We start from the raw sequence: 131,945 nt of genomic DNA on the forward strand, positions 1-131,945 counted from the left end.
CAAGATGAAAGAAAAACTTCTATGTGAAGCAAAAATGAACTTTTGAGACTTCATCAAGATAAAAAGCTTCTGCACAGCAAACAGTCAACAAAACAAAGAGGCAACCCACAGAATGGGAGAAGATATTTGCAAATGACACTACAGATAAAGGGCTGGTATCCAAGATCTATAAAGAACTTCTCAAACTCAACACCCAAAAAACAAATAATCAAGTCAAAAAATGGGCAGAAGATATGAACAGACACTTCTCCGAAGAAGACATACAAATGGCTAAGACACATGAAAAAATGTTCATCATCTTTAGTCATCAGGGAAATTCAAATCAAAACCACACTGAGATACCACCTTACACCAGTTAGAATGGCAAAATTTGACAAGGCAAGAAACAACAAATGTTGGAGAGGTTGTGGAGAAAGGGGAACCCTCTTACACTGTTGGTGGGAATGCAAGTTGGTACAGCCACTTTGGAAAACAGTGTGGAGGTGTCTCAAAAAATTAAAAATAGAGCTACCTTATGACCCACCAATTACAATCCTGGGTATTTACCCCAAAGACACAGATGTAGTGGAAAGAAGGGCCATATGCACACCAATGTTCATAGCAGCCATGTCCGCAATAGCCAAACTGTGGAAAGAGCCAAGATGCCCTTCAACAGATGAATGGATAAAGAAGATGTGGTCCATATATACAATGGAATATTACTCAGCCATCAGAAAGGATGAATACCAACTTTTACATCAACATGGTTGGGACTGGAGGAGATTATGCTAAGTGAAATAAGTCAAGCAGAGAAAGTCAATTATCATATGGTTTCACTTATTTGTGGAACATAAGGAATAGCATGGAGGACATTAGGAGAAGGAAGGGAAAAATGGGGGGGGGGGGATTGGAGGGAGAGATGAACCATGAGAGACTATGGACTCTGAGAAACAAACTGAGGGTTTTAGAGGGGAGGGGTGTGGGGGGATGGGTTAGCCCGGTGATGGGTATTAAGGAGGGCATGTACTGCATGGAGCACTGGGTGTTACACGAAAACAATGGATCGTGGATCACCACATCAAAAACTAATGATGTATTGTATGGTGACTAACATTACATAATAAAATTAAATTAAATTAAAAAAAAGAAAAACTTCTATGTGGAATATGTACATTAACTGCTTTATCTAAGCCTTGGATCTCTTGGAGCCACACTCATACCTAGGAGAGTTGTGCCATGGGCACCGCATGCTGTTTTATAGCACACCTGATTGCATGGAAGTTTTCTTGAAGGTGGTGGACCGCCTAGTATCAATCTGACCCATCTGTGACCAACTTCTATCATGGGAGTCTTTGAATTTGGTGGCTGAATGCTCTAACAGGTTTTAAAAGCTCGACTCCTGCCCACCAGGTTTGTAGCTTTGCCTTCCACAGTTGTCCATCGACAACAGCCTTTACCTCATGCACCCACATTCCAAGTCCATTTGACAAACAATATGAGAGACACAGACAAAAGAAAACAAAGATGATCTCTGGGAGGAAAGGGATCAGTAACCAAAGAGTTGCTAAGCCCAAGGGATTACTTCCACAGATATTTTCTCCTTCTAATCTAAATTTAGGAAGAGAGATAAACGACTCTCACCACTCTTGCTCCATCGAACTCCGCAGATGGATTCTGGGGGCTGACATGGTAAGAAATCCTACCTTCCGTCGGCTGTATGTCGGATTTCCCAGGATCTCTCAGTGGCAGCTATATCTAGGGCAAGCAGTGTCTGGCGAGTGAAAGTATCCCGTCCACTATGCCAACTTTCCCGGAGCAAGAATTCCTGTTCCCTTCAAGCGTTCTTCTACCTCGATTAACAGACAGATTCACAGGAGACAATAAAATGTAACTGTGTACGAACAGGCAATCCCCACAGACACGGAAATCACGAAGACTGTCTGGCAAAATGAAGTATATATGTCATCCTGAACTAAGGAGAAGGGGTCTGGGACTTTAGAGGAAACTATTAAAAGACAAACACAGGCCCCAAATGGTGTCACTTCGTCAGAGTTCTCAAACCAGTGCTCAATACATAATCTTATTGCACTTTCAATGTCTGATTGGGTTGGAAACCCAGAAATATAGAAGTTTTTGGTCTGTGCCACTGAGTCTGCCACCTGGGTCCTCTCCATCCCCCAAAGAAAGATGAGGTAATCTGCATGAGACATCTTGCCTTCCCCCCTAGAAACAAGCTCACCTGGAACAATCTTTTTCTTTTGCTAATAAGCTTCTTGCCCCACTCCCCAACATTCTTCTATAAAAATCTTCCATTTGGAACAACTCTTGGAGTGCCTCTCTACTTGCTAGAGAGGGTGCTGCTTGCTTCATGAATTATTTAATAAAGACAATTAGATCTTCACATTTACTTAGTTTAATTTTGTTTTTTTAACAGAAGAAATGCAATTCACAGGGCAATAAGAAGAACAGACAGCAGATGTTTGTCCTGCCATACAGATGAGTCGCTCAGATAAAATTTATCTCTACTGGTCAACCTTATTCTGAAAAAAGACCCTCAATTTCGATTCTTTTATGCAGTTAAGAGAGGGGTAAAATTTCTCTTGAGCTTGCAGGGTCTCAAACTGCCTTCTGCTCAAAACAGTCTGCATACCAGGGGCAACCTGCTGGCTCAGTAAAGCGTATGACTCTTAATCTCAGAGTTGTGAGTTCAAGCTCCACGTTGGGGGTAGAGTTTACTTAAAAAATAAATAAAATAAAAATTACAAAAAAAAACAAGCAACCTTTAAAAAGTAGTCTGCATACCAAAGTGTCCCATCTTGGGGTGGCCTGCCCTTGGTCCCTACAAAGGTAAGACATTGTTTCTGAGAATACCACATAGACTACTTGTGACTGTATTCCTATGCTCCTTTGTCATAGGAATGGTGGTGGCAACAATGGGTAGGGTGTTGCAGAAGCAGAGTGACTTCCTTTTGGGATCCTCCACTGCTGGTGGCCAACCCCCTCTCCCCGAACATCATATCCTTTGTAGTATCTTCTGGGCCAAACAAAAGCTGGCGAAGATTTGGTGAACAAAACTTTTTTTGGATTCAGAGTGAATATAAGACAATTAGAAAACAAAACAGCAAAATATACTTACAAATGCAAATAGGTGTTGGACAGAAGGACAATCATTGCAAAAAGTTACCAGACAGAAGAGCAATGATGGGGGAATGTTTGAACTTCAGAGAGAGAGAACAAAAGTTGACAGGGACGCTCATCCTTCATTTCCTCTTATATCTCCCTCCAGGTGGACTTTTCTTATTTTTCATAATTAGAGAGCAGTTTCCCCTCTTTATCTTTTACCTATGAAAGTCTAAGGTAGAGGATACCACAGCACACTCCAGACTGAGATGCAACAGGGGTCTACCGCTGGTCACAAGAAGACAGGTCAAGATATGATAAAAATTCTTTTTTTTTGGAAGATTTTTATTTATTTATTTGACACAGAGAGAGAGAGTGCACAAGTAGGCAGAGGGGCAGGCAGAGGGAGAGGGAGAAGCAGACTCCCCGCTGAGCAGGGAGCCCGATGTGGGGCTCAATCTGACTTTGGGATCATGACCTGAGCTGAAGGCGGATGCTTAGCTGACTGAGCCACCCAGGTGCCCCTGATAAAAATTCTTTTTAACAAATTAAAAAATTATTACATCTTCATAGAAAAATATCAAAAGGTATAGAAGATCATCTTACAAAATGTAAAAGTCTTGATCTCTCCAACCACTAGTTTGAATTATAGACAACAGGCAAATCAAAACTTTCCTGTGCATCTCCCCAAAGGTTATGCTTACAGCAATGTGTGTGTGTAGTCTTATTACCCAAATAGCATTTTATCTTATATAACCAAAAAAATTACATTCATGTGTCATTTGTTTATTTAATAACATATTTTCTGTATTGTTATGTATCTATCTTTTTCAGAGTTGTATAGAGTAATAGGCTATTTTAATGGTTAAAGAGTAATAGTTAATAATAAATAATAGTTAGTATTTTATTTATTGTGTAAAGTGTTCCATTGTATGAATCTAATTGATCATTTCATCATTGATAAAATTAGTGTTTTTATAAGTTATTTGTTGTTTCGTTTATTTTCTACATAATTATTTATTTCTTAAGATTTTTAAAATTTATTTGACAGAGAGAGAGAGCACAAGCAGTGGGGGAGGCAGAGGGAGAGGGAGAAGCAGGCTCCCCGCTAAGCAAAGAGCCCAATGCAGGACTCAATCCCAGGACCCTGGAGATCATGACCTGAGCCGAAGGCAGATGCTTAACGACTGAGCCACCCAGGTGCCCCTCTATATAATTATTTCTTTATCAATTACACCTCAATATAGATCTCTGGGTACCAATGCCAGTATAGTTTTCTTGCTTTGACATTTTCTCTACCATACTGAAATTGTTCTCACAGTAAACTATTCACATTACAGAATGGTATCCTGGCTTCTCAGGTCCACTTGAGACTGGTGACCTAGAAGCAATGCTTGCTTTCCCTTCCTCACTTTGGACCTAACACTAGTTAACCATATCCATGCGCCCCAGGCAGTTTTACTCAACAGAAAGTTCCTGTTCCTCTCATCTTTTCCCTGCGGTGGGCCTCAGAGCACTAAGGAACCTAAGTGTCTGGTAGAATGTTCACTGGGAGATAGATTACTTAAAAGGTTGCTTATTTTGTACTGTTTTTTTTTTTTTTTTCCCCCCCAGCTCATCTGTTACCTCTGAGAAAGAGGAACAGAAGTCAATTCTGGACAGTTAAAAATTCCCTGGAGTCATAGCTCTTGTCTATGATATAGGGTCAGGTGTCCCACCAGGATCAAGCATAGAATACAGGATCTTGTAGGGCAGTTTAATAATGGGCAAAGTTGGGTTTGACAGGATGCTCACCAAACTGTATTATCATGCTCATCAAATTGAATGAATACTTTAGCTGGCTCACTCAACTAGTCTCATTAACTACAAGTAGTATGTGTTAAGCTCAGTATTATTAGCTTTCAGTTTGCCAAAAGCTGTTGAGGAATCAAGCCACAAAGGAAATGTTTATCTGCAAGAGGACGATGAACATGAGGATGCTGACCATGAGGGTGTATTCCTTTTTAGGGCTTGTCTGTTGCAATACACACACACACACACACACACACACTCTCTCTCTCTCTCTCTCTCTCTCTCTCTCTCTCTCTTTCTCTCTCTCTCTCCTTAGTTTTTGCTACCCTTGAAGGCAGACCTTTGGGTAAGAATACATTTGGTGGGACCACAACAGCTGTATTCTTCCTCCCCCGGAATTCATGCAAGAAGCAAAACTGGGGCTTCTCCGTCGTCATGTAATGGCCTCAAATGAAAGCCTTGTCACCGGGGCGGGGACTGGAAGGCACTGGAGCGCCCCAGCGCAGAGAGCATCCGAATTCCCTCCTCTGTCGCTGACTGGTTGAAAACTGGGAGGCAACGACCAGCCTCCAGCGGCTCGACTCTCGATTGGCTGCGAAGTGGTGGCAATCAGGGCGGGCCGAGGCTCTGCGCTGCTTCCAGCTCTATGCTGCCGCCGCGGTCCTGTTGCGCGGTCGCTGCTGCAGCCGCCACCCGGGTCCCTTCGGCCGTGCCTCTGCGTGGGGGCTGCCTCCTCGGCTCGGGTCGCAGACACCATGGTGAGTGCCTCCAGCCGGGGCAGGCTAGGAACCTCACGCCGTGCCGCGCCGGGCCTGGTTGCCCAAGGGAACCGGCCGCGCCACCCGAGCTTGGCGCGGGGGCCGGGGGAGCGCACCGCAGGTCGCGGGAGCAGTCTCTTTGTTTTGCCTGTGCCCTGGGCAGGGGTGGTGGGAACGCTGGGGGTCGCGACGGGGCGGTCAGTGCCTTCGCTCCTGAGGGGAGGGTCCGCCACTCTGCATCGCGCCGCCACTTCCCGGGCTCGGGAAGGGGACTTGCGGCTGAGGCGCGGGGGCTTTTCGTCTCAGGCGGACCCCACCGGCGTGGGTGGCTGAGGGCCAGTGGCGGGGGATGTGCCGGGTTCGCGTCCCCTTTGCCACACTTTCCCGGATGCCCAGCCTGCTTCGGAGCGGTGACAGGTGAGCGGAGGGGTAAGAAGGTGGCATGGCGACGGGGCGGACGGTGGCGGAAAAGATCGGCCTTTGATTGGGGTGGAAGTGGCGCGCGTCTGATGCCTCTCTTTAGCACCGAGTACCCCGCACCGAGCGGAGCCAGAGGGCAGGGGACAAGGTTAAACCAGAGCTGTGACAGCTGATGCTGCAGCCCACCCTCGAGCCCCCTCCCACCCACCGCTGGTCCCTGGCGCTCAGGTTTCCCCTGTCCCTGCAGTACGGATTTGTGAATCACGCGCTGGAGCTGCTGGTGATCCGCAATTACGGGCCGGAGGTGTGGGAAGACATCAAGTAAGTGACTGGCCCCTCTAGCTTGGGCCCCGCTCTGGCGACGCGCGCTGCGTGTACGTGCGTGCGGGTGTGTGTGTGTGTGTGTGTGTATGTGTGTGTGCGTGTGCGCGCGCGAGGTGGGGTGGGGGTGGGGGGCGTCCCGGGGCGGCCCCGGCGCTGTCCCCCGCGCCTCATTGCATCCTCCGCTTCCTGCCTGGGTCGCGGGCGCTCATCCTCCGAGATGCCTCCGCCCGCCGCTCCCGGCTGCAGCTGCGCTCCCACGCTCCGGAGCGGGGACCCGGAGAGGAGGGGCGGCCGGGGCGGGGCTGCGAGGGCGAAAGCCAGGGGAAGGAGCCCCCGGGGTCACCGCGGCCTCCCGACCCGGCCTGAGCGTGGGAACGCTCTGCCAGCGCCCGGGCGGCTCCGAGCCTCTGCAAGCCGGGCGACTCCCACGCGGAGAGGGGCCCCGGGGACCACTAAGGCCTCCGCGACGTTCAAAGAGCCTGAGGCCTTAGAAACAAACAGGAAACCTTGGCTCGTTTAGAATTTACACACCTCGAAGACACATAAAATAGTTAAGCCTTTTTAGTGTGCCAAAACTCACTTCTCTTGAGATGATTTCTTGAGCAACTGAATCAAGTGCATTTACTCATTTGAAATAAAGTAAAATTGGATTTTTTTCTTCCATTTTCTCAAAATCTACCCCTCCCCCTTCTTTTTGGCTTCTGCTATGGTGAAGGCTGCCATGTAGGAGAGCATCCTAGTTTCAGTCTAGCGCTGACGGTACTTTGGATGGGGACGGAAATACCACAGCCACCTGAGACTTTAAGCCTGTGGGAATGATGGATCATTTCCGCGGGCATGTTGAACATTTCGATCTAACAAAATTCTTTCTTCTCTTACTCTGGTGAAATTTGCGTTTGACTTGTATATATGAGCACAACCAACTAGCTATACCAAAACCATGTATAAGGGTTTTCATCCTGGAGCGATGGAGCGACAATAGGTCACATTGAAATGGAAGTAGAGGAAGTGATTACCTGGGTGGGCGGAGGAGAACACATTGTTACTCTTTACTTTCATTTCCTGACCTCACTGATTTCATTTTGTAATATCAAGTAGGTGGTGTTTTCATGCTATTTTTTTCCAAATACATTGCAACTGTTGGCAATCAATTCTAACTAGTCTTATTATGCAGTTACATGATAATGATTTCTTTTAAATATCAGTTTCCATGGAAACGGCCAGGGTTAACTATTAAGCTCTAGAATGCGACTTTTCTCTTCCTTGGGTCTGTACCGTTGAGCCTGGTTTCATGTTCCATGAGCCAATTATGTTACCCACAGGGCATATCCACATATTATAAAGAGAAGTGGAGATTTGGAAATTATGGATTGAATCAAATGAGTATTTAGGTACTAAAGCTTACTTAGGGATTTGAATAAAGTAGATTTGGATCTACTTTATTAATGCCTTCATAATTTTTATTATGCTTATTAGAGTTATAGAGAAGGCAGACGTCAAAAGCAAGATTTTAGACTGTAATTTAAGTATAGGATTATCTTTAAGCCACTTTGTGAATTTATGAAAGCATCATGCATATCACCCACATGTTTTCTCATCCATAATATAGAAATCTCCAAATTTCTGAGAGAATATGCTATGACAATATATTTGAAATTTTGAGGGCACAATAAAAGATAGCTATTATGGCTAAATAGCTATTATGTGTTTTAACCAGATTTAGAGTGTATGTCCTACCCACTACCAACTTAAATCACTGTTAAATACAAAGATGAAAAATATGCTTTATAGAGAAATGTATCAGAAATTTTCAAAAATTAAATTATCACTGATTTGTTTGTATTGGCCACATTTTCCCCCAGAGAAGGTCAAAATATCGAAAAATATTCAAATTCCACTGGTGTGAGAACTTAACTTTCTCAAAGTAGGCTAAGAACTTTGTTACATTCTACTTTAAAAAACAGTGTATTGATTTTTAATTAAACATCAATATCTTTTAACTCACTAATTTATCTCTAAGTATTTCTGGACAGTATTCTTAATCTGTTCAAGTGATGATAATTTAAATCATTCAAAATCTTTTTTTCTGGTAAAATGAAACAAATCATATGGGTCTTTTTATATGTACCCCTGCAACAATTATGTACCCCAGCAAGGGGAATACTGTTAGTTAAACTAGTGTTGTAATGCAGGTGTTAACTTTAACCTTTTTTTGTCTGAGCATCCCTTTTGTTGGAGCCCTTATTGTCTTGAGTAGCATTTAGGATCTGGAATAGAGAACATTGTTCAGTTTTCTGTGTTGAGAGGGATTAAAGCAGCTCATTGGTTTCCAACCCAGTCAGTACCCCTGAGGGGTGACTTTGTACTCCCTGGAAGAGCATTTGCTTAGCACAGCAAAGAGATTCTCACTGCCTAGGGGCAGGAGAGGAGAATTTGGAGGAGCTTAATTTGAAAATGCTCCTTGGAAGATTCTGATGCCTCCTCTCAATTTCATCTTCTACTCCAGGAGGGAAGGATCACTGTAACCAATGGTTCAATATGCAAAATATACAATATACTTTCTGTTTTAACTTTTTATGAAAAACTAAATGTGTGACTTTTTTTTTTTTTTTTTGTCTCCGTAAGTACCAAACGTCTCCATCTTCCTTTTTGGTCTGTGAGAAACTATATAAATCAATATTTATAAAACTTTATATAACATTTTTTTTTGGTTTAGTAGGAAATAGCTATACATTCTTCATGAGAAAGGATGCCAAACATTTAATGACAAATAAAACCCTAAGTAACAGATTCCAGACAGCAAATTCTAAGTGGTAGGAGCCAAAAATGCTTCATTGTAAACTCTGTATCCACTTACACTCTTACAATCATATAACCATTTCACAGAGGCTTTAAATTCCTCCTTTTAAGAAAAAAAAAAAAATCTAGACTAAGGGTCAGCAAACATTCTCTTAAAGGGCCAGATAGTAAATAATCCAGGTGCTGCAGGCCAAAAGTCAATATTGAGGTTATTATGTAGGTATGGACATAACTGTTAAAATGTGACTGTCTAAAATATAAAAATGATTCTGTGCTCTCAGACCGGACAATTGGGGCAGTGGCCTGGATTTAATCCATGGGTTGTAGTTTGCTAACCTCTGATCTAGACCAAATATACATATGAAAAAGAAAAAGAGACCTCTGAATCTATTTTAAATCTTGTTTTGTTGGTATCTTTTCAATTTTCACATGGTCCTTTCTAGAAGCCGTGGTCCCAAGGTGATGAAAAAAATCAATCATCATTTCAGAGAAAACATGAAGTCAGGATATAGCTATTAGAAAAGCACCTAACTACTTGGTTTAATCATTTCTGTTATTCTTCCATCATCCCTGGCAAAACTAATCATTGCATCAAATTAATGGGTTCAATTTTAGATTGGTTTAACTTCACTGAAACATAAAGATGGATTCAAAAAACTGAAAAAAATCTAAGATGATTAAAAGTTTATCGAAAACAAGCAAACAAAATGCCTTCCTAAAAACTATTTTGCCTCGAGTTGAGCAGGCCAAGGAACAAATTAAAAATAGATATGAAACTCCATAGTGCTTTACAGTACATGGCTTAGCCCTTCTCTGTCTTACTAAAAGGTATGAGATAAATATTTGGATCGAAATTTTAGTATGAGATTTGAAAAGATGTAATCACACCATTAGTTGGTACATGTTGGAGCAATTCCTCTAGAAGGCTGTCAATCAGCTTCCTTGAATAAAGAATTCATATATGTTTAGTATGGTTTTAACTGATTTACCCACAGCAGGGCAGCATACTTTTTCATTCATTGATTTGTTCCTTTTTTTCATTTTCTAGTTAAGCTTAGTCTTAATGAGCATAGTGTAGTGTTTTAGGCACTGAGGATAGAAAAGTAAGATATACTCCTTGCCTCTACATAAAATCTTATCATGCTACTAACTCTTTTCAGAGTTATCAGGATATTTTTGTCTTATTTTTTCTTGAATTTTCTGCCTATAACACAGACATGGAAGGATTTCTGCCTGTAACTCAAGCATAGAAACATGCTTATCTTCCAGTTTTGAAATTAATGTATCTAGTTGAATTTGCTAATCACAAATTAATCATTATGGTTCATACAGGCACGTGCTTTGCTATAAGCTAGTTATGTGATTTTCCCAAGTTGCCTAAGTTTTCTAAGCCTTTCGGAGTAAGGAAAACATAATACCTATTGTATAGAGTTGTTGTAACATGTTGAAAAATATCTGAAAGTGCTTAGCACAGTTTTTGAAAAGGAACTATTTAATAAATGGTAACTATTATTAATTTCATCCAGAACCAAAATTTTTCAACTTTTCTCTTCCCCAGCTCACCTGAAAGATATGAAGTTCTCCTTTAAGCAACAGTAGCTCATTGAGGTCTGCATAAACTAAATGTTCCCTCATCACTCTAGGATAAGTAGTAACTTCCTTGTCATTTTCGCTTGTTTTTCTCTTTTGTCCATTCTGTGCAACTGGTACCAGTTCTTTGAATTTGAAGTGCCCCTTAGACTCTCCTCTTCTTTCATTCTGGCTCCTAACACTTTCCTTTGTCCTTCTCTTAACAGCACTATGACTGGGTTTTCTGTGTCTGACTTGTCCCACTCACCCTCTCCATTCTGCAGATTGTGGGAGGATTGTTACTTTCATGATGCTGCTTCCACTTTGGAATCAATCTTACATTTTTCTCATCCTCCCTCCCCTAATCCTTATTTATTGTTTGAAAATGTAGCATTTGCTCCTCATATACATTTTATCAAAAAAAAAAAATTAAAACAAGCAAAATAAGGCACTATGTTTTGCCATATTTTATTTATTTTATTTTTTTAAGATTGTATTTATTTATTTGATAGGGAGAGAGAGATACTGAGAGAGAGCACAAGCAGGGGGAGCAGCAGGCAGAGGGAGAGGGAGAAGCAGGCTCCCTGCTGAGCAAGGAGCCTGATGGGGGCTTGATCCCAGAACTCTGGGATCATGACCTGAGCTGAAGGCAGATGCTTAAACCACTGAGCCACCCAGTGCCCCTATGTTTTGTCATATTTTAATCAGATTTTCATATTCATGAGGCCATACAATTAAATTTCTATACCTTTCTGTACCCTTGTTCAAGTAGGTTTTTATATATCACTGGTACTCTATATTTTAAAAACTGTTTAAAATTTCCAGTCCTTTCCTCTATGCAATTTCAGTTGAGTGCAACAGTACCCATTTGAAATTGGAAAGACTTTTCCAGCTCATTTTTTTTCCTGCTTTAGTGAGATATAATTGACACATAACATTGTGTAAGTTTAAGGCATACGATGTGTTGATTAGATACATTTATTAAGTGTGAAATGATTGCCACGTGTGAAATGATTGCCACCGTAGTATTAGTTACTTCTATTACACAGTTATCATTTCTTTTTTGTGGTAAGAACATTTAAGCTCTACTCTCTTAGTAACATTCAAGTATATGATACAATGTTATTAGTTATAATCAGCTTGTTAATCTTACAACTGGCAGTCTTACCCTTTGCACAACAGCTCCCCATTTCCCCTACCCCCACCCCTTGGTAACCGCCACTTTACTCGTTTCTCTGAGTTTGTCCTTTGTAGATTCCACAGATAAGTGAGTGCAATATTGTTTGTTGTTTGTTTATTTTTAGTGATAAACCTGAGCTTCCAAGAGGTTAAAGGACTGTCCTAGGGGATTATATACAGGAAGCTAAAAGGTCGGGACTCCAACCCTGCTCTTCTGGTGCCAGATGATAGAAACCCTTCTCTTAAGATAGAAATAGGAGCTAATGTAATATACATATAAAAATGAAACCATATTGGGCGCCTGGGTGGCTCAGTTGGTTAAGCCACTGCCTTCGGCTCAGGTCATGATCCTGGAGTCCCTGGATCGAGTCCCGCATCGGGCTCCCTGCTCTGCAGGGAGTCTGCTTCTCCCTCTGACCCTCCTCCCTCTCATGCTCTCTCTCTCTCATTCTCTCTCTCAAATAAATAAATAAAATCTTTAAAAAAAAAAATGAAACCATATTGTCACACCCAGAAACTTCCTCGGTCCAAATAAAAAAATAATATACAGACAAAAATAGGTAAATTAGATAATTGTTAGGATCAAGACCTTTTCCTGTAGGAAGACCTGCTAGTTAGCCTGAAAGATGGAGGTAGGCACAGTCTTTTGGTTGATAAGGTCACTAGCATTTGAAGTTATTCTTACTCGGAGAAAGATGTGCATATGTAAATCCCTCCACATATCTGCCAGTGAGCTCTTCACCTAAGACTCTTTCCCGAACCTGGACCATGTCTGGAGAGCAGCATGATGTGTAAGTGATAGGCCAGGTCATAGCCTGATCTCAGGGTATTTTTTTGATGATTTGAAGTATCCCCCTGAAATCAAGCTAAGTCTTTGTTTTACTTGCAATACTTGCAAATATTTTCTGCAATTTTTGAGAATTGAACAAAAAATCATAGAAACATATTTAATTAGGTATTTCAGAGAAGGAGCTTTGCTCATTAACATCAGAGCCAGAGGAAAAATTAGAAAATCTGTATTCTCCCTTTTGACCTATCCAGACATAGCTGTGGCCGATGTTAACTAGACATTGCTACTGTTTACAAGGAACAATGTCCTTTCGACTCTCTTGCCTCTCTGCAGGAAAAGGGACTTGAGCACATGTTTCTCTTCAGTGTGTTGGAAAGCGATAGTTATGAGTCGATAGTGTGTAGACATTAACAGGAAAACAGGCTTTAAGAAATCTGTATAACTGGCCCAGTTCAGAGGGTGACAACTCAGAAGACATGAGTACTTGCAGCTTTTCCATCTGCTTCTTTGCTTCGTTGTTCATTAAACAGGAAACAGTGGGAAAATGGTGTTTTTGTGCCTAGTAAGACGGAGCACCTTTTTTTCTGTCGAAAGATATTGAGGTTAAAGAAGTCTCTATTCCAGGTAAAAGGCAAATATTCTGAAGTATTTTTTGTACCTCTTTGTTACTGTGGTTTTGGATCCATTGCATATTCTGATCTACTTACCATTCATTGTCGAATCAAGAAATATTAAATTTTTGTTTTATTGAAATTCTTTGTGATCAATTTTCATATCACTCAAACATGGGGACCTTTCAGTCCACATACCCTGCTTTCTCTCAGCACTCCAACCTCATGGGCCAGTTTTCAGTTCCTGAAGACTTTGAATTTTTTTTATTATTATTATGTTATGTTAATCACCATGCATTACATCATTAGTTTTTGATGTAGTGTTCCATGATTCATTGTTTGTGCATAACACCCAGTGCTCCATGCAATACGTGCCCTTTTTAATACCCATCACCAGGCTAACGCATCCCTCACCCCCCTCCCCTCTAGATCCCTCAGTTTGTTTCTCAGAGTCCATAGTCTCTCACGGTTCGTCTCCCCCTCCGATTTTCCCCCCTTCATTTTTCCCTTCCTGCTATCTTCTTCTTCTTCTTCTTTTTTTTTTTTTAACATATAATGTATTATTTGTTTCAGAGGTACAGGTCTGTGATTCAACAGTCTTACACAATTCACAGCACTCACCATAGCACATACCCTCCCCAATGTCCATCACCCAGCCACCCCATCCCTCCCACCCCCCACCACTCCAGCAACCCTCAGTTTGTTTCCTGAGATTAAGAATTCCTCATATCAGTGAGGTCATATTATGTGTCTGGATAACACCTGTGCTTAGCAGATTCTCCTCTTCACTCTCCCCATCCCCTACCCAGAAATGGAAATGTGTTTCAGCTCTGAGATGACAAAACAAATGTGACTTCTTAAAGGAAGGCTTCTCTCACCTCCGAAACTGTGATTTTTCTTTATGGTACAAACCAGGGTTTATAATTATGTATTTCTATTATTGATTAATATTTGTTTTGTCTCAGTAGATTCTAGGCTTTGTAACAGTTACCTAAGAAAGAGCCTGGCATATTGTGGTTTTTATCTTCTCTCTCTCTCTCTCTTTCCCCCATGTGTATATGTGTATGTGTGTATGTGTTGTGTGTGTGTATATGTGTGGTGTGTTATTATATATATAATATATTATATATATAATCCTTCACATTTTTAATTTCCAGGGAGTAGAACACATACACATTCACAGATTTTTTTTCTATAACTAGGATTTAGTATGTCAGATTGATGACATTTATAACCACTATTTAACACAATATAAACTCTGTTGAAATGGACTTTTTTTTTTTTTTTAATATCAGCAAAGGCAGAAGATAGAGTAGTATATTATAGCAGCTCCTTTTGGAAGAGTCAGAGTTCTTTTGTGTCATCTCCCTCTGTGTATGTATATAATAGAATATTGAAAACACTACTGTTGAATTACCAATTTCATATACCAAAAACCAGCTACTGGATTGGATTCAGGACAAGACTGAATCCTTTAGCAAGTGTCTAAAAGCTGGGTAGATATAGTGCTGTTTAAAGTCAGTGTTATAATCTGTAGATAAATGTTTGTAATACTGAAATTAAATGTAAAACCCAGACGAGAATGCTCATCATGTCATTCAGTTTTGAACGTAACAGCTCATATATACCGCACACTTACCATAAGCTTCCTCAGTCCCAGTCCCCACTATTGAAAAGTGCTTTATACTCATTGTCTCACCTAATCCTCACAACCACCAGAGAAAATAGAGTTGTTCATTGTCCTTGTTTTGTAAGTAAGGGAACTGAGCCTTCAAGACTTTAAAACCCTGTGTCAAATCACTCAGCTGTTAATCATCACAGCAAGGATTTGAACAGAGGTAGGCTTGCAATGATTATATTATGTGCCTTCCCCCAAAGAGAAGAACCTTCTTTCCAAAGGCAGCCAGTTTAGCATGGGCCTGGGCAATATGCATGTGTATTAGTACTACTCATTTTTGTTTTTGTTTTCCTGGGCTTTTCAAGCACTTATACAGGTGATTTTGGCTATGACATTTTTAGAGGTGGTTTTATTCACCAACTAGCACATTTACTAAAGAAAACCAGAGCTTCAGAAATTTTGAGCAACCCATTTATTTTTAGAAGAGCTGTGACTCAGCAGGTCACAAGGTGAGTTCATGATGAAGTGCACACACAAAGATCTAAGTGAATTCATTTGTCTGATGAAGCTACTGAAAATGCCTCATATGAGATGTTTATGGATGTGCCTTCAGAATTTGGGCAGTTACTAATGATACTCTGTGGCAATCTGTACAAAGAAAGAAAATGCAATTATATATCAAGAGGATGTCACTTTGCCTCAATATGTGTCACTCTTGACAGCATTTACTGTTACTGTTTATAGTACTTGGATGAGTGAACACATTGCCTTAAGGAGGGACCTTTATTAACTGAAAGAGACTCCAAGCAGGAAGCCATCGCTGCATTTAAAGGACCCATCTCTCCCCTTCTCCCCTCAGCAGCTGCCTCAATCCAGAGTTTCTCCTTTGCAGATTCAGACCTAGTGTGAATCCACTACTGAAAATTGAGAGGTCATTAATACTTCACAACCACTCAGAAAAAAAACAATGTGAATTTTTAACTTTTTAGATATTATATAGAGTTATCTGTGTTTTGTAAGTGGGGGATTTCAATTTTAGTACTGGTTGGACACAACTCAGCATTTATGATGTCCTTACTGTACACTAAAATAGACCATCTTGGGGCTATTGTCAAGATGACATCTACATTCTGTTTTTTAATTAAACATGTTCTGTGATAATGGTTTTCAAAGATAACTGGTCAGGTTGATTGTTTGATGTGTGCTCACCTTCTCCTTCTGAGGTCAGACCCTATTTTGAGACTTTATTTTTAAGATGCCTGTATTCAGGGTCTACATCATAGAACACCTGCTTTCTTACCTCTATGAGAAACCTCTTTACTTAAAAGTCAGGTCCTTCTAGTACACTAAACTTATCTGAAAAGTGTATAACAGCAGGAATTCAGTGTCAGAATATGAATTCAGTTTTTTGTACATTCACATTTCACAGTTAAGGATTAACTCCTTAAGTATGGAGTTATGAGAAATGCTGCCTGGATATTTATGACAAATTGTGTACCTAGTCTTTAAAAATTAAATAGTAGCTTGAAAACAAACTGCTCAGTTTTGCCAGTAATGTTTGATTGCTTGATTTTTAATAGGCATTTAGAAACATGTGAGGGAAATGGGTTTAATTAATACATTCACTTCTTTTAAAAGATTCATACATTTATTGAGTGCATGTTCCAGCACTTGGGTTAGGCACCAATGATTAGAAAAGCAAAAGGCAAAAGCCAAAACCACAGAACACCACAGTAAAAATACCTACTACTCTTTTGGGGAAAGGTAATTAGTGTAAATAAATGATCAATTTATATTCCACTAAATAGCCATCACTAAAAGGAGGGAAATGGCTACTAGGAAAATTGTTCATGTGTGCCTACTTAATTTTTAAACACTTGCTGTGGCTACAAATATATGGAACATGATGATTTCTTATTCCATCTCTAGGTGAGAGCTTGGTCTTTTATTTTTAAAGTCCTTAGGGGAGACAGGACTTATTTGTTCTTGGCTATTTGAATTAAGAGAACTTACCATCAAATCAACAAATTAAGTGCACCTTTAGTTTGACATTTTTGATGCTGAATACAAATTCCCAATATTTGATTGTCATTTCTTTCCTTCTCTTCCTCTCCACTTACCAGTTTGTCTTCCTCCTCCTTCCTCTTCTTCAACAACTAAAATATTGCCGGTTGGCTGTATTGGGCATTAAATGGGTGGGAGACACTATTCTAAATCTGTTATGTAGACTAATTCTGCCATCCAACAGGACTCCAGGTAAGTACTGCTGTTCCTCTATTTTACAGATGAAGAAACAGAAACACTGAGAGGTGAACCTGCCCAAGCTTAGTGCAGCCTCCTATGGAAGTAGCTTAGCTGCTTCTTTTGCATGCTGCGTGAGAAAACACTCTGACTTGCGGTACAGATGAAACCAGATGAGTTTCTCTCTGTCTAGGTTTACTTGTTAACCAAAGAAAGGGCCTTTTTTTCCCCACTTCATCCAACCTCATTTAAGCCACTTTAAAAATAAATCTCTTAATATGTCTTACCGTATGCTGACTTCTTTTATTGAATAATGCACCAAGTAGAAAAATGTAATGCTTAGCCCAAATACAGTTATTGAGTATATAGGTAAAGATAACACAAACTACTGCAAGCGATACTGTTTGGAAAGAGGGGGAAGACTGTATTCTTTGGGGTTATCCAAGAGATATTTAAAATAATAGGAAGCAGCAGGATATAATAACACAAACTCGGATATATGATGATAATAGTTCTATCGGTTGCATTTCATAAATGAACACTATTGAATATATTTTAATCCAGTTTACTTCTGGGTTCATATGATATTTGCTGTCATTCCATTTACATAGAAATACAGTTAATAGCTACAAAGATACTCATCACAACATTGTTGTGAGAGTTATTGGGAAAAAAAGTATGTCCAAAATCTTTCATTTTTGAGAAAATTTAAAATTGTTTCGCAGATCAACCTCTGGCTTTTTTCACATGTAAACTAAATATAATTTAAATAACAGGGAATTACATCCTTGCTTTGTGTATACAACAATTTAAACAAAGTTAATGCTCAAAATATATTCTGAAAGGTGAGTGAATCTAGAAAATTGGGTTAATGTACTTGGCTGAATTTGGATAATTTAAGCACAAAAGAAATTTCTTGACAGCAAGAAAATAAACCTTAAATATTGTTAGAAATGTTGTATCTATATATTTGAAGCATCCTTTACTTTTGCTTTTAAGAAAAAAGCTAGAAACTTATGGAGAATTATGAGGTGAGCTAATATTACCTGAATTATAGAAATTGTTTATGTAATCTGAATATTAGCTTACTTCCCAGCTTTTCTTTGCTGGTTATCCTCTGTGGTTTTAAGTAGCGAGGGAAAAAAACATCTACAAGAGGAGCAAAGGAAGAGTGTAATGTTAGAAGGAGGCCCACTGAAGCTTCCCTCAAAAAATAGTGGAAGATATATCTTCAAGATGTATCTGAGAGATGGTTATTATCATCTCTGCACCCTCTGGAGGCTAAATCATTTGACAGCATAAAGTCTGAACAAATACAAATTTGTCCAGAAGTTAGAAGAAAAGTAGTATTGAGAATTAAGACACATTGAGAAGGTATTTCTAGTAGCTTCTTTGATCTTATTGCCTGAAATTAATTCTTTTGCATACTACTCCTTTTGCACTGTAAATTCTCCTTTCCCCTAAAGAGGGAAAAAGATGAAGAATGATTTACAGAAGAAAGGAAAATGGGTCCAGAAAGACTAGGTCATGGAGATCAATTTTACCACCTAAAATCTTGCTGGGAAATTAACTTCTCCAAGGAAGCCTCTCATAATCATTATTTTATTTTATTTTATTTTATTTTTTATTTTATTTTTTTAAAGAGTTTATTTATTTATTCATGAGAGACAGAGAGAGAGAGAGAGAAGCAGAGGGAGAAGCAGGCTCCCAAGGAGCAGGGAGCCCGATGCGGGACTTGATCCCGGGACCCTGGGATCATGACCTGAGCCGAAGGCAGACACTCAACCGTCTGAGCCACCCAGGCGCCCCTAATCATTATTTTAATACTGTATCCTTCCCCTTCTTCCTACATCCCTACTTTCATCCCTTTATCCTCATCTACTTTGTTTTGTAACATTCATCACCTCAAGATAGGTTATAAAATTTGAGTATATAGTTATTGCTCATTGTTTCTACCAGTTAAAATGTAAGTTCTTTGAGGGCAGGGATCTTTATTTCCTTCATTAATATATTAAAAGTACTTAGAAAAGTGCCTGGGGCATAATAGGTGCTCAAATATTTGTGGCAAAATACCCCTTTCTGGGGTGAGGTGGGGGGAGAGTAATTAAAGAGCCACTCAAAATTCCAAAAGATTTCTAAGATAAATGTAAATAAGGAATCCTAAGTATTTTAAATAATTCATTAGAATTTAGTGTGACATTTTTCAAAGAAGATGATTATTTCCTTCCATGTACTACTGTTTAATTTATATTTCAGCCTCCCTCCAGGGAGCACATTGGGCTGATCATTTCAGGAAGTAAAGCTTAAAAGATAAGGGAGTTTATTTTATTAAAACAAGAGAAAAGAAAGAAGGAATGCATTGACTCATGGTTAGGGGTTTTCTAGGGAACTGGCCATTCTTCTATTTTATGCAGAGGGATTGAGTATTCTGTTTGTACCTCATTCATTTAACTATTGTTATGGGTTGGTGAGTGTTTGTGAGGAACTGAGTTTATTATAGAAATTTATGTCATCTGATTTATCCCAGTTGGAAGAGAGAAAAGAGGGCACAGTGAGAACATAGATTAATTTATACTTTATTATATATTTAATTAAAATGTATCTATATTTTATTAGAATGCCCTAAATTAGAGGGCATTCAAAATTGTAATCTGTTGACCAATGCTATTTTGTAATAAAATGTTAGTGGCAAAGTGAGAAAAATAAGGCTATCCATATCCTTCAAATCAGCAATCCCATTTCTAGGAATTGATTCCGTTTTTACATAGAAATACAGTTAATAGGTACAAAGATACTCATCACAACATTGTTTATACTTGCAAAAAAAGAAATCTCAGTATCTACTAAAACTTCAATATGTCTATACAATGCAATTTTATGCAAAGTATAGAAATGTATTGAATGAAATGAAGAGATATCCATCAAATACTAAGTCAAAAAAGGAGATTTTTAAGGCAGCATAATTGTGTGTGTCATCCATACAAGTATATTCAAGCATGAACAACTCAAATATAGTATTAGCAGTGGTTATTGGGATAGGGGAGGATTCTTTAAAAGGTTTCCCTGCCTATATTTTATATTTTTATACAATTAGAAATTAGAATGTATAAGACACATAATAGCATTTATCAAGAGATAAGTCAGTGTTTGTACATTACATCTTCATAATTTGGGGATATTTCACTGACCTTTGGTATTAAAAAGACTTGAGGTTTGGAACATGTGTTCCCTTCATTTAATAGCTATGTAAGTTCAGCAAAAGGAAGACTTCCACTTCTTATATACAGCTCTTTAATTTTTTGAATACGTAGACATGGGAAGCACTATAGCCATTAGTAATACACACACACACACACACACACATACACTCCTCAACAGCTTAGAACATATTTTTGCACATTGTATCTCTTAAAATGTGGAAGCTGGGTTATATTACTGCTCTTGTTTTTAAAAAGTGGGGGTTTAATGTTCATGTGCTTTGTGTGAGTTGTCCAAGTTCATTCAGCTGGTAAATTCTGGGCTCTGAAATTCAGATCTCTGTGCCTACCAAAATCAGGTTCTTTTTTTTTTTTTTTTTTTACATGCAACGTTATGCACAACTGCAGGCAAATAAATGGTACGCCCTTAAGCACACAGGGTACTTTTAAAGAATATCTCCATGCCCCCTGGACCTAATCCATGGCACCATTTGGAGTTCTTCCCTTGAGCAGATGCTGGTATTCTAGCCCGGAGAGAGAGAGGAAGGGACTGTGGCCTGCCTTGGCAGCATTTCATGAGTAGCTATTCGAGCTACTGTGTTGCAAGTTCACCTGATGATAGTGGCTGGTTTGTCTTGCATTCTCCTGGCAGCCTACAGGGATTTAGATGAATTGGACTGAGAGTCAGATGGATTTCCAAGCTCCACCTATTTGTGATTTTTAACACTGGAAAAGATATCAGCAAACTTGTCAGTTCTCTTCTACAGCTGGCAATATTTTGAATAATAGATTTCTCCTTTGGACACTTGTTTGAGAAAAATAATCCAAATTTTATCAAGATAAAAATACTTCTGTGATCATGACAACCATTAAAAATGGTAAGTATAATTTCCTTTCATGAATACTGTATATATTTTGAGCTACTGTATTTAATAAGCTAAGGATATGTTAGGAGATTTTATCCAACCACTTGGCACCTCAAACCTAATATGTTTAAAACATAACTCTTTTTTTTTTTTTTTTTTTTAAAGTAGACTCCATGCTGGGCTTGGAGCCCAAGGTGGGGCTTGAACTCATGACTCTGAGATCAACACCTGAGCTGAAATCAAGAGTTGGATGCTTACCCAACTGAGTCCCCCGGGCGCCCCTAAAACATAACCCTTGATCTAATCCGCCCCTGCTCCAGTCCACTTCCAACAGCTTTTTCCAGTTCAGCCATGGGTGACGATATCCTTCCAGCTGTTCAGGCCAAAACCTCAGTGTCATCTGTGTGTCCTGTCCTCTTCTCACATCCTGTATCCAATCCACCAGCAAATCATGTTGAATTTGCCCTCAGAATATATTCAGTTTGGACCACTTCTCCCTCCTTGCACTGCTTCCACTCTGAATCAACTTACCAGCCTTTCTCGCCTGAGTGTTGGCAGTAGCCTCCTCACTGGTCTCCTTGCTCTCTCCTAAACCCTTTTGGTCCAGTCTCAGTGAAACAGCAGGATTGATTCCTTTAACATAGGTCTGTTCCTCTCGCTCTTGGGTCACAAAGGCAAAAACCATCCATCTCTTTCAAGTAAATGCCATAGTCATCCTAATGTCCACCCAGGCCCCTTGTTACCACTCTGACCCATTCCCTTACAGCTACTCTGCCCCCACGCCTGTTCCAGCCACACTGGCCTCTGCTGGTCCCCCCAGTGCCCCAGGCTGCTCCTGCCTAGCCCTCTTCCCCACATTGCTCTGGCTCACTCCCAGAGCTTCCTTCAGACTCTACTCAATTGCCAGTATCTCAGCTTCTTGGCTTTTGTACTCAAGCTCCCTACCCCACTACCTGTCATTATTTTTCTTCAAACTACTTACCATTATATGTTACTTATTACATGCCTGGTCTGTCTCCCCTCCTAGAATGCATATGTCGCAAGAGGTCAGGTATTTTTGTTTATCTTGCTAAACGCTCGATACCTAATGCCTGAAACCATGCCTGGCACAGAGAGGGACTCAACTGATATTTGCTGACTATTTGTTGAACCAAAAGTTCTTTCTTTCTTTTTTTCTTTTTTTAAAGATTTTATTTATTTATTTGACAGAGACAGCGAGAGCAGGAACACAAGCAGGGGGAGTGGGAGAGGGAGAAGCAGGCTTCCCGCCGAGCAGGGAGCCCGATGTGGGACTCGATCCCAGGACTCTGGGATCATGACCTGAGCTGAATTCAGACGCTTAACAACTGAGCCACCCAGGCACCCCCCCAAAAGTTATTTCTTGATTATAGTTAATATCAGGCATTGTATTGGGCATTAGAGTACTATGTAAATCTTAGTCTTGCTAAACTATGCTTAAATATATCATGTTGATTTGGGGAGGAGAATGTGAAATAATTTCTTCTTAATCATTAGACTTTTAGGCAAATGGCATTGATTTAAACAAATTTGCCAAAAACATCCCATTTCAGGTGTCAAACCATCGTTTATACAATAGTTTTAGCTATAGTAGCTATTTTTTTATTTCAGCATTTGCCTCCTGTCTGTTTTTGTTTTCCAGAAAAGAGGCACAGTTAGATGAAGAAGGACAATTTCTTGTCAGAATAATATATGATGATTCTAAAACTTATGATTTGGTTGCTGCTGCAAGCAAAGTCCTCAGTAAGTTGAATGTGACTTTCCTTCTTTGGCTAAGTTATACATAGAAGCCCAGAGGAATGCATGAACCAAGATCCCATTGTATAGTTCCATAGGTTGTACACTGCACAACAGTGGAGGGAAGGCTCAGGCTTTCCTGAGTCCTAGTTTTCCTTCACAAGCTCTTTAGAGAGTGGAGAAGCTCTCTGCATGCCCTCACAGAAAACCATGTGTTGGGGTGGAAAAAAGTTATTGAGACTTCATGTAATAATAACTTCAGTTATGGTGTCAACAACACAGTAATTACAAAAATGTAGTATGCAGAAAATATTGTCCCCAAACCTCTCTTGCAATCTCGTGTTCCATTAACTATTGGTAAAAGAAACAAGAAACAGGTCTACATCAGGGAAAGCTCATGCAAAGTAGGCAAAGTTCAAAAACAGCTTCATGGGGAAAAAAGTTGTTCTCAAAATTATTCTCTTGTGCTTAATTTACAACTTGGCCACAGTTTGGGTAGAATAGAAAGAAACTTTTTAGCTTTGCCACTGATAACTAGAAGAGCAAATACCTATTACAGAATACAAGAATTACAAAGAAAGAATGGTAATTTGTTAATAATAAAAATATTCAGCCTCGTTAGTAATCAAAACTGAAACAAATATGAAATTTTATTCATATAGATTTGGTAATTTTTAAAATTAAGCGTCTAGTGTAGTCAAAAGTAGAGTTAAACAAGAAATCGCACACATTGTTAATCTGATGGTAAATTAAGACAACATTGTAGAGAATAATTTTGCATCATTAGTCAAAGTCTCTTAAAAATGTACAAACCCTTTAGGAATTTTTCCTAAAGGAATTATTAGATCTATTTGCATTAAGATTTATGTATATTTTCATTTCAGGATAACTTGTATTATCAAAAATTGGAAAAGTCTACCTTTTTGATAAGAGTGGATTGGTTAAATAAATTGTTGTGTCCCTAAGTTAATGAGATGGCAGTTAAAATGGATATTACAGAAAAAATGTAAAGATTTTAGGAAATATTAATAATTGAACATTAAGAAAAAAGCAGGATATTGGGGTACATATTATATGTAACCAATTTATTAAATATGCATATTTACATTAAGAAAGACATTTTTCACCAACATACTGTCATGTGCATTCTTGTTTTTTTTTCTGTGTTTTTCAGAAAAAATAAGTTAATACATTAAATATAGGTTTAAAAAAGTTCAAAATTAATAAAGTAGTTTGTTGTGAAAGCTGAGAAACTGATTGTTTTGCACGTAGGTACACATCTACACTGCTGACCTGTCAATATTTTGTCTTCACAGATTTCATTGTATTGTTCAGGTCAGAATTTTTTTCTTGTGATCAATGTCTACCTGCGCAAAAATTGAGGATATTTTAATTTTTTAATTATGCACCTATTTTCATTCTTCCCATTAACAATATTCTAGCTGTAATATGTTTTATTGTTGTTGTTCTCCCAAACCTATAAATAGATCTCAATGCTGGGGAAATCCTCCAAATGTTCGGGAAGATGTTTTTTGTCTTTTGTCAAGAGTCTGGTTATGATACAATCTTGCGTGTCCTGGGATCTAATGTTAGAGAATTTCTACAGGTAAGCAATTTGAAGTCTCGTAGTTAAAAGTTCTGAGTTACTGATTCTTAAACAGAGGCTCTAGAATACTTTTGCTCAGCCAGCTAGATGACGGTGTCTTGCTGGGGAAATGGAATCACAGTGAATCACATAAAATAATGGTTATTGGGTGGTATTGAATACATTTTAGCATTTTTGTTTCATATATTTTTCTTTAACTTTTGGTTGCTGACCTTGAATATTCAAGTTGTAAATTAATGCTCTCTGAGAATCTCAGCATGGCCTATTGTGATCTGTTTAACTACCCCCTTTCTCATGGTTTATATGTGCTAGTAGTTGTGGTTTTATGTTTCAGATATATAATGCGGTCTTATTTTTTCTCTTTTAAGGTATTCTTAGTTTGTATAGTATAATTAAATAGTATTGATGACGTTCTCTGTGGGCTCAAAGTTTGGGAGAAAGCACAATGGCTTTCAGGTCCTCGGCCACCAAAACAAATTTGAGAAGCATTGCTCCCAGTTACATATTAATTAAGCTACTGTAGAAAAGAAAATAGGAGAGCACTCCCAAAGTCAATTTCTGTTGAAGTGAAAAAAATAATGTCCCCAAAGACCTTTGTCTTCTATGTTTGTTTAAATTACCTTAAAAGTTTTTACTAGTAAATTACCCATTAGATGAGAGGCTATTTTTGGATTGACTGCCCTATTTTAAGCACAGGCATTTGTAAGACCCTCTTCTTGAAATGTGTTAAGGTTGAAAATTATTTGGTTGTTTGTAAAGGATTATTTCTGACCCAGCTGCTGAGAGTGGCCAGATCTTGCTGGAAAATGATGTCAGCACAATACTAGCTGAGCCGAAGCCCAGTTTGGAGGGAATGTAAACTACTTTCAATTCAGCTGCATTATTGATTTAACAGCCAAAATAAGAACTGTAGTGTTTAATCAAAATGTCTGTTGTTTACATAGTGACATTTTTCTTATAAACTTAAAACAGCACTAAATCAAGATGGAAACTGGTTTGCAATGCTCTGCCGTGGATTTATAGAACTACTGGTGTCAAAAAAAAAAAAAAAAAAGCTGCCAATTCCAAATGAAGTCGCTGCCAGGAGATTTTTAAATTAAGCGTTAACAGGCTGTATTTAAATGAGTTATTTTAAATGGATTAAAGTTTGATATTGAAAGTTTATTGGGATTTTGGATTTTTGAATGCATATTCCATTTTTTAAAACTTTTGTTGACTCCTGTCCCCTTATCGGCAAAGTTGCAATTTGCAGTTCCTCTGTCTTAACTTTACCTTTTGTTCTCATGGCCACATCTCCATAACAAAACAACGATCCAAATGATTTTACAAAAAAAAATTTTTTTTTAAAGATTTATTTATTTATTTGACAGAGAGAGACACAGCGAGAGAGAGGGAACACAAGCAGGGGGAGTGGGAGAGGGAGAAGCAGGCTTCCTGCGGAGCAAGGAGCCCGATGTGGGACTCGATCCCAGTACCCTGGGATCATGACCTGAGCTGAAGGCAGACGCTTATCGACTGAGCCACCCAGGTGCCCCACAAAAATTTTTTAACCTTTACTCCTTGTGACCCTCTACTAAATTTGTTTTTGTTTTTTTTTTTTTTAAAGATTTATTTATTTATTTGAGAGAGCGAGAATGAGAGAGAGAGAGTACATGAGAGGGGGGAGGGTTAGAGGGAGAAGCAGGCTCCTCGCCGAGCAGGGAGCCCAATGCGGGACTCGATCCCGGGACTCCAGGATCATGACCTGAGCCGAAGGCAGTCGCTTAACCAACTGAACCACCCAGGCGCCCTCTCTACTAAATTTGTAACGGCATAGTAAGAGAGCAAGCAGCCTCTTGGTGGGTTTCCCTGCCTTCTAGAACTGCACCATCTAATAGGATAGCCACTAGCCACGTGTAGCTACTAAGTATTTGAAATGTGATGTGCTAGGGGTAAAATACAGAACAGATTTCAATGGCAGTACAAAAAGAATACAAAATTGCTGATAAATATTTTATATAAATTCCATGTTGAGATGATAATATTTTGGATATACTGAGTTCTATAAAAAAATCATGAACATTAATTTCACCTGTTTCTTTTTTTCTTTTTTAACTTTAATATTACTTATGTGGCTAGTATTTGCGCCTTGCTCTAGTGGCTTTTATTGCCTTCTGTTTCCATTGGATGGCATTACTTTAAGTAGCCCTAAGTCCTTTTTCCTCTAAGTCAATATGCAACTTTAGTTAATGTATCTTTAAATTACATAAGATTTTATTTTTCTTTCACTGTGAGTGTGAATAATGAAGAAACTAGAAAGTTAGAATACTGCGAAATTTTCACCAATATTGGATATTTTTTATCTAATTCTTTTTTCCCCTGTTTTTCAAATTGCATATCTTACTGGCAAATTGAATGGATTAAAATACTCTAGGTATTTGTCTTATGATTAGGCTATTTACACAGAAATTAAATGAATATTTTTTCTGTATAAGTGATTACAAAACGAAGCAACTGATTTTCATAGATTGTCTTAAGATCCTTGTTCCCATATAAAAATTTACATTTCTCATTATATAAATTAATAAAACATTATTTTTTGTAAACTTTAATCCTTCACTAAAGAGTAAGATAAACTGGGTTTCATTTTAAAGAGAGTTCAAAAACTTTTCAGGTAGCGTGGCCGAGTGGTCTAAAGAGAGTTCAAAAACTTTTCTTTCTTTTTCACCCCCTGATTTTAATCAGTCATCAAAGCCTTAGAGTCAATTTCCTAAATACTGTATTTTGAAAATTCTACCACTTTTCTTCATTTCCTCTACACTTTTGTGAGAGCTATCATTCTTTAGAGATTGGATGGTTTCCTAGCCTCCCTTCAAGCCTCTTCTGATCTCTTCTCCATTCTATAACTCTGCTGTTTTTTCTGAAATGCAAATATATCTCATTATATCATTTTCTTGCTTAAATCCTTCAACGATTCCCAATTACTTGCTGGAAAAGGTAGAAAGTAATTAAAATGATTGAAACTACTTACATCCTCTATCCATCCTTCCTCTTCCTCTCCCGCAGCCTGGCCAAACAGAACTTCTTTTTTAAAATCTTTGTTTTTATCTTGCTCTCTCTATCCTCTGACCTTTGGCACCTGCTCTTCCCTTTGTCTGGAACACTGTTACTGCTACTTTCACCTAAATAAATCCTGCTTATCCCGCTGGTCAAATTACTTCTTCCAGGAGGACACTAGTCCTCTCTCCAATCTCTGCCCTTTCTAAGTCAGGGTAATTGTCATTTCCCATGTTTTCACAGTACACTTATTTCCCCAGCCCTCGTGTTTCTCACACTCTATTATTATTTCCTGTTTGTTGCGCTGGAATGTAAACTTCATGAGCCAGAAACTATGTACAATCTCTTAATGATGGTATCTCCACAGATACAATCTGTATCTGGGAATGAATAAGTATCATTTTTGAAGATTGAAGAATGAAGATGTGTTGTTTGTACAAAAAAAGGAAGCAAATACACCAACAGCTCAAGATTAATTCTTTTATTAAAGATAACAAAATTTATTTTATTTTTATTTTATTATTCTTTTGATGAGACTATATAACTTCTTTAGAGATGAATTACAGTTTGAAATATATAAAATAGGCACACACTAGACCAATGTCCACCTCGTGTGGACATGGCAAATTACTATTTATTAATTAATTTACAAGTTACATTATTTATATCTAGAAACTTTAAAATGATCATTCTAATATCTCCATTTGGAGTTCCCAGGCCACAATAAAATAGCTACTGGAATTATAACATGGAAAACCATCTGACTATGCCTTGGGCTGGGCAGCTCTGACCACTCATCATGGTTCCAGGGAGGAACTCCCTGGACGTTGTCTTTCCTCAGCATCTCAGTTGGATACGTTATTAAGAATGGTTCTTGGGGCACCTGGGTGGCTCAGTCGGTTTAAGCATCCGACTCTTGATTTTGGCTCAGGTCATGATCTCACCATAGTGAGATCAAGCCACGTGACAGGCTCTGCACTGGGTGTAGAGTCTGCTTAAGATTCTCTCTTTCGGGGCACCTGGGTGGCTCAGTCATTAAGCGTCTGCCTTCCGCTCAGGTCATGATCCCAGGGTCTTGGGATCGAGCCCCGCATCGGGCTCCTTGCTCCGCGGGGAGGCTGCTTCTCTCTCTCCCACTCGCCCCGCTTGTGTTCCCTCTCTCACTGTGTTTCTCTCTGTCAAATAAATAAATAAATAAATGAAAATCTTAAAAAAAAAAAAGATCCTCTCTTTTCCTCTCCCTCTGTCCCTCCCCGCTCCTCTCTCTCTCTTGCTCTCTAAAAAAAAAAAAAGTAGATAAACCTTGGAATTTATCATCCTTTAATTGATTTAGTAAACGGGAACATGATTTATCGAAAAGATAAAAACAGGAAGACATTTTGATTTTGATTTTTGAACTTTATACATTTTACTTGGATGTGTTGTTTTACAGATAAGATCATGTTTCAGCAAGAGTTTTTCCTCTATTCTGCCATTTCCTTAATTGTAAATTCAGAATAAAATGTGCAGTTTCATGCTGCTATTGTAGTAAATTTCTACTTGAAGCTTCTAGTGTATTGATTAAAACAGTGCAGAAAATATGGAGGATTTGAAAACTTCATAAAAAAAAAAACAACTAGCTTGTAAGGAATGTCCAAAGTGACAGTATTTGCACCTTAATCCACACTCATCTTACTTCCAGTGTCCTATTTGCATTATTGCCGATTGTGTTTTCCAAAAATCACTGCATTAATATCTCCCACCTCACATGCTCCCCTGAAATATGATTTTGCCACTCCCATCACGAGGTAGAATTTGCCTTCCCTTGAATCTAAGTTGGCTTTAGTGATTATTTGACCAATAGAACATGGCAGAAGTAACATTTTGATACTTTCTAGGCTTGTTCATAAGAAGTTTTAAAGTTTCCACCTGAGTATCTGGGAATAGTTGCTCTTGGGATGCTCTCTCCAGGAACCCAGTGTCATGAAGTGAGAAGCCCAACCCACGTGCAGAGGTCATGTGTAGGCTCTCAGACAGCAGTGCTTGCTTAACTCCTAGCAAAGGGCCAACAAATTCTCCTAGCTTTTGGGTGACCTGACCTGACATGATGACACCATCCCCAGCTTCATCTAACGCAACCCAAGAATTTCCTGAGTCCAGAAAATTCACAGAACCACTAGGGATAATAATATCTTATTGTTTTAAGCCAATAAGTTTGGGGTGCTTTAACATGCAGTAATGCATAACTGGAACAGCACTCTGTGTATTGTTTTGCTCTTCATTTTTTATGTCTGTGTTAGTATGTACACGTGCACTTATATATTTACGGATGAGTCAAGAGTTTTGAGCAGGCCATGTTTGATAAGATAAGAATGATATACAGCCTCGGGGAATGAAACCCAAGTCAATCTACAGTGGGGCCACCAATTCATTCTCAATGGTGTTGTATTGCTATTACATTGTATATTGTTTACCTCCTAATACTTTTACAGAGGTAAAATGAAATTTAAATGAGCATGGAAAGCTGCCAGGTTGACTAATGAAAACTAAATGAGCAATGTGCAATCTTAGAGATTAGTCAGGATTTAAATTATGAGCCTGCTTAAATATGCATCAGAATCTCAGTTGAATATCAAGCAAATATTCTGTTATCATTTGCTGGAAACACTGGTTCCTTCCACTAATTTTGGTATGGTGGCAGTTTCACTCATTTGTTCAGTTCATGTCCATGAATGTTCCTCTAGCAGTACCTCTCTGCAGTCTGCAATGGGATTTTCTTCAAATTCAGGTTGACTCGAGGTTTTGGCTTTTAAAACACAGCAGTGATTTGGCCAGCCTACCAGCAGCAGTCTGGGATTGATGATGGATCTAAAATTCTTAAATGTTTGTGCGGTGTTATTTCGGGAAATATGAGGATTTTCCTGAACAGCTGTGAAATTCTAATACTTCCCTAAATTATTTATAATATTTCTTAGACAAAAATGCACCATTCATTTTATTTTTAACTTTTGAATTTCAAAAGGACCTGTTTCTCTCAACACCCAAAATGCCAATTTCTATAACCTGCAATTTTAAAATGGACAAGTAAGGACTTATAAGGGAAGATGAGTATTTTAGAATTGTAAGACTGTTTTCTCTTTGAATAACTGACATATATTTTCACAATTTTATAAAACATTGTCAATTGCAGTATATAAATGGGATATTTTGTAAACATGAATTTAAAAACAGTATAATAACTAAAATATTTCACAGAGGTAATTCTATGATTATTTGCCTTTTTTTCTTTAATTAACATACTTTTCTTGAGAGGATGGTAATGCTAATTATATGTAGTTTTAACAATATTACCAGTGAAACAGTTTTCGTGACTCTGATATAATTTCTTTTTAAACAGTGCCTTACATTATTTCTTCTTAAAAAGATTGTATCTTTTCAGCTGGAAGGCTATTTCCCATGAAGTAGCTCCAAGAGGAAAAGGCAGGAGGGGTATCATGAATGCATTAACTTCTTACTTGTTCTGATCTCATGCTATTCACACCCCAACCTTGGTGCTTCCTGTTATGTGGGTTGGGTTTTCCACCTTTATTTAGGTCCTGCTTGTTTCATTTTTTGATGTTCAAATTCCAAAATGACTTATGTCTTATAAAACTTGACAAAATATGTTTCAAAATGCATGCCGCTTTATACACAAATGCTGGTGTTGGTCATGTTTTTCAGAGGTATAAGAAGTAAAAAGAAAGGAAATGCTTGATCTCATCTTTCTTCCTTAAAAAAGAGAGGTCTGAAATGACTGATTTTGAAGGTTTCTTCCTAATCTAAACTTCAGTCATGTTCTCCAATAACATAGGCCACTCCCTTCCCCCCAGTCACTAGGATAAGGCTACTTGGAGACTGAAAAATCTCTCTTAAAACTTTCAAGGCGACGACTTACTCCACCCACTTAACATGTGGATCATTTAGAGATTTTTTCATTAGATGCCGAGGAAGCAGGGAAATGAGGTAGTTAATTCCTGGAAACTCTGCCTCTATAATTATGTATGAACGTATTTTTACTGTGCATCTTACAGAGACAACTTGCATTTATTTTGAACCATTCCAAGATCTTTGAAAATATGGAACTTCAAAGTATTTCTCAAAGGAATAATAAATTCTCGTTTGTTTCCTAAATCTGTGGATTGTACTAAATCCAGATCTCCACCACAGTTTCCCAGGATGCCAGCACTCATTTTTCTTCTGTAAATAATAAATGCTAGGTGACAAGATGAATTGGACTTAATGGATTAGCAGAATTCCTGAGTAGAAAAAGTATATTTGTTTTGCTTGTAGAAAAAGCAGTAAAATGATATCAGAACATAAGAAGTGAAATAAAAACCTGACTACTCTTTTTGGCATCTTGAAAGAAAATAGATAAATGAAACTGCTCTCTATCCCCTTCTTGTTTTCTGACTTTATAAAGCTAAGAAAAATGAAGTCAGAGCATACTTAAGCTTTGCTTTATTGTTTGCTGGGAATCTACTGTGCTAAAATATATGTGTTTACATTTTTTTTATGTCTCTTTTATGTACGTATACTTCTTTATAACTGGCCATTCAGGTCTTTTTTTGTATACCTATTCCCATGGTATATTTAGAAATAAAACAGAATACCAGTTTTAATATGAAACTCTTGTTCTCCAGAATACATTGCTACCGTCCTGTGGATGAATAATTAGCTTTATATAGATCATATTATAAAAGGTGGACAGAGTTGTCCCTTGGCTTTTTTGAGAATCTTTTTTTGTCATCTTTCAGGTTGCTGCAAAGAAGTACAGTGTAACTGTGAAGAAGGCTCATTTTTAGCAATAGAAATGTACTCAGATGAAATCAATTTAATTTTTAATCATGAAGTCCATTTCTAATAGTAGACAGGCTGTGGTCATCACTTGAATTTTGAGAGAATAAAACCAATAAAACCAAGTAAAGAAAGCTGCAACTAAAGAAATCCCGAGAGTATTTTGTGTGTTAGATACTATCTAAAGAAAATCAATCTTAGATTAAGTGGTGTTAAATCTTTTATGCTCCAGGAAAGCACTTTACTTGTCCATTTAATTAATAGCAAATTCAATAAAACAATAAAACTCTGGAGAGTTGGTTACCACAAAAACTTAAAAGGTGAACATTCTGGCTTGATGCGTTTTGGTATTCCACTTGCTTTGAAGTGATGAATTTAAGCAATATTTTATTATCAATTTTAATACCTTAGGATTATCAGTATTTTTATTTAAATTAAAATGGGTCCACATTTAAGGTGCCGCGTCTACCTTTGTGTGACTCATGGCAAAGGGTCTTGGGCTATCCTGGCCTATCTCTGGCCTTCGTTGGCATCAGTGGTGCTGCTTATGTAAATGGTGCCAGTTACTGTCTCATGCCATCTGTTTAGTTGCATATAGAAATGTGCTAATGGTACAATTTGACACAAGGGGAAAATAGGTGAGGATGGAAGTGATGTTGGCATATTGATTTATGGTATATTTGAACATTTTGGAGAGGGAAAATGTAAAGAAATCACGATACATATTTTAATTTATCATTGGACTCCATTTCTTTTTTCTTTGAAATCAGCCACAGCATAGTACCCGGAACTGACTACATTAGACATTTCCTAAATGCAGCAACAAGCTCAATTTTTACTTTGTGAGAAATGGAAATGAGTACTAAACTTTTTTCATGATGTTTCTTAGCACCAGATTTTCTCTCACATTTTTTTGCAACCCCGGTAGTTGCAGAAGGGATCTGGAAGAGTTATAAAGGAACAGTCTTCATGTCTTCCCTTCCCAGGGAAGAATTTTCATGAGGAAAACTTACAGGAAGAACTTCCTACTACTCAACCAAGTAAAATAGTTTCAGGCCTTCAGTGGCTTGCAGTTTCTATAAACTGTCCAATACTTAGCATCTGCCATATTGGATTCCTTTTATATGACAATAGCAACCTCTAGAGGCAATCAGGACAAACTGAAATTTTTGTTAAGAGCGGGCCTGATTTGATTTTAACAGGTGTAATTTTCAGGAAGAAAACAAAAATCACTAGGCACGAAGGCAGTTGAAAAAGAAACCAGATTCACTCAATTGAGAAGACTATTGAAACATTTCTCTGAATCAGAATGTCAACCTTTCATGACCTAGCTCAGGGCTTCTCTTCACTTTGAAGTTTTTGGACCCTATTCTTTCAGTCTGAGCTATTGGCTCCGATTTTTATGCCTCAAAAGCCACTCTGCACATTTATTTGTGATATGAACCATGAGCTGCTTAAAGCCAAGGTCCATGTGCTGCAGATTTGTGTCTGACTCTCTACCCTGCCCCCAGCTTGTACCTCATACAGTTCATAATATATAATGCATATGGAGTAACTATAGAATGAATGAATCATTGAATGGAGGGGACAGAAAAAAACTAAACCGCAGTGCCATCGGTGCCCTGGTGGGGTATTTCTCGAATTTGGGCCCCCATGGAACCACCTGGTACTCACTTCCTAATATCTCACTGGATTCTTCTGTTTTCCTAAATTGGCTTCTTTGAGACATTTGGAACTAGAACCGTAGTTCGATTTTGGCCTCTCTCCAGCACCTTCTTTTTTGATGCATTCTTTTATCCTCATGGGATTCTGAAACTATTTTATTTCACCTGTTTGTTTTTAGTGATAATGACCAGTTATTGATCGATTACTATTAGCTTGGTGTATTAGTTTTTATTGCCACCGTAACAAGTCACCACAAATATAAGTGCCTAAAACAGCACAAATTTATTCTGTATTTTTTCGGTCAAAGTCCATTAAGGTCTCACTAGACCCTAATGAAGGTGTCGGCAGGACTCTGTTCCTTTATGTAGTCTCTAGGGGATAATTGTTTCCTTGCTCCTTTAGGTGTTGACAGTTTAGTTCGCTGCTGTTATAGGGCTGAGGACAATGTCATGTTTTATTTTTATTTTTTTTTTTTTTTATTTATTTATTTGAGAGAGAGAGAATGAGAGAGAGCGAGTACATGAGAGGGGGGAGGGTCAGAGGGAGAAGCAGACTCCCTGCCGAGCAGGGAGCCCGATGCGGGACTCGATCCCAGGACTCCAGGATCATGACCTGAGCCGAAGGCAGTCGCTTAACCAACTGAGCCACCCAGGCGCCCCAATGTCATGTTTTAAATCCAAGTCTACTTAATTCTAAAGCTACCTCACTCTTAATTCTTCTACTGTGCTACGATGTGTGTATCTTACGACATACGTGTGACACACACAGGCGAGCACATTATGAACTGTTATTTGAAAGACCATGTTGGGCCAAATAAAACATACAGTTTACCCCATTCCTCCTGGTGCAATGGTGCAATTTATTATAAAATAAGTTTTGTGTATCAGTGAGTAAAACAGGATGTTGGGGAGTTTGGTATGTTCTATGTTAATGGCAAAGCTACAAGTACAGAAAACATTTATTGGTAAATGTATTAGTTTTCCAAGATTCCATTCCAAAAGATAATTATTTCACAGGTCCGCGGTGATGCTGTATCTTGATTGGAGGGTACTAATAATATGAAACAATCCTGCTACTTTAACTTATAAAATGTTTTTAAGTCTAAAATATTACCTCTCAAAATAATAGGCCTATGTTTCATAGGCTTATCACTGATATAATTTTTTGCATTCATACTTTTTAGGATTGTAGTGTAAACAGAGGGTAATATGTGGTCACTTTGGGCATCTGTATTGTTTGTTATAACATGCATATACAACTTCCCCAAACTCCTATAAATATGCATATCTTTGCTTTAGCCCATAACTATATTTTTCTTGCTTCTTATTACATACCACTTGTTTATTTATCCTTCTTTTAAGTGTATTAACTGTTAATAGCCTCAGATATTTGTCTTAATCATACTACTTTAGCTTTAAGTTCTCTATGGCTCATCCCTTACAATTGTCCAGGTACACAGGGGAAAGTTGTGTGCTGTGTGAACCTTCACTCAATCATTCTGCCAACTAACCTCAGATTTGGGCCCTGTTTCCTTATCTTGTTTTCTCAATGTCAGCTGCCATTGTGGAGGCATCATCTGTTCTTCCCATTTCCTCTTTATTGCAGAACCTTGATGCTCTGCATGACCACCTCGCTACTATCTACCCGGGTATGCGTGCTCCTTCCTTTAGATGCACCGATGCAGAAAAGGGCAAAGGACTCATTCTGCACTACTACTCAGAGAGAGAAGGACTTCAGGATATTGTCATCGGAATCATCAAAACAGTAGCTCAACAGATACATGGCACTGAAATAGACATGAAGGTAATGGTCAGTGATAGAGACTCTTCTGAACACATGTGACATATAGAATATTAAGCATGATACTCCGTGAATTTACCTTTAGTTATCACTGCCAGTGGACCTCATCAGATATATATTTGAGCTATAACAGTGCTGCACCAGCAATACTCTACATCTGGCCTTGGAAATCATTCTACAGGATATTTTTTTCCTTGTGGCAGCAGATATCTCTTTCCAATTATACATTGCTTAAGGCAACATGAAACCTAGTTTGCATCTCCTGTGAGCACACACCAGTTGGGCAGCAGAAGGATATGTGACTGGCTAAGCTGTAGCCTTCAACATACAAAAAACCCATAATGTGGATAGTCAAATTCTAAGAGAATATAAAATCAGATATTGTTCTGCCCCTGGAATATAGTTGGAATTTCTCATTTTGTGATGTAAAAATTTTGCTCTTTTTTTTAAAAAGATCTAATTCTAAATCTAGTATAATTTTTTTTAAAGATCTAATTCTAATTCTAATTCTTTTATTAGATTACGAGGTGAAAGAAGCCAGGTCTTATACTTTAAAAGTTGTGTTGCTATTGATAATACACGATCTTAGCTCTGTGCTATAAAGAGAACTGTTGTTTGACTCTTTGTGACCCACACGGTCTCTCCTAGTCAACTGCTTTTTGTGCGCTCAGCACGTTCAGGCTTGAGAGCCATTTTTCAGTTGCCTTAAGTTTGAGAAAATTAGGGAAAGGGATATCCCATTTCAGCTTTTTTTCCTTTATGGATATTTCCTAGATGTCAGAGTTATGTTCTAGCGCATATGTGAAGCCCAAGCTTTAAGTACAGTATTATGCCAAATAAAAATTGTAGCATTTAAATTAATGATATTGGAAAAGTATCCCATCTAGTTCATCTAGTAGTGTTATGTTAGGCTTTGTGGTTTTCTTTCCTTCAGGAGTTAGTGTCGATGCTTCATGGGGCACTTGTTGGTGATTCCCAGATGCAGCCTTAATTTTTCTACAACTAGAGAGTGGGACTCTATGTAACTTGACCTTATCAAATCCAGACATATTTAAAAGTTAAATTAAAACCTTGGGCAATGAATAAAAATTTATCCATGATTAGGAATCTCATTGGAAGTTAGTCAAAATATTAGATGCCTTTCATTCCTCATCTTTGATCCTGGCACCAAACTAACACTACATCTATACTAAGTGAGCCTTCATCAGGGGCTTTATGCACTGTGTCTATCTACTCTTGGTTTCGTTTTTTATTTAGGCAAGTTGAGCAAGAGACAAGCACAGAAACTTCAGGAAAGAAACACAAATTAGGGCACACTTGGATCCTGCAGTTGCTATGGTTATTAGTGTATTTGTCATGGAAGGTTGACAGCCATTAGCACACTCTATATAAAATTCAAGTTTTTACTTAATTATGTGGTTTACTTTATACAATATTTAGGTTGTCTTGTGGCCTTTATTGATTCAAGTACTCCGTCACAGAATTCTGAAATATTTTCATTTTTAATTAGGTTTTGTATATTTAATTTTTGTCAAAGGCACTGTTTTAATTTCCTGAAGTATTATGTTGAATCTCTAACCTTAACAGGTCCGGAGCTACCAGACAGTTTAACTACTTAAGGAATATTTTACCATGTCAAGAAGTAATATACTGAGGAGAGGTTAAAAATATGATCAGAGAGCAGTTCATTTTGACAATTTAATCAAAGCAAAAGAGCAGAATTGAGGAATTAATTAGTAAATTTAGGTTGCATATAATTCAGTTCCTGTAGCTAAAATGGAATCAGAGCAGAACATTTTAAAGATTGACTCTTATTTTGTTTATGAAACTTTAGAAAAATCAACTTTAGTGGGACAGAATGCTTAAATCATACGTAAGAATACTAATATTTAGCCAGTGTAGTAGATTAGTATGACACTGATAGTAGTAATATCCTAATTCCGTCAGGAAACTGTATTTGAAAGAATATATACAATAGCGGCCATATTAACTGTGATTCATTCTGCAGTTTCAGAGTGTGGTGCAGTGAACTGAACAAAAAAAGCGAAAAAGAGCAACATCTGCTTTCATTTAGCTATAACTGAAGAACTCTTGCCCCAACTACTTCCCATTTGGATCTGGCCGCAGTTGAGATACAGTATTTCCCTTTTTAAGGGGATGCGTTGTTTGTAGTTTCTTAAACTCAAAAGAAAAAACAACTTCTCTATACCTTAATAATGTATTTGCCTATGAATAATATTTTAGAAATGTAGTTATGTCTTTAAATTATAGAGCTTTACTCACTATTATGATTACTTCCTCAGAATGAGTTCCTAGATTTGTAATTAAATCAGAGAATATAGAACTTTTTGGGGATTACTTGTATATTATCAATCTACCCTTCAGAATGTATAATCAAGATCCCCTTCCACTGGTGGTATTTGAGATGACTCTTTTTCTGTGTCTTACCCAATTTGGTATTTTGCATAATTGCCAACTGATGGATAAAAATGACACTGCATGTATTTTTTTAAAGATTTTATTTATTTATTTATTTAGTGGGAGCAGGGGGAGGGGTGGAGGGAGAGGGAGAACCTCAAGCAGACTCCTCCCTGAGTTCGGAGCCCAACATGGAGCTCGATTTCACGACCCGGTGATCATGACCTGAGCTGAAATCAAGAGTCAGATGCTTAACCAATGGAGCCACCCAGGCACCGTGACATTGCATGTATTTTAAATATATATCTCTATTAAATTTCATTTCTCTCTGTGAATATCATTTTTTATCATATTAAATAGAGCCACTTTGTATGCTTTGTAGATTGTTCACTGAACAAGTGTACTGGCTGAGTGGGAGCCTACAGGACAAGGGGGTGCTTTTCTCCTAATTCTACCCAAGAGGCCGTCTGGGCTACTAAAGGACCCATACCAGATTCGCAATTTTATTGTAAATAATTATTCAGTTTTCACATTGCACAAGACAATGTCTAGAAATAGTTTCCTATTTAAGACATGCATAGTATTTGCATAATTAACCCTCTAAATGCAATTCTCATAACCAGTTTCTTAGGTATTTAGGTATTTTAACCAAACTGAAATGCAGACAATCAACACCATCTTCCCCTTTGAACTCCAGGTTATTCAGCAAAGAAATGAAGAATGTGATCATACTCAATTTTTAATTGAAGAAAAAGAGTCAAAAGAAGAAGACTTTTATGAAGATCTTGATAGATTTGAAGAAAATGGTACCCAGGAATCACGCATCAGCCCCTATACCTTCTGCAAAGCTTTTCCTTTTCACATAATATTTGACCGGGACCTAGTGGTTACTCAGTGTGGCAATGCCATATACAGAGTGCTTCCCCAGGTAAAATGACCTCACACTTCCTTGAGGCCTGAGACAAAAGGCCATGAAGACATCATTGTTACATATGGCCATTTATTCATTTAACACATTGTATATCACGTGATGTGCAACACATCATATATCATAAATTTTTCAAATGTGAGCTGAGTATATTTGAGCATACTGCAACTTTCCCTAGGAAGGCTACTTATTTATTTATTTTTCTGTTTTAGTCACTTACAGGGACAGTGGGACAATTATATGGGAATGCTTTTTATTTTTTTCAAAGGAGAAAATGGGTGATTTTCTGGTAACAAGCGTCTTTCACTTATTTATTCATTCATTGAGTAAATATGTGCTGACTTCAAATATCTTTCAAAGTCAATCATTGACATTTTCAGGGAAATGAAGGGAATTTTACAAACACTTAAGAAGAAAATGATAGATTCTCATGGGGTTGAGCAGACAAAGCATCAAAGGACAACAGTTGGGGTGATGATGAGAGTCTGCCTTTGACTTGTATTATTCAGACCCATTTGAAAATCCTTTCTACTTTTTTCTCTCACCTAACTTTTTTTTTTAAATTTTATTATGTTATGTTAGTCACCATACAATACATCATTAGTTTTTGATGTGGTGATCCACGATCCATTGTTTTCATATAACACCCAGTACTCCATGCAGTACGTGCCCTCCTTAATACCCATCACCGGGCTAACCAATCCCCCCTCCCCCCTCCCCTCTAAAACCCTGTTTGTTTCTCAGAGCCCATAGTCTCTCATGGTTCATCTCTCCCTCCAAATCCCCCCCCCCCATCATTTTTCCCTTCCTTCTCCTAGTGTCCTCCATGCCATTCCTTATGTTCCACAAATAAGTGAAACCGTATGATAATTGACTTTCTCTGCTTGACTTATTTCACTTAGCATAATCTCCTCCAGTCCCATCCATGTTGATGTAAAAGTTGGGTATTCATCCTTTCTGATGGCTAATATTCCATTGTATATATGGACCACATCTTCTTTATCCATTCATCTGTTGAAGGGCATCTTGGCTCTTTCCACAGTTTGGCTATTGCGGACATGGCTGCTATGAACATTGGGGTGCATATGGCCCTTCTTTTCACCACATCTGTGTCTTTGGGGTAAATACCCAGAAGTGCAATTGCTGGGTCATAGGGTAGCTCTATTTTTAAATTTTTGAGGCACCTCCACACTGTTTTCCAAAGTGGCTGTACCAACTTGCATTCCCACCAACAGTGTAAGAGGGTTCCCCTTTCCCCACAACCTCTCTGACATTTGTTGTTTCTTTCCCTGTCCATTTTTGCCATTCTAACTGGTGTAAGGTGGTATCTCAGTGTGGTTTTGATTTGGATTTCCCTGATGGCTAATGATGATGAACATTTTTTCATGTGTCTGTTAGCCATTTGTATGTCTTCTTCAGAGAAGTGTCTTTTCATATCATCTGCCCACTTTTTGACGTAATTATTTGTTTTTTGGGTGTTGAGTTTGAGAAGTTCTTTCTAGATCTTGGATACCAGCCCTTTATCTGTAGTGTCATTTGCAAATATCTTCTTCCATTCTGTGGGTTGCCTCTTCGTTTTGTTGACTGTTTCCTTTGCTGTGCAGAAGCTTTTTATCTTGATGAAGTCCCAAAAGTTCATTTTTGCTTTTGTTTCACTAGCTTTTGGAGATGTATCTTGAAAGAAGTTGCTGTGGCCGATGTCAAAGAGGTTACTGCCTATGTTCTCCTCTAGGATTTTGATGGATTCCTGTCTCACATTGAGGTCTTTCATCCACTTTGAGTTTATCTTTGTGAATGGTGTTAGAGAATGGTCGAGTTTCATTCTTCTGCATGTGGCTGTCCAATTTTCCCAGCACCATTTATTGAAGAGACTGTCTTTTTTCCATTGCATGTTTTTTCCTGCTTTGTCAAAGGTTATTTGACCATAGAGTTGAGGGTCCATATCTGGGTTCTCTATTCTGTTCCATTGGTCTGTATGTCTGTTTTTGTGCCAGTACCATGCTGTCTTGGTGATCACAGCTTTGTAATATAGCTTGAAATCGGGCAACGTGATGCCCCCAGCTTTGTTTTTCTTTTTCAACATTTCCTTGGTGATTCGGGGTCTTTTCTGATTCCATACAAATTTTAGGATTGTTTGTTCCAGCACTTTGAAAAATGTCATTGGAATTTTGATCGGGATGGCATTGAAGGTATAGATTGCTCTGGGTAGCATAGACATTTTAACAATGTTTATTCTTCCAATCCATGAGCATGGAATATTTTTCCATCTTTTTGTGTCTTCTTCAATTTCTTTCATGAGTGTTTTGTAGTTCCTAGAGTATAGATCCTTTACCTCTTTGGTTAGGTTTATTCCGAGGTATCTTATGGTTTTTGGTGCTATTGTAAATGGAGTCGTTTCTCTAATTTCTCTTTCTACAGTTGCTTTGTTAGTGTATAAGAAAGCAACTGATTTCTGTGCATTGATTTTGTATCCTGCCACATTACTGAATTGCTGGATGAGTTCTAGTAATTTGGGGGTGGAGTCTTTTGGATTTTCCACATAAAGTATCATGTCGTCTGCGAAAAGAGAGAGTTTGACTTCTTCTTTGCCAATTTGAATACCTTTTATTTCTTTTTGTTGTCTGATTGCTGTTGCTAGGACTTCTAGTACTATGTTGAACATTAGTGGCGAGAGTGGGCATCCTTGACGTGTTCCTGATCTTAAGGGAAAGGCTCTCAGCTTTTCCCCATTGAGGATGATATTCGCTGTGGGTTTTTCATAGATGGATTTTATGAACTTGAGGAATGTTCCCTCTATCCCTATACTCTGGAGAGTTTTAATCAGGAAAGGATGTTGTATTTTGTCAAATGCTTTTTCTGCATCAATTGAGAGGACCATATGGTTCTTCTCCCTCCTCTTATTAATGTGTTCTATCACATTGATTGATTTGCAAATGTTGAACCACCCTTGCATACCAGGGATAAATCCCACTTGGTCATGGTGGATGATCCTTTTATTTTTATTTATTTATTTATTTATTTATTTATTTTAAAGATTTTATTTATTTATTTTGACAGAGAGAGAGACAGCGAGAGAGGGAACACAAGCAGGGGGAGTGGGAGAGGGAGAAGCAGGCTTCCCACAGAGCAGGGAGCCCGATGTGGGGCTCAATCCCCAGACCCTGGGATCACGACCTGAGCCGAAGGCAGACGCCCAACAACTGAGCCACCCAGGCATCCCTGGATGATCCTTTTAATGTATTGTTGGATCCTATTAGCTAGGATTTTGTTGAGGATTTTGGAATCCATATTCATCAGGGATATCGGTCTGAAATTCTCCTTTTTGATGGGGTCTTTGCCTGGTTTGGGGATTAAGGTAATGCTGGCCTCATAGAATGAGTTTGGAAGTTTTCTTTCTGTTTCTATTTTTTGAAACAGCTTCAGTAGAATAGGTATTATTTCTTTGAATGTTTGGTAGAATTCCCCAGGGAATCCAACAGGCCCTTGACTCTTGTTTTTTGGGAGGTTTTTGATCACTGCTTCAATCTCGTTACTGGTTATTAGCCTATTCAGGTTGTCAATTTCTTCCTGTTTCAGTCTTGGCAGCTTATAGGTTTCCAGGAAGGCCTCCATTTCATCCAGATTGCTCAGTTTATTGGCATATAGTTGTTGATAATAATTTCTAATAATTGTTTCTATTTCCTTGGTGTTAGTCGTGATCTCTCCCCTTTCATTCATAATTTTATTAATTTGGGTCCTTTCTCTTTTCTTTTGGATAAGTCTGGCCAGTGGTTTATCGATCTTACTAATTCTTTCAAAGAACCAACTTCTAGTTTCGTTGATCTGATCTACTGTGTTTCTGGTTTCTAATTCATTGATCTCTGCTTTAATTTTAATTATTTCTCTTCTAATGTGTGGCTTAGGCATCATTTGTTGCTTTTTCTCTAGTTCTTTAAGGTGTAGAGGTAGTTGGTGAATTCGGGATTTTTCTATTTTTTTGAGTGAGGCTTGGATGGCTATGTATTTCCCCCTTAGGACCGCCTTTGCAGTATCCCATAGGTTTTGGACCGATGTGTTTTCGTTCTCATTGATTTCCATGAATTGTTTAAATTCTTCTTTGATTTCCTGGTTGACCCAAACATTCTTGAGCAGAGTGGTCTTTAGCTTCCAAGTGTTTGAATTTCTGCCAAATTTTTTCTTGTGATTGAGTTCCAGTTTTAAAACATTGTGGTCTGAGAATATACAGGGAATAATCTCAGTCTTTTGGTATCAGTTGAGACCTGATTTGTGACCCAGTATGTGGTCTATTCTGGAGAAAGTTCCATGTGCACTCGAGAAGAATGAGTATTCTGTTGTTTTAGGGTGGAATGTTCTGTAAATATCTATGAGGTCCATCTGGTCCAATGTATCATTCAAAGCTCTTGTTTCCTTGTTGATTTTCTGCTTAGATGATCTGTCCATTGCTGAGAGTGGAGTATTGAGGTCTCCTACAATTAACGTATTGTTATCAATATGACTCTTTATTTTGGTTAACAGTTGGCTTATGTATATGGCTGCTCCCATGTTGGGGGCATAGATATTTACAATTGTTAGATCTTCTTGTTGGATAGACCCTTTAAGAATGATATAGTGTCCTTCTGTGTCTCTTATTACAGACTTTAGTTTAAAATCTAATTTGTCTGATATAAGAATTGCTACCCCAGCTTTCTTTTGAGGTCCGCTGGCATGGAAGATGAGTCTCTTGTAGGCAGCATATGGATGGGTCCTGCCTTTTTTATCCAATCTGCAACCCTGTGCTGTTTTATGGGAGCATTTAGGCCATTCACGTTGAGAGTGATTATTGAAAGATATGAATTAATTGTCATCATGTTTCCTGTGAAGACATTGTTTTTATAGATTGTTCCTGTAAATTTCTGTTGTATATCACTCTTGGGGTCTTTCTCCTTTTATAGAACCCCCCTTAATATTTCTCGCAGGGCCAGCTTAGTGGTCACATATTCTTTCAGCTTCTGCCGGTCGTGGAAGCTCTGCATCTCTCCATCCATTCTAAATGAAAGCCTTGCTGGATAAAGTATTCTTGGCTGCATGTTCTTCTCATTTAGTACCCTGAATATGTCTTGCCAGGCCTTTCTGGCTTGCCAGGTCTCTGTGGATAGGTCTGACGTTATTCTGATGTTCCTTCCTCTGTACGTAAGGAATCTCTTCCCCCTAACTGCCCTTAAGATGGTTTCCTTGGTTCTAAGATTTGCAAGTTTTACTATTACATGCCGGGGCGTTGGCCTGTTTTCCTTGATCTTGGGAGGGGTCCTCTCTGCCTCTAGGACGCGAATGTTTGTTTCATTCCCCAGATTAGGGAAGTTCTCAGCTACGATTTGCTCAAATACATCTTCTAGTCCTCTTTCTGTCTCCACTCCCTCCGGGATTCCAACTATTCTGACATTGGAACGCTTCGTGGTGTCACTTATTTCTCTGATTCTATTTTCATGGATTCTGAGTTGTTTTTCCCTGGCCTCCTTTTTTCCCTTTTTATCTATTATATTGTCTTGCAGGTCGCTTATTCGTTCTTCTGCCTCAGTTACCCTAGCTGTTAGATTATCTAGATTGCATTGGATCTCATTGATAGCATTTTTAAGTTCTGCCAATTCAGCTTTCATTTCTGCCCTTAGAGACTCTATGTTGCCATTAATTGATTTCTCCATTCTAGCCATTGTCTTCACAATTGCTAGCCTGAATTCCATCTCCGACATCTTGGTTATATCTGCATCCATTTGTAAATCTGCAGCATAAGTCATAATCTCTGAGTCTTTTCTATTTTGGGGGCTCCTCCTCCTAGTCATTCTGTTGATGGGTGTTTGAGGGAATGTATAGAGTCCAAATTATTGACCAGAACCCAAGCAAGATGCACCTGTTTTCTTGGGACCTTAGGGTTGCTGGCCTGTTGTTTTCCCAGCCTGTCTTCTGGGGGAGGGGCCTGCTGCGCTTTTACTCAGGCAACCCTGTTTGGGCGGAGTTGCCCTGCCCCCCTGTGGCGGGGGATGGGCTCAGCGGGAATCAGTTTTGGAGCTTTTGTTCTCTGGCGGCTTTCCGTGTCTCTTCCGCGAGTCAGAGCAGAAGAGACCGTTCCCAACCCTCTGCCTCAGAGCAGAGAGATCGCAGTCTGTTCTTCAGTGAGCTCTCCAGGCCACACCGTCTCCGTTTCTGTCCGTGCTGCTATAAACTGCAGCGGCCTGGGTTGTGCGCCCCTCCGCAGCGCTCCCAGTCCTGCCTCCAGGTCGGAGCACGTCTCTGCCCTTTGTGCTTCTAAAACCACCAGCTGCTCCCAGTTTGCCCGCACGACCCCACAGCTCTGGGTTTCCACCCCGGGGGCTGCAGTTCACAGGCGCGACCCCGCCGCTCTGGGTTTCCGCCCTGGGGGCTGCCCTAGAGTCCTTTCCCTGCCGCTACCGGTCTGCGAGTCTGTGCCCATCCCCAGTGAGCGAGGCTGTCGCTCACCGGAGGTGTAGGATCCCCACGGCCAGGCACCCTCCCGCTGCCATTTATCCTCCGATATCTGCCCGCGGAATCAGGGCTCCCTGCCTCCTACCTCAAAACCAACCGCCTGCGATATTCTGCTTGTAGAGATCCAGATCCTCTTACATCTCAGGCTGGTTTCATGGGTGCTCAGAGTGGTCTGGTAGATATCCAGCTCAATTCCGGGGAACAGTTGAAATAGGGTCCCCTACTCCTCCACCATCTTTTTTCCAAACTCACCTAACTAACTTTTGAAGTTGTATCCAACATGTTAGAGATACTTCCCACTTTTAATTAAAGAGACTTATTAATTGAGGATTAGCCCATATGGGATCTGTTGTAGACCTATACATCCAGAAGCCGGGTAGTGTACAGTGTGGGTTCCTATGCTGGCCCTGCCTCTCTCTCATTGTATGAATGTGAGCACATTACCTGGCCTCTCTCTGCCTATTTTCCCTTCATTACAATGTGAGGAGACAGAGCGCATAAAGAACATTTGGTCCAGTGTCTAAGCAATTATTAACTGTTACCTGTTATTATTATTAGCCATCTCTTAATAAACTATGAGTGTTTGCTGGTGGTTTTGCTATTTAAAGTTCATCTTAAGCCACAGGCATTTGAGACCTCATGCTACATTTTTAAAAGACACGTTTCTTTTCTTTCTTCTTTGAAAATGCTTCCCTTACTTATATTAGCTTATATTTGAATATGAATGCTCTGAAGCCATATTAGGTTTCGTGTTCATGCAACGATATGATGCCCATTTGATTGCTGAGTGACATAGGTCAAGGGAGGAGTCCATAGTTGAGGCAATTCCCCTACCAAATGATTATGGTTTTCTATTTTTAAGTCTTTTTGAGCTCGCTTAATCTAATCTCAAATCAAAAGAATTATTTCAGCTAATCACATGTTCTTTTCTTTCCATCTACATTGTAGCTCCAGCCTGGGAACTGCAGCCTGTTGTCTGTCTTCTCTCTCGTTCGTCCTCATATTGACATTAGTTTCCATGGGATCCTTTCACACATCAATACGGTTTTCGTATTGAGAAGCAAGGTAATCAAGATGTTATTTCTTTCAATGTGATTGAGTAAGGGATGTTACAAATTAGAAGTGGTCCTGAGGGAAAGTTAGCTACTCTACCATTCTATGATATGGAGAAGGTATAGACAGATCCCAACCAAAACCTCAGAGGGAGTCCTATTTCAAAGGCAATGTTACTGATTTTCGGTTTGCCTGAGGGCCAGTGGAACCCTTATCAACTGATCAGAATTAACAAAAATAAGTTTTGAGACTGTCTCATCGGGACAGGTCAGTTTCACATAATAAAACAAACATCTTTTACTCCCTAAAGCTACCATGTGCTATTTTAGAAATCAAAACTGACAAAGAAAATGTTTTTAAACTTCAACCAAAGCCCTGATTTAATTCTTCCTTAAATTGTCTATTATTCTTCCTGCCATTTTTGTGGGAAAATAAAAGTGAAAACATATTCATTCAGTTGATTATTTAGGTAGCACCCAGATCTCATAGTTTCCATTCTTCAGATTGGTATAGCAAAAGTGTCGTAGAGTACACATCTTGACCTTCCTGCAGCCCTCGCAAAGGCCTTATCCACATGTACTTTATGTACTTGGAACTACTCCCAGCTGTTCTGTGAATCCACGCGTGGGGAATGGAGACGCTTGGTTTATTCTTTGCTAGAACTTAGTATTATGTGTTGTAGCCATACTAGAAAATCAGAAATACGATTCATGGAAGCTTTAAACAAATATGCCAACGGAAGTACAGCTATTGTCTTTCTGGGTTTCAAGGAGCTAGTCAATTCGTTTTCCTGCAGTGTTTGCCAGGTAGCCAACTTTGCTTACTACCTAGTACCATTTTGGTGAAATGCCCTTCCTCATCTACTTGGTGCATTTATTCTCCCTTATGGTTTGGTGGGAAATGAAGCATGCGTGTCCTGCTTTTTTGCTGAATTGTTAGGTAGGGAGAAAGGTACTAGTTAATGGTTATGTCTTGCCTTTTCAAGGAAGGATTGTTGGATGTAGAGAAATTAGAATGTGAGGATGAACTGACTGGGACTGAGATCAGCTGCTTACGTCTCAAGGGTCAAATGATCTACTTACCTGAAGCAGATAGCATACTTTTTCTGTGTTCACCAAGGTAATCATTTTTTAGATTAATTATAATGGATATAAGTACCCATCTTTAGCTAACAGAGAAATTCAATAACATTTTATTTAATCATGTCTACATGTTCTAAGTATAATTAGATTTTACAACCTTGTTTATATACCTCTCTATAACAGAGATAATTTCATTTCACATTTGTAATAAGCTCAGAAGAAATCATGTATTCTTTTTTATTTGTCCTGTCTTAATCAGTCTGCTGAGTGTTTATGCCATTAGATCATGGAAAAATCTAATCTGCAGGTAGCTAATTCTATAGCTTTATACCTTCCAAAGAGGTGTCATATAGAAAAGCAATTCTGTAGAGCATCTAATATGATGGCATGAATACATGGATATGTTTGGCACTGAGAAATTACTTTTTAAAATTATTTCTGGATTTGAACTATTTTATATCAAAAATATATAGCAACTTTAATCAGGATTCACTATTTAAAATATAGTATTACATTGAAATTTATGTAAATTATGTTATTCATAATAAACATCAGAGGGAAGTAAAACTGTAGGATGCTGTTTTTCCAATTTGACAAACCATTTTACTAAAAGATGCATGGGAACTCACAATAAGAAAAATATATCTACATTTACTTAGAAAAATAGAAAAAGGTAACTGGAACTTGTTAGGTGATATTTTGTGTATTTATAACTTTGTATAACTGAAAGCTATACACATTATTTAGTAACACATTCAATCAAGCATGTTTTGGTGAGCTATTGGCTAAAAATTTAAAGTTCACCATGATCACTTTTCATTTAAAGATACTGCCTTAAAATCTCTGAAAAACATAAGGAACTTTGTACAACTTCCTTTAATACACTATTAAAGACTACATAAGACTAATGACTCTTTTTCCTGAGAATATGTATCATAAAAATAAAAGAGACAAAATTAGAGAACATAAATTCTTTATATTTTTTAATTAGTCACCTACATTGATCTACTATATCTTCATCTGCTGTAAGTGTTTGTTTCTTCTGCCTCTTTTCCAGTTGAGCTTTAGTAGAATGACAGCTTTTCAGTAGGGACAATTTCTGTTCATGGAGATAAAGTTCTCTTTGGAAACAGAAGCAGACAATTTGGAGTCTTTTTGTTAATTGCCATATGCAGAAATTCACATAGTGACATATTCACAGTTTGTTATATTGTACCTGTCCATGTGTATAGAAAGATTTGTACTTACATTAAATGAGATCACCTAAAAGCAGTTTTACTTGTAAAGTAAATAATTTCAAGACGATTAGTTTAACTTTAGGAAAAAAATGTTAATAGTCCATTAAAATAATTTTTAAAAGAGTGAGACATAATTTGATTGTTTTCTAACTCAATATGAGCATTTTCAGCCATTTTCATTTTAAGATTATAATCTTTTTTTCTCTACTCTTGGGTAGGTCTTTTATATCATTTAGCAGATGATCTGACCTCTTTTCAGATGGGTCTTTTCTGAAAGTGAGCTTTAACATACATATGCATTTTAACAAAATCTAAAGAGACCATGTGTTTCATTAGTTAATTCTTTGATCATTTTATTTTTCTATATTGACATGCTAATTTTTGTTTTGATTTGTGGACATTTCTGTTGAGAACGTATAACAAGAGACATTTTATCAATCCAAAATTCTTCAGTACAGTCAAAACTTGTTATGTCATTTTAAAGAAATTCTTATTGGGAATGCCCAGAAGTAATTACTTTGTATTTAAAAAATTCAAACCAATAACATAACCTTAAGACATTTTAACCAAAAAATAAAGTTTTAAAAAGCAGTCACTTACCAGATCATCGCTGAATCAATAAATATTAGTATGCTATTCTAAAAATAACTTAGGTAAAAATAACTTAGGTTACAGAGATGCATAAAATCTAGCAAGATTAAATAATGTTTCAAAAATGAGAAAAATTTTCCAAGAAAAGAAGAGTAGTAGAAGAAATTAGAACCAGAAGGCAGAGTGGCACATAAAATACATGTCAAAAAGTCATAAATACATAAAATACATGAGGTCATAAATCTGATTATAAACTTTTAATCATTGCATCTAAAAAGGAAAAGTAACCAGTTACAAGGGTCAAAGAATCCTTAAGGCCAAAATGAACTGGTTTCTCAAAAGAAGCACTATCATCCCTGTTACAGAGGGTAAAAAGAAATTTTCCTTCATCTCTTTATAACGAGAGGAAAATGTGATAGCAGTGAATAACAGCCTTGTGATAAATACCTGATCAGGAGGCATGGGACGGGTTTCTACCTTATCTTTCAATTTAGGCTGATGGCATCTAAAAGTGTGATTTGGCAAAATATATGTCTTTGATAGATTTTTAAATATGTAAGAGAATGAAGTCGTAGTCTTCATGTGACTCCAAATTTTCTTGTCTTTAACCTGATCTACTGAATGGGTAGGAGGAATTGAATAGAAGGAGATGACAGAGTTATACTCCTTGACAGTCATTAGGCTCAGGATTGTCACGCAGACAAGTTGGCACTGATTTTGCCTCATTTCCCTGTATAACAGTGTGATGAATCTGGACGATCTGACACGGAGAGGTCTGTATCTGAGTGACATCCCTCTGCACGATGCCACACGTGATCTCGTTCTTTTGGGAGAACAATTCAGAGAGGAATACAAACTGACCCAAGAACTGGAAATCCTCACGGACAGGCTGCAGCTCACGTTAAGAGCCTTGGAAGATGAAAAGAAAAAGACAGACACGTAAGAATGTAACCTCGTGGTGGAGGAAGGGCATCGTATGATGTGACTCAGCTACAGTTAAGTCTGATCAGCACACCAAAGGGGCACGGAGCCCACTGAGGCTCTGGAGTAGTAAATAAAACCTTCCATGTCACTTAAAAAGAAATTATGCGTACAGAAATAAATCAGTCTTAATGGTAGTGGAAATATGTCTTCTATTTTTATAAACCATGTTGAAAGAACAGATGCCAAAATAGCTCTCTCGGAAAATCAGTACAATAATTCAAATGCGTATTTAATGTTGAACTCTCTATTCATTCCTTCCTTCATGTGAGAGCTGTGTCCTGAGCATCCTCTGTGTGCCAGGGGCTGCCTGGCTTCTGAGGGTTACGTTGAACACTGTACTTAGAACTGGCCATTGTCTTTTAAAAGATTTCTCGGAGTCTAGGTTATTTTAGGGCTTGGCAGATATGAATTTGACAGATTGTGATGTCATTTGTAATCACAACGATTACATCTGTAATGACATATGTTAACAAAAATAACAAAATCTGGGGCACCTGGATGGCTCAGTCAGTTCAGGGTCGGACTCTTGGTTTCGGCTCAGTCGTGATCTCAGGGTTGTGAGATCGAGCCCCACTTTGGGCTCCGTGCTCAACGGAGAGTCTGCTTGAAAGCCTCTCTCTCTTTCCTTTTGCCCCCTTCACCCCCATGTGTTTTCTCTCTCTCTCAAATAAATAAATAAATCTTTAAAAAAAGTAACCAAATCTAAAACTACTACTATTTTTCTATGAATGGTGGATTAAATTGTGAAAAATTGGACAAGTAGCATTAAAGATAATACTTCCTTAAGTTTCAATAACTCCAAAAAATGTACATGATATAATTGAAACTTAAGGAATAAAATTATGTCTTTTGTGCATGCTTCTGAACAAAATAAAGTTAATAGTTAGAATTTTAATAAATTAAAATACTATGTTAGTATCTTTATACGAACTTTTAGAGTCAAAATGGATATATAAAAACCCACAAATTTGGTGGGATGATCTGATCATTTCATACCAATACTTTTCCCTGTCATGGGAGAAAAGAAAACCTAAAAAAAAAAAAAAAAAAAGATAATACTTAATTTTCAAGTAATTCATTTGAATATGCAGTGTGCATACTACTTGGCCTTGTTTGCATACCCTAGTTAAAGGCACTAAATCACTGGATGTTCATAAGTGATTTTACCCAGGGTTTTGTGTGTTCATTCTTAACGCTTTATAATTGGCAACTGTCTTGTTGGAAAATTGAACTGATCTGTCTTACTTCCCATAAGAACTATTTCATTCTTCTTGAACACCCAGGTATTGATAACAGCATCACTTTCTATACTTTTCTTTCCATTGATACATGTGTAGCTGCCCTTGGATGAATGCTGTGTCAACACATAAACACATCAATGAGCTATGTATTAATAACATGGATTAATAACTGGGGCACCTGGATGGCTCAGTCAGTTCAGGGTCGGACTCTTGGTTTCGGCTCAGTCGTGATCTCAGCGTTGTGAGATCGAGCCCCACTTTGGGCTCCGTGCTCAACGGAGAGTCTGCTTGAAAGCCTCTCTCTCTTTCCTTTTGCTTTATCCTTAGCTTCTTAATTCACTTGTCTGGACTAAGATATGCTTAGTTTCTTGGAGACCTCTTCACTTTCCTTGTGGCCCTAAGTGGACTACTTAATCTATCCAGGTATTTTGCAAATTTCAGAAAGTATATAGGGCAGGCAGCTCAAATTCCTCCCCCTCTTTGAAAAGCAATTCAAACTGTAGGTTTGATTAGTGAGTGGTACAACTTCATCCCTGAAAATAACATATTTTATGAAGCCTGTAAGATTAAACTTAGCACGGAATGCCCTCTGGCTACAGGGAAGAAAAAAGCAGAGAGGCATCATTTGTTCTGCTGGGTCCTCATGCCAAGAGACATCGGTCGCCCTCGTTCCTGCTTCTCTCCTGTCAACCCTCGGCTCTCATCCCCTTCCTATTGTGCTTACCACACTTGTCCCTCAGTGTAATCCCTGAAGCCACCAGAGTAATCTCCGTATTACCTATAGAAATACAATATTTTCTTGCCTAGTCCAATCTTCATCTGTTTTATCAGTTTCTTCCATGGAGGAGTGAGGCATGCATGAAACTGAAGAGAAATCTCCTTTTTTTTTTTTTTTTTAAGATTTTTATTTATTTATTTGACAGAGAGAGAGAGAGTGAATGAGAGAGAGAGCATGAGCAGGGGTGAGGAGCAGAGGGAGAGGGAAAAGCAAGCTCCCTGCTGAGCAGGGAGCCCGATTAGGGGCTGGATCTGAGGACCCCGGGATCATGACCTGAGCTGAAGGCAGACGCTTAACCGACTGAGCCACCCAGGCACCCAGAAATCTACTTCTTTTAATACTATTTACACAAATTCAGGTAGATTTCTTAATCCTAAGAGATAAACGTGGTCCTGGTATTATGCTGTGCAGACAGCATTTTAAGTGCTCGTGATGACAGCTTTCATACTGTGAACCATAATGGCAGGTCGGAATTCAGTCCCACAGATGAAAACTTTGCCATCCTATGGCCAGTCTTCCGCTTTGCCTATTTATTTGTTTGGCTTATTTTCATTTGGCGTGAACTGGTTTGTATGTGGAGATGTTGTATGTGATTAAAACAAATAAATTTCAGTATCTTCGATACCTCCCTTACATATACAGCCAGTAATGGGTGTCCTATTACCACTTGAGGATTTTACAGTACACATGACATCAAAGCTTTAGGAGGTGGACAGTAGAAGCACTAAAGCTCTTCCCAGCATCTCTTACTGTGGCTTTTTCCCCACTCCGCTGAACTGAACAGGTTGTTGTATTCTGTCCTCCCTCCGTCTGTCGCCAATGAGCTGAGACACAAGCGTCCGGTGCCTGCCAAAAGATACGACAATGTGACCATCCTCTTTAGTGGCATTGTGGGCTTCAATGCTTTCTGTAGCAAGCATGCATCTGGAGAAGGGGCCATGAAGATTGTAAACCTCCTCAATGACCTCTACACCAGATTTGACACATTGACTGACTCCCGGAAAAATCCATTTGTTTATAAGGCAAGTCCAGATCGTATCCTAATGCGGGGCTCCTCCGACTCTGAATTCTGGGACCCTAACGCTCAGGGGCACTGCTGGCACCGTCTCTGAGGCTAGCCCTGTAGCCATGCTGCAGCCAGCCTCCGTGTATTCCCGGTTTACCATTTTCTCAAATAATTCCCTCTTGGTACAAAACTTTCTCTTCCTGGTAACCGAAAGGAATAGCACTGATGATCCCCTGGTGAAAATGAAATGTTCAGCAGCTCATTTGCACTTACGTTAATGAATCTGCGCAGGTTGTTTATCACACGTAATATAAACGTAACATTCGTTGTAGTGCTCTGCAGGAGACATTTGTACTGAAATATATAAATGCTTTGCCTAGGAAAGAAGTCGGAGAGCAGGAGAAGGGTACTGGGGACTCTGATCTGCTTTTAGATAACACTGACTTGAAGATAAACATTTATAAGGCATTTTCTGCCCTTTGTTTCAATTAAAAACAACAATAATATTGGAAAACTGAAGTCAGGGGATTATTGCTTCATAAAAGCAAGAATGTTAACTAAACCATCTCCAGGCATCTGGAGTAATAGGAGTGCCACAAAAACTGTCTATTTTAGAGTGGTTTTCTGAGGTACACTGGAACACTTTGTGAGCACATCAAAATATAAATGGTTAATGAACGTGATAAATCACTGGGCTCTGGGCAGTGGCTCTTGTGCTGTAACTCATCATTATTTTAGGGAGTTATTGGTAATTAAATGTCCTATTGAATTGTAAGGTATCTGGGGCGAGAAACCAGGAATTATTAGGGAGAGAATAATGCTGTGTCTCTACCTGCCTGTAATCAAAGACCTCAAGTGCCAGTGTGTAAATTTGAAATAATTACAAGGTTTCATCTTATTGGAGTTGAATGCACTAGAATTTTAAAAGAATTCAGAGAAGGAAAGTTTAAAGCTATTGGTAGCCTTGGAAAAACATTGTTTATATATAAAGGTAGCAAATGAAACGGTAATGTGTATTCTAACCAATGAACATGTAAATTATATGTGCTGTGTTAGGTGGAGACAGTTGGTGATAAGTATATGACAGTGAGTGGTTTACCAGAGCCGTGCATCCACCATGCACGATCCATTTGCCACCTGGCCTTGGACATGATGGAAATTGCTGGTCAGGTTCAAGTGGATGGCGAATCTGTTCAGGTTAGTAAATAAAATAGATATTATAATAGTAGTAGTAGACCTTTGTGGACATCTGACTCACATTTTTTACCAGGCAATTATTAATTATGTATAAGGAAAGACTCCCTGAGAACAAAGACTATATATAATCTTTTTCAAACACATTGTATTCCATTTTTTCATAGAGATGGGAAATCTGTCCACCTATTTGAAATTACCTAGTCTATTCCATGTGCTGAAATCATGAGGATGAGATAAAACTTCCTGTCCTTTCTGGTTTATTTTTTAAAATCTCTTTTCCTGTGTCTCATATAAGTTACCAGATTCATATCTTTGAAATCTTCAGACTTTAGAAAAAGAATGTTTCTCTTGGAAGACAGATTTTGTGAGGGTTTTTTATTTTTATAAATACACTTGGAGTTCTTCTATTTTATAAATATGCTGTAATACACTTGGAGTTCTAGAGAATTCTTACTATTTTTATATGATGACTCTACAGTCTGTAATATAAAGTAATCAAAAATTAGTGTTTTGGTGATTGAACTTATTGAAACAAAGTTTTGATTTCTGCAGATCACAATAGGGATACACACTGGAGAGGTAGTTACCGGTGTCATAGGGCAGAGGATGCCTCGATATTGCCTTTTTGGAAATACCGTTAACCTCACAAGCAGAACAGAAACCACCGGAGAAAAAGGAAAAATAAATGTGTCTGAATATACATACAGGTAAGAAAACGTGTCTTAGTATTTACTGATTTGCAAGAAAAATGTCTCTTTACGTGTGGCTTAACTCTCAGTGATTTTGTTATTTTTTAACAGTCATCATGGGGCGCCTGGGTGGCTCAGTTGGTTAAGGGTCTGCCTTCTGCTCAGGTCATAATCTCAGGGTCCTGAGATCGAGCCTGGAGTGAGGCTCCCAACTCAGCGGGGAGCCTGCTTCTCTCTCTCCCTCTGCCTGCCACTCCTCCTGCTTGTTTTCTCTCTCTCTGTCAAATAAATAAATAAATAAATAAATAAGATCTTTAAAAAAATAAGCAGTCATCACTTAATGCTCTTCGGATTATTTATTTCTTATTTGAGAAGACTGGATCATTACTCCCACTTTTAATGATTTCACACCACTTTAGGAATTCCCTATATGATCATTGTTACTAAAACCTTGTGTTACTTTTAAATAAAACTTTAGTGTGTGTCATTATTGTCTCTATTTCTAATTTAGGTTCATGTCACTTTCTCCATGCAACCATACTGCATATGTCTCTCCCTATTCCCTGTCCCCTGTCCTTTAGATGTCTTATGACACCAGAAAACTCAGATCCACAGTTCCATTTGGAGCACCGAGGCCCTGTGTCCATGAAGGGCAAAAAAGAGCCAATGCAAGTTTGGTTTCTTTCCAGAAAAAATACAGGAACAGAGGTATGACTAAACAGCATGCAATTCCTTTTTTTAAAAGACAGAATATAAATATAGACAGCTAAAAATAAATAAATAAATAAAATATAGAGAGAGCTAAATTATAATCACTGAGAATATGTTTTATTTGAAAAGAACTCTTGTTTACAGAAATGAACTCTCAAATAAAGTAGCGGAAATACTGAAACATTAATGAGCCAGTTAGAACAATAAAAACTTCTTAGGGGATACTTTATGGTTGCCGGCTTTTGTCCTCTAATGAAATTAAAACCAAAAGCACCAGATGGGGAAGACCTGTTTTGTTTGTTTGTTTTGTTTTTGTTCTTCCGCCATAATCTGGCTCAAACACGGCTGAGGTGAGAGGGCTCTGAGAGACTCCCCGGCCTCTTTCCTTAGCTCCCTAAGCCATTCTGAGGTCACCACTGGGCAGAGTCAGGACCACAATTTATGGGAGTTTTCTTCATCATGAAGCTTTGGATCCTTCCGAGGGTCAAGCCATCTCTCTGTGGAATGTTTGGTGATCTTTAGACATCCTAGTCCCTTGGGCATTTTTCCTAGAAAGAAAAGCAATTTATAATCTTCCCGAACCTGAATGATTGTGTAAGGGAGCCTCAGCTTCATGCTAGTGCTATGGTCTTACTCTAGCTGGAAGCCATGTGCTAGAACAGTCCTCAGACACTGGCCCTCCAACCCGGAATCCCGACTCCCACCGGGCTTGCACACACCAAGGTCATGCCCCCTCTGTTCCCAAACGCAGTGCGCTGCATCAGGAGCGAGTTTGATACTTTGTTCCCCTGTTGATGTATTGGTTCTTCAGAGGGGTGTGAGACTCGCTGATTATTTCTTTTTTCCGTATGCATACATCCCCTAAAAATGCTGGTAGAGCCTAAGTCCTAAAAGGAATGGAATGCCAAATTTTAAAATATTTATCTTTATCTTCTTTCTGCTCTTTTTACTTTAAATAGTTTACTTGTGGTGTTGGCATGCTTACGGATGTTCTTCTGATAAATTAAACTCTACCTCAAGTGTTGCTCATTTTAGGTGGGTGGCCCTGTTTCACCCAGAATTAGGGTAGGAGGACAGAAGAACAGATGTGAATGCAGATCACGCTTCTGTCTGAAGGAAAAAAAAAGAAAGAAAATATTTTGGGGGATACTACTAGCTTTATTATCACTGAAAATGAGTCCCTGTTTATTCCACTTTTTAAAGGAAACAACCCAGGATGATGACTGAATGTTAGACTGTGGGATGAAGAAGATGGCAGAATGGGCTCTTGTTGTCCACTGTCACACGGCAAGCCTGGGAGCCATTATTCCCTGTGGATACAGATTTCGCTTTGTCTTTTGCAGTTATCCCAAGCCTTTCTCCTCGGTATAGCTTTCATGATTCATTACTCAACCTTAGCTCTGCTTTTGATTATTTTCAAGGTTTAGTATATTACCTGAAGTTTGGCTTTAGATGTGAATGATGTGAGCTTCCTGTGTCTTAAGATCTACCACAAGCATTGCCGAGCATGGTAACTTGCAAGTGGTAGGCACCCAATAAATATTTGTTGAATTTAATTAAGTGACACTGAACAGTATTTGGTCATGTGTATATATCATATCATGGCTTACCAAATCTGCTTAGTGTTCCATGTATATGTCTATGTATATTTTCATGACTATAATAACATAGAACAAAGTTTATATCATGTTGGTGTACATCATTATAGAAATCATTTTATAAAGGAGTGAATTCTAAGTTTTAGGAAAAAAAATGCCATTTATTTTCAGATTCCCAAAATAAGAATTAATATACCATGCTAAGAAAATAGTGACTATTTTGAATTGTGCTCATTTTCCTTCAAAAATAGAGGATGCACATTTCTGTTACCAAAGTATTTGGTTGCTCACTCAAATCATGTGGCATTATAATTCCTCTAAAATTCTATCATTTGTACTATAGCCCTTGTATTAAATCTCATTAACCACATGCAGCTGTTATAAAAAGCTGTTCTGTTTCACACTGAGCTATTACATTAGCCTAGGATAAATGTGAGGCGCTCTAACCACATCCAAGAATAAAATTGGAGACACTGCTGGGATACTCCTGAAAGAGCCATTTCTGGCCTTTTATTTCCAGAAATGAGCTTCTTTTTCTTAGCTTGGAAGAATGTGATTATATCCAGGCCATCATGTTCAGAAAAGTTACTTTAAATTTGACATAGAAAGCATTCCTATTGGCATAATTGGCCTATTGTTCTTAAATATCTCTGATAATTTATTAATACCTACCTTTATAAAATATAGTGCAACTATCGTGTAAAAATGTTTGTCTTTAAATTTAGCATTTCATATCAGCACATCTAAATATGTATAAATGTCCCATGTTCATGTGTAAGAGAATCTCCAATAAATTATTTTTTCCACTTGTCTCTAGACTGTTTGTATTTCAACAAAAATGATATTAATGTTATTATGGGCCATATTATTACTCCCATTTTTATAAGTATATTTTATAATTTTCCTGATTCTGCACTTTAATTTTGATTCACTGTTCTTACACAGTTGAATGGCTCCTCTTAGATAGCCTTATCCTCAAACGCTGTTTTTCTTTAGTACCAACAAAGTGGCAGAAGCAGGATTAGACCTGGAGGGCAGATCCACAGATCTCTAGGAAATGACAACAGCCCTTGAGGATCTCAGTCTTTTAGGAGTGAAAGACACATATACAAATAATTAAAATGCGTGACACTGGTAGTGATAAAACATAGTTAACATACTGAATGAACACTTAGCGAATGAGAAAGGAGAGGATGAAGGTAGGATGGGAACAGGAGAAGGCAGGGAGATTGGGGAGCGTTTTAGGAGGGTCTCATTTAAAGGTGAGTTAATGCCAGCACTGGGAGTTATATGCAAACAATGAATCATGGAACACTGCATCAAAAACTAATGATGTAATGTATGGTGATTAATATAACATAATAAGATTAAAAAAAAAAAAAAGAAGCAAGGCTCTAGGCCAAGTCCAGTGGCCTACGTTCAGTGTCTCCTGTTTCTCCCCTGCCTCATCCTCATGGGCAACACAGATCCTGTGCATTGAGTTTGCTTTGCATAAAGTTCTCTTCCTAATTTCTAAATTCCTTGAAGTCTCTCTGCTGCACTGACCCTGATGACTGCTTCGTATTTATTTTTTAAAAAAACTGTTTCTGGTCAATTACTTCACAAACGTTTTTTGGTAAGAATTTTAAACATAAAGAAAAGGTCAAAGGACTTGTATAGGGTACAACCATTCACCTGCCACCTGGATTCTAGAGTTATTAAAAATTTACTAAATTTTCAACAATTCCCTTTTAATCCATTTTCTAGCTTTTTGTGGCCTGCTGGATTTTATTTTGTTGAGTTATAACCCAATAAAATTCACTTTTTAAAAGTGTACAATTCAGTAGTTTCGGTATATTCGCAAAGTTGTACAACCATCTAATTCCAGAATACTTTCATTAACCCAAAAGACATCCTGTAACAGTTAGCAGTTGATCCCAATTAATCGCTTCCCCCAGCCCCTGGTAATGCCAATCTACTTTCCGTCTCTAAGGATCGACCCATTCTGAGCATTTCATAAAAGCAGAATCATACATATGTGGCCTTTTGTATCTGGCTTCTTGCACTTAGTGTAATGTTTTCAAGATTTGTCTATGTTGTACCATAAATCAGTATTTCCTTACTTGTTATGGTTGAATAATATCCTATTGTATGGATATACCACTTTTTGTTTACCCATTCATAAACTGATGGGCATTTGAGTTGTTTCCACTTTTGGTTAATATGAATAATACTCTTGTGACCATCTGTGTACAAGCTTTTGTGTGCATGTGTTTTCAGTTCTCTTGTGTGTATACCTAAGAGTTTAATTTCTGGGTCATATGGAACTCTAGATTTAACTTTGTGAGGAACTGCTAAGCAGTTTTCCAAGGTGGCTGCACTAGTTTTCTTTCGCACCAGCAGCGTATGAAGCTTGCAATTTCTCTACATCTTCCACAGCACTTGCTATATCGTCCGTCCTATTGATCTAAGCCATTCTGGTGGGCATGAAGGGCCATCCATTGTGGTTTTGGTCGGTATTTCCCTAATTACTAATCATGTTGAACATCTTTTCATGTGCTGAGTAGTCATTTGTATATCTTATTTGGAGAAATTCCTATTCAAATTATTTGCCCTTTGGGTGGGTGGGCGGTGCTGCCAGGCCACCCATGGGGTCCCCATTGACCGCCTGACCGCCGCCCTCCGCCTTGAAGGCGTTGAGTAGAAGTGCTGATCCAGAGCTGGAGGGGGAATGTCCAGCTGCCCGCTGGGATGCCCAGGATCTGCACCCCCAACTCCCCCCATCCCCAGGCTCCCACCGCCACTGGGCTCTTCTCCGGCGCTGGCGCCCACCGTGGGCGTCCCACAACTCCGGAGGGACCCGGGCAGATCTTCCTGCGCTCAGGACTGGTGACTGACGCACCAGGAGCCCACAGAGGCGCAGGAGCGATGGTGATGGTGTGGGAAGCAGAGCTGAAGTGTGCCGGGCTTTGATGAGGACTGGTGAGGTAGGAAAGCGTGGATGATTACTACACCACATGGGCGAGGAACTTGGCAGGGGTAAAAGTGAGAAGGCCCGCGAACCTCTCTAAACCACGGTATCATCATCTGTAATACAGGAATGCTCATTTTCTCCCTGTGGATTTTTTCAGAGGAAATGAATGGGTGAGAGGGTCCTGGCATTTTGTTTTCTTTCACCGTTTTGTGGACATTTTTCCTCTTCCCGTGTCTCTTCTGCAAAATATAAGCTTAATAACATTACCAATGAAAGATATTTGGCTATTGAAAAGTTGGGGAAAAAAAACCAGATTTTTTGCCAAATTTATAAATTGAGCTGTTTGCTTTCTTAATTGTGAAGTTGCAGGAGTTTTTATATTCCATACATTAGACTTATCAGATCATGATTTGCAAATATTTTCACCTAATATATGGGTTTTTTTCACTTTCTTGGTAGTACCCTTTGAAGCTCAAATTTTTAAATTTTGATGTAGTTAAATTTCTCTCTGTTTTTCTTTGGTTGCTTATGCTTTGGACATCTCCAAGAAACCATTGCTTGATCCAAGATCACAAAGATTTACCTCCTGAGTCAGTTTTTATATGTGGTGGCCCTAGGGGTCCATCTTCATTCTTCTGCTGGTGGAAATCCACTTATCCTAGCATGATTTGTTGAAAAGACCATTCTCTCCTCACTAAATTGTCTTGGCACCCTTCTTGAAAATAAATTGACCATAAATGTAAGGGTTTATTTTTGGACTCTCACTTCTCTCCCATTGATTGAGGTCTATCCTTATGTCAGTGCCACACGGTCTTGTTTACTGTAGCTTTGTAGTGAGTTTTGAGATTGGGAAATGCGAATTTTCTAGGTTTGTTCTCTAGCAGCTAGTTAAGCATTGATGTTCCTTGATTTCTTCCTCATGTCCTTTAATAATCTCACTTGTCCAATCTGTGATGACTAATAATCATGACTAACAGTAGTTGCACCTTTACTTTGTGCAAGGTTTTATTCTTGCCACTTTATATGGCTTATTTCATCAACATCCTCACAACCTAAATAAGTGTGTTTTATTTTTTAACATGCCACTGTATTTTGTTTCCTAGCATTTCACTTTGGTTGTTACATTCATTTTGTTTGTTTGTTTGTTTGTTACATCCATTTTTATACAGAAGAATAGTCTGTAGTTTTGTATGTTTTGATGATGTCCTTGTCAGGTTTGGAGAACTGATCATATATTTCCTCACATAACAAATGTAAAAGTTTGCCCAATTTTTTTCTGGGATAGTTTAACTAACATTTTCATGACCTGACCCTTAAAAGGTTGGAAACAATTTCCTATGAAGATCTCCAGATTTAGTGCCTTGTTTTGTTTTGTTTTTGTTTGTGGAGTAGCTTTCTATTGTTTTCTCTGTTGCTTCTCTGGGAACTGATCTCTAACTTTTTAACTTAATTAGACTTAATATTAGTTTTTTATTAAAAAAACTATCAATTTCATTCAGATTTTTAAAAGTATTTTAATAGACATCAAAGTAAACTTTTATGATACTTAAATTTTTTCTCACTTTTGAAGATTATTTTGCCTCAAATAGTGTTTGTTTTCTTCATTTGTCCCTTAGTCCTGTTAATTAGTGACTTTTTCCTGTTTTCATAAAACCGGCTTTTGGATTAGTTTTACTATTTTCCTATTTTCCAACTTTTAAATTTCTGTTTTAATCATTAATTTCTTCTTTCTCTTTTATTTAATTCAGGTTTTCTTTGTCCTGCTTTTTTGAGTTATATGCTTGTCTTAAAAATTGAATGCTATAAAATGTCCTCTGATAAAAGCATTTGGACCAGTATTCTTTTTTTTTTTTTTTAAGATTTTATTTATTTATTTGACAGAGAGACAGCGAGAGAGGGAACGCAAGCAGGGGGAGAGGGAGAGGGAGAAGCAGGCTTCCCGTGGAGCAGGGAGCCCGATTCGGGGCTCGATCCCAGGACCCTGGGATCATGACCTGAGCCGAAGGCAGACGCTTAACGACTGAGCCACCCAGGCGCCCCTGGACCAGTATTCTGATATATCATGTTCTAGTTATCACAATTTTTTTCATTATTATTATTTTTTTAATTCTCCAATTTTACTTGGTATTTTCCTTTTGTTCCAGGACTTGTGTAATCATGTGTTTTTAATTTTCACTTTTTTTCCCCACCTTCTCTTTTCTTTGTCCCAGCTGTTCTGTCCTGATCAGTATGGATTCTATTCCTGGAGCCATCTTTTCTGTACAGTATTTGTCCTGGGAAGGAGAATTGGTAGGTTATTTTCCGTTATCATAGATCCCATCACATCCCATCATCATCAGACCTTGCCCTAGTCTCTTTATACTCCCTCAGTAGTTGGTTTCTATAGATTGCTGTTCCAGTTTTGGTTGCGATAGTCTCAGAATGGTCAACTGAGCTTCCTAGTAAGTATGCATTTGTGATATCGGATTCTCTGATTTGGAGCACCAGGTCCTTCCTCCTATTTCCCCCCTCGTAGATAGTAACACCGTCTGATGATTTTAGCTATCAGTGGTTCCCAATCCATAGGTTTGGGGGTACATTTGGGTTGCAGTTAAGGTGATTTTGTTCTGATTTAGGCATCTGTGGGTTTTTGACTTTGCAATTTTAATTGTTACGCCTGTCTTTAAGGGACATTCAGGAAGAGTCAAAAACTACAGTGAACTGCCATCTTCCCAGAATCCAGCGTACATTTAGTAAGTGTTAACTTGTGGCAGGCACTGTTCTAGGTGTTGGGGATGCATCAGTGAACAAACATCCCTTCGTTTGAAGCACTTAAATTTCAGTTTTGGCATCTTGAATATTTTTTAAAGTCTACTTTATTCTGCCTACACGTCTTACTTCAAGCATTCATCATCTCTAACCTAAACAATTACAAGATCTTTCTAAGGCTTTCTACTTCCTGTCTTTCCCCTTTCCATTCCCCACTCTCAAAGTGCTGTCAGAGTGGTCTTTCTCAAATCAAAATTACTCTTTGCCTAAGATCACTTAATTGCTATTCATTGTCTAGACACCCTAGGAGAGCATACACAATTGTCACCTTTACCAGCCTTATCTGTTGGTCGCTGCCTTTGTAATTTTCTACTTTGCTCTTTCTGGAATACCCTGTACTCATACTCTGCTGGCAAATTCCCAATTGTCTTTGGCACTCAGTTCAGTGTTCTCTCGTTGGAGATTTCCTAGGCAAATTTAGTTCTTCTTAACCTTATTGTTTCACAATACTTACCATGGTTAGCACATTATTTGTTTATATGTCTGTTTCTATCTTAGGCTTTAAGTTTTTAAGGTTAAAATAGTTATTCCTTCCCTAGATTTATCCCTTGAGCCCACCACAAAATGGACACTTAATGTTTGTTGAGTGAAGGAAGGGAGAGAGCAGTCTCTTTGAGTGGTGGTGTCAAAAATCAGAATTGAAGAGAATGAGAAATGGGGACTGGACAAAAAAGACTTCAAAAAATGGCATTATTCAATTTGTATTTGGAGGAAACCATTGTCATTGGTGGGCTGATTTAGAGAGAGGGGCTGATTTAGAGAGAAAAGAATCAGGATTGAGGGTGGTGGGGAGCCTCTCGTACTTTGTTTTTGGGCCTGCTTTAATGTGGTGGCAGGACAGAAGTTTTACTGAAGACAGATCAAAGTTCAGTGAAACAAACTAGTGACAACCACCAAAAAAAAATTAGAGCCAAATGTTAGGAAAATGTTATGACACTTTGAATTGAAGATATAAGTACATGTTTTAAAACTTTCACAGTAGAATACCAATTTATATACACAAAAAAATATCTTTCAGAACCAATTCATTATTTTATTTGGTTTAAATACGTAATGATTCACCAAATGACATGTTCTGTTTTCTTTGTCATTGAAGTGATATTATAATCAATAGTAAGAATATATATATGTTTCATCTCGGAATTTCCTAAGTGATGAGAGTGATGAAAGTATCTTTTTTACATCAGTGAGGTGACTTTTAGGTCCCACCCACAGATGGAGGCTGGTAGCCAGCGGAGCCAACCACTGATATAAGGGTTCCACTTTCAGTACCACACCTGAGCTCCAAACTTCAGGGGAGACAGAAGAGCTGGAGGTTGAATCGAATTGCCAAATGGCCAATGATTTAATCAATCATGCCTATGTAATGAAGCCTCCATAAAAACCCAAAAGGACAGGGTTCAGAGAGCCCCTGGTTGGTGAACACGTGGAGATAAAGGGTGAGTGGTGCCCTGGGATAGGGCATGGAAGCTCTGCCCTCCCCCTCCACCACCTTGCCCTATTCATCTCTTCCATTTGACTGTTCCTGAGTTATATCCTTTTATAATAAGCTGGTAATCTAGTAAGTAAATGTTTCTCTGAGTTTGCATGCCACTCTAGTAAATTAATAAACCCAAATAAGGGATTGTGAGAATCTTAGATCAGAAACACAGGTGACAGCCTAGACTTGCAATTGTCCTCTGAGTTGGGGACAGTCTTGTAGGACTGAGCCCTTGTCCGGTGGATTCTGATACTGTCTCTGAGTAGATAGTGTCAGAGTGGAGTTGAATTGTAAGACTGATAATTGACTTCCTGTGACTTCCTGAGAATTGCTTGGTGGCATAGGAGAAAACAAAAACAAAAACCCATATTGTAAGTGGGTGCAAATTCTTAAAGGGGAAAACTCACTTACCTGCTTACCCCTAAGTAGGTTTCTCTTTTTGCTGTCCTCACTAACAACTCAGACGCTCTAGAGGGCAGCAGAGAACGCTATTTAGAATGTAAGCTTGTAAACCTGGGAGGGACACGGGGTTATCTCGCAGAAGGGCAGTTCACCACCTTGGCTCCCAAACGACTGTCACTTCCTGTGTGCCGCCTTGAATCTATCCCATCCACCTCCCCCCCAGGTTTAAAGGAATGTCATAAAAATAATTATTTCTATCTCATTTTAACCATTTGTGTAGCATGAAACCTAGGCACACATATCTTTTTCCAAAATTTCACCCAAATACTTCCTGCTAATTCTGTAGGAAGCTGTCCAAATTTATTCAAACAGGCAATTGTGACAGAAGCTTATAATTTTGTACAGAATTATTATAGACAAACTAAGTTGTATTTGTCTCATGTTAAAAGCTATCAAAGACATAGAAAGTGCTATTTATTTACAGGGAGAAAATCAGAAAACTTATTTTGTATTAATTAAAAATGTATTTAAATGACTCTTCCTTAAAAAAAATAAATAATTCTTCTTTGCTACTTCTACCACATGGAGAAAGGAAATAACTTAGGGTAGGTTTTAAAAAAAAAATCAAAACAAAAAAACACTGGACAGAAAGTCAAGAATCTGAGTCTAGTTCTCGCAAGGTTAGCCCTGTGTTCTTGACAAATCATTTAACTTCTTAGGATTCAGTTTCCTAATCTCTAAAAAAGGAGTTGAATGAGATGATATCTAAAGTTAATTCTTACTCTAAAATTCCACTATTTCTTCAGTAAAAATTTCAATGCAGTGATGCTGTGACTTTGGCCTGGCCCTTTTGGAAATAGTTAGACAATCTGTACTTAACTGTACTCACTTTAATGGTTGAGGAACATTGAGTAGATCAATTGAGGGATTTTAAAGGTAACTTCTAAGAAATACACAGATCCAAGGCAAAGACCTGGTGTGAACTTTTGGCTGCAAGCTAAAATCAGAATGACTAGATCCTGATTAGTGTATGAAAGTATTAATGTATGTGTTTCTGTGAAAAACTGGTCTTATATTATTTACCTAATTATGTTACATAAGTTCAAATTCCTTAATAAAGAGTTGTGTTTTTGATTCTCTAAAAATAAGGAGAAAAGTGTACCTCTATTTCAAGCAGTCATCCTTTGAATAGAAAATTACCTCTTAAAGACAGAAAGTATCAGTGTTACATGTAAGATTATTGCTAGTGAAATTTATTGCCCATTTTGTATTAACTTATGAAACATTTGCCTTAAAAAAAAAAAAGAACTCTATAACTGAAACATGGAAACAATCTGTGTCCATCAATGGATGAATGGATAAAGAAAGTGTGATATATACATATAAAATGAAATATTATTCAGCCTTTAAAAAAGAGAAATCCTACCATTTGTGACAACATGGATAGACTTTGAAGGCAGTAGGTCATTACGATAAGTGAAATAAGCCAGACACAGAAAGGCAAATAATGCATGATCCAACTTATGTATAGAATCTAACGAAGGTGAACTCCTAGAAACAGGGAGTAGAAGAATGGTTACCAAGGAATAGGGATTGGAGGAAATGGGGAGATGTTGTTTATAGGTACAAACTTGGGGCACTTGGGTGGCTTAGTCGGTTAAGCATCCCACTCGATTTCGGCTCAGGTCATGATCTCAGGATCTTGGGATCCAGCTTTATGTCAGGCTCTGTGCTCAGTGGGGAGTCTGCTTGAGATTCTCTCTCTCTCTCTCTCTCTCTCTCTGCCTCTCCCCCTACCAGCTCACTCTCTTTCTCTCTCAAAAATAAATAAAAACAAAACAAAACAAAAACAAAGGTGCAAACTTAAGATGAAAGTTCAGGAGACCTAATGTACAGGATAATGACTACAGTTAGCAATAATGATGTATTGTATACTTGCAATTTGCCAAGATCTTAAGGGTTGTACACACACACACACACAGTAAATATTAGAAGTGATAGGTATGTTAATTAGCTTGATTATGGTAATCATTTCATAATGTATACATACATACATCAAAACATCATATTGCACACCTTAAATGTATGCAATTTTAACTTATCATTTATACCTCAATAAAGCTGGGGAAAATGGTTTGGGCTATAGTTTAAAGCCTATGTAGCTGTTTGTGATTGGTTGTCCTTGGGTTTCAATTTCATAACCTAGAGGCATTTACAGACTTAGATCTTGGCTTGTTTATGTTAGCTTCCATGGCATTCCAGCCACATCAGTCTAATGGCCCCATTTAATTAATTTAACACCAGCCACTTTTCAAGTGCTCAGTGGTCACTAGAAGCTGATGGTGATTATCGGACAGTTCAGGTCTAACTACACAGGATGCTGACTGGATCTTCTATAAAAAGTGAATAGTCATCTGAAATATTTTATTGTTTTGTTTCTTCCTTACCAGCACATTGAATCATACCTTGTTATTTATACAAACAAAACAAGAAAAATAGCTGAATAGTTGAAAGTGAAAGTGGTCATGGGATAAAGAAAAAAAGTATATATATGCTTATACTTTTTTATTTAATTTGTAATATGCAGTTTGAATAGAGACTTATTTTTTAAGGATTTTATTTATTTATTTGAGAGAAAGCGAGTGAGAGAGAGAGCATGAGAGGGAGGAGCAGACTCCCTGCTGAGTGGAGAGCAGATGTGGAACTGGACCCCAGGACCCTGAGATCATGACCTGAGCTGAAGTCAGATGCTTAACTGACTGAGCCACCCAGGCGCCCCAAATAGAGCTCTTCTTCTGAGCTTCAACACTCTATGTATTACAACATAATCTAAACAGTGATAAGAAGAGTAATAAAGGAAAATGAGTTCTAACTGAGAGATTCTTAGAAAAATATATAAGGAAAGAGAAATCGGACCTTTTTATAAGTTGCTAAGAGTAGCAACTTAATGTTTTAATATTATAAAGAACCTTACATTTTCACTTGACAATTTTCTTGAAAGTTTTGCAAGAAGCAATTAGAAAGCACTAAGCAGCACCTATTGTTTTCTGACAAAGCTAAGACTATAAAGATCTAGTTTCCCACCCACATTCCATTTCTCCTTTTCATTTGTATTCCTGTTAAATGTTGCTTTTTCCCTGTCGACTGAGCCTATTTTTACACTTGACAAGAATATTACCAAAGTACTAACTGAAAATGAATTACGCAAAAGCTTTCTGCTAGCCGTTTTGCACACTTGTGGACACACGAGCAATTTTTACTTCACTTGTGCTCAATAAAATGTCCCTAAAATGTAAGAGCTCTCCAGACTTAAGTGGGAGAAAAGGTGCCTATCATACTGACCATATGCTCTTCTCTCTCATGCTAAAACGTTGTTCCTGATTTATACATTTTTTCAGATTCAAAACTTTATATATAGCTCATTGCATTTGTTAACATGTAAATCCCCTTTAAAAGTTCTTTTAAAAATAGTGTTAAAACTATAATAAATGTTACAAACCTCTTTCAGTATACATTTCTTTATTTTATTTTTTTAATTTAAAAGATTTTATTTATTTATTTGAGAGAGAGCCTCGCACTAGAGAGCAGGAGTTGGGGGAGGAGGGACAGAGGGAGAGGGAGAAGCAGACTCCCTGCTGAGAAGGGAGCCTGATGTGAAGCTCCACGCGGGGCTCAATCCCAGGACCCCGGGATCATGGCCTGAGCAGAAGGCAGAGCTTAACCGACTGAGCCACCCAGGCACCCTTACATTTCTTTAAATATTGTACTGTACTGTAACAGTTATTTGAATTTGGCCGGGAAAAGATTTGGTAAGAGGTGATCAGAATCCCTGCTGCCCTTCAAGCTCACAATAAAACCTACAGAATTGATGACAGGGAGCAATATTACTGTCCCTGGGTAGCCCCATGAGCCCAACACTGTTTGGAACATTTTGCATTTGCATTAAACATTTGTTTAATCCTTACAGGAACCCATTGGTCTATCACCTCCACTTTATTTTATTTTTTCAAACTGTATCGAGCTTTATTAAAGATACTTTTCATAAACAATCATGGTGTTTCAGGCAGGACATGGGCAAACAGTCATTAACAGTATACAACAACTTTCGAACTCCCTTCTTCAATGGACTCCCGAAATCAGCAAGCCACTGTAAAACACAGTGAAGTCTTCATGTGATGCTCTGAACATCAGAGCGAGTGTTCACATTTCACATTTAGCATGTTGTTTAACAACTTTCCACAAGCCAGCCCTGACTTCAAAAAAAAAAAAAAATGGAAATGGCAGAATCACCAATCTGAAGATCCACAAGCTAAAAAAGGAACTCTTTGGAGGGACACCATCTCCATGGTGACACTGCAAAGTGTGGATTGCCTGACACACTGGGAACCATGTCTTGGCATCAGATTCCAACAGGTCTCTGAGTTTAAGGGAGTCAAATCTACAGGGAAGGCAGAGAAGGAGAAGAGATCGTAAATAATGAATTTTGTTTTTTTCACACTACAAAGCATCTGTGCCAATGTGGCTAATGTGTGTCAACGTAAAGGAATCCCTCCTCCCAGGAACCAAGAGGAAGTTTCTCAAAACTAGAAGGGAAAGGTGTTTCCCCACCCCCGTATCAATCTAGCTTCGGGGATACCCTGTTAGTGACTTATGCCTTTCCCCCAAACAATGAAAACTCTGTGTGCTAACAACATAGCCTCAAAAAAAAAAAAAAAAGTAAAACAAAATCCTACATTTTTATAAAACTTGATAAAAAAGAAACAGTATTTTAAATGGTACAGTGACCAGAAGCACACAGTTATTAAAAGTGCACACACCTCACGTGGGGCATGGCCAGCACGCTCAGCTTTCCGTTTCTGCTCTGTGCGGGCACCTCTGTTTTCTGCAAGGTTATTCTCATCCTTGCCAGAAGCAGCTTTCCCGTTTTTCCATTTGTTCCTTCTCTCCTTTCTTTGCAGGGGCCTTTTTAGGCTTGGGCTCTGGCTTTGGAGGAGCACGGTTAGCAGATGACCTTGCAGATCTTCTCTCATCCTTCACCTTGGCTTTATCTCCTTTAGCATCTCCTCCAGGCTTCCCCTTGGGCATGGCGGCAGCGGTGGGACCTAGGCGCTGGCCTTTGGCTACCCCGGGCTCATTCTTGTCTCTTCTTTTTATTTTATTTTTTTATAAATAAAAAAATACACAATTTACTTATTTATTTATTTATTTATTTATTTATTTATTTTCATACAATATAACTTTAATGGAAATAACTCTGTACTTAATATTATAAGGAAGTTTTATATACTTATTTTTATCTTTTTCTTTATCTTAGTGCCTGTTTTTATTTCACTGCTTTTAAGATCTCATTCTTTTTTTTTCTTTTTTTTATTATTATCATGTTCTGTTAATCACCATACCTTACATCATTAGTTTTTGATGTAGTGTTCCCTGATTCATTGTTTCATTCTTGCCTCTTCTTTACACTTCTGTACGTCCATTTTACTTAAACGGAAATGGAGCACATAAAGTTTGGTTAACTTGCCAAAAGTCAAACAGTGGAAGAGCTAGTAATTACACATGGCAACTGGATGCCAGAACCCAAGCTTCCAAACCAGCACGTCTGATGCCTACCAAATTAGAGGTAAGCAAAGCGGTTGGTGAGAGGTGAGCTTCTGATGTGAGTTTGAACATTAGATTGCTATCTGTCAGGTGATGAAGTTCGAGTTGGACAAGTGAGCACGGAGTGTGAGGGAGATACGACAGGTGGTTTTAGCCTTAAACGTTATGACTAACACTGAATGACAGGATTTGGAGGCCTGGGGTACAGGCAGGGGATAAAAGTAGGTCCAGAGAAGGAACACATGATAAAACTCAGAGGAGGTGACAAAGCAATAATCATAAGGACAGAACAAGAGGATCCTATGGTATGCAGCAGGAGAAATATCATAATGACTATGCACATATTTCCTTATATTGTCTTTTACATTTTGTAGTTAGTTATTCCTCTTGTATTCATCTTAATTGATATTGAGTTTATGATGGTATATGATAAGAAATAAGAACTGAACTTGTAAAATCCGAAGAGTTGACTGCAAATTCAAATACCCTTCTTTCCCCTAGTGCTTTGTAATGCTGATTTATTACTGAACTGATTTATTACTGAACTCTTACATACTGGGGTGTGTCTTAGGGTCATCAGGTTGTGCCATGTACCTATTGGTCATCTCTCCAACCAGTACTGTAGTTCTTTATGTAAATTCTTGATAATACATTTAAGCATTTGATAAGAAAGTCTCCCTAACCTTTACCTCAAAAATTACTGCTTTTTTCTCTGAAATATAACTAAATTTATATTAAATGATGGTAAATCTTAGTATTATTAATTTCTACAAAAAAAAAAAAAAACCCGAGCCCAATAGGACATCGGTTAGAATAATAAGCCTATTTAATAGTTTCAGAAACTAACAATTTAGCAAAATGCAATTTTAAATCCTTTGTCTCATTCAACATGTGTTTATTTTACATATTTCAATACACTTTTATAGCTATCATCATAAAAATCCTGAATATTTCTTAAGTTAGTTTCTACACATTCTGTATTCTTGTGTTCATGATTTTCACTGGATTTTGTTTTTTCTAAGTGGATAATCATTACCTTTACCAATAATATTGTTTCTTTCCTGTTTTCAATTGCTATATCTAATAATTATTCTTTCAGTGACTCATTGAATTAGTCAGGACTTCCCACACATGGTGAAACATTAATGTGCTTCTCTATTATGTACCAATTTTAATGGCAAAGCTTCTGGACTTTCAACACTAAGTGTAATATTGGCCAGCAGCTCAAGTTTGTTTTTTTTCTACCATGTTAAGAAAATTTCCTTTTTAGTTTTTTAAGCCTTTTTTATTCCAGGCATAGATGTTGAAATTTATCAAATAACTTGTTTAGCATTGATTAGGATAATCAGGTGTTCTATATGCTTTGAAATGCATACCATATCAATGAATTACTAAATATTAAACTATCCTTGCCTTCCTGAGATAAAAATCTACTTGGCCATAGTTGATTAATCTTTTAATTAGGTAATTAAGGTGATAATACTTTTGATATGTTGAATAATTTGATAATCATTTTTCTTATATTTAATCAATATATAACATACTGTATATTTGTTTTGGAGTTTTCTCTAGCTTGTATGCCTAAATTACCATTCAGTCCCTGTTTTCTATTCTCCATATTCTATATGCTTTGACAAATATGCAAATTTATCTTCTAATTAAGTCTCATATATAATCAAATTTCATATATTCTTTTGTAAAATTTGAATAATATTATACATACCATTTATAATTCGTGAGAATTTTCCCATATCAACCCAAAATATCTCTGGATAATCATTCATTTAATTTTACACATTTTTAAAATTACATTTGTTTCCATTTTTAACCATTACAAATAATGCTGCCATGAACCTCATTAATCATAAATTTTTGTGCCTATTTCTTCTTAGTTTCAGATAATAAATTTCAAGAGGAATTTCTTGATAATGTTTAATACCTTTCAATGTATTTCCAAGTTATGCTCACAGTGAGACAAATTAGTAGTTTAAGAATAGGTCCATTTTCTTGTACTGTTGGTAACGGCAGGTAGTGTTGTTAGTGTTTTTATATTTATTAAATCTCTGAGGCCCTCATTTATTGTTGGTGTTTTTGTGATGATTAGTGAGGTTAAGTACATTTGCATGTATTTCTGGATCATTCTTATTCCTTCTTGGCGGTATGACATATTTGCATTCTTTAGCCTCTTCATGGGTGGGATGTTTGTTTTTATAAGCTCTTTAGAACATACTATGTAGGGGCATCTGGGTGGCTCAGATGGTTAGGCCTCTGCCTTCGGCTCAGGTCATGATCCCAGGGTTCTGGGATCGAGTCCCACATCGGGCTCCCTGCTCAGTGGAGAGCCTGCTTCTCCCTCTCCCTCTGCACCTACCCCCGCTCGTGCTCTCTCTCTCTCTGTATCTCTCTGTCTCAAATGAATAAATAAAAAAAAAAATCTTAAAAAAAAAAGAACATACTATGTAATAGAGATATTAATACTCTGCTAATATACACATTTTTTACTGATTTTTATTTCTATTTCTTTCAAAATGTTTATTTGTGGTTGAGCATTAACTATTAGCATAGTCTCCTGAGTTGGATAGCTCTTCCTTGTCTTTTATTTATTTATTTTTCTTCTCTTTTTTTCTTCCTTGTCATTTAGATCTTCTGACAACCTCTAACCATGTGGAGAGTCATCTTCTGTGTGGTAGAACTATTTTATATTCAGTTTTTTTTTGTTTCCAGCATGCCCAGATCACAGAGATGGATTTCTCCTATAGTTGTCTGCATCACATTTATGAGACTATGTGTCCCACTGTGCAGCATGCAACTGCATGTCCTTTCCTTCTCCAAACCATGTTTAAAAAATGAGTGCCGTGGACAGCTTTTTTTCTAAAGATTTTATTTGTTTATTTGTCAGAGAGAGAGAGGGAGAGAGCATAAGTAGGGAGAGTGGCAGGCAGAGGGAGAAGCAGGCCCCCCGCTGAGCAGGGAGCCCGATGTGGGACTTGATCCCAAGACCCTGGGATCAGGACCTGAGCTGCAGGCAGATGCTTCACCAACTGAGCTGCCCAGGCGTCCCTGCTATAGATAGTTTTTAAAGAATCCTGCATGAGATAACAATTATGCAGTTCCCATGTAGTAGAGGTAGCTACCTAGTTTTCCTTCCTTCCTTCCTTCGTTCATTCCTACCTTCCTTCCTTCTTTCCCCCTTCCTTCCTTTGTCTCTCTTTTTCTTTCTTTTACATCTCCCTTTTTTTCTGATTATTCACATATTTCTACATTAATTTAATCCTCTTTATTTAAACGTTAGGGCTTAAAACAACATATTCATCTTTGTGCTTCTTCTGCTCCATGTGGCTTTAGCTAGGGTCACTCACTCAGCTCTATTTAGCTGGCCACTGTCTAAGAAGAGTTTATCCACTTATTAAGTACCTCAGTACTCCTCTATGACCTTTTTCTTTTCCTGTGGCCTACACATGGCAGCTGGACTCTCAGTGTTCCAAAGGGACAAGCCCCAACATACAAGATTTTAAAAGACCTATATATTTTTTAAAAAACCTATATATTTTATTTATGATATTTATGATATAGATGATATATACATAAAACAAATACATAATATACTGCACAGTATCAAATATAGATTATATATAATATGCATTTATGTCCCCAAGAGTAAAATTGCTGGATCCTAATTATGTGTATATTTAATCTGCCTAAGTACATGCATACTGATCTCCAGAATTATTTCTGTCAACATTACTATTGGCTGTGCATGGAGATTCCCATACTCTGTGCTCATAATTGTACCATTAGGCCTATTTTTCCATTCTGTCTCCAACCACAATCTAACCACTCCATTCGAGAACCTATAGTGGCTCTTTATCAATTTGTTACAGGATGAAGATCAATGACCTTAGATAAGAATTCAAGGATTCCTATAATCTGACCACTGTTTTTACTCAAAGGGATTTCCAGTTCACCATGACCCCCTTCCACTCTCTCTAAACTAATCTCCTTGATGTTTGGCAAACACACTGTACAAATCTGCAGCTGTAAGATTCTTTTCCAAGCTTCTATGCTGAAGGCCTTGCCTTTTCTCTGTTTATCCAAGTTCTACCAATCTGATTCATAGGATTCATCTCTGTTTTGATATCTCCAACAATGCGAATAGTTATTTCTCTTCACCTTCTCTGAAACTTTTTTTTTTTTTCAGTAAACATTCTGAAGCTTAACCATGTATTAACACACCAAATCCTGTTTCTCAGGCACCTAGTCCCTCTTAGGATGGCGAGACGATATTGGCTAAGCCCCAGAAGTGCTATTGCCACTTTCTGATTGTATTTTATGCACCTCGGTGAACAGTGCGCCCTAGAGAATGGGAGTTCAAAATATTCAGCTTGTAGGTATCGTCCTTTCTGAAGATTCTGTGGGTGAATCATCAGTGATTTATGGCTATACAAAAGTATGAATAGGATAAACATAACTTGAAAAACAAAACCTAAGAGATGATTCCAACCTGCTCATTTTTCAGGCAGGTCACCAAGGGATGCCGATTGATAGCTTTTCTTCAAATACCCCAAATGGTATTATTGGGTCAACTTTATAATTTGGCCTCAGGTCACTTTTCTATCTCAGAGGAAAAGCAAATGAGCATGGATCATGACCTACCACCATACCCGAGAGAATTAAGAGTATCAGGACTCTTGTTCTGAGGTGCCCTCTCAGGAACAGAATTGCAGAATTCTTTCCCAACGCTATTTGTCCTTCATGTGCTGCCTTTCCATCTTCCACCGTTTCTGCCTATCCATTTTCTTTTTTTACCTGTCTTAACACAGACGTGGCCTCTCTAGGTGAGAGTTTCAGATTCAGCCATACCATCCCCTCACAGGCAGAAATAGCCTTCCTAGTGTGTTCCCATTTGTCCATTTCCAAGAAAATGTACCATTGGAAAGGTAAAGATCATGGGACAGTATCACGACTACAGGCAGTGGACCAGCATTTCCAATTAGTCCCAGGTGAGCCCATAATGTGGAACCAGTCCATTTGTCCCCTTAGGCATATTTATATTTTCAGGGACGCCTGGGTGGCTCAGTCATTAAGCGTCTGCCTTCGGCTCAGGTCATGATCCCAGGGTCCTGGGATCGAGTCCCGCATCGGGCTCCCTGCTCAGTGGGGAGTGTGCTTCTCCCTCTCACCCTACCCCTCCCCACCACTGGTTCTCTTGCTCTCAAATAAATAAATTTATTCAGGAGATATCCTGAGTGCATGTGATGTTAAGTTTCTCACCTCGTCTTGGTACATTAACAGCAGTGATGTGTCACCTTGATCTATTTGGTAGAATCAAACAGAAACACAGTCTCTTGTTCCAAACCCTTGAGGGGATTGGCTTCAGTCAAAGGGTAATAAAGCCCAAAATAGTGGAATAGGCCCATGCCTATTCCAGTCAGAACCCATTTGAAGTCACCTGGCACTACTGGTAAGAGTTCCACGTGCGGTTACTGGTAACCTACTTGCCAGCCATTGTCCTTATCTTACCCAAAGTCTCATAAAGCAGTTTCTTTCCCCTTGCCATTCTGGGAAGTGTTTTACCACAGGATAGAAGAATAGGTCACTTTTCTACCCATCACTGCATAGTTTGAACACCTCTGTGTTCTTATATTTCATATACCAAGTAGCTAGCTCCAGGGGCCAGAATAAGCCTCAGTCTTTGCATTCCAGACTCTTTTTGAGAACTGCTAGACTTTTCAGATGGACATCTACTTAACCCATTTAGATTTTTCTTCAGGATTCTTAGAGATATTTCTAAAATTGCATTCCCTGCAGAGAGATATTCCTAATTATCCAATTATTGAGGGCTTATTTGATTGGCCATACAGCAAGGCTATTGATCAATCTATTAGTCTATAAATATCCAAATGTTATTCTGGGGGTGGGAGTCCCAAGCTTCAGTATTGCCAAATATAATGCTTTCTTTTATGTTCTCTTACGTTCATTGTGTGGACCTACCCTGCCTTCTTTAACCAAAGATTTACCACTCATAGAGTGAATGGGGTTGATTTCCAAACTGACTTCCATCTGTCAGTGAAGAATTTTCCATCAGCACATCAGGCAGCTTGCTTTGCTAAAACAGAAGGGAAATGACGATGTCTGGGCCATTCAGCAATAGGAGCTCACGATTTGGGGTTTTTGGTCATTGCCTGAACTGCACAGCTACACCCGTTCTTGGATGCAATATACTCCCACCCTTCCCTTCCTTCAGAGCGGGCATCAAACATGCTTCTGTAAGTACCATTTCCATCTTATCAGTGAGTCCTTCTGAGTTGTTCTGCCTTTATTGGGAGGTCTCTCTGACATTGCAACTGTATTGGGGTTTAGAATTATTTGATGTCTCAGTGGCAGGATCTGTCTCCACCAAAGCCTGGTAACAGATCAGTGATTGACTCCTCTAAGGATCATCTGTAGTTGCTGCACTCAGTGACTTGCAGGCCTAAAACTCCATGCTAAGATGCAATGCTAGACTTCTGTCAGGGGGACGATAATCTTCATACATCCACTTGACAATCCTTCCAAAATCCTCTGTGTTTTATTTAAGGTTAAAATATTAACTGTGCATAAAAATTGGGTAATCCTAAAGTTCCCGTTCAGGACGATGAATTAAAATTGAGGAAAAGGTGAAATTGATTTATTTAAGCTGGAAGCCAGTAATGGCAAAGCCCTCTATTTTATATAATAAGTGCATTCCATTATGGGTTCAGGGATAGGTAAGGCCACAACAAGATGGGTGGTTTTTATTTTCTTTTTTGCTCTCCAATCTTCAGTTTCTTACTACCACTAATGTCATCCTCTGCAGCACCAGGGCACCTCCCAGTTGCTCTTTCAGCTTTTGGGTATTGCCCTTCATAGCTTCAACTGAATTCCTCTATGACCTTATCCCCTTTTAGTAGGAGGGCTAGGTAGGGGCCCAGACCTTTATTGACATCCACTATTATTTGCCTCAGGGTTGTATCGCTGGAGGGTGGTTTATGGCGGATTATCATGTCACAAGCCTAGGGTTGTTTGTACCCACAATACTTCAAATGCTTTAGAACTATTCCATTTTCCTGTAGGAGACAGAGTTGTAACTTTGACTTTCAAAGCACAGACTCTCTGTATTCCCACCTTCATCAAGTCCCAAAGAGGTAGCACTTGTAGATTTAAAATTCTGGAAAATTGTTTGGATGCTGAACATGGCAACCAACCAAAGATTAATACTCATCCCAAATAGTCTCCTCCATTCCATTGTGTTTGTTATTCAGTTATTTGCCCCTTGGTATTTAAGCAAAGAAATGAAGATAGCAAAGATTCATTGGCAATTGATGGTACTTTTCAGCCAAGTGGTCCAACTCTCCTCTGGCCTGTTACTGTATAGTATTGAGATGGTGCACTTGTAATACAGTCCTAAAGAAGTAGCCTCAGGAGGGAGCATTCTATCTTTCCAAGTTCCCAATAGAACTTTGGGCAAGAAATGAAGCCCATCTTGTTTGTTTGTTCGTTTGTTTGTTTCGTATACAGTCTCAATTTTACCTTGTTTTGTGCGTCATTTTCTTTCTCTTTCCTCATCAGTAATTTCACTTTTACAAAGGTGATTAACAGAAACAGCAGTCTCCTATTTTCCATCATTTCCCCTTTCATTCAGCTTCTTTATTTCAACCAATGTTGCCAACTTTCCAGGGGTCAAAGCTACATCATGCAAAGTCTATGGATAAGATTGGTCTCTGGTTGGGGCTCCTGGGTGGCTCAGTGGTTAAGCGTCTGCCTTCAGCTCAGGTCATGGTTCCAGGGTCCTGGGATCGAGCCCCCCATCGGGCTCCCTGCTCAGCAGGAAGCCTGCTTCTCCCTCTCCCACTCCCCCTACTTGTGTTCCCTCTCTAGCTGTTTCTCTCTCTCTCTGTCAAAAAAATAAATAAAATCTTAAAAAAAAAAAAGATTGGTCTCTGGTAAATCTGTTTTAGAGTTTTTGCTACTTTAAACCAAGGGTACGGTGACAACCATTGAGCATCAGAATCTCATGAAATCCATAATACCTATTGTTTCCCCAAAGTAATTCTGATCTATTGATTCAGGGATCCAAAAGCTACTCCTTATATTGCTCTGCATTGCCCAATTCTCTTGACTGGCATTATTTTTCCAGGGTCTAGGGTCTAGAGTCTAGGATCTTGGGTCTGAATTAAGAGAAGTGAAGCTTACGTTCTAAGAATCTCCATTCTTAATCAGTTACTTCTTTCATTTCTTTATTTAATTTGATTTAAACAATATATATTTGTAATTTTTTAAAAAGATTTATTTATTTATTTATTTGAGAAAGAGCAAGAGTGAGCGAGCACAAGCGGGGGCGGTTGGGGAGCAGCAGAGGGAAAAGCTCTGTGGTGCTCGATCCCAGGATCCCAGGATCATGACTTGAGCTGAAGGTAGACGCTTAACCGACTGAGCCACCCAGGTGCCCCCTATTTGTAATTTTTAAAGCATAGGAATATCAGAAGATAAGTTCATGAAAGTCATGTGAAATACTTAGAATTTCTTATAATTCAAGATTCATCAAGTCCAAAAAATAGGAGTCATCCTGATTACATTCTGCTACTTTCTCATTTATGCTAGGCATACAATATTTGCGGAGTCCTTCTTCCGTGAATCACTCACAATACAAATCGTTTAAATATTTTTTTCAGTATGTTAAAAAAAAAAGAGTAAGAATAGTATCTCCTTGGTTTAGCTTAACAAATTTGGATAAGTAGAAGGGAAAAGAATTGTAATATAAGAAGGGAGAAGCTGCCTGCACTAAGCCTGGGACTCAGTCATACTATTAGCACAACAAATTATTTTTCACAAGTGTCAAAACAAAAACAAACAAACAAACAAAACTATGGCTTTGCAGCCAATATTTTATTCTATTTTTTGGTCCACAGGACAGAGAAATGAGTGGATTTTCACATTGCACTGTCATCATTCTTATATTTCCTGTTTATTTATTCACCTTGTTTATTTCATTTTGTTCTGTTTCCCCACTTCTCATTCCCCTTTCCATTGCAGGCAATCTTTCAAATGTGTTTTTTAGGTAAATATTTTATATTATATTTTCGTTTACTCTTTAAATACGTGTTCTCTTAAGACATATATACTTATTCTGTGTACATGTGTATTCAATTTACGTAAACTCTCCCATGATAGCCTTTGGAGTGTTTTATGTTTTTAATAAAGCCTTTTTCTTTTCTTTTTTTTAAGGGATTTTATTCTTTCTTTTTGTAAGATTTTTTATTTATTCATTTGAGAGAGAGAGAGCACGAGCGAGAGCATGGGCGGGGGGGAGGGGCAGAAGGAGGGGGAGGGGCAGAAGGAGAGGGAGAAGCAGACTCTCCGCTGAGCAGGGAGCCCAACATGGGGCTCCATCAAGACCCCGAGATCATGACCTGAGCTAAAGGCAGACATTTAACTGACTGAGCCACCCAGGAGCCTTTTAAGCTTTTTTCTACCTAACATTTTATTTTTAAGATTTATCAATATATCAGTTTTGGGGGTGATCGCATTTACTCCACAGTGGTTCTCTGATGCTTTGTCTTTCATAGCATGTCCCCACACCACTGACATATGTCTCCCGCCTGACAGCTATGTAGATAAGGAAACTCCTAGCCTGTCACGTTTCTGTGGGAGAATTTCTCTGAAGTATTTATCATGACTGGGATTTCCAGGTCATGAAATATACATATTTCTCATTTGCTTAAGTCCTGTCTGATTGCACTGGCCTCATTTCCAGGGCACTTATAAGTACGTGGAGATACTTGGAGAAACTGACAAAACACTATGTACTCCCAGTATACCATAAATTTATTTATTTATTAATTAATTAATTTATTTATTTGAGAGAGAGAGAATGAGAGACAGAGAGCATGAGAGGGAGGAGGGTCAGAGGGAGAAGCAGACTCCCTGCTGAGCAGGGAGCCCGATGCGGGACTTGATCCCAGGACTCCAGGATCATGACCTGAGCCGAAGGCAGTCGCTTAACCAACTGAGCCACCCAGGCGCCCTACCATAAATTTATTTTTAAATAGATTTATTTTAGGTATTCACCTGAATAGGAAAGAGAGACTCCTTCTCCTCCAACAGTTATACAATAGAAGTCTCCAGACAAAATAATGTTGAATTTTAGTGAAAATAAAAATTCTCTGAAATTTTGTAAAGCACAAATTACACATATTATTTTCTCAATAAAAAAGTATCTTGTCTCCTCAAATACAGTTCTTTTACCAGGTCCAACTTGCATATCCAGTCATAAAGAATGTCTTTTTGCATTACACACTCATTCATTAAAAAAAATATTTATGAAATGCTTAATACACAATCTCTACTGTCGTAGGTGCTGGGAATTCAATGGTGAAAAAAATAAAACAGTACTTGTTTTTCTTTATATATAAATTAATATTTATGCATAAATACAGACAGACATAAAGATATGTATAAAGAGATAGATACCTACAATGACTTTTACTGAATCCCCAAACTGTAAGATAAAGTTACATAACAATGAATTAGCCATGAATAAATTTGAATGCGTTATGAAGAGAAGAGCAAAAGCTTTTGTCCTACAGGAACATTAGCATTCTTCTATGTGATTTCTCTTCCCCAGATGAGGCTGAGGTGGACGAGACCCCTGCGTTATTTCCGGTATCTTCAGCAAGAACAAAATGCATATCCAGTAGAAATTGGTGAATATATATTCAATAATTTCTATAATTGTAATCATACTGGCCCCACAAAATAGGCCCAGTTGTCCGCCAACATCTGCTGTAATAAAGCCAATAATGACATTGAATAAATCATGTTTTTTTATAAAAAGCAAATTAAACATTACTAGAATTTAAATTATTTGAAGCTAATAAGTTAATCAGAACCGATATAAGAAGATGAGTTAATTGTATCATTTTAAGTTTGGTATAAATAAAGTAAATAAAGTAAATAAATAAAGCAATTAATAATATCTTAAAATAATATTTATATAAATCATCTCAAAATGGAGAAAGTTATAGAAAAGGTACCAACTGATGCCTTGAGAGACACAGAGAGAGAGAGAGAAGAGAGAGAGAGAGAAAGCAATTATAAAATCTGTTTCCAAAACTATTACTCAAAGATTTAGGAAGATATTAAATTGAGGCAAATTAATAAAACATCATAGACAATTACAAATTCATTTCCCTCTGTTGAATGAAGAACAGAAATGTAACATTTAGATGGCTCTGAGTGATGATGTTTTCCAGAAACAAATTTCCAAGCAATTTGGAAAACTGTCTTTTTAAGCATTTGTAATATTTCATCCAACAAAAAATATGTTAACACAATATTTCCCTGTGTTTAAGAAATTTTTAAAATCTATATTTGTTTTTATTGTTTGTGCTTTTTTTTTTGTGGTAAAATGTAACATGGAATTTACCATTTTAATAGATTTTAAGGGTATGGTTCTGTGGCATTAAGTACATCCACACTGTTGTGCAAGCATCACCACCATCCATCTCCAGAACTTTTTCATCTTCCCCAACTGAAACTCTGCACCCATTAAAAAAAAATCCCCCAATCCCTCATGCCTCCTAGCCTCTTGAAACCACCATCCAACTTTTTGTCTCTATGAATTTGACAACTCGAGCACTAACTTCTTAAATAGAGTACATTATTAATCTTTTTCTCATTGCCCTGGGCCATTCTCAGGATCATGCTATTTTTGTAAAGTGTGGTAATGAAGTATGGGTTGCCCCTAGAACTTTGACGGATTTGTGTATTTCCTTCTCATTCAGGGGCTCAGCTGCCAGGGTGTGACTGCTGTCATTTTGCCTTAATCTGACACTCTCTACTGTCTCCCACATGACTTCCTCTAAATAGTCAATGAGATCTAGAAAATCAGCCATTAAGTTTGTTAAGGACATGACCAGACAATGGTTGTAACTTAAAGGTTCAATTTTGCTTGCTCCGCCTCTTCTTTTCAATGCAGTCTGGGTGGAGTTCTGCATGGAGGTCTGAGATGCCTGATAGTCTACTCAGAGGAAGGATAGCTGAAACACTCTACAGTAGTCATTTGCTGGAGAAAGGGGTGGTGTCTGAAGGGAAAGTAAGATGCTGGGTATAAATACGAATGTCAGCCTTTTCTTTGTGAAAGCTGTTGTGAGGTTTGCTGGAGTTGTGTCTAGAAAGTGGGAAAGTGTCAGATTTAAATGACAGACGAAAGACAACCACTGTCTCTTTTCCTCCATTGATAAGCTAAAACCTTAAGTACAAAAGGAAAAAAAAAGATAGAAAATGTCTTAAAAATTGAGGAACAGCTAAAGAACACTTACCAAGTAATTCAGACACACTCACTGCTTTTTGCTGCTGAGTTATCTTATAGTTTAAGTCACTATAGTTTATTTCAATGTTCACGAGATTCTCCCTGGGGATAAAAATAAAGTTAATCTAGCTCAAGATTGTCAGCACTACTTTTAATTCTTCTTTGATGAAAATAATACTCATTTTTAATTCAGATGTCATTTAATGTTGACACTGTAAAGCTATTGTGATCACAATAAATGGCAGTCATTTACTTTATATCATTAATATATTAAGGCAGAGATTCTGCTTTCTTAGTGTCTTCTAGAAATCTTTATATGAGACCAGAGCGAATAAAAACTACTTTAAAATAACTCTTCATATAGGGGCACCTGCGTGGCTCAGTTGTTAAGCGTCTGCCTTCGGCTCAGGTCATGATCCCAGGGTCCTGGGATCGAGCCCCACATCGGGCTCCCTGCTCAGCGGGAAGCCTGCTTCTCCCTCTCCCACTCCCCTGCTTCTGTTCCCTCTCACTGTGTCTCTGTCAAATAAGTAAATAAAATCTTTTAAAAAAAATAACTCTTCATATAGTCTTGGATACCCTCACACTCTCTGTCTCCGGCTCAGATCTTACTTTGAACTTCAATAAAAATCCAACTGCCTCATGGTATTTTTAGTTGAATATTCAATAGGTATTTCAAATTGAACATATTCCAAGCCAAGCTCTTGATATTTCCTTATTTATATTGCAATAGCACTGCGCAGCCAAATCCATGCGTAAATATTTGTTTTACCTTCAAAATATATACAGAATCCAACCACCTCTCATCCCATTCACTGTTACCACCTTTGCCTAAGCTCTTATCATTTCACCTGGATTTTTCCAATAGCTTTCTGATTGGTCTTTCCACTTTCAGTTTTAATGTATTTCACTGAAATACACACATATCCTCTTTTCATCACACAATAACCAAAATAATATTTCTGCAACTTGCAAATCATATCACTCTTTTGCTCAAAACTCCCCAGATATGTCTTAGTATACTCTAAGTAAAACTCCATGACCCTGTCTCTGCCACCTACCTCCTCACTTTGAACTTTCTCAACTCATTCCCTAGCATCCTTAGCCATTGCTTACACTGCTTCCTGCCACACCAACCTCCATTCTATTCTCTCCATAGATGAGGCATGCTCTTGCCTTGGGATCTCCCTCTGCATTTGATTTCCCCTCCTTCTGGAATCTTCTTCCACCATTTATTATTGAGTCTAGTTCTTATACCTCTTTTAGATCAGCGGTTTTCAAAGTGCGGTCACAGGTGTTTAGGGGTCCTCAATATCTTTTTGGAGGGTTCACAAAGTCAAAATTATTTTCATAATATATGAACATACTATTTGACATTTTCACTGTGATTTTTATTTCAGAAAGCTACAGTAGCCACATTTACATGGAACATCATTCTTACTTGAAAGAATGACTGGCAAACTATGGTTATTCAGACTATGATATTTGGCAGACATTGTCATAAAAATGAAGAAAATGACTTGTTACTTCAAGAGAAATAACTGATAAGATTTGCAGTTAATAATAAATTTCAAGCTTAGCTTTTATGCTATAGTTATAATTTTGGAAAATTTGTGTCTGTTATGATGAGCTTGACAACTACCCAATTTTTAAAGACTTTTCTGATAAATAATGATATGAAAATGAAATGTATATTATATATTAAATGGATCAACATTTGGAAGATCTGCACAACTCGGAATTTTTCTAATGACAGCAAATAATGTTCAAAATCATTCATGGATGAAAGATCCATCGAAAATACAAGATCAATAGATACTAATATATTTCAATATGAAAACTTCATTGATAAGTTTTGATATTTCACTACTTTCAAATGGCAGCTTTCAAATGACACCCTTCCCTCCTCTTGTCGCATAAGAGATAGGCTGATAAGAAAGCCCGTGTACTTTTTCCTTTGGCACCTGGGAAAGCGCAAACCCTTGAGATCTCTCATCCAAGTCCTACTTCATGACCACAGTGAAAGGTAAAACCAGTTGCCTCTCCTTGCTCTTCCAAACCAAGAGAGGATCTGCTTGGGAGATCCCAGAGCCTTCCCAGAAAGTCTCATTACATGACCAATGAATTTTTTTCATACCCCCCTTGATGCATCTGTGGCATCATAGGTCCCAACATCCAAATCACATTTTGAATGGACAAACAATCCCACTCCCCATGGGGCAACCACAAGATACAACTTGCAGTTAACATTTAAGAAACTACACTTGTTGGGTTTTGATGTGTTATCAAAGAGAAGTGTCACATATCTACAAAGGTTATTAAAATATGACTCTCTTTCCCAACCACATATCTGTTTGACCCAAGATTTTCTTTACATTCTTCAACCAAAATTACATAAGTCAACAGATTAATTGCAAAAGTGAGAATCCAGCTGTCTTCTATTAAGCCAGATACTGAAGAAATTTAAAATATTCTAAAATAATACCACTCCTTTTCCTGAATTATTTTTTGTTTCAGAAAATAGTTTGTAAAAAGCTTTTATCTATATTGCCATCTAGTACATTTATTATTGTCATTGTAAATGAATTAATATATAACATTTTCATAGTTTAAATTTCCAATATGGCAAATATTGCTACAACTCACACAAAGAAAAGTTCATTGGACTCTTCAGTAACTTTTAAGAATGCAAAGGGACCTTGAGATCAAAAAGTTTGAGGACAACTGCGTTAGGTCTTTACTCAACTGTCAACTTCCCAGGTAGATCTTACCTGATCACAATCCTCAACACTGAGAACAACCCTCCCTGACTTTGGCTTCCTCAGGCCCCTTTTCTGCTTCCTTTCTCTACACAGCACTTAGCACCATCTGACATGACTGTATATATATTTATTGTTCATCTTCAACCCAATGAAAATAAGTGAACAAGTCAGGGTTTTTGTCTTTTGTTCACTGAGGAATCCTTAATACCTAGAACACCCCAAATCCTGACACATAATAGGTGCTCATTACATACTTGTAAAATGAACAAATTGAAGATGAAACCAATGAACAAAGGGGTAAATATTAACCTGTTTTATAAGCTGAGGTGGAAACCAACCACCTGATGATTTTCAGATGGCAACAATAATTGTCATTAAGAATGAATCCTATTAGCAATGTTTCCTAGAATTACATGGTGTCCTCTAATATATCTTAGGAACATGGTTGTAAATCACTCTCTCCTAATTGTTCAGAGTTTTAAGAAATCAATATTTCCAAATACACTTAATTTAAAATATATCATTAATATGTTTACTTAATTTCCATTGGTTTAACCCGGGGTAACAGGAGAACGTACTATGTTTAAGTAGATAATCAGGGGGTACTGTCATATTTACAAACAATAAAAGAGTTGCCTAAGTGAAGGAAATAATAAAGTTGTCCTGGAAGTCCAGTAATTTTAGTAATATTGCAATCTTTTTGTCCCCCATAGTGCTCCTAATTTGCATGTACACTGATAATACTGTTTAACCTCCCAAGCACAAACCTCATAACCATTTCCAATCATTATTCATCTGTATTTCTGAGAGAAGATAAGTTCATCCCTTACAAAAATACTGTGATATTTACGCAACTTCTCTCAGGCAGGTGACTTGCCCAGTAATTGGGTCTCACTGAATCTATGCCATGTGAAGCCAGTTGCTGATCCCCATTATAAAGATAATAGGAAGCTTAGCTTGACTGAGGCAGGCACTATGGAGATGAATATAAGGATAAATTTTGGCTGAATCTTAGCCAGTCTCATTAGTTCATTAAATAAATGAACTTTTTAAATTGTTCTGTTTGAATTTAACAATTTTTCAAGCAAAAATTGTATGAAATTGTTTGTTTTATGCAAAACGAATTCATTCCCCTTAATATAGCACTCATACTCAAGTAACTGGAAGTATTTATGTAGTGTTTTGTAATTGCAATAAACACTCAATTTTTCCTTGATCTCCTTACCATTATTAAAATCCAGATATTTTATAATTGTGCCTCTCCTGACCCAAACTGATATTCTTGGACTTAAATCCTGAACAATTTCACTACATCATGAAGCATATTAAGTAATGATGTAACCCAGGAGATCTCGACCAGCCAAAAGGCACACAACTGCACTTCTCGGTCATATTTAAGTATAACAGAAATAATACCATAAGTAAATCACTTTCCCATATTAAAATGGAATACAAAGAGACATCTGTTCCAGACACAAGAGCATTAACAAAGAAATAATTGCAAATTTTCATGCCTTTCATCTTTGTATCTGCTGAGTATTTGAAATCATACCTATCAACCCTGTCCCGATGAAAGTACTTTTTCTTCCCGACTTGTAAAGATCACTTTATTGTCTGGGCATTTCAATGGGGAGAGTATTTTATTTATTTCGTGAAAATAAACACCAGGCTAAAAGTGGAATCAAAATGTGCTTTCAATGTTAGATACCTGGCTTTTAATGAGTTAGTACACATTCATTATATTAAAGTACAAACACTCATGTACTGTATTGCTATTTCAGGTGCTCAGCTTAAAAATATAAACAAAAACCAAAAAGAAATGTTAAGGTCGTACCCTCATTTTAGAACAAAGAGTTCTCTATGAAGTTTGACTTGTAATTTTGAAGAGGCAGCATGATGTAGCAAAAAGAGACCTAAGTTAATCTTTGGTTAATCAAACTTGGAAGGATATATCTTTGTGGAAAAACATAGAAGACTGGAGTCATAGGTCTTGGGCCTAAGTTCTTTCTGTGCCACTAACTACCTTCCCAGGAGAGTTACGTGAGATGCTGTGTGTATTAGTTTCCTCGCCTGTAAAATGAGAATAATAATTTGTGCTCCATCAACCTTGTAGTTATTAAAACACTCAAACTATGTGATACGCGGGTGAGGAGTTTTCCTATTTTAAAGAATCAGCTGATATTAGTCAGCAGTATTATTTTCCCTAGTCAGTCAACAAGGTAAGATCATGAGCAAATTACTCAAGCAGGCCTCATTTTACTTTTCACACAATTAAATTGAAGGACTGAAAGACATGACCTTATCCGCTTTTAAAATTCTAGATTTTCATGGTTAATTTAGTGACGGAAGCCATTGCCTCCTTTGATTGATCAGAATTTTATTTTCTTGGCCTTTAAAAGTTTTTTTTTTTTTTTTTAAAGATTTTATTTATTTGACAGAGAGACACAGCGAGAGAAGGAACACAAGGCAGGGGGAGTGGGAGAGGGAGAAGCAGGCTTCCCGCTGAGCAGAGAGCTCGATGCGGGGCTCGATCCCAGGACCCCGGGATCACGACCTGAGCCGAAGGCAGATGCTTAACGACTGAGCCACCCAGGCGCCCCTTGGCTTTTAAAAGTTTTGACTAAATAAAATATTCCTGTTAATTACAAATAATTTATAAGACTAAGAAGATTACCTGATATATTCCTGACTTTGATTTAATTTCTTCGAAAGATATTTCAAAGCTTTTTGACTTGGAAAAGTAGAATAAGAAATAGTAGCAGGGTATTCTGTTTCTTCACATGGAACAGGGCAGCTAGAATTATGTGTTCCCATTGTACATAATCCCTTAACTTCAATGAGGTCTGAAATGAAAATCAGGACAGGATATTCAGAGAAGAGGACTATTCTAGAGTGGGGAGGACAGAGCTTTTAAAAATTTTATCATTTTACTTTCAAAGCTAAAAAAGTGGCTAACGAGTTCTATCATTACTTTCTTAGCAAATGGTGTTTATATTTTATTTATATTTCAGTATGAATATAGCAAAGGAGACAGAATATGAAACACGGGAGTTGTTATCTTCTAAATTCATTGAGTCATTGGATTCTTATTTTTGTTAGAAATCAGAAATTCTTTCCAGAAAAGTCTCTGGGCTTATTTCCATAAAATAGTATTCATTTGGACAGGAAAAAGATGGAAAGTTGTTTATCTGACATTGTGTCTCTTTGAGAAGAAATTTCAAACATAATCCTGGAAGCCAATGACGCAGGTTTAAAGTAAATTTACTCTTGGGTTTATCACAAGTTCTGTGAAATATGTGGCTGAGTGTTGAGATTCTCTGATATCTGTGGACCCAGTGACTTCCAAATCAGCCACAGAGGTTCTCTGTCCTGTCTTCTCTAGACTTCTGTAGAGCTATTAGGCTATCTTTGCAAATGTATACTGAAAAACTCCCCTGCAGGAGGTGATATTTGTCTCCAGTGTTCCTTTGGACCACGTCCCAGTGTCCATTCTCACTGCTCCTCACTCTTGGTAGATATTCCGGTTCTTGTTTTCCCTGTGGCTTTATTACTGAAACTCTTTGCTCTTGTGAACCCTTTGTTCACCAAGACCCCCTGATTAATGATAAACTTTGGACTTTCTTTTTCCAGAATTTAACTTTGATACTCCTTCAGGGCATGACTTTTGCACACATCCTCTAGTTCTTTATATTGGTTAAAACCACCACTCTTTCCCTCTACTCACACAGACACATTCACTCACACACCCATATACTCTCACAAACATATACTTGTCTGTGTATCCCATTATCCTACAACATTCTCTGAAGAACTACATGCATGATTTGTTTCCCCAAACTTTCTCTCCAGCCCCCATCAAATATAGGAAATTATAAGAAATTTGACAGTGTATCTCTTAACTCCACTGGTCACTAACTGACTTCTGCATATTCAGCTTGGAAGCTATTAAAAATATATATGAGATTCCTTCTGCCCATATCCATTCCATGAAATATTTTACAACAATGAAAAAGAAACTCTGAATTTTGATTCCTGGTTTACTGGAGATATTTCCACAATGGGATAGAATAGCAAGTTTTATAGGAGGGTATATAATATTATTCTATTTTAATTTAAAAAACCCAAGATTTAACATCATAAATATGAAGCTACATATGTAGAAAAAAATAAAGGTACAATATAGTAGAGAGTTAACATTGGTTAGGGGTTAAGAGAAACAATATGAAAGCAAAAAAAAAATGTTGCTTAAGAAGAAATTGTCCCCAGTAAAGGTGGCATGTATGATTTTGATCTCATTTGCATAAGATTTTTGTATATGCATTTATGTATGTATTTATATATAATATATGTATAATTAAATGAATAAATGAAAGAATGGTCACCTAAATAATGACAGTAATTCTCAGACTGATGCAACTTCTGTTGATTTCCACAAGATTCTTCTCTGTTCTGCAATGTTTGAACTAGTCACAACATGCATGCTTTATGTAATAAGAAAAATGCAACAACGCTATTTTGATTATACAAAAGTATCAAATTTTAAAAAACATAAAACCTAGAAATAAAAATCAAAACTCTCTTGCTGTTACTTTGTGACTGAAATTCTTTTAATTCAGATTTATCTTGAAATCAGAGGGTTTTGTTTTGCTTTGTTTTGTTTTACTGTCTATGTTTATAAAAGCTACCGTGCTTAATTTTAAGAACACTGGAAAACTCCCTCTTTACAGTTTCTATTCTGTTTCATTTCTGGACTGGCCATAATATGATTTAATGTGCTGTATAGGGGCGCCTGGGTGGCTCAGTCGGTTGTGTGTCTGCCTTCAGCTCAGGTCATGACCCCGGGGTCCTGGGATCTAGCTCCCCATCGGGCTCCCTGCTCAGCGGGGGACCTGCTTCTCCTTCTCCCTCTCCCACTCCCCTGCCTGTGCTCTCCTGCTCTCTCTGTGTCAAATAAATAAATAAAATCTTTAAAAAAATAAAAATAATGTCTTGTATAACTCTGAGCAACTTTCATATAAATCCTGAGACTAAAGAAGTAAATTAAACCACTTACCAAGTGTAGGAGAAACACAGTTGTAAAACTTTTGTAGGTCACATTCTATCCCATTTCCTTAAAAATAATAAGTGTAAACATAGAAACTTTACATTTTGTGAAATAAGTGATATAATGACAAAAATACCTTTCATCCATCCATCCATCCATCCATCCATCCATCCATTCTTTTGCAAAACAAAACAAAACAAAACAAAAACTATACAAACATGTTAATATCTAAAGAAAATATACATTGGGAGGAAAAATAGTAATGTTTTTGTTTATTTCCATGTTTCTTTTCCTCTGTCTATATCATGCTAAAATCCTTTAAGTGGAGATACTAATTTAAAAATGTAGCTTTGAAATTTAAAATTGTTCTCACATTTACCATCTCATTTGTTCCTACACTAAACCTGTGATGTGGGAGTCATCATTTTACAAATAAAGAAACTAAGGTTCAGAAAGTGGCTTGTCCAAGCCCCTGCAAGGGAATAGGGCTTGGTTCACCTTCTGTCCTGCTCCCTATATCTATTGATTGATTGATTTTTATTTTTTATGGTATTAGTTGAAGGACGCACAACGTACCGTGTACTTTCTTTTTTTTTTAATTTTTATTTAAATTCCAGTTAGTTACCATACAGTGTAATATTAGTGTCAGGTGCACAATTTAGTGATTCAACACTTACATCCATTGATTTAAATAACTCGCACACCTGGTGGGCTGCCTTTCTAGTGGTCAGACGGGGCAGATAAGTACCAATATTAGTAATCACTGGCTGTGGACCTTGAGAGAAATTGTAAAATCAATATGTAGTAGAGCTGAGTTTAATTCCAGGCTGATTCTAAAGCTTTAGTCATTGCACCTTAACACAAATACTTGTCTATTGCTATAACCTTTGCAGTCCCTAGGGTTAGGCTCAGTGTTTATTTAATGCTCTTGTAAATAACCAAAAGAGATAGTCTATTTACAAGTTGTAGATAAATTTGGCTAACTATGAGGAAGTGTTCTTTGTAAGGGAAATGAAAGAAGCAAAAAAAAAAACTACTTCCAGCATTAAATTAATAAAAAAACCCTCTCTTTTCCAAAGTATGCCTTGCTTCTTCCAATGGTATTTGTCCCATTACAAAGAACAATGACATTTTGGAAACAATTCATATCTGAAAAGCTGATTTTCAGGATTGCCTCTGCAAATTGTTCATAGAGGTACTTTTGCTATTTCATTTAATGACTATAGATCTCAATTTCCTCATCCATAAGTAGACTTAGAGGGATATGTGAGGATCAAACCAAATAAGATATCATTCTGAAAGCACTTGGTATATGCTAAAGTTTATAAAAATGCCATGATTTGTATTTTATAGTTCATCTTGTTTCTGGTCCATATTTGTTATCCAGTTCAATTTGCAAGAAATAATACATTATTAAATTATAAACATTATAATCCATCTACCAATTCAGATTTTTTTCCCCCAGAAACTTTGGAAAGATAATTAGGCATGACAAATCAGATCCAGCATGAGCAGTTTTATAGAATGACAGTTTGGGATTATTGGCCAGAGACCAATAATCAGAATTCTAGAAAAAAGGAAGTGACGATTCTCCAAGTTCCTAAGAAGCACTTTGTCAACTAGAAACCATTGTTAATAAGAGCAGAGGTGGTGGGGCGCCTGGGTGGCTCAGTCATTAAGCGTCTGCCTTGGGCTCAGGTCGTGATCCCAGGACTCTGGGATCGAGTCCTGCATCGGGCTCCCTGCTCCACGGGGAGTCTGCTTCTCTTTCTGACCCTCCCCCTTCTTGTATTCTCGCTCTCTCAAATAAATGAACAAAATCTTAAAAAAAAAGAGAGACCAGAAGTGGCATTAGTCTACCTGTGTATGAGAGGTAGTGCGTGCATGTGTGTGTGCACACCTGTGTGTGTGAGATGGGCCATAGCAGCCAATTTAAAGAGCCAAACTGGTATTGCCTTTAATACACTCTCCGTTTCTTTATGAATTTGCTGGCCAAGCGGGATGAGGCAAATCTGAATAAAAATAACCAAGACTTACATAGAATATATTCTGTATCAGACATGTTTCAAACCACTTACATGCTTCTTTCATCTGTACGACAATCCTCTAAGGTAAGACACTGTTAGTGTTCTCCCCATGTTATAGGAAGTACAGAAAGGTTTAGTCTAAGGTCATGGAGAGGAGAAATTGTGTAGCTGAGATGACCAGCCTGGTTCAGAGTCCAGCTCTGATCCACCCACCCTTCTCTACTGCCTCTTTCAGTGTTTGCTGCGAATATCCCTGGCTCCGGAAATGTTCCAAATTGTACGCAGAGGGGGCCTGGAGCTGTTTTTCTGACCACAAAGAAAAGAATTTCCCAAAAATGATATATTCAGGGTTGATTAAGATTTATATAGATGATCTAATTTCTCTTTCGAATTGAGAAAATGGTGATGATCGGTTTTAGACATTTAAGAGCACCCAATTTTCCATCCTGAAAATAAGAATTGGAGACTGGCTCAATTTTCTTTTCTTTTCCCGAAATCTCTGATCTAATTCCATGATTTAAAATCTGTCGGGTAAGGTCATTATTTGTCAAGTAGATGACTTTCTGGCATGGATTTCATAAGAATGGAGAACAATTTTATGATATGTTATTTCCCATGATTCAAGTTAAATAAAAATAATTACATAAGAGGAAATTTATCATTCTTTATTTACCAGGAAGCAGAAAAGGTAAACATCCACATTGTTCTTGTATGTGCTGAGCTTTACATTCCTTCAAGCAACCAGAAGTGCTGTAGGTACTAAAATTCTTTAGCTTGATGTTAGGGTTGCATTCTCCCCAAGGGTATTCTTGATGAACTGTCTTAAGAGAAAATAAACACCTGGCTCAAGAGGTATATCTGAGTCAATCCATACATTTCCATTCCAACAAGAGAAGCTAATATATATATATTTTTTACTTTTCTCTCAGAGCTCTTTGATTTTTTTTTAATTGACTACCTTTGCCTATGATGCTTACTCTATTAGCCTGAAAATCCCTGAAGGTAAATATAACAGTGGCCCTTTAACACATATCCCAAAAGCTCTGTACCTAAAGTGAATCAATAAAATCAGACAGACTGACTGCTCTAAAAATTAACTCATGTAAGAAAAAGTAGTATCATTTATGGAAATAACATATTAACATATTCATAAGTCCACTCCCAAAACAGCAACCAAATTACACACAAAAAATCCTTTATTGAGTACTTATTATGTGCCAGGCAATATGGTAAGTGCTTGGGTGCCTGGGTGGCTCAGCTGGTTAAGCGACTGCCTTCGGCTCAGGCCATGATCCTGGAGTTCCGGGATCGAGTCCCGCATCGGGCTCCCTGCTCGGCAGGGAGTCTGCTTCTCCCTCTGACCCTCCTCCCTCTCATGCTCTCTGTCTCTCATTCTCTCTCTCTGAAATAAATAAATAAAATCTTAAAAAAAAAATATGGTAAGTGCTTTTTTTAAAAAAAATTAAGATTTTATTTATCCATTTGAGAGAAAGAGAGCACAGGGAAGGGGTGCAGGGAGAGGGGGAGAGAGAACCTCAAGCAGACTCCCCACTGAGCACAGAGCCCAACATAGGGCTTGATCTCATGACCCTGAGATCATGACCTGAGCCAAAATCAAGAGTCAGACACTTAACTGACTGAGCCACTTAGGTGCCCTTGTAAGTGCTTTCTTTATGTTATTTTACTTAAACTTCGTAGTTACTATAATAACTATGAAAAAGAGATATTATCTTTATCCGAGAGAGGAGTTGGAATTTCAGGAAGGTAATCAAGGAAACTGCAGAGCAAGTGAGTGGCAAATGGAAATCTGCCAGACATGCCTTACTCCAAGACTCTTGCTCTTCCCACTTATTTTTCTTCTTCCCAGAACATCCCATTGAGAAAACACACAGTTCAGCAACGCGAGGGTCTCTTCATGTTTACTGATCCTTTCCATTTCTAATGAAATTTAAAGTTACCCTGAATTTGCTAGGCTTCCCAGCTGCCACTTATATTGTATATGTGAATTCACTGATTTTACTACATATGTACCTCCTAGTAATGGGAAAGAATCTGAAATGAAACTAACTATGGAATTTCCAGAGGTCTTCTAAAGGCATGGCAGAAAGAGGTTTCTAGTGGATGTATTATTATGTGTATATCCACTTACTACCCTACCTGATTGGCTCAGATTCTACACCTTGTACATGTTATTTACCTTGACTTGGCGGATTGATACCCGGGCGTGCATTCCCACAGGTGACGACAAGCCTAAACCATCAATCTGTGGCACTTTCTTCGGTGAATGGATAACAAAGACGATTCCGGCATCAACGAAACCGAGGGCTGGATCATCAGTGAATTCCTCCTGAAACAACCAACCAAAAATTTTCCTCAATTACAAATTGATATCAATTCTATACACGTTCAAGATTTCGTTTTATTATCTTGTGAGAACATTTGACTTACTTAAAATCAAATATTTCCTATCACTATCGAATTTCTTCTTATATACAGACTGAAAAGTAAACCCCTAAGATGTACTTTTTATGGTTGAATCACCTGTCAAGGTGTCAACAGTTTCTATAGATTACTTTCGCCTTAGATGAATACCATAGTACATATCATGACTGCTAATCGTCTGATTTCCTAAGGGCCCTCTCTTCACCTTGTGGCCTTTTAGTTGCTTCTTTCTTGGCTATTCTCTTTGCTTCGCTTGTTTTAGAAAATCATTTGGCTCCTTTCTTCTCCTTGCAATTAAAATCTCTGGCCTTATTTAAAATTGAAATTCAGGGGTGCCTAGGTGGCTCAGTTGGTTAAGCATCTGCCTTCGGCTCAGGTCATGATCTTAGGGTCCTGGGATGGAGCCCCACATTGGGGTCCCTGCTCAACAGGGAGTCTGCTTCTCCTCTCCCTCTATCCCTCTATCCCTCCCCCTACTCATGCTCACTCTCTCTCAAGTAAATAAATAAAATCTTAAATAAATAAATAAATAAATAAATAAATAAATAAATAAATAAAATTGAAATTCATTCCCCCTAAGATCGAAGATTTACACTATGTTTTTAATACCCATGCTCTTCTATAAATCCTATGCCAGATGAAAAAAAATGAACACTAAACTTCTGGTGATTTTGTTATTAAAGATTTTCCTTGACTTACAATGAGGTTACATCCTGATAAACCCACTGTAAGGTGAAAATATCATAAATCAAAAATGAATTTAATACACTTAACTTACAGAACATTATAGCTTAGCCTAACCTATCTTAAACATGCTTAGAGCACTCACTTTGGCCCACAGTAGGGCAAAATCATCTAACACAAAGCCTATTTTCTAACAGAATGTTGAATATTTCATGTAATTTATTGCATATGGAACCGAAAGTGAGAACCAGAATGGTTGTATGGGTACAGTATGGTTGCAAGTGTATCCGTTATTTATGCTGGTGATTGCGTGGCTACCCGGGAGCAGCCTCTGCCCAAAATCACGAGAGAGAGTCGTACCGCATGTCGCTAGCCCGAGAAAAGATCCAAATTCAAAATTTGAAGTATGACTTTGACTGCATATGTATCACTTTTGCACCATTGTAAAGTTGAAAAATTGTAAGTGGAGACATTGTTAAGTCAGGGACTGTCTGTAGTTGTAATTTTAGATTATAGGGAGAAAGATAGGGCTTGGGAATATGATGATTTTTCCTGTGAATGGGTCAACTGCATACGTAATTGCATTTAATAAACACGCTTAATATTCTATTTGTAACTCAGGACCCTATTTCTCCTGGGTCTGTTATGACTCTCTAAGAAACACTCAACTAGCTAGTCTGGACAAGTACTTAGGAGCCATTTACTTATGGAATATTACTTTGCATTTGCAGATTTTAATTGCATTTTTTTTTTTAAAGATTTTTTATTTATTTATTTGAGAGAGAGAGAATGAGAGAGAGCAAGCACATGAGAGGGGGGAGGGTCAGAGGGAGAAGCAGACTCCCTGCCGAGCAGGGAGCCTGATGCGGGACTCGATCCAGGGACTCCAGGATCATGACCTGAGCCGAAGGCAGTCGCTTAACCAACTGAGCCACCCAGGCGCCCTTTTAATTGAATTCTAAAAATATTTGGGAAATTCTAGTTTGTAAAATTCATAATATAATATTTGAACAGACTATGTGGCTAGTATTTAAATGACCTAGAAATATAAATCAAATATATGTACAATAAATATGTATATATACATTTATATATAAAATCAAATATATATACATGCATTGTACTGTGCAGTACTTTGTTGGAACAAAAAGTGTCTTGAATGGGGTGCAAGAGGAAGTTATGAAACATACCTTAAAGAAAAATTCTTTGAAAGTAGCCAATGGCCCCATTCACTTGGATTGGGAGATAGGATAGTTCAATGGGATTTGGGGAAACTAAGTTTATTTCTCAACTTCACATTAATCATATGATTTTGGATGCTTAATTTATCAACATTTCAGAATCTTCATTTACAAAAACACAGTAACGAAGCAGAATATCTCTACATGTGTAATACTAGGAACAGCTGTGTAAGATAGAACATAGGAATTAACCCTGGTGGGGGGAGCTCTACCAAGTACCCTTGAAGCTGACAACTACTGCATTGCTTAGGTGTCTGGACATCTGCCTCTCAGGCCTAAACACTTAAACTTCTTGGACCAATTACAAGTTTGTAGAAGCTAGGCTTAGGCAAAGTCAATTTATACAACATTCTTTATATAACAAGTATTTTTTTAGTCATCCTTCAGACTATAGATTCCATGGTTTGTCAAATGTGCATAAATGACTTCTTTCTAAAACATATTGCCTTTTTTACATAAAAGTCTTTCTAAAAATATTCATAAAATACATGAAGTCATTTTAAATTAACTATATACATTGTGATTTAGAAACTTCTGTCTTCCTTATTTTGTGGCATGAACATTTCTGGAGTCACAAAAATGACAGTCAGTAGTACAGGGCAAAATATTTTGATCAAATCTTTTGAAACCCCTACACATTCTTGTTTGTCTTGACCCCTGGTGAGGTTTAAGAAAATTCAGTACCTGATTGACATTGAAGAGCAAGCTTAAGCCTCTTCCAGAGACACTGACTTTTTCCTTTGCTTGAATATTTTCGCCATGATTAAAAGTAAAACAATTTCCATATTCAGTGAAGACATGTGCAAAGTCCTCAATATGAAAATAATCCAAATGAAATGTAATTAGTTAGGTATTTTGGCCACTTTTGAAGTTTAAGTTGCTCTAACTTTAAAAAAAAATCAGATGTCTAAATGAGAAAGCAGAAATATCAGAAAGAATAGGTAATACGGTGATTCTGGTTTGTGTCCATTAATAGTTTTTATTTTTTTTAATATGCACTTGTCAATCTGTATGTGATTATCTCATTGAGATTTTTTATGTAAATAAGCATGTTTTATTTTTTATTTATTTATTTATTTTTTTAAAGATTTTATTTATTTATTTGACAGAGAGAGAGATAGCGAGAGCAGGAACACAAGCAGGGGGAACGGGAGAGGGAGAAGCAGGCTTCTTGCTGAGCAGGGAGCCCGATGTGGGACTCGATCCCAGGACCCTGGGATCATGACCTGAGCCGAAGGCAGACGCTTAACGACTGAGCCACCCAGGTGCCCAATAAGCATGTTTTAAAAAGTTATTTGTTGGATATTTAGTAAGGATTCATGGAAACATGTATTCTTACCTATGGAGAAGGCTCTCACATCCTCTCTTTGAGGAACTTCCCCCTCCCCCACCATGTTGGGGCAGCCAATCACATTGCTCTGCTTCTTGGGGGATCCTCTTCCTCCAAATGCCAATACCACAGAGGCACCCATATGATAAAAACTGGACCAATCTGAATACCCCACTCCCTCACTTCAGTGATTGGTTTAAGAATTGACATGTGTCCTAAGTAAAGCTGATCAGTCTTGCATGGAATTATTAAGAGGATACTGGAGGGTTAACCTATGATAATGAGAGGCGAAGGTTGTCAGCAATCCTCATGGCTCCGTGAGGAAAATTCACACAGGAAAAAACCAACATGAGTCATGAGAAAGAAAGAGAGAGAGAATGTTAATGATGTTGTCAAAGTGTTTTGGTTGAGCCTTTTCTGAAGCCAGTCCTACTCTTAAGAGTTCCCTGTTAATTAAACCAATGCATTCTTTCTACTCTTTAGATTCCAGAGGTGGGTTTCTGTGAGTTGCAACTGAAAAATTCCTGTCTAATACAAAATTTCTTGGTGACAAGTTTAAACATGTTGGTTAGTAAATAACAAGCAACACAGAAGAACTTCTCTAAATTAAGAGTTTAGAACTGGGCTTCATCTCAGTCAGATGTCTGTCAGGCCTTTTTTTGTCTGTTTTCTGTGCGCTAAGGAAGGCTACCAGAAGGATAAGGAATTGTGTCCCAGAATCACGAATTTGTGACGTTTACTCAGAATCACCTAACAACACTTGCTGCAGAATTACTGATACTAGAACTAGGGTGTCAAAGTGCCTACATATACCTTTGCTAATAGTTTCCAGGGATATCCAACATTTTATCTGAAATGTAAATTAATTATATAAAGGATAAAAACAGGATGTTATGAGCGATTAGAGAAATATATATAATTTTCACAGTCAAATGCTGGTGGCTGCTCATTTTCTACAGCCTCCAAGAGAAAAAAAAATTTTTTTTGAATGTTGGCTCCTTAATGATAATAAAAATGCTATCTTGGAATATGTTATTGAAGAATGGGAAATATTAAAATATTCCCTTGGGTTAATTTTTTTTTTTTGGAGATTATCCTGCAATAAAAGTAATCAAAGATTTCTGTTCTCTATCTTCTCTTATCTAACCACCTGGAAAAAGAAATATGTCTCATGTGTATTCCACACCCCCTGATGTCATAAGGCTGAGCTAATGAAATATACTCTTTGAGCAAATTTAGATTGATTCCCCATGAAAGTAAACTTGATCTGAGTGTGAAACAGTACACTGCAGTCGTTTATTATGTTGATGATATTTGAAGAAATATCAAATTGTTACCTGTGGACCACAGGGCTTTCCAAAAAAGTCACATTCCAACAGAGTGCTATTGTTGAGATAAAAACCATTTTCTTTTACAAACTCTGTAATGCTGAAGTTTTGATGACTTGCAAGAAAATCAATAGCTTCTTTAAAGCCAGTGTAATTGGACCTGATTTCCTGAAAATGGAGGACTTTGTATACGATATTCCATAAGAAAAAAATAACGCTAAATTTGGCTGCAGCTTCTGTTTGGAACCTATTAGTAGGAATAAAGGCAATATTTAGAATAGCAAACACTTATGATCTAGAGGACAGACATCAAACATCTTGACCCTATTAGCTTCTCCAGCTTATGTGCTACATTTTCCTTCATTCATAATACATTCAAGCAAAACTGAATTCCTAAGAGGTCTTTGCCACATCCTGCAATTTGCCTTGTATTTGAACGTGTCGTTTCATTTACCTAGAATACTTTCCAGACCTTGATCTGGATACATCCTAATGGATCTTCAAGACCCAACATGAAGAGAGAGGTGGGAATGCGAAGTTACTAAGAATATAGACTCAGGGGCCAGATTTCCCGGGTTCAAATCCCAGCTCTGTCATTGTGGCTTTGTACTGTGCCCGTGTGGTTATGTTGGAACTATTTTCCAACATCTTCCTTGTATGTGTCTGGTTACAATGGTAGAGTGGGAACTTCAGTCTCAGACGTACTTTGTGGTACATCTCCTGACTCAGCTTGTTAGTATGGGCCAACAACCAGGACTGGAGCCGCTTAATGGTATGACATCATTTCACTGCGACTCCCGTTTCCTCACTTGTAAAATCAGGGTATGTTAAAAACCTACCTCAAATGTTATTTTGATGAATAGGTTATTTTTCCTAAAACATTTAGAAGTGTGCCTGGAATATAGTGAGAGTCTCAACTATTCATGAAATTAATGCCTCCTAGGGGCGCCTGGGTGGCTCAGTCGTTAAGCGTCTGCCTTGGGCTCAGGTCATGATCCCAGGGTCCTGGGATCAAGCCCCGCATCGGGCTCCCTGCTCAGCGGGGAGCCTGCTTCTCCCTCTCCCACTCCCCCTGCTTGTGCTCGCTCTCTCGCTGTGTCTCTCTCTGTCAAATAAATAAATAAAATCTTTAAAAAAAAAAAATTAATGCCCCCTTTACTGTCCAAATATTTTCCTGGCAATTAAAGCAGAAGGAACCTATTTGCCCTAACTACAATAAGTACGCTGTTAATTCCCTTCTGCTGAGCAATTTCTGCCTTGCCTTATGTATGGTTGTTTATTTGTGTACCATATATTCTTTTCAAAATTTGATTGGTATTTTCATATTTTGGATATTATGTAAGTCTTGAAACTGAACAAACACTCTCCATTCAAATTTACTGCTAGAACGCATAGAATGAAGAGTATATCCACTCTTGCTAAGTACACAGAGCCATGTGGTGCTTGGTTTGTGTGTATGTGACCTCACTCCTGGACTTCTTTTCTGACCCAGATTTTATATTTTACCTTCACTTTCTATTATCTTTTGCTTTCTCCTACAAGCCACATTAAACCCTTTTTCAGTCAAGGTAGAGCATATATAAAACAAAACATGGAAAATAAAAAACACACCCAAACCAGCATCATACATCCTTTTAGAGATGAGAAACTGTTTTCATGGTCAAGTCTAAATAGAATCTCTTACTTAACCAGCTTTGAACCTTGAAGGCCTGCCTTATATCCACCAGCCCAGGTTCTAGAATCCTATACATATCCTCTTTTGACTTCCCCTTTCCTTAGAGACACTATTAACTGATGGTGGTATTCTACCTAACGAGAGTATATCCAACAACCTTGCTTTTCTTGGTCAAATGTGTTTCTAGTGATCTTTGGGGAGTTAACAGTCTACATTTGCAAGTGATTTGGGGTGGGGGTGGATCACAGTGGTAGACCTAATTGAGGAATGGACCTTGAACTTCCTTCAGCTTTCTATCTCTCTGAATGATGACACCATACCAGGGATCTGCTCCAAAGCCCTGCAACTTTGGGGGTTCTACCCAGGCTGATAGTAATGTTCACTGGATTCTTTTCAAAACGACTATGCAGAGAAAAGAAAGAATTCTCACACGTGTAGGAGGTATAAATAAAATAAATGAAGACGGTAAAAGAGAGGGCATTTTAAAATATTCTTTTGAAATGATTTTTTTATTACATCAAAATAGTTGAGACCATGAGGGCGATTTAGCCTGATGAACTAGATTTAATGAATAAAGTTAACAATGTTTGGAACAAAGGAAGTAAAAAAATTGAGACATATTGTTCAGCCTAACACCAAAGTGTCTTGCTCTGAGTCTTTTCGTCTTTAATTTAAATTTCTAAACCTGCCCACGTCTATTCTTTCAGAAATCTTGCTTAGTTAGAGTTTGGCTTACTCTTTTATTTAACATACACTAGTAAGAGGTTGGCAAAAGAAGACACTAATAAAAATGCATTGCTTTGTTGCAACAAGTTAGTAAGTGATAGCCAGTTACAGAATGCATGTGGGAATGTCTCTAACTACACACCCCAGATTTGGGGACACAAATGCACACGTTCCATCTGATGTCCAAGTTGATGCCTGACTCAGCCCTTCATCAGATCCCACCAAAATATATTGAAGCCTAGCATGTATTAACAAGAAATGTATATTTTGCAGATCATTTTATGGAGAGGAAAAATAGGGAAGAACGTCTGCTGTTTGGATTCTTCTATGAGCCAATTTTAGTCTCTTACAGTTCTCTATGGAAATAAAATCTTTGACATGTGCTCATTTTATCTTTGTATAAGAGTCATGATTTTATCTTTGATTTAAAATCCCTTACCTCATATTTAAACAGTAGATTTGGAATAAACCAAGAAGCACAGTGACTACTGGGAAAATAAATGGAACTTGAGTTACTCATTCTAATGTAATAGCTCAAATAACATCCATATTCACTATATCCAGTCATTATTTCTGTTTTTATTCTTTATTTATTTTATTTCTGTGTTTAGCAGAAGAAAACAAATTTCAGAGGTTTTGTTGTTGTTGTTGTTGTTGTTGTTGTTGTTTTGTTTCTTTACCAAATATGATATAATGGAAATCTGTGATTAATTTTATGCTGAAGATAGTTTAGTGAACAGGTTTAACACAGGAACATCTGAGGGTCACTAGAATAGATCCCACAGGAACAAAACCACAAGCAGTATTGCAATTCCTGGAATTTATTGTGAGGTGTGATTTTTATAAACCTCTGCCAAATGTATCCTGATGAGTTTAAGTCCTCTTTATTTAGTCATTGCTTCGTGGGAAAGAACTTTTCAAGATTAAAATTTATAAGTATTTTTCAGTCAACTGTGAATGAAACTATACCTACAAACCCAGCTGTGTTGGCAATTCAGCATGAATATACAAAGAAGGTTAATTTTGATGAAACAATTGACAAATTTGCAAAAGGCTGAAAAACGGAAGCTACGATGCTACAATTATTCATCACACTGACAGATCCAAAATAAAGGTCTTTTCTTTTTATTTCAAAAACACATTAATGTTAAAAATTATCAATGTATTATTTTTCCTATTTTCGTATTATATTTACTTAATTAAATTTTTTTAGAACAAATACATAGAGGCCATTTTGCTATATGTTTAATTTCATAATTGTAACTGAAAATAATTTTGTTATATAAAGGAGGGGAATGTTACAAAAATTATCTACTCTAGGCCGTCATATACCTTGCACAGGCCCCTGAGACCCATGGTAAAAAGTAAACCCTTCCTAATAATCTGAGATCCCTTGGCAAAATTTCCTCATCTCAGGTATCGATTCCTGCTGATAAGGTAGTTTAGCAAGAGTACAGATATTAGGAGCCAACAGCAGACCTTTTTTCCAGTCCCTAACTAGTGACTTTAAGAAAATACCAATGGGCGGTGCCTGGGTGGCTCAGTCATTAAGTGTCTGCCTTCGGCTCAGGTCATGATCCCAGGACCCTGGGATCAGCCCCTCACAGGGCTCCCTGCTCAGTGGGAAACCTGCTTCTCCTTCCCCCACTCCCCCTGCTTGTGTTCCCTCTCTCCCTGTGTCTCTCTCTGTCAAATAAATAAATAAGATCTTAAAAAAAAAAAAAAAAAAGGAAATCGCAATCGTACGCTTTACTTTCTCTATGTGAATTGGAGGCAATGCAGCTTAGAATAATGGTCTTCAGACTGGGACATGTATTGACCTGAGGGTACGCATGCACAGTCAATTTTAAGGGAATAAATTTCCAGATCTTCAACTTTCACCTAAGGTTTAAAAAGAGCCTGTGTTCACAATGGTACTTTTCCCATTTATGAGAGTTTTTACTTGTCACTCATCATAAATCTTAGCATATACTAATGCATACTGGTGTTTGGCAAACTCAGAGCTTCTAGTAGACCCATACACAATTAAATTGTATCTTGCCTCAGAAAAGACCCTAAGAATTAATCAAGGCTCCTTAAATTTTGTCTTGCTTTGTCATGCACATATTTCTGATTAGGGTGAAGCTTGGCGTTAAGCACAAGGGGTTTGAGCACTTGCTGGGATCTTCTGAATTGAGAAAAGCTATAGTAGTACAGAGTAGTACAATTTGTTATTTTAAATGTAGCTGGGTTATTCTGTGCGACTTCTCGATTATTGAGAAAATCAAGTAAAGTCCGTAGATAACAATTTATGTGATTTATATCAATGTGCTTTATGCAATAAAATCGCTAAAACTTCATGGAATCACATAAAATATTTATTCTTATGACCGTCGATCCTTATCCTACTCTATCTCATAAAATTTATAATATTTTTGATCTCCTAAAATAAGAAATAAACTTATTTAAAATTACGGTTTAAAATTTAGATATCAATTTAAAATATGCATGTAGAATAAATAGTTTTTCAAAGTTCCATTATATGGCCCAAGAACTAAAACGTTTGAAGACCACTGGCTTTGAGAACCAGACAGTAGACGGCTTGAGTCCTTTCCCTCATCAGCCAGTAATTTGCTGAACTATATTGAGTAAGATGCTCATATACTGAGATTCAAAGTATCTACCTATAAAACTAAACTCTGGGAGATGAAAATGTCTCCTACCCCTACAGTACGGATGTCACCTAAGTTCTTTGTCATCTAAGAAAATAATTCCCTTATAATTAAGAATTTCCCTATTCTGTAACTATAGTTTCTAAAATATTGAATATTTTTTTTTTGTCTGGGTATTTACGGTATCTAACTGAGCTAGAATACACTACCAGTTTTTTTTAAGATACACCAACACAAGAGCCTAAATCGTTGATTTGTGATTTGAGCTATGCAAAATGAATTACATTTTTATACTAAAAATTATGAAAATACTTATATCATAGATTATTAAATATTTTCTTTGAGATCTTTATTTCTAGAACAGGTGCTTGCAGCTATAAATTTCCCTGGCAGCATGGCTTCAGTGGCATCCCATAATTTTTTTAAAAGATTTTCTTTATTTATTTGAGAGAGAGAGAGAGAGAAAGCGCATGCAAGCGGGGGGAAGGGGAGGAGTAGAGGGAGAGGGACAAGCAGACTCTGCCCTGAGCTTGAAGCCCGCCATGGGACTCTATCCCCTGACTCCGAGATCAGGACCCAAGCCAAAATCAAGAGTCAGATCCTCAACTGACTGAGCCATCCAAGCACCCTGGCGTCCCATAAGTTTTGCTATGTTGTATTCTCATTTTTCATTCACCTCAGAGTATTGTCTAATATTTTATTTCTTCTTTGACTTGTTGGCTATTAGGGTGTTTAATATCCACACCTCAGTTTCTTTCTATTAATGATTTCTGATTTCACTCTATTGCTGTTGATGGACATACTCAGAATGATTTCAAATCTTTTGAATTTTTCGAAGTTTATTTTATGGCCTTGCCATAAATGTTTCACGTGCACTTGAGAAGAGTGTGTATTCTGCGGCTATGGCATGGAATGGCCCACAGATTCTTTTAGGTCTAGTTTGTTTCTGGTTTATATGGATGTTCAAGTCTGCTCAGTCTTTCGTTTCCTTGTTGAGCTTCTGCTCTGTTGTTCTACTGATTACTGAAAGTGGGGTACTGAAGTATGCAACTGTATGTGTTGAATTGTATCTTCCTGAGAGATCACCCCTTTTATCATTATAAACTGACTCTCTTTATCTCCAGTAACATACTTTGTTTTAAATTCAATAATGAGAACAATGAATGGGAGTCCCTGTTGCTCCACATTCTCACCGGGATGTGAGGTCTCTTTTAGATTTTGGCCATTCTGATACGTGTCTAGTGGTATCTCATTGTTATATTAATTTGCATTTCCCTGATGACATTTGATGTGGAGCATCTTTTTAAGTGCTCAATTGTCACCTGTACATTTTCTTTGGTGAGGTATTTGTTAATGTCTTGGACTCATTTTTTAATCAAGTTTTTCTTATTTTTAAGTTTTAATAGGTCTCTGTGTGTTCTGGATAACAGTCCTTTATCAGATATGTCTTTGGCAAATATTTCTCTCATTTTGTGGCTTCTCTTTTCATTATCTTAATCTCTCCAGGGCATAGATTGACCTGCAGTCTAATCTAATTAAGTGTGGGCCCCTTTAAAGGAGTAGATTTTGAGGCCAGTCTTTGAGAGTTCTTCTAACCCCAGGAGAACTCTTCTTGTATATCTCTTCTCTGTATTCTTACAAAAAACTAACTGGTCTATAGTTTAGTTTGTTCTCATAAACCTACTAACCTCCTCTTAATTGTTTACCACCAAAATCTATGTTGTTTTGAGGGCATCCTTAGGCTTGAACCATACACTCTGTTACAAGCCAAGTTGAATTTCACCACACTCTGTTACAAGAAGAGTTCCATTAGGGAGAACGGCAGACTTCTTTGTTCTTATGGCCCGCCTCTCCCACTGGGTAAAATATTTATAAGCAGCATTCTGGACAGGGCAGTGGTTTATAGTCTTCTGACCATGGCTCTCTCAGTATGGAACCTCCACCCTTGAGCAGGCTGAGGTGAAGGCAATTAAGTGTTCTGGTCTACCACCCCCAGGGTAGAGCTTCTACCCTGTAAGTGGGAGTCACGAGTAATGGAACTCCCGGTCTCTTACCTGTACGCATCTGGAATTTAGCCTTTGCAATATGAAGTTGAATTGAATGAGTAGTGCTGGCAGCCTGCATTTCCTGGCGCATAGTATAGCCTTTGACTGGAAAGGGGGAAGAGACAGAGCCCTGTCTTTTTGGTCAGACCCACCTAGACCGTAGCTTCATGTCATGTCAAGAGAGAAGGGAGAGGTTTGTGGCACAAGTTCTATAGACTTTCGCTGTTCTTACTGAGATTTAGTGGATTTTTTTTTTAAATAAGTGTTTCTTCATTTACTATATTCCCTGAGGACAATTTCCAGAGACTTTAATGGTTCCTTTTAAAAAATATATTTAGGTACATTTTATTATATTCTAAATATTGTAGTAGATACAATGATCTTTTCTTTTTTTCTACTAATTCTTTTATTTATTTTTATTTTTTTATTTTTTAAAGATTTTATTTATTTATTTTAAGAGAGAGACACAGTGAGAGAGGGAACACAAGCAGGGGGAGTGGGAGAGGGAGAAGCAAGCTTCCTGCGGAGCAGGGAGCCGGATGCGGGGCTCGATCCCAGGACCCTGGGATCATGACCTGAGCCAAAGGCAGACGCCTAACGACTGAGCCACCCAGGCGCCCCACTACTAATTCTTTTAAAAAACTTTATTTTATGTGATAGGAACACTGAACAGAGAGATCTACTCTCTTAACAAATCTAACTGTACCATACAGTATTGTTGATTATAGGTACAATGCCGCCCAGCAGGTCTCTAAAACTTCTTTGTCTTGTATAACTGAAACTTTATGCTTATTGATTACTAACTGCCCATTTCCATTCCCTTTCCCTCAGTCCTTGGCAACCACCATTCTACTCTTTGATTCTATGAATTTAATTATTTCAGATACATCACGTAAGTGGAGTCATGTAGTATTCCTTTTTGTGACTGGCTGATTTCATTTAGCATAGTGTCCTCAAGATTTATTCACACTGTCTCATATTGCAGAACTTCCTTCTTTTATAAGGCTGAATAATATATCAGTGTATGCACATAATACGTTTTGTTTATCCATTTATCTATCAATGGGCATTCAGATTATTTCCACATTTTAGGTATTATGAATACTGTTGCAATCAATATGGGAGTGTTAGTATCTCTTTGAGATCTTGTTTTAAATTCTTTTGGATATATACTTGAAGTGAAATTGTTGGATTATATGGTAAATCTATTTTTAATTTTTTGAGAAGCCTCTGCACTGTTTTCCATAGTGGATCCTCCCTTGTGCATTCCCACCAACAGTGTACAAAGATTACAATTTCTTCACATTCTCACCAACACTTGCTGTCTTTGTTTTTGTTTTGTTGTTGTTGTTTTGTGTTTTTGTGTTTTTGTTTTTTTTATATAATAGCTATCCTGACAGGTGTGAAGTGATATCTAATTGTGTTGTTTATTTGCATTTCTCTGATGTTTAGAGACGTTGAGCGTTTTTTTTTTTTATATATACCTGTTGGCCATTTATATGTCTTCTTTTAAGAAATGTCTATTCAAATCCTTAGTACATTTTTAAATTGGGTCATTACGTTTTATGGGGGTTTTTGTTTGTTTGCTATTGAGGTGTAGGAGTTCTTTATATTTTGATGATTTACCCCTCAATGATTGCTTTTTTTAAAAAAAATATATATATATATTTTTTTACCAGTTATGGTTGTTTCTCTGAAGAGAAGGTCTGTGAAATTCCTTATACTGCCATTCTCAAAAGAGCATATACATTTTATTTTAATAACAGATATCTTCAACCAACCTTTGCTTGTATTAGAACACAGACCATTTAACATAGACAATAGTTTTAAAAATCTTTGAGGGGTGGGTTGATTTGCTTTTACTCTTGATACACACCTTGACATATATCTAGTAGTCACACAAACATGCTATAATATCTAATACATATGGAACACCTGTCCAAGGAAGATCCCAGGAATGAGACAAAATGGTGTATTTCTTATCTCATCTAATGTAAAAGCAAACGAAGCTCAGAAGATTAAGTGGCTTGTCCATGAACAAGTAGTGGATCAGTGGTGGTTCTTAAGGAAATCAACCCCCCCACCACCTCCCAGATAAATCCTACATGTGATCTTTCAGGCTCATCCATAGGCAAATACAGGGCTTTCTCTGGAAGGCCTCTTGGGGGACAGCTACCCTCCTACAGGAGACTTAGGGTAATTGTTGAATTGCTGTTTTCTGGAGGGAGTTGTAGTTAAGGACTCAAGAGCAGCAGAACATTAAACCAAGTGTGAGGCTCTTCGAGCTCAGGGCCCTGTGTGACTGCACAGGTCAGACGTCCATGAAGCTGGCCCCCCTCTGTTACATTAAAGGTCTCATCGTGAATGCATCAGAACATTTCCAGTCTCCAAACTACTTTTGCTCAGTGGTTCCCTCTTCAGGTTCTTCCTCATCTCCACCTAGAAACTGCTGTTTAGCAGATGTCTAGGGCATCCTTGATACTCGACTTCTGTGATACCCCAAACATAGCCCATCACCTGTCCCCTGTGCTTTCAGAGCCCTTGAGCATACTTTATGGTACTGCACAATGACCATACATATTGCATTGTGATTGTTCATGTTTCTTTCCTTTTTGCTAATTAACAAACTCTTTAAGCACAAGGATCCAGACTTTTACGTTGATCTAACCACAGGATTTGGTGTGCTGCCTAGTAAATAATTGTGAAAAGAAAGAAGGAAGAAAAGAAAGAAGAAATCAAATAAGCTTCTTTGCCCTCCTAAATTTGGGTTTTTAAGTATAATTTAAGAACTTGATGGGTTTAGATACATTAAATATCACATAATAAAACTCTATATTTCAGTGATACAAGAAAGGTTATACTAACAAAGTTGTAGAGACTTATTACACTAAAAGAGGAATTTTTACCTGTTTAAATTACAAAATGTCACAGCTGGGAAGTCGATCTTTTCCACATACTGAACCTCTATAGACGTCGTGGTGGGCCATGTGAAGTAGTTGACCAAGCGACTGTAGATCTGCCATACGACGAGTAAGACTGAGCCCAAGACCACCACCAACCAGATCAGCTTTCGAATTTTGCTCTGGTTGCGAACGATATTGTGCACCCCGTGAAAGGAAGTGGAGATGGCAAAGTCATGGTCAAACTTCTTTCGATCAGTGGGAGATGGCAGCGGTTTCTTTGAAAGGCATAGCTTTATCTTTTCCAAGAGTCCTTACGTTTAACAAAATAATGAAACAAAGAAAAGTAATGAGTCAGAAATCCTCAAAGCTATCTGTGAGAAACATGATTCAAAGAAGTTCAAACAGGTTACCCTTTGTATGTATAATACATAAATATTAAAAATCCATCTTGGGTTACATGGTTTCTTTAGGTATCAAGATGTAGACGTGTTGAGGGCATGGGTCTGATCGAATGGGCAGCTTGCAACTCATAATTTTCAAAAAATTAGCTCTCATTTTTGAAATACAATTTCTTGCGGTGCCTGGGTGGCTCAGTCGGTTAAGTGGCTGCCTTCAGTTCAGGTCAAAATCCCAGGGTCCTGGGATCTGATTGGGCTCCCTGCTCAGCAGGGAGCCTGCTTCTCCCTTTCTCTCTGCCCCTCCCCCTGCCACTGCATGCTCTCTTTCAAATAAATAAATAAAATCTTAAAAATAAATAAATAAATAAAATACAGTTTCTTGTTGAAGAATCACAAAGTCCCTTAGATGTCATGAGCAAAACCAGGCTGATTCTTCTGAGGGTAGTAAGTGGGGCTAAAAAGCAATCTGATCCACAGTAATGTATTATGTGGCTGAACTTCTGTAGCTGCCTAGGCTTTGAAACACAACTATTTTACTTCAGTTGGCTAATTTAGTCTGGAATATCTAAAGTTGCATTATCAGTGAAGCAGTGTATCTTCAGCCTCTTGAGAAAGTGAATTAATTCTTTCAATAGTGTCAGTAATCAGTCACCTCATGTTTATTTATATTGATTGATAAGGACTGGTAAAGGTGGCCCTAAATTTTTTTCTGGCAGTATATAACATATTCCGAATTTTCTGTTGTTTTAATTTGTTTTTATTTTTCTGTAGAAGATATGGAGAATTTCTTCGCTGAAGGAAGGCTGCGAACAGCTCAGAGGATGAGATGGTCTTTGAAACAGAAATATCAGGTTCCTGGTCTAGGCCTTGCGTCTTATAACCTGTGCTACTGTTCTGACACTGTGTCAAGTTCCTTCATCTTTCTAATATTTGGTTCCTCTTTGGGCACCTGGGTGGTTCAGTTGGTTAAGCGACTGCCTTCGGCTCAGGTCATGATCCTGGAATCCTAGGAATGAGCCCCTCATGGGAGCAGGGAGTCTGCTTCTCCCTCTGACCCTCCCCCCCTTGTGTTCTCTCTCTCTTTTTCTCAAATAAATAAATAAAATCTTAAAAAAAAAAATACCTGGTTCCTCTTCCATCTGAGGGGCGAACAGTCTTTGCCTCATGAGTTTGTTGTGAATATTAAATAAGATAATACCTGGGGATGGCTTGGCATATCATCTGAACCATGGTAAGTACTCAATTTGTCTTGGCTATTTTTGTTATTCTGCTAATTTAGTAGTGACGTGGCAAGTGGTAAAATATTCAGGGAGTTTTAAACATTGTCTACAATTCTTATTTAAGAAATGAGTTCTTAATGGCCTCACAAATGCTCATAATTAAGTGAATTGATGTTTATATTTTTTGCTTCAAGAAGTATTATTTCTGTCATCTGATCAGCATTAATTTATTTCTAAAAGGTTTCAATGTGGCTTATCATTAAATCATGATTTAATACTTCATAGGTCCCAGTCAGTTAGCTGAGTTTATGTCACGATATATAAAAGGTACCTATAAGCATTTTCTAAGGGACTCCATTTCATTTGCAGTGTTAGGACAGAAGTACAAATTATATTAAAATTATTTTACGGACTATACACTAAGCAGGAAATTTTGTATGCATCTGATTAGCTTGAGTTTAGACAAAAATTTTGTAATAGTCCCACATACTGTTGTTTTTCATATTGAATTAGGTAATGTATATATAAAGTAACGGGCACAGTCCCAGGGCAAAATCAGAAATATAAGAAAAGCTATTATTTTTATTCCCTAGCAAAATAAATTTAACAACGTTCTTTTGTGTATTATGTAGCCATTAATTACAAACACTAAGAAATGACTCTTACAGAAGGACAACTCAGTCTCTGGGCATCTGGCACCCTTCCTAGTACAGAGCTCAAAGCTGTTCAAAAGGGAAGAGTAATCTAGTAATCAGTAACTGGCCAACCAAAGTATTGCTGTTTGCAAGCATTACCCTGAAAAATATGTTTCAGGCTTATTTGTTGAAAATCAGCTTGTTTAATATAGATCTGCTCCTTGACAATTGCTCTGGTTTTACTGGAATATTCTTAATCATTTGCTAAGGTTTTAAAAGAATTTTGTAAATAATTACTATTGTACACGAATAGTGAAGAAACAAGGTGAAATATTACCATGAGGAAGGTTAAAATTGGTTTAATAAATGGCACACCAGCGTGCCTGCAAAGCAAAGGAAAGGTCTTACTTTCCTGAACGAAGTAAACACTACGTAATTATGGCAAGTGGCCCTTGCATTGAACACTGATCTTTATAGAGGCATTTTGAGGCACATCAAACATGTTTTGCTGTATTTTTAAAAGTAAAACTTGTAGGCATATGATAAATAGAAACCCAAAAAAAAAAAAAAAAAAAACCCAAAAGCACACGAAAAAGAAAAACAAACAAAACCAAAAAATAGATTCTAGCATATAGTAATATTTTACAACTATTTTCATTCAACTCCCTCATACAAATTGCTTCTTTCCTATGTAACAAACACTATTACTCATATCCATGTAATATTGGAAATCAGACTTCTCAAATGAAAAAAATAATCCCCCTTTCCCTTGGCTAATGTCTAACCTGTAGGAATGAACATGGTAACCGCTCTGAGGAGTTGACTCCTTACCCACCTTTCTCAGCGGATGCTTTTGGTTTCTCAGTCTGCTCCATTCTCAAGTTCAGCATGCAGAGTCCTTGGTGTATACCCAATTTTCATCAGTAACCATATTCATTTTGTGGCCTTTATATAAAATACAGCAGTTGAGGTTGTAAAACATGGGGGCAATTTAAATGTTTGTGTTGCTATGTTTTGCCTCATACAACACATAATCTGCAAACCAAAAATGCTGGCAGAACTAGCTATGGGTATTTATGGACTGATGAGAAGCCATCTTAGAGTGAAACCAAAAAATATAATTAGGAAATCGTTTTCTCAGAATTAAAGAGAGAATCCCGACAGAAATCTGTGGCTTTAGAATCACCCCTGAGCAGCCTAGTGATGCACCTGGACGAGAGCCGCCTGCCTTTATTTCTACCTCTCTCTTTATCCTGCTTTGAATCAAAACACAGTTGAAATGAAATTTGGGGGGTAAAAATGTCTTTTTCTGGTTGAAGTTACTTTCTTATTATACAAATGAAACTGTTTTAAACAAAAATAGTAATCAGTGACAATGACAAAATAAAACATTAGAAAACCTCTCCTCCAGAAGTAATGATTGCCAGAAGCATACAAATTCAATAAAACACAAAGGCCAATTATTTGTTCATATTAACATTTTTGAGAAGTTATTAGAACTTATTATATTAAATAATAAACTGGAAAATATGCATGATTGTGTATAAATGGCACCACCTGTTGACACAACTGAGGAACTGCATGTGTCTCTGCTTGGAGCCTAGTGTTTGGTAACACTAACCATTAACATGGCTAGATAGATATATATATATTTTTTTTTTAAGATTTTTTATTTATTTATTTGACAGAGAGAGACACAGCGAGAGAGGGAACACGAGCAGGGGGAGCGGGAGAGGGAGAAGCAAGCCTCCCGCCGAGCAGGGAGCCCGATGCGGGGCTTGATCCCAGGATCCTGGGATCAGGACCCCAGCCCAAGGCAGACCCTTAACAGCTGAGCCACCCAGGCGCCCCATGGCTAGATATATTTTACATATATTTCTTTGGAAACTCAGTACTATAAGTTAAAACTAGTGTTATATGGAAGCAAGCTAAGAAATCTCAAGGGATGTAAATGAAAGTCCTGGGATGACTTCCCCAACAAATTAAAGATTTCAGGAAGAGGGTCAATCTCATGATGTATGGATTTCTCTATGAAAGAGCTCTTCTCTGGGATTACATTACAACCTCAGCTAGAGTATTTTAAAATTTGGTTATACCTGAGAAGAATAACAGCTGACTTACTTATTCACCTTTCCTTCCCTTCCTGTTGTGCCTCATTTCTTCATCCTACTCTCTTTCCAGAGCAGTTGGGGAGCCCTGGGATGAACCAGGTAACAGATTAGAGTGCTAAGTAGGCCTAATTATCAGTTATCCACTGTTTGAACTTCCAAGGGTAGAGTCATTAGCTGATTCAAGGAGGGAACAGACTGGTAGGAAGGGGGCCTAGTCCAGAAAAAACAGTCCAGGTGGAGAACAATAATAAAGAGGGAGGGGAGAGGGGTTCCTGTGAGGGGGGCGGGGGTGAGGGAAGAAAAATCAAGAGAAAAACAGTCTTCCAAAGCTATATTTCATTTGCTTCATAGTTTAACCAAGTCTAGGAAATAACTAGCAATTTTCTTAAGGTTTCTTCATGTTTTCACTCCCACTTCATTTCCTCTTTCTTGGTGCCCACACCTTTAGTTATTTCCCCACAATGGTTTTGTGCATTAGAGAGAGAGAAAAAGAGTGCAACAGAAAGGAAGGCGAACAGGCAAGATCTCTCCATTTTTTTTGCTTATCTTTTACTTAATAAAGAAAAAAAGAAAAGAAAGCATCTTCTTTTTTTGTATTTGCTCAAACTCATCCCTCTCTTCTGGGACATTTAAAAATGATGAAAGTATTTACCCCTGCTTGCACTCATCATCAGTGTGCTGATCCTCATCTCTCCTCCACTTTAAGATGAACTTTTCACTGCTGCTTTTTTGCTGCTTCTCTCTTCAGCTTACAATTACTTCACGGTCTCCCCCACTCTATTAGCAACTTTTAGTAAACTTAAATTCCCATCCTCTCTGTCTAGCGAGAAAATCTCCCACTCCTTTGCCCCGTTCTTCCCTGTTTGATTGACATAGAAGCCGAGTATCCTTTCCACAGTATCCCTTATTTTTTATTCCTCACCTGAACTTCCTTAACTCTCTGAAAGATCTCATTAAAAGTACAGACACCCCCATGTTCCTTCCTCCTACTTTTTGGGCTTGCAGCTGATTTGCATAGTGAGTGCATTTGGTAAAAGACAGATTTTCAGATCCCTTTCGACACCACCCCACAACATACACACACACAAAGGTGGGTCATTAAATGGCAAACCAAATGCAGTGAGGATCTAAAGAGTTTCAAATTGTCATAGCAAAAGTAGCGTCAACTGCAGAAAAGTCACTCATCATTACTGATAAATGCAAAAGGTGAAATAAAAGAGAATGGAGAGGAGGGGGAAAAAAAATTCTCATCTGACCCCGAATTTGAATCCAGAACATAAAACACATTACGAATTTTATGCAGTGTCTAGAGAAGTATTTTCTGGCCCAGTATCAATTATATAGACACACAAATGTGTCTTTTTCAAATATTTCCTACTTACTCTATTTTTCAAAAAAATTCATGTGTTTTTCATAAAAATGTTGATCCTATTGAACTGGCATGTATCTAAAGGTATTTTAAAAAGTCATCTTTGGCTACTACTTTTAAATTTAGCTTTGAATTAAAACAAAATTACATTTTGTTTAGGATAACGCATAACCATTAATAGTGATGCGTTTTTTTTCTGTTTATATTTAGACAGATTTGAAAAAGTGTACGGGATCTGCAAAGGAAGAGAAGGTAAAGAATACTTTTTCTTTTACTGGAAATAGATATTTTTTTCTTAATAATTTGAAAGAAAAACTAAAGTGAACCCACAGCTTAGCATGTTTTCAATAAATACTTTGATGATATCTTGCTTTGGTTTGTAATAATACAAAAAGCAGAAGTGATACTGCTAGTTTTTGTTACACCCTGTGTGTAAGCATTGTCGGTGAATGCTTTTGTATTCAATGCACTATAACTTTTTTCTAAAACACTAAGTGGAAAAAATTAGCCACCATATCACATCTATTCAACACAAATAAATTCATGCATCTAAAATGACAGCATTGGTGTAGAAAGGGACCTTACAATAGACATCACCAACTCTAACCCTATTGCCGTCCCCACCCTCACCCATATAACAGAGGAGTAAGCTCAGACATGAGGTAAGAGAATAGAAGTTCCACAAAAGCAGGGTTCTTGGCCTGTTTGGTTTGCTGATCTATTAACTCTGGAAAAATGTCTGGCAGGTAGGAGGCAGTCAGTAAATATTTGTGAATGAATAGAAAGTTTGTCCCAGCCTTGTACTTTTCTCATGACACCCATTAACATAAGAAAATTAGTGTAATTTTTTTCCAAACTTTTATTTTTAAAAGTGCAAACTGGGGTGGTGGGTGGCTCAGTTGGTTAGGCGTCCCACTCTTAGTTTCTGCTCAGGTCGTGATCTCAAGCTTAAGAGATGGAGCCCCATGTCAAGCCGCCCGTAGGGCGCCTCGCTCCAGGGTGAGTCTGCTTGGATTCTTTCTCACTCTCCCTCTGTCCCTTCTCCTCCTCTCTCTCTCTCTCTCTTAAATTAATAAAGAAATCTTTAAAAGAATAAGAAATAAAAAGCACAAACTTACAGTAAAATTGCAAGAACTGTGCGATGAATACCTAAATACTATTTACTATAATTCTCTAATTATTAACATTTTCCCACAATTGTTTTATCTTCACTTCTAAATGTACCATCCTCTTATCTCTTAAAAAAAAAAGACAACTTCCTGCAGAAATACAATATAAAAATGTAACTCAGGGGCGCCTGGGTGGCTCAGGTGGTTAAGCGGCTGCCTTCGGCTCAGGTCATGATCCTGGAGTCCTGGGATCGAGCCCCACATCGGGCTCCCTGCTCAGCAGGGAGTCTCCTTCTCCCTCTGACCCTGCTCCCTCTCATGCTCTCTGTCTCTCATTCTCTCTTTCTCAAATAAATAAATAAAATCTTAAAAAAAAATTAAAAAAAATTTTCACTCAGGAAGCTTTACTCCGATACAGCACCATTACTCATTATACATTCCATTCTCAGAATTCCTCACTTCTTCCCAAAACAGAAGATATTTAATTTATAATATTTTCACGCCTCCAGTAAGGCAATTTATAATGTTTTGGTTCCCCGATCCAGAATCTTATCAAGGATCATGGGTTGCATTCAGTGGTCATATCTATTTAGTCGCCTGTACTCCAGAACAGTTTCCTAGCCATTAATTTATTTTGTCTTCTTGTTACATTGCTATTTTTGAAGAATTGATGTCAGATGTTTTGCAGAATGCCTCTCAACTCTTGGTTGTATAGTTTCTTCTTCATTATCAGGTTCAAGTCAAATATTTAAGGTCACTGGAGAACAACAAAGTGATGTGTGTTCTTCACAAAGCATCACATCAAGAAGCATGCAATCTCAGTTTCTCCTATTATGGACAGCATGGTTGATCTCTTGGTTAAGGTGCTGTCTGTCAGATTTGTCCTTTGTAAATGTACTTGTTCCCTTTTGTAATTAATAAGTAATCCTGGGAGTGATTCGTTGAGATTAGAATGTCTTGTTACCAGATTTTCATGCAGTGAGTTTTAACACAAATCAACAAATCTTGTCTGAATTAATCATTGCTAACAGTGTTTCCAAAATGATGATATTCTCCTTCTATCATTATTTCTGTAGTTTTGTTGGCATTCTTCTGGAAACAAGAGCATTAATTTCTGATTTCCCTGCTTCTTTTTTAAGCAATGGATTATTTTATTGTTCTATACATGAAAACATAGTCCTGTGGTTACTCGTTGAAGGGATTCTTTCTCTAAATTGGCAACTTTTCTGGAAGGACTAACTAAATAACTTTACTGTGCTTACTGCTGTCTCATTTTCTATAATTTTCTATTAAAACCCAGTAATGCAAATATATTTTAGAAGAAAAACACTGTCAATTTGAGAAGACAACCTTGTAATGCTTTAGACTCAGATTAATCAATTTAAAGCACTAAAATAATTAGCTGTAGAAGAAGAGATAGGGTTCAGGGTCATCTCAGCTCTCAATTATTTGAGTGGTTATGAAAAGTGTGGGTAAGGCAATATATAGACATGCTAACTTCTAGATGTTCCTTTTAAATAACTCAACAATTTGCTTAAGCTATATTTATTTTATGCTTTTCTAGCAGATGTACTAGAAGCCAAACTTCTTGGATCAAAACAACAGTGAAGAGCATATTATGTATTTCTTTATTCTATTTCTTGTTACCTGAGTGTATCTAATAAGACATTGAACTTGTTATCCAAACAGAATTCTTCTGATGTATGTTTTCATATATTGATTGAATGAAATGTTCATTCCTAGATCTTCAACTATAGGAAGCAACTGCTTTATAATTTATATAGGAGTAGTATACACAAGAAAATGTTACGTATCTGTGACATCATCATTAACAAACCTATGAAATGTACAATGGATCTATTCTAACTATTCGTGTATTTAAAAAGCCCATCCCTAGCTGGAGTGCTCAACTTTCTGAAAATGAAAGGGTTTTGAGAATCTGCTAGTGAGTTTCTTACTCCCTTTTTCTGCCATGGTCTGCTATTGGCTCAGTCTGTGGGAGGTTTCTGTTTGTCACTCAGCTGCAGCCACACCATCAGTGAAACATCCTCTGTTTATACACCTCTGTGGTTTTCTTCACGGTATTGAAAATGTTCCTGTTATTGGTCAAGGTAGGGGGAAGGACTCCACTAATGCTTAACTTGTAGGGCCAGGAAGTTGCCATGCAGTACATGGGTCAAGGTAACCTGGACAGAGTCCAATTATACAAACATTCTAACTGCAATTTTATGTGTTTTTTTTTTTTTTTCTGTTTTCTTGACTCTGATCCCTTATCTTTCTGTGCAATAGAACATTTGAGAGAAATGCATTTGCTCTCAACTACTTAGAACAAAAATATTTATTTGTCATTGTTTCCATACCTTTGAGGACTATTCTAAAGGAAGGTTGTAAGTTGTGTGCTTAGTGTATCTTACAAAAAGAAAGCAAAGCAAAGCAAAACAAAAACACAACTCAAAGACGGCAAAATTTAAAAATTGAACATTCAAGAGGCACAAATCATGATGAATAATATAAGTGATTTTAAAAATTTTACCATGTGGATTTTATACACTACAGTGGGATAGTTTCCCCCCAAATTCATGTCCACCTGGAGCCCCAGGGGATCTTAATTTGGAAATAGAGTCTTTGTAGATGTGATTTGTTAAGGATCTCAAGATGAAATCATTTTGGATTTAGGGTAGACTCTAAATCCAATATTTGCTGTATTTGTAGAGAAAAGAGAAGAAGAGGTAGACACAGATACACACACAGAGGAAGGCCACGTGAAGACAGAGGCAGAGATTGGAGTGACACAGCCACAAGCCAAGGGACTCCAGGAGCCACCAGAAGCTGGAGGAAGCAATGAAGGATTCTCCCCTGGAGCCCTCGATGGGAGTGTGGTCCTCACAGCACTCTAACTTAAAACTTCTAGAGAACTATGAGATAATAAATTCCTGGTTTTTAAGCCACCACATTTATGGTAATTTGTTATAGCTGTCCTAGTACACAGGCTGAAGAGAAATCAGATGAATTTTAAGTGAGGATATATAAAAAGTTGTGAGGTTCCTTGGCAAATACAAGAATTTTAAGCCTTATGATACAGTCTAGTTCAGCTATGTCTTTCAAAGTTGACCGCTGAGGTTGCATGTGGGATGAAACTCTTGTGCAGCTCTATGACAAAACAAATGTGACCATGCAGATGAATGCCAGGATAGATGGAGAAGATTTTTTAAATAAATGTTATTACAAAGGCAAAAAATTCATGAACATCTATGTCATAACATAAGGCCAAATTCTTTGTAACATTTTCAGTAAATCATGAATAATGAAAAATATTTTTACACTGTACTTGGGTTTAGCATTAAATTCCCAGGGATAGTTATCTTCCTTCAACAAAGATAAAATAGCTAGTATGGCCCAGATACTGCTTCCAGCTGTGAAGGATGCACCAATGAGCAAAACAAATATCCCTATTTTTGTGGAGCTTCTAGTTTAGCAGGAGATGACAATAAACCTAATCACTAGTAAGTTACCTAATGAGATGGAAGATGAAATGTGCTATGGAAAAAAGAAATAAAACATGCAGGAGAGATCAAGAGTTCTCAGTTTGAGGAGATGGTGTCAATTATTATAAAAAGTGGGGTAGGCAAGGTAGACATACTTGGAAAGGTCAAATTTGAACAGTCTTGAGAGCAATAAAGGAATCACTCAGGAGGAGAAGAACATTCCAGGCATTCTGCATAGCTAGAGCCAAGGTCCTGGGTGGAAGCTACTTGCTTTTGAGGAGGAGCAAAGTAGCCAGAGTAGGTGGACTAGAGTAAGAGAAAGAGAGTAGAGAGGGTCAGAAGGGTAATGGGAAGACATATAATGCTGGGCTTGTAGACCACTGTGAAGGTTTTATATTTTATTTTAATAAAACGGAGAATCTTTGTAGGTTTGTCTAAAGAATGACATGATCTAATTTACATTTATTCTTGCTAAAGGTATTGGGAATAGTGTGTGTGTGGTGGGTGGGTGGGGTGAGTGAGTGGGTGTTGAAGGTTGCAGGAAGCTGTTGGATTCTTACATTTTTAAAGGTAGAGCCAAGAGGATTTTGTTGTGGATTACATGTGGGTTGTGAGAAAGAGATAGGAGTCAAGGATGACTCCAGGAGTTTTGACCTGAGCAATCAGAAGAATGGAATTACTATCAAATGAGATAAAGAGAACTCTGTAGAGTTGATTTTGTAGACGGGGAAAGATTAGCTCAGTTTCAAACATGTTGAGTTTGCAATGTCCATTAGCCATCCAGGTAGAGACATTCAATAGGCATTTGGAGATATGAGTCTGGAGTTCAGAAAAGAGGTCTGGGCTGGAGATAGACATTTGAGAATCGGTGGTAAATGGATTGTATTTAAGTCCATTAGAATGAGTGAGTCACCAAGCCAGGGAGTATAGCTAAAGAAGAGGGGATGACCTTCAGAGGTTTTCAGTAGGGTGAAAATAACCCATTAAGCAAGAAATACCTGTTTGCTTAGGATATGAATGTGTCTTGGCTGAGGTTGAAATATTGTGTAATAGACATTTTCGTAGACATACTTTTATTTTTCAACAGAAGTAAAGAAAACTTTGCCTAAAATTATAATATTAAGACTAATCGGGGCTCATCCTGGGTGGCTCAGTCAGTTAAGTATCTGCCTTTGGCTCAGGTCATGATCTCAGGGTCCTGGGATCGAGCCCCACCTCAGACTCCCTGCTCAGGGGAGAGTCTGCTTCTCCCTCTCCCTCTGCTCCTCCCCCCGCTCATGCTCACTCTCTCTCACTCACTCTCTCTCTCAAATAAATAAAATCTAAAAAAAAAATGAAGAAAAACAATTGTTTTTCTGGACAGTGGAAAATTCAGGGAGCATATGATTTAAGTTAATGATTAGTTATTTCTGGGAGGTGGACCTCCAGTGACTTTCATTTGTGACTTGGTGCATTTTTGTATTAATGTGTTGTCACAATACGTATATTTTTGTTTGAATAAAAAAAAGCAAAGACCTGTTCTCTCTGTGAGGTCTTTCAATTTGATATAATCTCTCTCCTGAAGAAAAAACAGGGTTTTCAAAAGAATTGCTAAGTGAGTAAGATTGGTGTGTGTGTGTGTGTGTGTGTGTGTGAAATACCTAGTTAGATAAAAATACTAAGAACAACTGAAGTGATCAAGCAGTAATTAATGAAGGAAACCAGAACATGTCACCCCAAAATATACTTCTTTGACTTAAAAGTTATTTTAAGCTGAAGACAATTAAGAAGTAGTAGATGCAGAAAAAGCTCCCCCTTTTCTGCTTAAAGGCAAGAAATAAATTCTCATTTGGGGCGCCTGGGTGGCTCAGTCGTTAAGTGCCTGCCTTCAGCTCAAGTCATGATCCCAGGGTCCTGGGATCGGGCCCCACATCAGGCTCCCTGATCAGCGGGAATCCTGCTTCTCCGTCTCCCAGTCCCCCTCCTTGTGTTCCCTCGCTCACTTTGTCTCTGTCAAATAAATAAATAAAATATTGAAAAAAAAATAATAAATTCTCATTTTACTGGAAATAGACTCTTATCAGCCTGGAGAAGGCACCAGAGTAATCTGCAAACAAATTGTTGAACTAACTATCTTTCTACTTATTTCACCATAGCCTTTTGTCCAAACCCCTTTGTCTTGTCAATTCTTTCTTTCTCTCTTTCTTTTCTTTTTCTTTTTCTCTTTCTCTTCTTTTCTCTTTTCTTTTCTTTTCTTTCTTTTCTTTTCTTTCTTTTTTTTTCTTTCTTTCTTTCTTTCTTTCTTTCTTTCTTTCTTTCTTTCTTTCTTTTTCTTCTTTCTTTTCTTTCTTTCTTTCTTTCTTCCTGTCTCCTTTCTTTCCTTTCTTTTATTTATTTATTTCTATTTATTTATTTATCTAAAAGGTGTAAAAGCCTCCTGCTCTGGTCAGTTTGGGTCTTCATTCTCTCATGACAGCTCCCGTTTACATGTATAAATTCAATAAAATTTGTGCACTTTCCTCTCATTTATCTGCCTGTCAGTTTAATTTTCAGACACAGCCAGGGACCCTAAGAGGGTCGAGGAAAACTTTTTCCTCCCTTACTATGACACTTCTAAGTGTTCACTGTATACAAAGCAAACACCAACCTTCCCCAGGACAATGTGTTTCTCAGACTAAACACCAAGGCAGGCGGCTAAAAGAGAGTTAGAATCTATTGGCACAAGTGTATTTACAGAGCTGCTGAGAAATTGCTATTGATGTGTGAAATGGGTTTAACAATCAATGAAATAGCCCGCACCCCTCAATCAATAAGAGAGCAATGGTTCTTTTTCTTCTGTAAAATAACATCTACCCCCGGACGCCTGGATGGCTCAGTCGGTTAAGCGTCTGACTTTTGTTTTGATCTCAGGGTTGTGAGATCAAGCCCAGCATTGAGCCCCACATCGGTCTCCATGCTCAGCATGGAGTCTGTTTAAGATTCTCTCCCCACCCACACCCTCCATGCTCTCTCTTTCTCAAATAAATAAATAAATATTTTTAAAAATAACATTTACCCTTGGTTGGTAACAGCAGCTGTGGTTTTCAGAGCCCATAGCTCTTCTACAATAGCCTTTTTAGACTGAGGTGACCAAAAACTTTTGCTTGAAATAAACCACAATTCTTTCAAGTCCGAATGATAATTTGACTTAAAAAAAAAAAGTTTAGAGTAGTGCCATTATTTTTCTGTTTGTTTTTTTAGAATTCCTTCCTCTTAACATTTTGTGATTTTCCTACTTGCTTTTATTATAGTTAATTAGGCTGGTTATACTTTGTCAACAAGTTTGGATAAATATCAAGATAACAAATTCATTTAGGTGACAGTTACTTTGTTATCGGAAGGCAGCATAACAGAATAGAAAGAGCATAGTGTCTGGAATCGAACTGCATCTCCCCCAAATTCATATGTTGAAATCCTAACCTGCAAAGTGATGATATTAGGACTTGCACCTTTAGGAGGTGGTTAGGTCAAAGGGCAGAGCTGCCGGAATGGGAGCCGGAATGGGATGAGTGCTCTATTAAGGAAATCCGCAAAGCTCCCTAGTCTTCTCTGCCATGTGTGGATCAATGAGGAAGCAGGCTCTCACCAGACACTGAATCCACCAACTCAAGAAATAAATGTCTATTGTTTATAAGCTGCCCAGTTTATAGCATTTTTGTTATAGTAGCCCGAGTGGACTGAGACAGTATTTGGGAAATCAGGTTTGAGATTTGAATGTAGACTCTACCATTTGCTGACTGTGTAACCATGAAAGGTCACTCAAATTTTCTAAGGTACCTTTTCTGTGTCTGCATAATCAGTACAGTGGCATCTCATAAAGTTGTCACAGGAATTAAATGAGATAATGTGTCTGCTATGTGGTAAACTCAACACATGTTAGCGATTATTTTTATGGATTAGCCCATATTGTCAATTAGGAATGACTTGTACAAGTGTTTTTTTGTTGTTGTTAAAAGATTGACAATAATTATAATTACAAGCATATTCCTAATTTTTACATAGAAAAATATCATACTTATTTCAGTTCTTAAAGTCATTTGCAGTCTATAGTTTTTTATTTGTCTTTTAGTATCAAAAAAACCTTCTATATAATCAAATCAATCATGTAATATCATTAAATCAAATGCACAAAACTTCGTAATGTCTGCCATAAGTAAGAAAAGTTATTGTGCTCTCTGGAAGATATAAAGCCTGCTCTTTTTTTTTTTTTTTTAAGATTTTATTTTATTAATTTGAGAGAGAGAGAGAAAGAGAGAATGCATGAGAAGGGGAGAGGAGCAGAGGCAGAGGCACAAGCAGACTCCCCACTGAGCAAGGAGGGGTGGGGGGCAGGCAGGGTCTCCATCCCAGGATCCGGAGATCACCACCTGAGCCAAAGTCAGATGCTCAATTGACTGAACCACCCAGGTGCCCCATAACGCCTGCTCCTTAGATGCAGAGACAAAGCAAACATTGTCACATGAGTTTTATAAATAACAGACTTTCTGAAATCATAGGAATTCCATTTCACTATGGGAAGATGGTGTTATGAGAAGACATCAGACTAAAGGAAGGATTTCAACCAAATCTTCAAGAATTACAGAAGGCCTTGGGAGATTATCCATTTTATTTTGCACCCCAAGAAAATAACTTACAAAGTTGTGTTTATTACGTGCTGCAGCAAACGAGACTGCACACAATGAACTCTATTTCCCTCTCGCTCTAACATGAGAGACTCATACTTCTCCAGTGAAAACTCCAGCTCCCCTTTTTACTCCTGCCTCCTGGATAAAACTTACCACACCCAGTCACCAATCCCTTGTAAAATCACAGTGCTTCTCCTGGTATTTCTTTTATTTGGCCATGTTTGATACAAGACAAAGTAAATTCACTAGTTAACATGTCAAGATTTGGTAAGAGGAATAAAATATTTAGGATTTGCAGTACAGAATTTTCCAAATTTTTGCTATAGAATACGAGGTCTTTGATAAATTTCTGGGGATTTTTAAAACAGAATCACCTAAGTTTGTGATTTACCATGCACTTTGGCAATTTTAAAGGTTTTAAGAAGATCTGTGGGGCATACACCCGCTTATGCAAGGCAACATTTGATGACAGAAACCTTTATTTCTATTATTCCTATGAAATCAATGAGAGAAGCTGATGAGTTAAACCTGCAGTGTGCTACTAAATTTCTTAGCCATTCAGTCACATCATAATCCTCAATAGAATATCTATTGATTGAGATTAGTGACATCCATCCAAAACTTTCATTCATATTGTAGGTAATCTCCTTATAATAGAATAAAAGAAATTTCTCTTTGTCTCATTACTGGGACTGTTTATGGATTTCCTGAATAATTGATTTATCTTTATTTTAATAAGACTGTAAGTCAAGTACTTATATAACTTCCTTATTCCTATTGGCTGCTAGAAAACTTAGAGCCAAATTTTGGCTTTATAAATAATCTCATTTCTGGCTTAATCATATCTTCTTACCTTCATTTCCTTTTGACCTGTTCTCTTTATCTGCCCAGTTTTAGCTGCGTTTTTTCCCCCCATGCTCATTGAATGTATATTATAAGTTGCCTTGAAGTTTTTTTTTCTTTTGGAACAAGAATGATAGGAACAAACACATAACTGTATTTTACCAACTACCAACTTTTGTTTTCATTTGTTGTTCATTTGTTTGGTGGGAGCAGGGAAGAACACACTTCAATTTAATCAATTTTTTTAAAAAACAGATTCATACGATAATTTACCTCCAATATCTGAAGTGGAATGGGTCATTTGAACAAAACTTCAACAAATGGCATCTTCGCTATTGTTTTATCTTTTAAATTCTTCTGAAAATAGCATATCAAAAGGTTGAGGATTTATATATTGAAAATAAGTTATTCACTCCCATTAAACAGAATAGTTTTGCATTATTTAGTTTCAGAATTTTAGCTGTCACTCTTGCACATGCTCATGGCAAGAATGTTCAAGAGCAATAGGTCAGGGTTAATGAGAAGTCTGTCTTCACCCTCCCAGCCTTGAGGATGCTTTCTACGTAGGCAGGGAAAAACGCTTGTTCTAGTTCACCTATGAGAAGAGGAACTGTGCATTTATTTTTATATTCAAGTCATCACCCATTACCCAGTATGTTTGTAACTGTCCGAAGCAAATAAGATAAGAACACGGGTGTGCTTAATAGGGATCTAACTTTTTCACACTAAGCAAAACTCAGATGTTATCACTGTGTTCTGTTGGAACAGATATTTCACAATTGTATGAATAGACAAAAGTGTTGGCAGAATGAAGTGTCACATGTCCTGTCATTGTAGGCAAGCAGAACTCAGACTGACCTGCATCAGAACAAGTGTAAACAGTCACACTGGGGCCAACTCTTGGTTTTCGCTCAGGTCATGATCTCAGGGTCCTGGGATCAAAGCCTATGCTCAGTAGGGAGTCTGCTTGAGGATTCTCTCCCTTTCCCTCTGCCCCTCCTCAAGTTCACTCTCTCTCTCTTTAAAATAAATAAATAAATCTTTTAAAAAAATAAAATAAAATACCTAGGACATTATGAAATAAAAAATACTATGTAGAAAATACTAAGCACTTGTTTCTATATCAGAGATATGAGTCTTTTGGTATGTTATTGATATTTTATTTTATTAACTTCGGATATGTTTCTTCCAATTTTGGCTATTTAAATAGACCCAAGCCTTGAAGCCATTTTGGAACTAGTGAGACTTATTCTTTCACAAATGACTTACTTCCTGGAGAAACTAGTAAACTTGTCACATAGGTCAGATTCTCAATATTGCAATTTTGTTGCATCATTAAACAAAAGTCTAAAATGAAAGTCAAATTAACAAATCATTACCGTAAAAAAAAGATTTCCTTATTGCATAAGATAATTAAAGGTATTTCTAGATTTTATAGCAATGCAAAACATGGGAGTTGATCCTGGATAAAACGGAGAATCAGTAAAGTATATAAAAAGGAACAACTCAGTTTTCTAGGAGTTGTGTATCCTTTACTTTTACACAGAACACTTTACTTTTGGTCACCAAATGTATGGAGGTTTTTTCCCCTCCAAGCAATTCTCTCTCTCTCTGCCCCTAATTATTACAACCAGTGGAGATTTCAAAATCCCACTTAGAGGGACGCCTAGGTAGCTCAGTCGCTTAAGTGACTGCCTTCTGCTCAGGTCATGTTCCCATGGTCCTGGGATCGAGTCCTGCCTCAGGCTCCTTGCTCAGTGAGAAGCCTGCTTCTCCCTCTCCCTCTGCCTGCCGCTCCCCCTGCTTGTGCTCTCTCTCACTCTCTCTCTCTCTCTCTCTGACAAATAAATTAATCAAACCTTAAAAAAAAAAACCCACTTGGACACCAGGTGAGAGCAGGACAAAAGGTGGGCAGCAGATTAAACTGCAGATTAAGCAGACAGGAGGGTGGGGAGCCTGTGGCCACCTCTCTCTCCAGCAGAGAGTGGTACGGGAAAGAGAAGAAGTGGCCCTCACGGGCAGGTTCTCTGCCCCAGCGGAACAGGGTACAGAGGCCACCATGAGCTCCCACCTAAAAACATGGGAGAGCCAAGAACAGAAAGCATTTAAAAGGAAGGAAAAAGAAAGCTGGATACCAGCTGGATCTCCTACAGTGTGACCCAATTCAACACTTTCTAGCTGGAGATGGTGTCAGATCCAATAGGTTAGGGGCTCAGTCCCACAAAACTGCCTTCACCCCACTTTAGGTGCCAATCACAAGTGGTAGGTCCCCAGGTTACCCACAACTTCCGTCCAATTTGGCTCCAAATAAGAGGTTCTCATGACTCCCTCCTCAGGTTCAATTAATTTACTAGAGTGGCTCAAAGAAATCAGGGAATTATTTACTAAGGTTGACTAGTTTATTAAAGGACATGATAAAGGGTACAGATGAGCAGGCAGATGAAAAGGTATATAGGGCAAGATATTTGGGGAAGAGTGCAGAGCTTCTATGCCCTCTCTGAGTGTGTCGCTCTCCCCACACCACCACCAGTTCACCAACCTGGAACCTCTCTTAACCTCATACTACTAGAATTTTTATGGAGACTTTATCACACAGGCATGATCGATCATTAACTCCATTTTCAGCCCCTTTCCCTTCTCAAGAGAATGGGGGGTGGGGTAAAAAATTCCAGGCTTCTAATCATAGCTTGTTCTTTCTAGTGACCATCCTTCATCCAGGAACCATTGAGAAGCTCACCTGGAGTGGCCCCGATAGTACAAAAGACTCTCCTCTCACCCAGGAAATTACAAAGGTTTCAAGACTTGTATCAGAAACTAGAGTCAAAGACCAAATATTAGAACCAAAATGTTCCTAGTGCTCTTATCGCTTAGGAAATCACAAGGGTTTCAGGAACTCTGTGACAGGAACTGGGGGCAGAGACCAATATATATTTTCTATTGTGTCACAGTATGTTATTGAAGTCTGACAGTCGGGAATTACAAGGCAGCGTATGCGGGAGAAAGAGCAAATACTTCAGAGTGAGAGTCCTCTGTTTATATTCTGGCTCTGTCCATCACCAGCATCTGTGGTCTCAGTTCTGAGAGGACTGAATCCATGAATCTATGGAACAACCCTAGCATAATGCCTGGCATATAATAGATGTTACAAAAACATAGTTATTTTCTCTTTCTCTTTATTGAATTTTCTCCATCCGTTTGTGCAAATCATTTCACAAATATTGGCCAATTATTTGAGAATGATCAATTTGATCTCAGACTCATGGGAATTCCAAATGCACAGAAGATCATTAACTGCACCCGAACAACTTTTACTGAGAAGGTGCTTTAGCAAATTGTTGACTTACTGACCTGCCTTTGTACACAGATTAACTATACAACGCACGGTACCTGAAGCTTCACAATCTTAAAACCAAGCTCATTGACTGCCTTCATTGGCTATCCATGTTTTTCCTTCTCATGTTTCTCAATATTCTCAATAAGCAATTTCTTCGCTTGATACCTGAACTTTTAAATTCATCTTTGACTCTGCTCAAGAGTCACCTGGTTCCCTCCTCCTTTCTGATACTTTTGCTGTGTGAGATACACAGTTTCCTTACCTACACAATGGCTTAAAGCCACCTTACATACACACATCTCCCAATGTATTTTTTCCCCCCCTTGGAAACTAGTCATCTTAAATCCACACAGGGTAAAGAAATAACCTCCTAATTGATCCATAATTAGCATCATGAGAATCCCTTCCCTTGAAATCAATGTCCCAATAGTTTCTTGTCTGCCTTTTCTTGGGTCTGTCATAATAATAACTAAGCAAATACTACTTATGGATGGCCATACCCAAGTTTATCAGATTGACTTTGAAAAGCTTCTATTGTATAACTAAATTTAAATCCCAGCGAAAGGATTTAATTCTCTTCAGACTGCCATCTTTGAGAATCAAACAAAACATTAACAACAACAACAAAAGAACGTCAACAACAAATGACTACTTTATACAACAAATGGTAATACACTATATCAACCAAATGAATGGCTTCTTGAATGGCTGCTATGTTCACAGAAACTTCTTTGCTGAGAAATGAAAAATATTTTGAAAAACAAAAAAGTAACTATTCAGTTCCTAAATGTATTAGATCTCATAATGAATAAGAGATGTATATATTAGTTTGGCTTTCTCCAAAGCAGAGCCTGAGACAAGGACTTGAGCAGAGGGAACTTACCTGGGAGAGTAATAATAGTGAGAGAGCAGGGAGTGTGAGACAGGAAGGGAAAGAAGAAAAGCCAAAGGATTCATTAGTGAGGTCAATGCTGTGAATAACTGGGATTCCTCCAGGATATTTGCAGAAGGGTGCAGAGTGCCTTCAAAACTATCTTCTGAAAAATAAGTTGCTGGAGCATTTATCCATGAGAACTCCCTTCTTGGCTTAGCATTTCTGTGTCTGCCACAACATTTAACTGTTGACTAAGAAAAATGTGAAGAGTTGGGCAAGGGTGGAAGTTGCAGGAACTCTAAGCTTTGAGGGTTATGGGAAAGAAGAAAATGTAACATTCTATAACTGGTTACATGTAGCCTTTTTTTTTTGGGAGCCAATACTGTGATGGTTGAAGGAATAAAGAAAATTCCTATTCACTTTGAAATTTAGCCCGACACCTGATCCTGCTAATTCTTGTCTTTGTTTCATCTTCCAGGCTCACTTCTCTATATCCTAATCTTAAAAATCACAAGGAAGAACCAGAGATGTTGGTTTTGGTTTTAGTAGTCTTAATTTATTTTTTATATTCTTTTATGACATACATAAAAAGTCTTTTTTTTTTTTTTTAGAGAGGGAGAGAGAGGTGCAGGGTAGGGTCGGGGAGGGGGGAGAGAAACTTAAGCAGGCTATATGCAGCCCAATGCAGGGCTTGATCCCACAACCCTGATATCATGACCTGAGCCAAAATCAAGAGTTGGGCACTTAACCGACTGAGCCACTCAGGGTGCCCCTCAGGTTTTTGTTATTTTTAGTTCTAAAACAGATTAGATCGTTCCTAGGCTCAGAATTGGTCATGATGTATGTCTTCCAAGAAGGCTTATCAGTCAGTTTTACCTTTAGCATATTCCTTCTGTAATCAATGTGTATACAGAATTAAATGAATATGGATATACAATGAATTTAGAACTTACCACAAATTGTTGCCTTGTACCCATATGTTCTCCTCTATTTACCTGCTATAATGCCTGAGGCTCTCATCCTTATATTTGATTCTTTGAGTGAAAGTGTATTTCTAGGAGGTTTGTGTAAAATATCTGTACATAAAATATCTTGGGGGCAGCAAACACTATATTGGTTACAGAGGTTTTTCATCTGATCATGAAGGAATAATTTCTCAATCTGAGGTAAACATCACATTGAGAAATTGGTTTCCAAGTGGCAAGATTTAAGTGTTGGCAAGATGCTGACCATATATTTATATATTTATAACCAGTCACAAATCTTATAATACTTTCAATTGCAAAAATTAATGGGAATATATGTATTTGAGGCATTGCCATTATAGTTACTGTCCTGGATGAAGGCAACAAGCTTTTCTTAAATTAATTTATAATTTCTCTAATGCACTAAATTTAAATCTTTGAGTAATCGGTTCCCGTGTTGCTAAGGTTAACCACTGAATTGACACCACTTAGAAAATCCAAGTGGACTCCTATTTCAAAAGAAGAAGAAGAAGAAGAAGAAGAAGAAGAAGAAAAAAGAAGAAGAAGAAGAAGAAGAAGAAGAAGAAGAAGAAGAAGAAGAA

The 131,945-nt window shown here is 37.8% G+C and overlaps 2 protein-coding genes and 1 pseudogene across 6 annotated transcripts; 1 reads left to right on the forward strand and 2 right to left on the reverse strand.

Moving 5' to 3' along the window:
- Positions 1-5,487: 5,487 nt before the first annotated feature.
- On the forward strand, positions 5,488-111,598 carry GUCY1B1 (guanylate cyclase 1 soluble subunit beta 1). 5 transcript variants are annotated; one of them, XM_032413055.1, is made up of 14 exons: positions 5,488-5,648; positions 6,316-6,389; positions 22,923-23,023; positions 24,505-24,623; positions 35,742-35,939; positions 39,052-39,282; positions 46,708-46,824; positions 47,798-47,931; positions 50,465-50,662; positions 53,511-53,748; positions 54,789-54,929; positions 55,482-55,636; positions 63,091-63,169; positions 111,527-111,598. In XM_032413055.1, the coding sequence occupies exons 1-14, from the start codon at positions 5,646-5,648 to the stop codon at positions 111,578-111,580; spliced, it is 1,842 nt and encodes a 613-aa protein (XP_032268946.1). In that variant the 5' UTR covers positions 5,488-5,645; the 3' UTR covers positions 111,581-111,598. The 5 variants fall into 5 exon arrangements, with proteins under 5 accessions (XP_032268946.1, XP_032268947.1, XP_032268948.1 ...); XM_032413056.1 differs by lacking the exon at positions 111,527-111,598 and adding an exon at positions 84,900-84,959; XM_032413057.1 differs by lacking the exon at positions 111,527-111,598 and adding an exon at positions 77,198-77,227.
- LOC116637560 lies at positions 69,274-70,694 on the reverse strand (annotated as a pseudogene).
- Positions 81,663-113,485, reverse strand: ASIC5 (acid sensing ion channel subunit family member 5). Its single transcript, XM_032413059.1, has 10 exons — positions 113,446-113,485; positions 110,361-110,667; positions 100,367-100,604; positions 98,384-98,509; positions 95,530-95,679; positions 94,006-94,153; positions 91,315-91,371; positions 88,936-89,104; positions 83,510-83,601; positions 81,663-81,971 (listed from the first exon to the last, which is right to left on the reverse strand). The coding sequence occupies exons 1-10, from the start codon at positions 113,483-113,485 to the stop codon at positions 81,781-81,783; spliced, it is 1,518 nt and encodes a 505-aa protein (XP_032268950.1). The 3' UTR covers positions 81,663-81,780.
- Between the last annotated feature and the right edge of the window lie 18,460 nt (positions 113,486-131,945).

Source organism: Phoca vitulina, unplaced genomic scaffold (genome assembly GCF_004348235.1).
Source record: "Phoca vitulina isolate PV1807 unplaced genomic scaffold, GSC_HSeal_1.0 scaffold14, whole genome shotgun sequence".
In the NCBI taxonomy this organism is placed as follows: domain Eukaryota; kingdom Metazoa; phylum Chordata; class Mammalia; order Carnivora; family Phocidae; genus Phoca; species Phoca vitulina.

Bases quoted from the DNA above. Each gene is read 5' to 3' on its own strand.
- GUCY1B1 (XM_032413054.1), top strand. The intron at 6,390-22,922 runs GTAAGTGACTGG...TTTGTTTTCCAG, and splicing joins GAGGTGTGGGAAGACATCAA to AAAAGAGGCACAGTTAGATG. The intron at 56,327-57,532 runs GTATGACTAAAC...CACTTTTTAAAG, and splicing joins GAAAAAATACAGGAACAGAG to GAAACAACCCAGGATGATGA.
- ASIC5 (XM_032413059.1), bottom strand. From the start codon at position 113,485: ATGGAGCAGACTGAGAAACCAAAAGCATCCGCTGAGAAAG. The intron at 110,668-113,445 runs GTGGGTAAGGAG...GTTAAACGTAAG, and splicing joins AAAAGCATCCGCTGAGAAAG to GACTCTTGGAAAAGATAAAG. The intron at 95,680-98,383 runs GTACTGAATTTT...TGGTTGTTTCAG, and splicing joins TGCTCTTCAATGTCAATCAG to GAGGAATTCACTGATGATCC.